The sequence below is a fragment of the Solanum dulcamara genome, chromosome 4 (genome assembly GCF_947179165.1).
Source record: "Solanum dulcamara chromosome 4, daSolDulc1.2, whole genome shotgun sequence".
Classification (NCBI taxonomy): domain Eukaryota; kingdom Viridiplantae; phylum Streptophyta; class Magnoliopsida; order Solanales; family Solanaceae; genus Solanum; species Solanum dulcamara.
The window spans coordinates 80462191-80581714 of NC_077240.1; the positions used below are offsets into that span (position 1 = coordinate 80462191).

Here is a 119524-nt window from a genome sequence, read left to right on the forward strand (position 1 = left end):
ATTACTTTTTGATTCAAATTTTTAAAAAAATAATCACTATTATGAAATTTTAAATTTTACAGTAAAATTTCAACATATTAATTATTATTTTTTATAGAAATAGCCACAGTTACAAGGAGTTATAAATTTCACCAGTAAAATTTCATAATAATGTCCTAAAGTTTCAGCAGTAAAATTTAAAAATTTATGATATTGACTATTTTTTAATTACAAGAATTAAAAGTGGCTATTTTGGATTTTACCCTTTTTTTATTGTTAATATTTATTTAAGGTTTTTTTTTCTTTAAAAGTCAAAGAAAATTATCACTTTTTTACCCATCAAACTCAACTTTAATTTTGTTTTGGGTGGGTGCACCTTCTTGGAATTTAGGATGAAATTCATCTCCTCTATTTATTTATTTTTAGTTTTTTGAAAATTATTCTTATATTGTCCTTTAGAACTCTATTGAGGTGGCTATTGGCTTTGGCTATACTCAATATAACTTTTTAAAAAATTAATAAATCCAAGTTGAGAATAAGTTTGTCATTTATTTGTAAGAAAGTCAATGTACTTTCATTAAAATATGCTCTCTCATGTTTAATTAAAATTAACATGTAATTAAAAACTTCATATTTACGAAAAGTGTTTAATCAACTCCACAAGTAGGAAAGACAATGTTGTTTTCAAGCATATTATTTAATTATTTTGACTAAAGTAGATATTTTATAATTTTCTATAGTCTCTAAGAATAGCTACTATTTTTAATTTATTCTTATGACATAAAATGGGTGAGGGGTAGTGAATATTCATTGAGATTAAAGTCTTCAATAATATCACTACTAGAATCATAGAGGATTATTCTTAATTAATTTTGGGATTCGAGAATCCAATTGATACCAAGAGCTAACAACTATTGAATTAATTAAACGACATTTAAAAAAAAAAAGAATTACATCATCCATGACAAATAAACATTTCTATTTTGAAGAAGTCTCAGATTTGAGTTTTGCAATGAATTTGCCTTTATTAGGAATTGTATTTTATCTTAAAAATGAAACTTCTCATAAATTAGTTGAGACTCAAAGCAAATACTGAACACCGATTGGATAACATAATATATTTTTTTTTGCATTATTCATGACAAATAAATACAATATATACGACTAGAGGTTATATATGGTAGGGTTATAAGTATTGCTCTATTTTTAATTAGAAGTCTCAAATTAGAGACTCAAAAATATATTGCCTTTGATAGAAAGTATTTTATTTTCAATGGGTTGCTTTCTGAATGAATACGAATCAACAACGCTCAAAGTGAAAAAAAAAATTAGATTATAATTTATATCATCAATGTTATGAGATAGTAAGAAAGGCCTTATAATATTAATCACACAGTATTTCGGATTCGAGCCATGAAAATAAAGTTGTTTACAACCAAGAATTATCTGTTCTTTTGCATAGAATTATTAGAGGTACCAATAACAGCAAATCATGTTTGCTTTTCACCATACAATTTATTACTATTATTATTATACAGATAAGAAACAAGAGATGATAAAGAAGTTGGTTCCTAAAGGCAATATATACCTGTCATTGTTCCTAGATATTCACAAAACTCTCCTTTTATTTAATTTTATAATATTCCTATATATTCACAGAGAAATTTTTTTTAAAAAATAGTAATGGGCAATTCTATTTAATATATGAATTATAAGAATAATATTATTAGTTATGATTATTTAACGATATTGGATTAGCAATGAATTTCGTAACTAATTTATGTTTTTTTATTATCCTTCTTCTTTCTAATTTTAAGTCTATAATTTTAATATGTATTTGAACTTTTATTAATGATTTTACGTACCTTACTAATTCTAGATAAAAATTTGATATTTACGTCAATTCAATCAATTTTTTTTTGCCCTTTCCTTTTTTTCTCTTCTTGGGCTAGGGGGTAGGATAGGGAGTGGGGTCTTTTCAATCATTTTTTTTTGTGATTTTATATATATGGCTTTGCAAACAAATCACAAATCATTAGGGTTTAATCTTTGTTTGACTAGTCCTCACTAATAATTAAGGGCATATAAAATATCCCTTTTGTAATCGGATACAAATAATTTTTATTATCTACTAATACTATAGTATACCTAGCTACATGAGCTAGCACTCTACTTAAAGAACATATAATTCAGTAATTAAAACGAGCTATGAGTTTGATTACTGTCAAATTCAAAATTCGTAAGTTTTAAATTTTGATTCTAACTCTTATAACGAATTACTATGTGAAGAATATTAAATTTATGTTGTTCTTTATTTTTTAATGTGCTATAATCTCACATCTAATGTTTATCTGTTTTAGGATTCTACTTATTCCGAGAGTCTTTCGGAAACAGCCGTCCTACATTGGTAGCAGTCAGGTCTGCGTACATTTTACCCTCCCCAGACCCCACGATGTGGGATTTTACTGGATTGTTGTTGTTGTTGTAGGATTCGACTTATTCAGATTAGCTTCGAAAAACTTTATGTTACTCTTTATCAAATATGACTCAATATATATCCAAAGCTTGAACCCATAAATTTCTAAGCGTGCAATCAAGGTTATGATGATAAAAAGGGCCTATCATCCACTTTAACAACCACTAATTAAATCTTATATATTCCATATATTTTTTTCAAAAAAAAAATTTAAAAAAATTATGCTTTATTCAGTTTGTTGCAAATATAATCATGTTGCTTTTTTCTTCTTGTTGAGCAACTTATAATTAATAATAATTAATTTAAATAGTTAAAAAATTGATATCCACATACAACCACCATTCACCTATGAAATGATGAGTATGGCTATGATTCTTTCCTTTTTCTTGTGGAAAACACGTGGACAAATTTACTATGTTACATCGGAACAAATTCAAAATTTAAAATTTACATATTCGTAGAACAATTTCAAATTAATAATAATAATCGAGGTTACAATTATTAATACTATGCATAAAGTGATACATATATCAAACAAAATGACACTTAATTGACAATAGGTGCCTCTTAGCATTTTGATTCAATGCCCAATTTTTTTTCTAATACCGCGCGTCTATATAATCCTATAAAGTAGGGTATGAAAAATATGGTATTATTGCTTATTGAAAATTTTGTGTACGTCAAGTAACCAATCCTCTGGATCCTTCCCTGGTTGCATAATCATGCATTCTAGAAAGAAAAAGGTGTTTGAAAAAGCTTAGGTTAATTAATTAGGTAATTTGGATTTGATCATGCATTTTAAAGATGTGTTACTTTATACTTCTAGTAGCAAGAACAAGTAAACCTAATTTACCAAATTGATTAACAAAACAAACCTGCTCACTGCAGTATCAAATATGGAATTACAAAAATATTAAATTTAAGTTATGAAATATTCTTAAGAACAAAAATTAATGCTTATATATAATTTATAATTAATTTAGTTAGATAAAAATAAGTCACTCGCCCTATATAAGTTTCAAATTTTATTTATCTCATCTTGATTTGACACATAGTTTAAGAAAATTATAAAAAAAAAATTGAATCCTATGGTCGTAATCTAAAGATATGTAAAATATTTCAAAACGTTCTTTAATTTTTTTGATCTTAAATATGTCATGTCAAAAGTTAGAATTAAAAAATTATCAAAACAGAAAAAAGATATTTTTTAAAAAACAGATTAAAAAATAAAGTAAAATAAATAAATTGAAACATAGAAAGTAAACAAAATAGTAAAAAAAACATGACTATTAATTATGTGCTTTTTGACCAAAATTATAATTTTATAGTGATAATGACTGGATACTCGTGCAGCCACAGCCTTTCATAATTCCAATTAATTTCATAATACTATGTATAGCACAATTAATTATGGCCCTTTATGTGTCCCTCTAAAATTGAGCTTCACTAAAACTCTTATCATTAAGTCAATAAAGGCAGTTTATATCATTCCACCATCAAATATTATCAAGAGTCGTAAGTATTTTTTCAATCTTAATCAAATATTTTTTAGTTTGATGAATTTTTAAAATAAAATTATATTTAATATGAATCGCTTTATCCCAAAATAAGATTTTTCTGCATAAATTTAAATTAATTGAAAATAGCTTTTAATAAGAAAGCTTTACCCTCAAATAAAACCTCTTCAACTCTAATTCAAATTTATCGAATCTCAAAAAGGATTTCTCATTAAGTCAATAAAGTCAGTTTAGATCATTCTACCATCAAATATTATCATGAGTCGTAAGTATTCTTCAACCATATCAAAACTTTCTAGTTTGATGAGTTTTAAATAAAATCATCTTTAGTATGAATCGATTTATCCCAAAGTAAAAAAAAAAGGCGTAAATTTAAATTAATTGAAAGTAATTTTTAATAGGAAAGTTTTACCTTCAAATAAAAACTTTTCGACTCTAATTCAAATTTATCGAATCTCAAAGAGGATTTCTCATCAAGTCAATAAAGTCAGTTTAGATCATTCTACCATCAAATATTATCATGAGTCGTAAGTATTCTTCAACCTTATCAAAAATTTCTAGTTTGATGAGTTTTAAATAAAATCATCTTTAGTATGAATCGATTTATCCCAAAGTAAGATTTTTCCGCATAATTTTAAATTAATTGAAAGTAGCTTTTAATAAGAAAGTTTTACCCTCAAACAAAGATTTTTCGACTCTAATTCAAATTAATCGAACCTCAAAACAGATACTGACCACCTATATGGAAAGAAGAAAATACTCTAGCACATCCAGAAGCCCAATCATTTCCAAAACAGGCCCAAATCTATTTATCTTTGATGCAAATTATTCATTTTAGCAACATATCAAGGAACATTTGCCTAGTTTAGAGCCATTTGTTTTCCCATTCTCTTCTTGATCACCGGATATTGATAGAAAAACAGTCACACCAAAAGAAAGACGAAAAGGGAGTCTACAGCAAGGGTACCAAACCTAGGGTTAATGCCCCAACGAGCACAGTAAGAAGATAACTCGATAAGAATCAGAGGAGAAAGATATGTATACATGTTATATTACATGAAAGAAATTTCCAATTACAATTACACATCAAATTACTATAGATAAAAAAGCATCATATTTTCTCGCGCTAACTCACCAGGGAATATGTTGGGCACACTACTATGAGAACCAGCAATAGCCAAAGGTGTTTATGAGGCGATGTTTCGTCTACAGAAATTAAGTAGAGGGTGACAATGGCATTGGCATTGCTGACTCTGTCAAAGCCTCGTCTAATCTTCGTTGTGCAGACTTGGTTCTGTAACACCATATCTCAAAAGCCTCACTAAGGTCTGGATATTTAACCTGTTCAGCACTTATCCAATCTGCTAGAATGTCAGCTTGATCATTTGATGGTAATGCTGAAACTAATGAAACTATTGCTCCCTCGACACATTGGCAAAGGTCATCGCTCATCTTGTATGGAAATGCAGACTCCATTTTGCACATTTCATCGGAAAGAGACTTCATTTTTCTTATGTATGGAAGCCATGTCTTGAGCAATTCTACTCGACTTTCTGCTGGAAGAACTACAGTTCCATAACCTACTGCTTCCAATACTTTTGATGTCACTTCTATTAACTTTATCTTCAAATCCCACATGACAGAATCAAGTCTTTTATCTTCGATAACCTTGAGTAAATTGCTCGATATATTAGCCCAGTGAGAGACAAAGTCCTTCATGAGATCCATCTTCAAAAGAGTGTTATGCATCCATTTGAGGTCAGATAGACTCCGCATTATTTTCTTTTCCATCTCCATGTTCGCAATGTCAGGCTCCAAAATCAAGGAGAATAATTCATTTTCAAAAGAACAGAAGATTTTAGACACCACAAGTCTAGTCTCCACTTTTATTTCATCATCAGCTATGACCAGGGGAATCTTTTCATCGTCCTCAAGCATGAACTCAACCTGTTCTTGAGCTGAGGTTCGTAGATCATCCTCAAATTGAGGGAAAGAATCACCAGTTGAAGTGGCATAGCGGATGGCAGACAAGAAAACTTCTTTTGTGCCGCTTAATTCTGTTTCTTGTATATCGGAAAATATGGGCATGGTAGAAGAACTAAGTTTCTGAAAAGTTCCTATTATCTCGACTCCTTATTCTCCGAGGAAAAGCCAAATGACTGAGCTACGAAGAATCTCCTTAATTTGAAGAATCAGGGACTTCAGAAATATCAAAAGCACATACAAGGGAGAAGTCCACCTGAAGCAGAAAAGGGTCAACGTCGAGGAATAAAACAAAGATTTGAAAGAAACAAGACTTCTAAGGAGTTGCAAATAGGGAAAACAACATCCAGATTGCCAAAACAGTAATAGATAGCAAACAGAAATCGAATGCATTTCAGAGCAAACACCCTCCTCATTCTTTCACAATGAGTCAAACTCTATGTTGTTCGGACTCTCCAGAAATGATACCACACACGTGTCGTATCCTTCAAAAATGCACTACTTTTGAAGGATCCGACACACACCCGTTGACATTCTTGAAGAGTTCAAGCAACATTTGTTACTTGTTTTGGTGCATACAGGGAGTTCTCTCTAACAAACTAGAACAGAGCCAATTTACTAGAGTGCACTCTTCAAGTGTAATCCGGAATAAACGGGAGAAACAAGACCAAATCTTCTGCTTCACATACACTAGATTTAAAAAAATGAATCTTGGGCATAATTCAACCCCAAAAGCTATTTTATGAACAAAACCTATCTTATGAAGGGAGAATTGCTCAAATTCATACAAGGAGTCCAAATTCACCAGATCCCACAAATGTGAGACTCAACATAGACACTAATAACATAATCTACCGACACAACTAAGATAAAATCTATCATCTTTAAACAAAAAAAGACGTTTGTTTGTAATCATGGTGTATGAACTAACTTGCGCACCTCGACTAATTCAACAGAGTACCAACTACCTCCCACAGAACAAGTACCAGGTAACTAATTAAAATAATTGGAGTACAACTAATCGCGACGAAAACATGTAACATCCTCTCAAATAACCTATTTTTTAACTCTTTCATCAACATTTGAAAATACTCCCTCCGTTTCAATTTGTTTCTCTTACTTTCCTTTTTTTTGACAATTCTTTAATTCTAACTTTCCAAATGACATGTTTAAGAAAGAGCTATTAAAAAAATATTTTGGTACATTTGAGATATCTTTAGTTTGACCACACGATTTCAAATATTCTTCTTTAATTTCTTAAACTCTATGCCAAGTCAAAACTAGACAAACAAATTAAAACGGGAGCACTAAAAATACATATGAATTAACTTCCCCCCTTGGTATCGCATAACAGATCTCCAGCTATGCAAGGATATACAAAATTTAAAAATTAAAAAAAAAAACAGAAATTTTAGCTCCTTCAGTTTTACAAGGCACCAGAACCAAGATATCAAGATTTAATTTTTTTAGCATAACCAAAAACAATAATGTTAAAAAATCATTACTTTATACTCCCTCCCACTATTTCAATTTGTTTGGGCTATTTCCTGAGTTTAAAAAAATATGTTAAATGTTCTTAAATATATTAAAAATTAAAAATTTATTAAAAATGAACTAAAAAAAGTAGATCAAATAAATTGAAATAGAGTGAGTAATAGAAAAGGGGCTTTACCTTGCATCCACACCTTGAACTCGTGACTCCAAAACCTCCCTTCACTATTATTAACACTAATTAAGAGCATATTAGGACACAAATGCAACTAATTAGTTAAAAAAATCAAGAAAAAAGTGTGAAAAATGGAAGCTTTATTTGATTAAAAAAAATTCTTGCTAAAAGGGGTTTAAGGATTCTAGAGAGAAGAAATCTACGGAGTCAATTGAAAATTGGGTCTTTTTTTCGGGTCTAAATTTGAGTCCGTTTTTGTTCATTGATATGGGCTTTTAAATTGGGCCCCTAATATCTCTCCACTTTTACTTTAGGGAAAAGAACACTTATATCCCAAAAAGAAAAACTATTTACAAGCAAGTATTTTCTTACTTTTATATCCTTATTTTTAATTGCTAATTCGCGTTTACAGTTTGATATCATCGGAGTATATATATATTCTGATGGTATCAAAGAGAAATAGAGAACACTACTCACTTAGTCATTACTACCATTAGAGTATATATATAACATGCAGTGTTTCAATGAAAAAATTATTCAATTGTTGTTTGATACCATCAAAGTATATAAATAGCATCAGAGCATATATATAGATACCATCAGAGTATATATATATATATATATACACACACACTGTAATAATATCAAGGATGAAGAAACAGTGGTTCAGTGAATAGAACAAAGGGACAGTCAGATAAATAGTTTAGACAGTGAGTCCAACTTAGGTAAATAATTTGGGTTAGGTCCAATTTGAGTAAATACTTTACTTGGTATTTACTTGGTAAACATCATAGTCATCCTACCTTGGTAGGAGTAAGGTCTGCGTACATTCTATCCTCCCCAGACCCCATGTTGTGGGATTTTACTGGGTTGTTGTTGTTGTTGTTGTAATGGGTCCAATTTGTGTAGTTTTTCCTTTTTTTTGTCACCTTCCAAGAATAATAGAGTAAATAAGTAGATGACAAAAACGGTCCAAACAATAGTATAATCAAAGCACAAAACAGTAGATATTATTATTGGATAATAACATAAATACCATAAATAACATACATCAGAGTACAAGAAATCATAGTGCGTTAATACGCCTACGAATAAGGGAGAATGATAGAGACAATGTTTTGAGATAGTGATTAATGAAAGTAATAAGAACGAAAAAGAAAGACACATGATTTAACATGAAAAAACTTTAAAGGGAAGAAAACTCATGACCTAATCGCCAGCCAACTTTTTAATTTTGATTTTAACCAAAAATCGATCTGAACATTTATACCAGGCACGATATCCACATTTATTTGTACAAGAACTACCGGTCAATCTTATACAAACGAAATAATGGAAATTAAATATTAAAAAAAAAAAAGAAACATCATTAATTGATTATATAATAAATTACTAGCAAATATATATTTTCTTCTCTATGGAAAAAACAAGAACTACTTTCACAATGCTCCATTATTCTTGGTCATGAATAACCAAAATATCTTTTATATTACAACTAATATTCAACTTAGAATTAGTTCTATCATGTCATTGACTTATCCCATTTTATTTATTTTTTGTCATTTTATTGTTATCTTACTAAACCATGCAATATAAATAGTGGTATATATAGTACTTGGAAGCTCTTTTTATTCTTATATTTCTCTCTTCTAGTAGTTGGTTTAAAATTTATGAAACCTAATATTCCTTATTTTCTCCTACAATTTTTATTTGTTTTTTAAAAATTTATTTTACAACTTGTATTTCTCTCTGAAAATATGGAAAATCTTGAATTTTTTAGCTCCAACATGGCAATGGCTGCGATGTTTTCGGGTGAGTCAAATATTTTAATTTCTAGAATCTTTTTCTTATTTGTCGCTAAATAGTGTGTAACTGGCATGTTTTTTGAATCATCCACTGTTAGATAAGATTAACGATAGATTTTTGTGTTTATCGGTAGAAATTGTTTGTGTCTTTGTTTTTCATATATTTTTGGAACTCTAAAATACATATATTCTTGTTGAATACATATTCTATTTTTATATCTTTAAGTTATACAATTTTTTTAAATGCTTTGGCTGGTAAGCATTTTAATTTCTATTTTTTTTCTTTTATTACTTTTATATATATATATAAAAAAAAAATTGTAGATTAAATCAATTAGCTGAATACATATATTAGCTACCTAAATGTCGACTTGTAGTTTTGACTAGTTATATAATTATATCATGTACAAAACAATGCATTGCATGCTACACATAATTATATTTGATTTCAGACCATTAGGTGTTCTATATATAAATGTTAAAACTATATATACATATAAGTAAGAACATGTACCCGAATAATAATAATAACTACGACTCAGTCCAAAATAGGTGAGAATCGGATATAAATCCTCACTACTAATCATATCCTTACTCCATATAAATCATTTTAATTCAATATTATAATTATTCCTGGTATTTTTTTATTTATTTTTAGAAAAAGATAAGAAGTGTCATTTGTTCAATGAGAAATATTTACAAACTAAGATAAATAAGAATTTCCGACGAATTGGCTCGTTGGAAATGTTCATGACGAACTTTCAATCAAAAATCCTACATTTCCAATAAGAACGTCCATCAGAAATTTATGTTTTTTTTTCTATAGTAATTAAAAAAAACAGCTAAAGAAATATTTACAACTTGGTCATTGACTTAGTTTTTTAGTTTAATAGTTATTTTTGAATAGTTAGATAAACCACCTTTTAAAAATCAAGGGAGAAGAGTACAGTTCTAATTGAGAGTTTGACAGAATTTAGTAATTTTCGCCCAAATTTTGTATTTTCAATCTAGTATTGTTTTACATACTATAGCTGCTCACCTAAAAAATAGCAGACAGATGTATAATATAGTATGTGTACAATCAATTATTAATAGCTTTAGCTCGATCAACGTAACTATGCAAAATAACTGACAAATATATATCATATATGTTATATATGTATGCAATCGGCTATTAATATTATGGCCAAGCGACCAACTTTTAACATTTTCGTTTTAAAATTCAAAATCTTAGTTTCGCCTCTGAATTAAGAATAATTATTGACTCTAAAAGTGCACAAGAAATCAAGAATGCATATCAAGTAGAGTATAATTAGTTACCTACCAATCACATGTGCAGTATATTATTATATATATTAAATAAAACAGACTGGTAGTTGTGAGTATGTGGTCGAAATGTAGTACTTCATGTTGTTATCAAACATAATGAAAGATGTAGCCAAATGCTAAAAATTGAAGAGAGAGGCGATGGGTCGAAAACACACTCATTTTTTTTAAGTTTCATATCTGAATTTTTAAGTGTATATATTTTAATTATCACCAAATATTTATCGAAACACACCTAATTAATTATAATTTGTTTGCTTTTCCTATCTTCTCTTATTTTTTTAGCTACCATATATTAATCAACAACTACTTTAGCATAGTGAAGAATTATTAGCAGATAAATTAGGAGTTAATTTTATCAATAGCAATATTTATGACCAGATATATAGTCCTATAGCTTAATCTATAATACTACTACATTTGCATGAACTATATTGGTCCATTGTGACCTCTTAAACGTAAGATATTGAGTTGATTTAGTTCAACTTAGCTTCTCAATTGAGTCGAATATACTTTTGAAAAGAAAAAAATATGACAACTAATTTAGAATGGAGGGAGTAATATTATCAAATATATAACTTATAGCATTTCCATATGTTGCATCCATCACACACATACATATTCTATTACAAGATCAGTAAGATTGATCATCACTTATAAATCACATCAAAAAAAAAAAAATGAAGACAGTATGGTCTAGCTAGAAAATCACCAAGAGAAAAAAATTGTTTGACTTACAATTTACAAATATCAATATAAGAATCCAATTCTTCTTTTTTTCTTATATAAACATGTGAAGATAATTAATTAACAAGGCATATATATAATCAAACATTCTTTATTATTCATCCATTCTCTTGGGATTAATTTGATCAGATAAAGGTGTAGATGAAGCCATGAAAGGATCAAAATCTTGCAATGTACCATTGATATGTTGATTTTGGCAATTGAACATGTCTTCATTGATCAAAGAATTCAAAAAGGAGGAGAAGACACCATCCGCGCAACAATTCATTTCATCATCTCTCTCATCATGAACCAGAATATTCATATTATCATCATGATAATTGGCGAGCATCACGTTACTGCTTTGATACTGATAATCATCAGGACTCGTAATTTCTCCAGGGCAGTTATAATTGTTGATGCTACTTCGTAAGGGTTCTTTCATTTGGAAATTTGGAATGTAAATGGGGTTTGGAATAATTGTGTTGAGATCATAATTATTTGCTAGTTTTGAGGATGAAGAAGGAGAAGAAGAATAAGCTTTCTTTGTAATAATATGATTATCATCACTAGAGGAATTAGGGTTTAATATTAATGGTTTGTGTGTTCTTGGATCTATTCCTTGGCTGATTAATTTCTTGCTAAGGTGAGTATTCCAATAATTCTTTATCTCGTTATCTGTTCTCCCTGGAATTCTCCCCGCTATTAATGACCACCTACAAAATTTCCAAAGTTTTTAATATAAAGAGATTAAATTTTGTGCACTATAAATGTAGCTTTCTAACCCCAACAGGCTAAGTTAACTTACAACAACATATCATAGCAAATATGATATGGTAACATGGAAAAATATAATAACAACCTACAATAACTGGTTAAATTGAACTGATAATCTTAAAATAATATATATAAGAAAAAATAACACTTAAGGAACAAAATATATGGTAGAGTGAAAAAAGAGAGCATATAACTAGAGTTGATATATATTAATCACCAAATTAAAGGTTATTGGTTATATGGTGGAGTGATAATTATAGATTCTTTATCTTCTTAACTAAAAAATTTGAGTTTGTGTTCGAGAAATAAAGCTATCTTTGATGGAGTGTTTTAACTCTAAAAGTGAATAGCATACAGCTACATAGACTGAATATAGCTAGTTGAACACCTTTTATCGAAAAAACATGCTATAAATATAGAAAATAATAATATATAATGCACACATATATACTAAATCTTCAACAGTCTTAATAAAGTTCCCAAAATTTCTTCCCAAAATGACACCTTTCAATGCGAATACAAATAATCGGCCCCAATATAGTGTCGAACATCCGGTGTGAAACAAAATATTTAGGTCAGAGCAGAGGATGAAGGGATCTTACGCACAAAACAAAAAAAAAAGAAGTTCCTAGACAAAACAAAATTGATAACAAGCACATAAAAAGAAAATCCAAGAAAAGGGTTTTCATTTTCATTTCTTATTCTTTTTATTGTTAACAAGCAATTATAAACTAAAAAATGATATTATAAAACAAACTTTGATATATACATAGTGAATAATTAAAATTAATTTTAAGGGACCTGTTCCCTAAGAGGCGATGGAGGCGAACGATGAGATCTTCCTCATCTGGCGAGATATGTCCGCGTTTAACGGAAGGACGGAGGTAGTTCATCCATCGGAGGCGACAACTCTTCCCACAACGGAAGAGTCCCGCCTTCTTTGGGAGCGTACGCCACCGCCCTTCCCCTTCTTTACTGACATAATTCATCAGTAATTCGTCTTCTTCTGGTGTCCATGGACCTCTTTTTAACCCTATTTTTGTACAACATGGTGTTACAACTTTGGTTCTTGATGATGCTGATGGGATTCTCATTTTTATTTTTTTGTTGAAAAATGGAGATGAATTGTTGAGTTTTGGTTTGCATGTTAATTAAAGTTGGGTGAGAGTGATAATGTCTTAGTTTCTAAATTTGGGAGGGTGGAAAAGGAGTGTGTGTTGTTACGTACGTTGCATAAAAGAACAAGTTTTTGTTTTAATTTGGTTGAATTTTTTAATTGTTTTTAAAAATAAGTTTGCTCACCTTGGTTTAATTTCACTAAGTACCTATTATATATCTTTCATCAGCATAGATGTCGAGTAACTTTGTCTATCCAAAGCATAGACAGATGAGAAGAACTCAAGAAAGCATATATCGCTTTTTTTGTTTATTACTGAAATTTAAATATGAAACATTGAAACCTCATGATTTTTAATTTACTTGATTGACCATGTTTTATATTCATTGATTTGGCGTAAATTATATATATGGTAAAAACTTATCCGCAACCGATTTTTAGTTTGAGGTAAAGAAGTTATTTGGAATTGTCTAACTCTTCCTTAAAATATTGAGATATGGAGATTTACTTCTTGTACGGCATTTTTAAATTTTATTTTTGATTTTGCACTCTGTATTTGTTTTGCGACATGATTAATTAAAATTCACACATGGACATCCCATTATATAAGGGTAAATCGCTTTTTATTAAAGACAGTTTTCATTCTCAAAACTCAAAATCGAGACTTCTAGTTACTTTATGTATACGATTGTACGTTAATTTGATAGTATAAAAATTCTTTACACCGTCAGCATATGAAACATAAAGTCAATATTTATTTGTGTTATTGAAAAACAGCTCACGTACTAAAATTGATGGAATTTGCACTTGGTTTTCTTCATATAATGTTATGACAAAAAATAGAAGACTTCATTTAGAATTTTAGATGCATTATTTACCTCTTTTAGATAAATGGTAACGATATATACATATGAATGGGGCTCTCGAATTGATTTTACTTGGAAACGGAATAAACAAGCAAAAAGCAATTTAAATATTTAATAAATCTCATTATTTGGTGGGAATTTAAAGTAATGATAACATATGAAATGTTGAATTTGATCAATGACCATAATTTAACAATATCAATATTCACAAAGTACATTTAGTAATTTGAATATTTTTTATATATGTTTAAAGCTAATTAATATGTGTAACAATTTCTGTAATGATAAGTATCTCTCTATTCTTATTCAGAGGTTTCGCTTCAAACTCTGAAATGACGTTCTTTAATAGAGAGAATTTTACCCCATCTCCCCCCCCCCCCCCCCCCAACCACCACAAAGTGAGAATTTAGATGCAAATTTAAATTAGTCAAATCCCAAAATGAGTATATTTTGATATTACTTTTTTTAAAGGCAACAATTTGTCAAGAAGTTTTAAATTCTGACTAAAGGAGCAAAAAGGTTAATTGTGACTCTCTCATCATATTACTTTACATTTATTAAGTCAAATAATCAAGGTTAGAAATGATTTAGTGTAAATATTGAATGTGAATAAATTTTTATATTCTACAAAGAAATGGTAGAAATTAATAACTTATTCGGCCAAGCTTATGAAAGATCAAAATTTTAATTTATTTTATTGGTTCACTAAATAAATCAATAAATTCATCACTGATAGATTCAGATAGTACATTTAATTCTTGTTAAAATAGCAAAACGTATAAAAGTAAATTTTGAGATATATATTTATTGGACGCAAAAAATAGATAAGCATTTAATTACTCTATTTGTCACATAATTAATTTCAATCAAAAAATTCCATAGTAGGAATTACTCATTATCGAAGCAGCAAAGAACAGTAACATTTGCCTACCCAAAATTACTTTGATTAATGGCATCACCAACCCAATATTAAATATATAGTTTTAAAAGAGGAAGAGAAAAAAAATATTTTTTTTATAGATACCTTTTATGGTTGTTTTTTTTGTGTTGTGTACACATAACACAATACTTTATTTTTCACATTTTAATTCTATATAAAAATAGGAATTTAATCTAACAATGTTAATGGATGAAAAAGATAGAGGCATTCACCACTTGTTTTTTTCTTGAGAAATCACTTATGTTCTCAGTGTGAAATTAGCTACGATTTTTTTGATAACTTATCATTAATCCGTCACTAAAGCAATAAAAATTTAATTTAGCTACAAAATTAGCCTATCGTTTTTCTTAGGATAGAATTATGATAGAGTGATATGTACTCCTTCATCCATTTCAATCCTAGATATAGAGTCATTTTTCTTAGAAAGCGTTTTATCGCCACACGATGTGAGACTTTTCTAAGCGAATTCAAATTTAATCGTGACTAAAAAATTTGAGATTGAGTCATAATTATTTTTAGATAGCATACGTATAGAGTACTTACAAACTTCAGGTTAATTAGCATACCATTCGTCATTGCCTCGCTTGAAATTGCAAAGACTATTCTTTTGGGTTGGTCCCTCTTATTTGATAATGATAAAAGAAATGCGTAACTTACAAAATTCCACTAGTTTAGAAACTAATTATTTAAATTCATGTTAGTTTGTAATATTACGAATTTTATTAGATTTTGGACTTGGGATACATGTACCTGGCGCGTCCGGATATATTCAGATACACGTATCTCGAACATATGGGGTCAAAATTAGGTAATTTGTTCTAAATACATTGATTCCAAGTGGATTCACATGTATGTGACTGTCTCGCTCGCCTCTTCTCTATCTCGCTCACCGCCTCTCTCTGTATATCCGGTATCCCAGATACATGTATCTAGTGCGATTCATATATATTTGGGATGCATGGACTATCTTGCTAGCCTCTCTCCCTATTTTATCTGGTATAAAATTATTAATTAGTGAGAGAATATGTAATTATTTCAAACTATATGGAGAATTAGTAAATATTGTCTAATTAGATAGTTTTTCCAAAAGAAATTAAGAGAAAAAGACTACGACGACAACAACAATTACTATTATTATTATACATTTTTTTATAAAAAAAAAACTTGTTAAAATATGTATATATTAACCCCAATACTTAATAGACAACCTAAACCTCTATGGTCTCGGGAAAAAAAACACTAAACCTAGTAGAAGTAGGAAGCTGTTATTCTTCCTTTTAAAAAATAAAAACAATATGATGTTTGAGTTTTTTTTATTTTTAATAATCTAGTGCTTGATACTTGTATTGAGACTTGATTGAATTCAAATTTAATACGAGGATTCCCACGTTATTTATTAAATACTTCCATATCTAAACTAAGTATAGGAAGTCTTAATATTTGGCACTTTAAGTCAATTACGATTTTAATTACCTTATATAATTCATATCCTTACTAACATAATTGTAATTCCTTCCATATTGATATATCATTATATCACGTAAGTTCCCCTTTTTTATTCATAGATATTAAGTTAATTTTAAAATACAAATATAGTCTTCATCTGTTCTAATATTTATGTAACATCCTTTTCTTTTTAATCCTTCCCAAAAAAATGTCACCTTACTATAATTAGAAATAATTTAACTTTAAAATTGTCACATGAATATCTAGCGATTGTTATATACCAAAAGTTTTAAAAGTCTTTTTTATTTTTCTTAAACATCATATCAAATCAACCAGTGCTAAAAAAAAATGAAACGGAATGAGTATTTGGGTAAAAACCCGAACTCGTAAACAGACTTGTAGCTCCGCGTAAGGTTGACTATTGGGCTTTAAATTCATATTTTATTTCCTTTTAACATATCAAACCAAACATTATTATAACAAAAAAAAAGCCTTTTACGAGTTTAAATTTCATTAGGTTTCTTCTTTTTAAGTTTTTTTAAAGTCCCCCATAAGCCTTAGGACTAGGATTATATCTCTAGGGTTTTATTATTAGTTGATACTATATATATCTTCCTCTTAATTTCTACTTTCATTATCAATTTTTTTTTCTTCTAATAATGGATTATGATCATGAAATTTACGATATGTATTCTGATGAAGAGGAGGAAGATATCAGCATTGATGAATCCATAGTCTCTCATAAACAAAAAAATTACAAAATTTTGAAGGATTCCGATATTCGTCAACTTGTGAAAGAAGATATCTCGAAAATTTCAACGATTCTGTCGATCCCAGAAGACGTTTCGTTAGCACTTCTTCGTCGTTATAATTGGAAAATCGATCGAGCCAATGAAGAATGGTTTGCTAACGAACAAGAAGTTCGTAAATCTATAGGTATGTTATTTGACAACAATATTAACTATGTCCCAAAGACGAAAAAAGCAAATAACAACATTCTTGTGACTTGTGGGATATGTTTTGAGGAATATTATTCTATGGATGATAACATTGTTTTTGCTACTTGTAATAAACATCCTTTTTGTAAGGTATGTTGGGAATGTTACATTAGCGTATCAATTAATGATGGTGGTCCTAATAAATGTCTCGTTTTACGTTGTCCTGATCCATCGTGTGAAGCTATGGTAGGTGAAAGTATGATTGTTGAATTAGCTTTGGAGAAAGATAAATTGAAGTATTATGATTATTTGTTTCGATCTTATATCGAGGAAAACAAGAAGATCAAGTGGTGTCCTTCCCCGGGATGTGAATGTGCTATTGAATTTGAGGTAGGGAGCGAAAATTACAGTGTGATTTGTGATTGTTCTAATGGTTTTTGTTGGAATTGTTTGGAGGAAATTCATCGTCCGATTGATTGTGATATGATAGCTAAGTGGAAGAGTATAAATCAAGAAGAATCCTCGAATACGAATTGGATTTTAGCTTTCACTAAAAAATGTCCTAATTGTGACAAATCAATTGAGAAAAATATGGGATGTATGCATATGACTTGTAGGTGTGGACATGAATTTTGTTGGCTTTGTTTTACAAAATGGGGTACTTGTTTTGGTAGGTGTAATAGGTATGAGGAGAAAAAAGAAATAACAGAAGCTAGAAAGAATATTCAAAGGTATACACATTATTTTGAGAGATGGTTATCGAATGGGAAATCAAAAGAAAAGGCTTTAAATGATTTGAAAAAAATGAAAGATGAAGGATTGAAGCAATTTCGTGATAATCATTCTATACTTGAGAAAGAATTGGAATTTATTATTGAAGCTTGGGAACAAATTGTTGAATGTAGGAGGGTATTGAAATGGACATATGCTTATGGATTTTTTTTACCAAAAGAGGAGGTGGCGAAAACACGATTTTTCCAGTACTTACAAGGGGAAGCACAGGCAGGTTTAGAGAGACTTCATCATTGCGCGGAGAAAGAATTGATGGATCATCTTGGTTCAAATAAGGTGTTGGATTATACAGAGGAAGGCTCTTATAAGAAATTCGCGAATTTTCGTTCCAAAGTTATTGATCTGACTAAAATTACTGGAAATTATTTTGAAAAGTTGGTCATGGCACTAGAAAATGGACTCAAAGATGTGAATAATTCTTCAACAAGAAATTTTTGAATAAAGATGTTCATACAGTTTGTCAAATGTGCAGTGGTCATTGAAGCAAGTTTAATTCATTGAATTAGAACTTTTTTTTATTTTATTTATTGTTTTGGCTTAGCAATAGCAAGTTGGATGACAATGATTGTAGATTTTATTTAAATTAAAGTTGATTTTATCTAAGTTTCTTGTGGTGCAGAATTTGTTTTTGTTTTCAGTTATGATGTTTATGTCAAATTTATGTCTCATCAAAATTTGATCTTGAGTCGAGAGCTATAAGAAACAACTTTTTTATCTCACATGATTGGCGTAAGATTTCTGTATATACATTATCATGGGATTATACTGAATTTATTGTTATGTTTATAATTTTTGTGTCATACATTTTTTATGATTGTATTTCTCATATAAAAACTCCTTTTTTTTTTGTACCAAAGAATGATTTAATATTGGTGTAACAATTTTGGATTGTGTGAAAGACTCCCATCCCAGAGTCTGTTTCCACTAATGGTGTGGCAAACAAAAGCTTGATATTTAATTTAAGTGAAAAAAAAGGGTAGAGGAACGAATGCATTAAAACGATCGAGTATACTAAAGTTCTTATTATGCGTAGAGTTTGGGAAAAGGCAGAATCACAAGCATTTCTGCAAAAATGTATTTCCATGGCTCACTTGTGTATTATATATTTACAGATTTGTTAATAAGATACTATTTCCCACATTGAGGCTAATAAAGTTTATATAATTTTATAAATAGATAAAATAACTTTGGAAAATAGATATTTAAAAGACCAATTGATAAAATAACTTTCAGAAATAGTAATTGTGGCAGAAATATAATTACAAGAACAAATTACTAAAGAACATGGTGAATGTCCTTAGTTTGAAATTTTAGATTCAAGTCATGAAAATATAATCATTTTTGATAGAAGACGTTTTACCTCATAGTGAGACTTCTTGAGATATTGAGCACAAGTTGAAAATAAATACAAGAATAAGATGGTTGAGGTGAGAAAAGGAAAAATAAATATGGAAAAAGGGTAAAAAAAAATGTCCTTAAATTATGTGAGATGAATAAAAAATATCCACTATTTATAATTTGGTCTAAAAATGTATTGCCGTCAATGCTTTGATTGTTGCTGAATGATTCAAAAATGCCCCTTTTCCAAAGAAATATCTTATCTATTTTCTTTTTGAACATATTCTTTTCCTAATAATATTTTCTTATTAGGAAATATTTATCCTACTTCAATTGAAAAAGAATATTTCTTATTTTAATTTATTTATTTACTATCGGTATCTAAATAAAAATTAATGATGGGTTTACTATTATCCTCGTGATTGATCATTGATCATTGATCCAAACAAAATTTGAGGCATATTCATATTTTTCTTCAAAAAGAAATAAAGTAAACATTATAATTAAAACATGGCTCATTATACAAATTTTATTTATTTACATGAATTAGAAAAATACAAACATATCATTTAGTATAGACAAATAAAAAGGAAATTCTTTAAATATTATTAGGCTTATTAATATTCATATTTTCTTCTAGAAATTAAAGAAATTAGTTACATTCAGATGCATAGGTTCAATATTATCTTCAGAGATAAAGTTTATCTCTAGATTATTTTCTGCTCTCTTCAAGAATGCCTGATATAGCTGAACCAGACGTTTTGATGATCGGCAGGTCCGTGACCAGTGCCCCATACCTCCACATCTACGACATATACTTTCTCAATTTTTCTTTGATATAACTTCTGGTTTTTCACTCTTCCTTTTATATTGCTGATCATTTTTTCAGTGTCAACCGAGCATCATGATTATAATTTCTTCTTTGACAACGATCACGACCACAACTGGATCCATAACCTCTTTCTCATTGGTTATAGTTTGCCTGATTCATTTCAAGGAGTGACAAAGAACCAACGGACCGACTATTATGATTTTTCATTAAAAGTTCGTTATGTCATTCAACAATAAGAAGGTGACAAAAGTAATTCAAAATATTTTTTAAAGCCTTTTTCATGATATTGCTGCTGAAGGAGCATATTCGTGGGTGGAAATGTAGAGTATGTTTTTTCAAGTTTGTCTTGCTCAGTGATTTCTTCTCCGCATAAATTTAACTGTGCTATAATTCTAAATAAGGCAGAATTATATTCAGTTATATTTGTGAAATCCATTAATCTCAGATTAAGCCAATCATGACGTGCATGTGGAAGGATGACCAACTTCACGTGGTCATATTTTTCTTTTAGATTCTTCCACAGTTTAAGGGGGTCTTTTAATGTGAGGTACTATAATTTTAACCCTCGTCAAGATGGTGGCGGAGAAATATCATGGCTTTGGCACGCTCTTTGATTAGATGTCATATTGTCATCTTTGATGGTGTCTGCAGACTCATCGATTCTAGGTGTATTTCAGCATTCAATGCCATGATGAGTAGCCCTTTTCAGATATATCAAGAGCAATAAATTCAAGTTTAGAGATATTTGACATTTTTTAAGAAAATAAAATTCTTACCCTTTTGTTACCTTCTTAAAATAGCTCAAAATGATGGAGACTCGTGCTGATAACGTGTTATAAAACAAACTAAACTTAACAAATTAATAAGAGATAATATAAGAAAGAGAGAATGGAGAGAATTTCAGTGTATTTCGTGTGTATTCATTCTCTGATTTTCAAGGTTATTTATAGCCAAAGAATGGCTAAGAGCGATATGACAATTTGTCATTTAGTGGGTGAAAGTGGAGCATCCGCTATGTTTTGTCCTAACATTTTTCATTTATTTTTATTTTTATTTTTCAATCTTTATTTCTCGTGATTTCAAATATTCAGTCCATGATATTTTATTATTAAAATAGATTTGAATATACATACAACAACATCAATCCAGTGAAATCCACACGTGGAAGATTTGAATATACATACATACATACACAAATATATATATACATACACAAATATATATATATATATATATATATATATATATATATATATATATATATATATATATATGTATATATACACACACACATTTATATTTTAGTTTTTGATAATTAATTTTTATTTTAAAATTTTAATCTAATCTTGTAATTATGTCTGTTCAACAATAGAATATGCAACAAACAGATCATCGTAATTACTATGTTGAATACTTTACGATAAATAAATCATCATAATTACTCTGTTGAGTAATTTTTAAATTGTCTAGTTATCCTGACAATTACACCAATTTCAATTACACGTGACTTTCTAAACAGATCCTAAGCCTTCATCAAACATTTAACAATGTATATTTGTTAGTTTTGCTGAAAACGATTAACAAAATAATCACAAACAATAAGAAAGTTCAATCGAATCCTAATATGAAATACAAAAACTTCACTAGATGCTAATAGTTTCCGTCAAATTTAACATAAAGTTTAGTAAATACATGACGACGACTAAAAATGTTAACTCATTTAAAAGATCAAAAGTTATAATTTTTATCATTTTCTCCTACTTGTCCTTGTATAGATTATAAAGGGAAAAAAATTCAAATATATCATAAAATTTTAAGAAATTTTTTATTTATATCATCCGTTCAAAATTGACTTTTACCTACATCAATGCCATGACACAAAGTATCAATTCATGTCATTATTTATTAACGAAAAATATAGACAATTTTGACATGACCACGATGAAAGAATCCACGTCACTAATTAAAGCCTCCAAATTTTTAAAAAACCACTTAAAATAAAACACCCGCCCAAATTCAATTTCCCTAACCACATCCCTTTGTCTTCTTCACTGCTCCGGCGAAAAGCCTTTAGCTCCGGCGAAGAGCTTTTAGCTCCGGTGAAATAATACAACCAGCGACGCAACGCAGCCCCCTTCCCCTCTTCATCTCTCAAGCTCTCATCTTTTTTCGACCGAAAAATATATTCATAATAAACCATGACAATGGCGAAACCAAAAGGATATCTTCCATAATCACCAAATTTGACATTAGTTTGAGTAAATACATGATGAAGACTAAAAATGGAAACTTTTTGGCAAATTTAAAAGACCAAAAGTTACCATTTTTATCATTTTCTCCTACCTGTACCACAACAACAACAACAAACCCAGTATAATCCACATTTCTCCTACCTGTACCTTGTATAAATTCAATCTTAAAATCTTGAAAAACCCTTAAACCCCTGAAAATAGGCACCACTATTTCTGAAAAGCTTCGTTCTTTTTTACTTTTCTTAATCAATTCGGAGTTAATATCATCAGATGGAGCCCCACGATTGAATTACGTGATATGACCTCCATCTTACTGAAGAAATGCCTGACTCAGGGAAATTCGTTTGTTTGGCGTAAACTCATTCAGGCAACTCTGTCAAGCATCAATGGTATGCTCCTTGCTTGTAAGTTGTATCCAATGTGAAGAATCGAAATCTATTATCAAGAAGCTACGTGACACTGTTTCGGAACTAGATTCCTTGATTCTCCCGGTTATTGGAAACCAAACTCCCAGGGAAATAATAGACTGCTCCATCTTCAATTCAAGCCATCTTCAAGTATCTAATATAATGGGCATTAACCTGATTTAGGTTGGACCTATTCTCTTCAGAGTTGTCATTGATGGTATCCTCTTCAGCTTGTCTAACCTGTTCCTCAAATTGTTTTACTGAATCAAATATATCCCATACTGATTTCTTGACCAATTACTAAGAGTGTTAGAAACTCTTTTCAGATTTTGATGAAAGATCCTCATTGGATTTCCATCAACAGGTCTTTCCCAACAAGATGTCACAGTAGCATGGAGGTTCTGATTGTCAATCCAGCAGTGTAAGAACTTGAAATACTTGATAGTATTACTCTGTCTTTCAATGCATTCCAGCAGAAGAGGGCAATGGTCAGAGCCAGTAGAAGCCAGGTGATTAAGAGTAGTCACAGGCATGGCCTCTAACCAAGCATCATTGACCATAGCCCTGCCAAGTCTTTTCCAAATTCTAGCCTGTTTATCTCTATTGTTACACCATGTGAATTGCTGTCCATGGAATCCAAGATTAGTGAGTCCACAAGCGTCAATGACACTGATGAACTCAAAGCTCTTGTTCATGTTATAAGGCTGCCCCCACATCTTTTCTTCAACATCTGTAATCACATTGAAGTCTCCAATGGTGCACCAAGGAGACAATAGGAGGGGCTACAACTTCTAGACAGTAGGAGACAATAAAGGGGCTACAACTTCTAGACAGTAGCAATGCCCTGGTAACTCAGGTAAGATTGATACAACTTCTAGACAGTAGCAATGTTATTACTGTTCTCCTGGAGTTTAGTAGGATCATTTCTTGCATTATTGGATTTAAAGAGCTCAACATTAGTAGAAACTTTCAGAGGTCCAGGAGAACAGTAATAACATTGTTCTCAATCAAACCAAGTTTCCTAATACTAATATTTCCACCCCTCCCAATCCTGTGATCCCACATACTATGGTTACTAAGTTGAGAGCTCAAGAGGCCATGAAAACTGCCACCATTGATATTAGCCCCCCAAAATAACTACAAAACAGGGATTTCCAGCAGTTGTCTTCAGAAAGGAGGACTTCATGGTGAAGCTGGCCACAAGGTGTAAGTATACCCTCATTGGCAAATTTACAAACACCATGCCCAAAATGGAAATTTTCAGAAGAGAATTCATCCTGCAGATTGAGCTTAGAGGAGTAGTGAAACTCACTCATTTTAATTCTAGGCATCTGTTTATAGGCCTGGACAATGAGTATGATCACTCTAATGTCTGGTCCAAACGGAAAATGTACATACAGGGTCAACTAATGAGACTAAATATGGACTCCCACTTTCAAACCAGAAGAAGAGACTCCTTTGGTTCCTATATGGGCAATCTTACCTGAGTTACCATGGCATTGCTACTGTCTAGAAGTTGTAGCCCCTTTATTGTCTCCTATTGGCAAGGTCTTATTTCTAGACTTAGCAACCTACAAAAAAACAAGGGGAAGTGTTGCCAAAGCAAAGGTCCAAATTGATCTCACAAAGAAAAGACCACATCATGTGTGGATGGGGTTTGATGATGATGAGAATGGAGAAGGAAAATGGCAACCAATTCAATATGAAGGGGTTCCTGAGTACTGTGACTACTGCAAACATCAAGGACACACCAATAGAATGTGTACTGTAAAGAGAAGGGATGAGGAGAACAAAAGGAGCAGGATGCAGTAGAGAAGACCAAAAACAAAACTAATAATGAGAAAAATAAAGATGTTCAGACTCAGGAAAATGCAGGAAATGATGTTCAACCAAAAGTGTCTCATAATGACAATAAGGAGAAGACTAATCAAGACCAAGAGGGGTGGCAGGTCCAAAGAAGAAAAGGAAACAAAAACAATCACCAAACTACAGTTCACAACAAACAACAGCAGGGAGTGCAGCAACATCAACAAGCAGGTATGAATCTTAATTCTGAAAGAACTGAATCCCAAGAATGTAATATTGGCCCTGGAGTCCAGGATCAACCCCCCAACCCCATGTATACAGGAATCCCCTCCCACATACCCCCTCTGTACAGGTGACACAAGTTGCTGACAAACAGAACAAGGAAAATGAAATTCTATCAAAAGAAGCACAACACAAGGCTAATACAATCAGCAGGGAGGGCTCAGCAACTGCTAATAATGATCAGGAATTTAATGCTTCTAATCAGGGAGCCACAGGTATTGACTCAATGCTCCCACACCCCCATGGCTCCCCCAATAACTTTAATGTGTTAAATGTTGTTGCTGAAGTAGCTGCTGGAGGTATGGATGGGGGAAGAGAGGAGATACCCACTAACCTGCAGAAAGGGGATACCAGGGGGAGGGAATGTCCATTGGTTGACCATAGGAATGACTCTAGAGCCCCTGCAACCACTCTTCAAACTACCAGCAGGTCAAAGATACATGAACAACAACTTATCTCCCAGGAAGAGGGTAACATCACAAGAACAGACTCTATGGACAGATTACAGGGTAATGTCGCTGATATTGGTAACACTCCTAATGAAATCATCACCAGCAGAGAAATATCAGAATGTCAGTCCTCATATGTTGAATAACAAGTCCACCTTATCTCTGAGTAAGAAAAAGAGAGTTGCATTAAAGAAAAAACAAGCTAGAGAAGAACAAAAGGATGCAGAAAATTCTCAACAAAGAGTTAACTATGTTTTGGTTGAAGAACAAACAGGTATACATGTGACCCCTCTTCAAGTGCAAGCTAGTTCTACTGAGCTGTATGTGCTGAATAAAAGGGCCATCTCAGAAGACTTAAATGATGAGTATAGGGTTACTCACTCAGAAGATGAGGAGGACCCTGATCAGAGTGAACAATGTCATGATGAAGAAGAGGAAACCAGTGTCCACTTATTGAAGGCATTTGGTTCTACCATAGATAATGCTATAGATGAGGAAATGCAGCAGGTTACAGAGAAGAATGGTCTGTCACCTAGAGGTCTTCAGGGTAAGAAGAACCAGACTACAACCACAACATCAGATAATGCTATGGGTAGGAGTAGCATCAACACAAGGTCTAAATCTCAGAAATTCTGATGATTAGTACACTTTGTTGGAATGCAAGGAGTATTGATACTCTGGGTGCCTTAGATTACAAAGGTTGAAGGACTATCACAAGCTCTCTATGATTGCAGTGCTAGAACCTTTCTCCAACAAAGTTCAACTTCACTTCTATAGAATTCAGTTATGTATGGATAATGCTTTGTGCAATTCCAACAACAAAATATGGCTATTCTGGAATCAAGATATTGTGTGCAACCTTGTGGATCAGGATGAACAGAAAATTACTTGTAATATCAAGCATGTATCTTGGCCTAACCATTATCTCATTACCTTTGTATATGCTAAATGCAAAGATTATATGAGAAGAGAGTTATGGGACAAGATGCTTCAATTCTCTGGTATGGAGAAACCTTGGTGCACCATTGGAGACTTCAATGTGATTACAGATGTTGAAGAAAAGATGGGGGGCCAGCCTTATAACATGAACAAGAGCTTTGAGTTCATCAGTGTCATTGACGCTTGTGGACTCACTGATCTTGGATTCCATGGACAGCAATTTACATGGTGTAACAATAGAGATAAAGAGGCTAGAATTTGGAAAAGACTTGACAGGGCTATGGTCATGTCACGCCCCGGGAGGGTACCCTAGGCGTGGCCGGCACTCGAAAGCCATTTCTGGCCTCCAAGCGAACTACCTGGTCCAGTCACACATTCATTCAAACACATTCTCTCAGCGAAAGACTCGACCAATGAAGTACTATTCATAATTTGGGGCCGAAGGCCAAATAACTATCAACTTAACAAACAGTTATAGAAGAACTACTCAAAAGAACAATCCAACATTTCTACACTCCGGTCTATGAAGCCTCTATCAACAATCTAGGAGGTGCCCATGACAAGCCCATGGCTACCAACAATTAAAATAAAGGGACCAACACAAAATTATACAGGAAACTCAACATCCTCCAGAAACTAGAAGGGCTCACCAACTAGCTGGGAGTGTGTGGATCTTCAACGGTGCGCCGGTTGATGATCTCTAGTACCTGTCTCTGCATCATGAAACGATGCAGGCCAACTGACGTCAGTACATGGAATGTACGAGTATGTAAAATGGCCGAATGAAACAAACATCAAGGAAGCATCAATATCAACTCGGAATCTCAACTCAAGAGGAATAACAACTCAATCAAGTGTCCTAAGTCTAAACAAGAATATGGTTTAGACGGGACCAATCACATACCATTCAACTCAATCCAACTCAGAGTACTATCAAGACCTATATGGGAGTTTCTCTTATCCGACAACCATCACTTATGTGCCAGTGACAGTACAACAAACCGACGTTGTTGCCGCGTCCGTTCATACTTTGTCAGGGTATGAACGAATCAACCAATCATGGATCCAATCCAACCAAGTCCTATAATGTCAGGACAATAATTTTGGGGAAGCATCCGACTTTAACGGTTCAATCCCCTCCTACGTTTGGCGATGTAGTTATTGGGTTCGAGTATGGACTACACTCTTGCCTAATTCGGTGCTCAATACTCCTCCCAAGACTCAATGCTCATAAAACTCCTTCCAATCAACTCAATCAAATCATATCGACAAGTCTCATTACAACCTTGTCAACTCATCAACTCTATCAAAATCAAACCTCTCCCAATCATACAATCCGATCAATCCCAATCATATCTTTCAAGAATAATTTAAATATGCAATTATAATAACACGTAAACCTATCCAATCGTTCCTCTATTCATTTAACAAGTCTTTTGGGACTCAACACAACACCAAGGCTTTAAATCAACAATTCAAGGTAAGCAACATTTTAGAGAAAATAACGTCCTTTATTATAATCCACATAGTTAAGAAAATCAATAAAGCATGTTTAACCACTCATCTTCATCAACTCATACACACATGAAGGTTCTTTCTAGAAATTTCTTGTCTCAAAAACATCAACAAAACAAGAATCACATTAATGGATGACAAGACTCATTTGGGCATAGGCCTATCAAGAAACTCCATTCTTATGGACATTTAACCTCAAAGAAAGAGTAGGGCACATGTGGACTCAACCCATGTTTTGAGTAGCCTTACATACCTTAAAATAGGTTCTTGAAGGAACCTTGTTGTTGGGTCTTCACTAAATCACAAGTAACCCATTTGAATACAAAAGTTAACAATTCAAGCCATCTTCAAGTATCTAATATAATGGGCATTAATCTGATTTAGGTTGGACCTATTCTCTTCAGAGTTGTCATTGATGATATCCTCTTCAGCTTGTCTAACCTGTTCCTCAAATTGTTTTACTGAAGCAAATATATCCCCATACTGATTTATTGACCAATTACTAAGAGTGTTAGAAACTCTTTTCAGCTTTTGATGAAAGATCCTCATTGGATTTCCATCAACAGGTCTTTCCCAACAAGATCTCACAGTAGCATGGAAGTTTTCATTGTCAATACAGCAGTGTAAGAACTTGAAATACTTGATAGTATTACTTTGTCGATGTTCTCGCAATTAGCAGAGTGTGTAGGTGAAAGGTTGATTCGGTTTGTTAACGTATTGCATTCGGTGTACTTGAAAACGCTGAGTAATAATTTCCGGAACGTGAATGTAAGGATAACAGCATTGAATGTAGTTGTGAATTTTGGTTGGGTGATCATCAAGCCTGAGTAATTGGGAAAAGTTTCAGCACTAGTTGATATTGATGATGAAGACGTTGACTGAGGCGTTGAACAATAGTCAAGAGGCTAAAACTCAAGAACCACTGGAATTGCTGATTAAATTAGCAGAGACCTATCTGAGCTTCTTCAGGAAGCAAATAGTGGATTTACTGGGTGCAATGTTGCAGATAGCTGAGGCGGATAGATTAGTTTAGATGAAGGGACAAGGCATTTGGCAATTGAGTTTGTGATTACTTTAGCTGAGGCCGGGGAAAGAATACTAGGGATGATAAGGAAGTTGCCACAATTTATTAATAGGTTGTTTGGTATTTTGTTGAAGATGTTGCTTGATATTGATGGTGAAGTTGTTTGGCACAGAGCCGAGGTTGAGCATGAGGCTGCAGGGGAAACAAGTAATTATGGTGTTGGTCAGGAGTGTTTGGATAGATTGTCTATTGCATTGGGTGGTGATACTATTGTTCCTATCGCCTCTGAGCAGCTTGTTGCTTACATGGCTGCCCCCGAGTGGAAGAAGCACCACGCTGCACTCATTGCAATTGCTCAGATTGCAAAAGGTTGCTCAAAGGTACAAATCAAATTACCGAGTTTGCACCACATGTTTTTAAATAAGCTTTTGTATCTAACATGTATTCTCACTTGTATTTACTCTTTAATTTGCTCTTTATGTTAATCTCTATTGATTTGACACAACACCAGGTGAGTTTTTGAATTAATTACCGGTAAATACAATTGAAACACCAATGTTACCAAAATTGACTGATATTTTAAATGCTACCAAAACTGACCCATGTTATAAATGACATGTAAAGATTATATCACACTTTAAACAACCCCTTAACCCTAGTCGCCAGAGACAACCCTTGGAGGCGCCGCCGATCTCCCTTCTTCTCCATCCTTTCCCCACTTTCCCCCCAGCAAAACTCACTGTCCTACCACCTTTACCTCCTCTGTCACCATGGAAGCCAAGGTATATATATGTTTTTTGATTAATTACTGTTCCTTTGTTAACTTGTTTCTTGGTTATGTACTCATGGAATCGATCATCTATGAGTTTGTGATAGTCACAATCTTTGTTTGTATGATGTTTGTTTCTTGATATATACTCTTTTTTTAGTGCATTTGATTTGGGAAGTTAGATCCTCGTCTTGTTTGCTGTAATAGGTAATGATTAAAGATTTGGAGCAAGTGGTCAACATGATTGTGATTACTTTCCAAGATCGTCATCCTCGAGTGAGACGGGCTTCTATTAATGCAATTGGCGTATTGGCAACTGAGTTGGGTCCATATTTTCAAGTACACTACCACAGCCGGGTGTTGCCAGTGCTTGCAGCAGCTATGGATGATTTCCAAAATCCAGAAAAACAGGTCTGTTCTAGACTTCTAGTGGTATTTGGCACTGTAGTTTTCTGAGAATAAATTTTGAAGCAAATTGTATAAAATAATCCTTAATACACAAGGTCAAAAGGTTTAATCATTGTAACATGGTTTTTGCTCCAGAAGTATTTGTTTCCTGAAATTTAGTTGCCTATCATGTCTATCAAAATATTCTTTTCTGATAAAGTAAATTGTTTCATTAAAAAGACATCAAGAAGATGCAAAAGTTTCAAAGAAGTTGTGTTAGCTCCAGTACATGAGAAAATGCTATGCTAAGATTAGGTAGCGAACAAACTCCACAAATTCATCGGCTAACACTTATTTGTTTTCATTAAGATGACGTTTGAATCTGATTATTAAGGTGTGCATTAAGATTTAAATATCTACACATTTGAATATTACGATGCTATCTGAATACTAAATAATTAAAGACTATTTGTTTTCTCAACATCTAAATATATAAAACTTGTTTTTATTTAAAAATAGTAAGTATCGATAAATATTTTAAAGAAATTTGTTGACAGTTGGAGGTGATGATGGCTAGTGATGGTGGTTGTGGGTGCTAATTGGGAATTGTGTTGGGTGTTGGTGATGGTTCCGGGCAGTAGCTAGCGGTGCTAGTGTTGACATTTGTGATTAACAGTGGCTGTTGATCATGGTAGTTGTTGGTAGCAACTAATTATTTTGGTGGACGATAGTGATTGATAATGGTGATGGTGAATGATGATGGTAATTGGAGATATCTAGTGCTGGCTAGTTGTGGTGATTGTCGCTTGTGATTGTAAATGTTAGCTAATGGTGGTTATAGATAACTTACATGATTGGCAGTGATGGTAATTGTAGGTGGTGGGTAGTGGTAGTTGATAATGGTGGGCGGTGGCGGTAAACAGTGAAAATGGATGGAGTAGTGATTTTTTGGTTCAGATATATGTTTGTTCATTCGATTGTCAATGAATTCATTTATCTAATTATTTTGTATTTCTGCAGGCACATGCTGCATCAGCTGTCTACAACTTTATTAAGAAAAACTGTGCCCCGGAGATTTTGCTGCCCTACTTAGATAGAATAGTTAACAAACTGCTTGTACTTGTGCAGCAGGTATGACATACAAGAGGGAATAATATCATATTATTACTACTGAAATATGCAAGATTTGTGATACTTTTTCCTGCTGTTTGCTATTGTTTGAAGTGCAGGATGTAAACGAAATTGTGCAAGAAAATGCATTAATTGCTTTGGCTTCTGTGGCTGATTTATCCCAGGTACTACAATTCCAATAATTCAGGCTCAATTATGCTTGTTTCTGATATTGATGATGATAGCAAATAAATTATATACCAACAGGAGCACTTCCAAAAATACTACCATCTTGTGATGCCATCTTTGAAAACTATCTTGGTAAATGCAAATGATGAATTTAATCGCTTGCTTCGAGCCCAAGTAATGGAATGCATAAGCTTAATCATGATGGCCGTTGGCAAAGATAAATTTGGAGATGATGCTAAGCAGGTTAGTATGAGATAATGTATCCCCTGCCAATTTTTAAGATGTATTCGTTGTGTCCTAAGTTGTTTGGCATCATTTGGCTGGCCACGAAATTTAAGAAAGAAAGATACTTTTTGACACAATTTAATATGAACAAAACGTCAAAACTACCTTGTATCGAACAGTTTGTTTTGGGTTCACCCGGTTCAGACGTTCAGTATGGCCTGCAACAAGTATTTCAGTAGAAAAATGAGAACGTAGAATTATGTAGCTATCAAGTATAAAGAGGTGCCAATCTTTTTGTGCCGGATAGAAAGTAAGCAATGCCAAACACGGTCGTATGCACAAGCTTAATGGCCGCATAGCGAGGTAGATAGGATTACTTAAGTCCATGTATTTCCTTCAGTCTGGTTCAGTTTCAAGCATAGTGCTTACTCTTGATTTTTGTTAAAGGCTATGGAAGTGCTTATGTATATACAAGGGTCACAAATGGAGACAGATGATCCTACTACTATTTACATACTAAAGGTACAGGCACATCATTTCAAGGACTTGGGACTTCATTAATAGGTTACTAGTGAAGTTGTTCGTTCTTTACGTGGTCATTAAAAATATTGTCAATTTATTTTTATAAAATCACAAAAAGATAAGTAAAGCAAATCAGATCAAGCTCAATATATTCCGTCTAACTCTATAATGGTCTTAGAGACATGCCACATCACCGGACCTAGGTCCCTCACTACATCATTGATTTCATTGCAGGCATGGGCTAGATTTTGCAAGTGCTTAGGAAAGGATTTTCTTCCTTACATGAGTGTAGTCATGCCTCCGTTGCTTCATTCTGCGCAACTAAAGCTTGATGTAACCATTTATTTTGCGGATTCAGAATCAGATGGTGATGATGATAGGTAAAATTTTGCAATGACTACCACCATGTAATGTTGTGGTATTACAAATAATCATGTAAAATGGCCTATTGTCTTTCTATGCCACTGAATATAGTTTTAAGATGGTTAATGCAGTTACCACTGTGGTTATTTGCTTTAGTTCGTGAAAAATTATGAACCACCAGTCACGATGAAACCTAAAATGTTGTCCCATAGGTATCTTCTCTTGTCCAAAATTAGGAAGGAAATCCTTTCTTATGTCCAAAATTTTACTCATAAAACAGCTCGAGGATACTATATTCTAAATATATGACCTGTTCCCTTTTATTATGTTTTTATGAGTTTTATGGCCATTATGTAGTGGTTAGTCTAGTGGAGGTTCCTAGGATCTTATCTTATTTTCGTCTTCCAGAATGCAATCTATAAGGATTGGGATAAATCCCAGTGTCATAGACGAGAAGACTATAGCCTGTCAACTGCTATGCGACTATGTTGATGAGTTACATGAGGATTTCTATCCTTGGATTGACCAGGTTTGCATGAATATACTTGCATGTATTTCGTACAAGCTATTGATTAAATTGGATTTAACAAATGATTTCATTGCATGAAACAGGCTACGCAAGCATTAGTTCCACTATTGAAATTGAATTTCCATGAGGATTGTAGGATAGCTGCGATTTCAGGTGGGATTTATAAATTTAGTTCCTCATGTTTTTTTCTTTTCCTCTAATTTTGTGAACTACTGACATATGTTTTGTTTGGTTATAGCCTTGCCGAAGATGTTACGTTCTGCTAAAGTGGCTGTTGAGAAAGGAATTGCTCAAGGTCGAAATGAAACATATGTGAAGCAGTTATCAGACTACATAATGCCAGCCCTGTTGGAAGCTTTGCATAAGGTTGACTTCAACTTACATTATCGGTGGAGTTAGTATTAATCGTTCTTTGTTCAATTGTAGTATATGTATGGGGTTTTATACAATTGTGGTATGGACTGCAAACTTGATCACTCTCATTGCTATCTCATTCAGGAGACTGACACAGAATTATGCCTGGGTATGTTGCGAAAAGTGAACAAGTGCTTGAAGGTTTGTTATTTACTAAGGTTATTTAGTTCTTTCAATATCTGCATTTATGGTTCACATTCTCGTGGAGATATATACTTGGTAGGCATATAGTTATCTATTCACTGAACAGCTTATATGGGTAGGACTAAAAGAATCAGGAGAACGATGTCGAGTCCAAGAATGATAACAGAGCTATAGATGATTATCTATCTTGCACGTCAAGGACCTCAATATACCATTAAACATCTATGATTTTGCTGGCACTCCTTTGTGGATGTTCATTTTTATCAGGAATCTCTCTTCTTTTTCCAGATATCTGCCCCACTCCTGGATGAAGGTCAGGTCCGGAGCATTGTGGATGAGATAAAGAAGGTCCTTACTGATAGTTTTAATCGAAAACTAGAACAAGCAGAAAGAACAAAATCTGAAGACTTTGATGCTGAGGAATCTGACTTGAACTATGAAGAATTTGAACTAGAAGAGGACATTTTTCACTACGTATGTATATCACAAGATTGAAGTACACAAACAAACGACAACTTCGAGTATCTTTGTTCTTATGCTTAGCATTTTAATCTAATTCTGTCTTATCAAATCTCCATATATCTCTGGATTAGGTTGGTAAAATATTGGGCGTGCTGATCGAAACATTCAAGGCAGCCTTCTTACCTTTTTTTGATGAGTTGTCTTCATATCTAATGCCTATGTGGGTAGGTACCTCCTCATGGTATTCAACGTAACTTCAGTATCTAACGCACTTTTCTCATTTTGTTATATAACTAAATTTTTTTTCCTTTTATGCTTATCTGTTAAGGGCAAGGATAAAACAGCTGAAGAAAGGAGGGTAGCAATTTGTATTTTTGATGATGTTGCAGAGCATTGCCGTGAAGCAGCTCTAAAGTAGGTGTTTATATAGATTTGTCTTGTTTGGATACTAGAATGGTAAAGTATTAGGTATAACTACTCCTTCCTGTTCAAACTAGGTACTATGACACATATGTTCCTTTTATTTTGGAAGCATGTAATGATGAGAGCTCAGATGTCCGACAGGTTTGTTTATGTTAAAGGCGTCACCTTTTTCAGATAATTGACATCTTCTGCTTGATTCTGAATTATTACTGTTATTTTAGGGAGCTGCTTATGGACTTGCCATATGTGCAGAATATGGTGGTTCTGTTTTTAAATCTCTTGTTGGAGGTATGATATAGTTGATGGTGTTGGAAATGTTATATTTTGAGTAGTTTTACCTACTTTATTGACGGGATCAAGGATTAATCAAACTTTTAGCTTACCTGATACAAAGAACAACTTTATTTCAGAGGCTGTATCACAGCTCAATATAGCTATAGGGCATCCTAATGCTCATCAACCTGAGAATGTAATGGCGTACAATAATGCTGTTACGGCACTGGGGAAGATATGCCAGTTTCATTGTGACAGTATTGACTCTTCCCAGGTATATTCTTTTGGGGACCTTTTATTTTTATTTATGATTGGTATTTTTATATATTTTAACTTAGGAATGCTTGGGGTGGAATACTCGGATTTCGGTAAGATAATGGGTTTATGCTTAAAACTTCATTGAATGATTTGTAAAAACTCAGAAAATTCGCCAATATCAGAAATAAAAGAAAATTAGGAGTTTTCTAGTGTGTCTGTAAGGAAGATTTATCTTGAAGAAGAAGAGCACAAAGTGAGAGTGAAGAAGTTTATGAAGCCTGCTTACTTTCTTTTTATTCTGCTGCCCTCTGGAACTGTCGACTTTATTTATATTTCTAATCTCTGTATGGCCCCAAAATTATTTGTAGTCAGTAATATGTGTTACTGCCTTTTTTACAATACCGGATCAAGTAAACTTATGTTCCAGCAATCACTTATTTTATTGCTCTATGAATAAGTTTCTTATGTAAAAAGTTCACTTTACCTTTGGTGAGACTAGCTTCAGTTCTGACTTATGCTTGGCCTATTTTAAAAAAATAAACATATGGTTTTTGCTCTTAGAAGATAAGTCTTCTGTACCTTGTTATTTATAGTTTCAACAATGCTCTAATTTCTAAATACTTTCGGCAGGTTGTCCTTTCTTGGTTGAATTGTCTGCCTATGAAAGCTGACTTAACAGAAGCGCAGGCTATACACGACCAACTCTGTTCGATGGTTGAAAGGTATTCGATCAATTTGCTTTAACTTATCCTTTTCAGTAAATATTGATGGCAAATATTTTGAATTTTTTTCCTGACTAGGTGGATGTAACAAAGATCCTCTACCTATTTGTTTAGTTGCCTTTGGTTCTGGACATCATGTTATATACTGTATTCTCTGCTATTTTTTACGACAACAATTACAGCACAATTGAAACTAGTTGGCATGTGTTATATGAATCCTATATATCCACTCTGCATTTTTGGCCTCTTTCATTCAAGATAAATTGGCTGTTTCTGATATATTCATGCCTCTAGAGTCTTTATGTTTAACCAGGGTTTCCTGCTTGCAGGTCAGAAGGAGAACTATTGATCCCCAACAATCAGTGCCTTCCAAAAATCGTTTCAGTTTTTGCTGAGGTTAGTTATTATTAGACCTTCTAGGTCAGGTCAGCACTTTGTAGTGAAAAAAAGAAGTTTCAATTTTTATCTCAATTCCTAGTGTTGGATCAAGTACATCTGATGCAAAAGACTAAGATGTTCGACCACATCCCCTTGTATCTTTGTCCTTCTGGGAGTCTCTCTCGACAACCTCTGGATTATCTTTGTCCTCACACTTGGGGTAGTTGATCAATTTGCTACAATGATCGTCTTAAAGTATTATAGCCTTATATCAAAGTAATACTCATGTCACTACCATTTTGTAATCCAAATTTGCTTCATATGTAGGTTCTATGTGCCGATGAGGATCTTGCTAGCGAACAAACACGAAGCCGGATGATTAATCTGTTGAGGCAGCTCCAGCAAACACTACCACCTGCATCACTGGCTTCAATCTGGTCTTCTTTGCAACCTCAGCAGCAAATAGCACTGAAATCAATTTTATCATCTTAAACTAGTCATTTTTTTTTAGTTTCAAAAATAGATGACAAGTTTTCTCCAATGCAATGGAACTGCTCGGCCTGTAGCTTCGTGAATCATGAATTATCAAATATTTGATACTGAATTATTTCTCATATATATCATTCATTTGGGCGTGAGGACATGTGTCGGCCTGCTATTGGTTTGGGTTAAAGTATGCGAGCAATGGCGGTAGCCTTTCTTTTGTAGTGTATACTAAAAATGTTGCAGTTTGAGTCTTGCTTCAGCAAAATAAAAAGGATCATTTGAGGGTTGTCAAGGAGACGACTTGCCTCGCATTTTTGATCCAGTTTTTGTTATCTGCATTGTCAGATTGTGATAGCACAAGAATAACATCACAATTGAGGTTATAATTTCACTGTATAAGTGGTAAGTGATGAAAATTGTTGGTTAGCCATTGTTGGGATTTGTATGTTTGACATATATGGTGATATTTGATGCCATGTTTTCTTTGATGATGCAATATTGTAGTCTTATTTTTTTAAAAGAGGAAGAAGAGTGAGTGGCTAGACCCCGCCCCACCCCTCTCCCAAATGCTTTTGTTACCCCTGAACTATAACTTTTAGCCATTACAAAAGCCAGGTGTATGACTTATTCATCTCCCACACGTCTCTAAATTAAGTGTTAACAAACACTCTCATTTGTCTAGCCAAAGTTTTTAAATAGTTCGGTATTAAAAGAAACAACACATAGTTTAAGTATGAAATTTGCAAAAACGTGATAATAGGGAGAAAATAAGATAGGTAGTGGTATTGGTGTGCATTTGATTCTCGTAGTCCTGTTCTCCCTGAGCTTCTCTTTGGCGCCAATGTAATAGGGAAAAAAAATAAGAAAGGCAGTAGAAACCTAAGGCTTGTAGTCTAGTGCTATGTTGTTCGGATTCTCCAAATATGCCGCACTTGGTATTAGTACCGCGACATTTTTGAAAGATCAGAGTAACATAGGCCTAGTGGTATTAGTGCGAGTTTGATTCTCACTGTCCCCTTCTCCCTGGCCCTTTCTTTGGTGCCAATGTAAAAAGGGAAAGAAAAGTCCGTAGAAAATTAAGGCTTGTCGTCTAGTGCTATGTTGTTTGGATCCCCCAAAAATGTTGCACTTGTGTCGGTGTGCCGACAATCTTTGGAGGATCCGAGCAACATAGGCATAGTGGTGTTCGTGTGAGTTTGATTCTCACTGTCCCTTTCTCCATGGACCCTTCTTTGGCGCCAATGTAATAGGGAAAAAAGAACAAAGGCAGTAGAAGACTAAGGCTAGGCTTGTAGTCTAGTGCTATAATGTTCGGATCCTCCAAAAATACAGCACTAGTATTGGTGCTCGGATCCTTCAAAAATGTTCATACATATTTCTATGCAAAGACATTTTTGGAAGATCAATATAAGTGTAGTATATTTAAAGAAAAGACATCTCTCTTTGTTTCTTAATTGTGCTATTTTTTCCTAGGTTTCTATGTGGTGGAGAGGATCCTGTTACATAAGAAACTGCAAAACGAATAATTAATCGTTTTGAGTCATTTTCAGCAAACATGTGTTTGTTGATTTGCGAGGAATGCTTCTATGAAGAGATGCAACAGGTACTGCCTACTGTCATTACAAGCAATACCTCTAGGTTTGAAAGGTTCGATATCCATGATGGCAAAACAATACAAAAAATCAGAGAAAATCGCCTAATTCCTGTTGAGAAAATGCTAAAAAAGTGGCATTGGGCGATTTTCTCAGTTTTTCGTGTGTGTTAATCTATGAATTTTTTGGTGATACGGCATCTGGCCAATTATTTTTTTCAAAACCTTTACAAAACCATCGGTTATGACCTAGAGAAAAATTCCTACAGGCTCGCCATAATCCACGCGACTTCTTTTAGCATTTAGGGGTCAATCACCATGAATTAGGGGATTTTCTCAGTTTTTCGTATGTGTTAATCCATAAGTTTTTAGGTAATATGGCATATGGTCAAATTATTTTTGCAAAACCTTTTCAGAATCATCCAAAATGACCTGAGGAAGAATTCTTATAGGCTCGCCATGATTCACACGACCTTTTTTTTTTAGCATTTACGGGCCACATAATAAGAATTAGGTGATTTTCTTAGTTTTTCGTGTGTGTTATCTTATGAATTTTTTGGTGATATACCATCTGGTCAATTTTTTTTTTGCAAAAGTTTTACGGAACCATCCATAATGATCTCAGCGGGAATTATGTGATTTTCTTAATATTTTGTGTGTGTAAGCCCATATTTTTTTTTGTGATATTGCATAAGGTCAATATTTTTTCAAAACTTTTACATAACCATCCATAATGACCTGATGAAGAATTCGTATAGGCTCGCTATGATCCATGCAAATTCTTTTAGCATTTAGGGGTCACTCAACAGAAATTAGGTGATTTTCTCAGTATTTTGTGTGTGTTAGCTCATAAATTTTTTGGTGATATGGTATCCAGTCAATTATTTTGCAAAACCTTTATGGACCATCCGTAATGACCTGAGGAAAACTCCCATTGAACTTCGCAACTTCTTTTAACATTTATGAGTCACTTAATAAGAAAATAAGCGATTTTCTCAGTTTTACGTATGTGTTAGCCCAAGAATTTGAGTGATACGACATCCGATAAATATTTTTGCAAAACTTTTACCGAACCATAAGTAATGATTGCAGAAGTATTTTAATGGTCTCGCCATGCATGATCCACGCGGCTTCTTTTTGCATTTAGGGGCTACTCAACAAGAATTTTGCGATTTTCTTAATTTTTTGTGTGTGTTAGCCTGTGAACTTTTTGGAGATATTGCATCCGGTCAATTTTTTTTACAAAAGCTTTCCAGAACCATCCGTAATGAATGGGGAAATTCATATAGGCTCACAATGATCCATGCGACATCTTAAAGCATTTAGGAGCCATTCAACAACAATTAAGCGATTTTTTAGTTTTTTGTGTGTTAACCCATTAATTTTTTGTAATACGACATTCGGTCAATTTTTTTTGCAAAAACTTTAGGGAACCATCCGTAATGACCTTTAAGGAAGGATTCTCATGGACTTGCACAGATCCACGTGATTTCTTTTCTTATTTAGTGGCCACTCAATAGGAAATAGTTGATTTTCTCAATTTTCGCGTGTGTTAGCCCGTGAACTTTTTGGTGATATGGCATTCAGTCAATTTTTTTTAAAAAAATCTTTACAAAACCATCTATAATGACCTAAGAAAGAATTCCTATAGGCTTTTCACGACCTAAGAAAGAATTCTTATCGGCATGATCCATGGATCATTCATAGCATTTAGGGGGCACACAAGCGAAATTAGGCAATTTTCTCATTTTTCGTATGTATTAGCCCATGAATATTTTGGTGAATTGACTTTCAGTCATTTTTTTCTGAAACCCATTTGGGACCTTCTGTAAATATCTGTAGGATCAGTACGTGTAGCCTCAGCATGATCCACGATACATTTATAGCATTTAGGGGTCATACAAGCAGAATTAGGCAATTTTTTCATTTTTCATGTGTGTTAGCTCATGAATATATAGGTGAACTGGCTTTCGGTAGATTTTTTACCGAACCCCATATGGGACCTTCCGTAAGTACCCAGGATATCATTACGTGTAGTCTCGGCATGATCCACGACGCATTCATAAAATTTTGGGGCCGCAAAAGCGAAATTAGGCAATTTTATCAAATTTCGTATGTGTTAGCCCATCAATATTTTGGTGAAGGCTTCTGGTCAGTTTTTTTTCGAAACATATATGGTACCCTTCGAAAGTACCTGAGGGATCAATATATGTAACCATGGCATGATCGACACCACATTCATAATATTTAGGGACTGCACAAGCGGAATTAGATGATTTTGTTATTTTTCATGTGTGTTAGCCCATAATTTTTTTTTTTGAAATTCATATGGGAACCTTCGAAAATATTTGAGGGATCAATACGTGTAGCCTCGGCAAAATCCACGACACATTCATAGCATTTACGGGCCGCACAAAGAGTAATTAAGCGATTTTCTTATTTTTCGTGTGTTAGCCCATTAATATTTTAGTGAACTTGCTTCCGGTCATTATTTTTTTGAAACAAATATAGGACCGTCTGTAAGTACCCAAAAAATCAATACTTGTATCCTCGTCATGATCCGCGGCTCATTCATAGCATTTAGGGGCCGCACAATTGGAATTAGACAATTCTCTCATTTTTCGTGTGTGTTAGCCTAGTAATATTTTGGTGGACTAGCTTCTAGTCAGTTTTTTTTGAAACTCATATGAAACCATTTGTAAGTACACGGGGTATAAATATGCCTCAGCACGATCCATAATGCATTCTTAGCATTTAGGGATTGCACAAGCGAAATTAGGCAATTTTCTCATTTTTTCGTGTGTGTTGTCCATGAATATTTTGGAGAACTGGCTTTCAATCAATTTTTTTAAACCCATATGGAACCCTCCGCAAGTACCGGGGATCAGTACGTGTAGCCTCAATATGATCCACGGTGCATTTATAACATTTAGGTGTTGTATAAGCGGAGTTAAGCGATTTTCTCATTTTTCGTATGTATTAGCTCATTGATATATTGGTGAACTGGCTTCGAGTCAGTTTTTCTTGTGAAACCCATTTATGACCATCCATAAGTACCAGGAGGATCGGTACGTGTAGCGTCGGCACGATCCACGCATCCATAGCATTTAGTGGCTACACAAGCGAAATTAGGCGATGTTCTCATTTTTTGTGTGTATTTCGTGAATATTTTCATGAGTTGGCTTCCCATCAGTTTTTTTTCGAAACTCATATGGGAACCTCCGTAAGTACCTGGGAGATCAGTACGTGTAGCCTCGACACTTTTCACGATGCATGCATATCATTTAGGGGTCATCCAAGTGGAATTAAGCAATTTTTTTTATTTCTGTGTGTTGTTAGCCCATGAATATTTTGGTGTACTGGCTTCCGGTCAGTTTCTTTTTGAAACCTATATGGAACCTTTCATATGTACTCAAAAATCAGTGCGTGTAGGCTCGGTACGATACACGGTGCATTCATAGAATTTAAGGGCAGCACAAGTGGAATTAGGTAATTTTCTTATTTTTTGTATGTATCAACCCATAAATATTTTGGTGAACTGGCTTTCGGTCAATTTTTATTCGAAACCCATATGGGACCCAATATAAGTACCTAGGGGATCAGTATGTATAGCATCGACATGATCAATGGTGCATTCATAATATTTAGGGTTTGCACAAGAAAAATTAGATGATATTCTCGTTTTTCGTGTATGTTAGCCCGTGAATATTTTGTTGAATTAGCTTTGGCTCATTTTTTTTCGAAACCCATAAGAGACCCTCCGTAACTACCCCGGGGATTAATATGTGTAGCGTAGGCATGATCCACGGTGCATTCATAGCATTTAAGGTTCGTACAAGTGAAATTAGATAATTTTCTCATTTTTCATGTGTGTTAGCCCATGAATATTTTGGTAAACTGACTTTCGGTCAATTATTTTCCAAAAACCATATAGGACCCTCCGTTAAAACTCAAGGTATCAATTCGAATAGCTTCGATATGATCCACGGTGCATTTAGAGCATTTAGGGGCCGCATAAGTAAAATTAGGCTATTTTCTTATTTTTCATGTGTTAGCCGGCCATGAATATTTTGGTGAACCAGGTTTTGATCTATTTTTTGTGAAACCCATATGAGACCCTCTGTAAGTACCGGGGGATTTTTACATGTAGCCACAGTACGATACACGGTGCATTCATAGCATTTAGGGGCCGCACAAACAGAATAAGGTGATTTTCTCATTCTTCGTGTGTGTTAGCCCATTAATATTTTGGTGAACTTGCTTCCTGTCAATTTTTTTCTGAAACCCATATAGCACCCTTCATAAGTACCCGGGGGATCATTACATTAGCCTCAATATGATCCCCTATGCATTTATTGCATTTAGGAGCCGTACAAGCGAAATTAGGGGATTTTCTCATTTTTCGTGTGTGTTAGCTCATGAATATTTTGGTGAATTGGATTCCAATACAAAAAAATCGAAATACATATAGGACCATCAGTAATAACCAGGGGATCAGTAAATGTAGCATCGAAATGATCCACAGTGCATATATAGCATTTAGGGACCGCATTAGCGAAATTAGACGATTTTATCATTATTCGTGTCTGTTAGTCAATGAATATCTTGGTGAAGTGGCTTCCGATCAGTTTTGCTTTGAAAACCATATGGTATTATTTTTCGTAAGTACCTAAGGGATCACTACGTGTAGCATCAGCACGATCCACTGTGTATTCATTGCATTTAGGGGCCGCACAAGTACAATTAAGTGATTTTTCTCATTTTTCGTGTGTGTATGAGCATATGAATATTTTGGTGAACGGGCTTCCGATCAGTTTCTTTTCGAAATCAATATAAAACCTTTCATAAGTACTCGAGAATCAGTGCGTGTAGCTTTGACACGATCCACAGAGCATTCATAGTATTTAAGGGCAGCACAAGTGGAATTAGGCGATTTTCTCATTTTGTGTGTGTGTCAGCCCATGAATATTTTGGTAAACTGGCTTCTAGTCAATTTTTATTCGAAACCCATATGGGACCAAACATAAATACTCAGGGGATCAGTACGTGTTGCCTCAACACGATCAACGGTGCATTAATAACATTTAGGGTTTGTACAAACAAAATTATGTGATATTCTCATTTTTTTTGTATGTTAATCCATGAATATTTTATTGAACTAGATGCGGATCAATTTTTTCCAAAACCCATAAGAGACCCTTCGTAAGTATTTGGGGTATCAATACGTGTAGCCTCAGCACAATCCACGGCGCATTCGTAGCATTTAGAGGCCGCACAAACGGAATTAAGCAATTTTCTCATTTTTCATGTGTTTTAGCCCATGAATATTTTGGTAAACTAGTTTTTGGTCAATTTTTTTCTGAATACCATATTGGACCCTACATTAGTAGCGAGGGGATCAGTACGTATAGTTTTGACATGATCCACGGTTCATTCATAGCATTTAGTGGTCGCATAACAGAATTAGGCAATTTTTTTATTTTTCATGTGTGCTAGCCCATTAATATTAGTGAACTAACTTCCAGTCAGTTTTTGGCGATTTTCTGATTTTCGTGTGGGTTAGCTCATAAATATTTTGGTGAACTAACTTCCGATCTATTTTTTACAAAATCCATATAGGACCCTTCGTAAGTACCCGGGGGATCAGTATGTGTAGGCTCGGCACAATTCACGGCGTATTCATAGCATTTATGGGCCTCATAAGTCAAATTAGGCGATTTTTTCATTTTTTGAGTGTGTTAGCTCATAAATATTTTGGTAAACTAGCTTCCGGTCAATTTTTTTCAAAACTCATATGGGATCCTCCGTAAATATTCGAGGGATCAGTATGTGTACCCTAGGCACGGTTCATGGCGAATTCATAGCATTTAGGGGCTACATAAGCGAAATTAGGTGATTTTCTCATTTTTCGTATGTGTCAGTTCATGAATATTTTGGTGAACTAGCTTCCGATAAATATTTTCTTGAAACTCATATAGGAACCTACGTAAGTAGTGAGGAGATCAGTATGTGTAGCCTCGGCACTAACCATGACGCATTCATAGAATTTAGGGCCGCACAAGCGGAATTAGACGATTTTCTCATTTTTCGTATGTGTTAGCCAATGAATATTTTGGTGAATTGACTTCCGATAAATTTTTTCCAAAAGCCATATAGGACCCTCTGTAAGTACCCGGGGGATCAGTATATGTAGCATCGACATAATTCACTGTGCATTCGTAGCATTTAGGGGCCTTACAAGCGGAATCAGACGATTTTCTCCTTTTTCGTATGTGTCAACCCATTAATATTTTGGTGAACTGATTTCTGATCATTTTTTTCTGAAACCCAAATGGTACCCTCCGTAAGTAACCATGGTATTAATACATGTAGCCTCAGCATGATGTATGGTGCATTCATAGTATTTAGGGGCCAAAAAAGTGGAATAAGGCAATTTTCTCATTTTTTTGTATGTGTTAGCACAAGAATATTTTGATGAATTGACTTTTGGTCAGTTTTGTTCCGAAATCCATATGGAATCAGTACGTGTAGTCTCGGCACAATCCACGGTGAATTCATAGCATTTAGAGGCCACATAAGAGAAATTAGACGATTTTCTCATTTTTCGTGTGTCTTTGCCCATAAATATTTTGGTGAACTGTCTTCAGGTCAATTATTTTCAGAAACCCATGTTGTATCCTCCATAAATTCCCATAGGATCAGTATGTGTAGCCTCGAGTTAATCCAAGGCTCTTTTATAGCATTTAAGGACCGCACAATCGGAATTAGGCAATTTATTCATTTTTCCTGTATTTTACCTCAAGTATATTTTGGTGAACTGGTTGTCACGCCCCGGGAGGGTACCCTAGACGTAACCGGCACTCGGAAACTATTTTTGGCTCCCAAGCGAACCACATAGCATGATCAGACATCCGTTCATCCATTCAATCAGAGAAGACTTAAAATAAAGAGAATATTTGGCGGGCAACTCCAATCGTCAATCTAACTCAAAGAATAAAGGCCATGGGCCAACAAGTCAAACTTCAATCTTTGTCATTAAAATAGTTTGACAAGAATAATTTCAAGGAAAGAAATACTCAATCGACCCATCACTATCTAGTCTATGAAGCCTCTATCACTACTATCTAATTGTTGCCAATGACATGTTTATGGCTACCTCAAATCAAAATGAAAAAGCTAAACTCAAAGCAAGAATAACATGAGCAGTGTCCTCCGAATGTAGGGGAAGACTCACCAATACGCTGAGTGTGAATAGATCCCCAATGATGCTCCTATTGACGATCTCTTAAATCTGTCTCTGCATCATGAAACGATGCAGGTCCAAATGGACGTCAGTACATGGAATGTACGAGTATGTAATATGGCAGAATGAAACATACCTCAAGGAAGAATAACATCGGTCAAAATATCTCAAATCGGAAGGATAAGAGAGACTCAAATAAGGCGTCATAAGTCTAAAGTACGAATACATTTTTTTGACAAAGGCCAATCGCACATCATACAATCCAATCCAAGTTGTACACAATATAGTTCAATCAAATCATATATCATCCGATTCAATCCAATCGTATACAATCGATTTAATTCGGTCATATACGATCCGATCCAATCCTATCATATACCCTTCCATCGTACACTATCCAATCACATATCATATAATCCAATCCATCACACATCACCTAATCCGATCATATAAAATCAATTCAACAATCAACTCAAAGGACTCAACTCAATAACTATGCAAATTAAATTATGCAATGTTTCACAATTCAACTCAATCATCTACAATCACATTCAAACCAATCATATCAAGCACAATCCATTCAATTTCAGAGTTTCTCTAACCGACAACCATCACCATATGAGCGAGTGATAGTACAACAAACCAACGTTGTTGCCGTGTCCGTTCATACCTTGTCAGGGTATGGATAAATCAACCAATCATGGATCTAATCCAACCAAGTCCTATAATGTCAGGACAATAATTTTGGAGAAGCATCCGATTTTAACGGTTCCATCCCCTTCTATATTTGGCGATGTAGTTTATTGGTTCGAGTATGGACTATACTCTTACCCAATTCGGTGCTCGATACTCCTCCCAAGACTCAATATGCTCATATCTATCAAGTGAGTAAAATACTCAAAATACTCATTTAGTCTCATTGGACTCTTTCAAATTAACTCATTTAGTCTCATTGGACTCTTTTCAAAAACTCAATCAAATCTGGCCTCGTTGGACCTTCTTTCAAATCGACTCATCTCAAATCATCAAACTCTTCTCTTTAAAATTTATACAATCTCGACTCGATCTCAAAATCGACATTTTTAAAGTAGAAATGCTCAACTCATTTATACTCAAAATACTCGTGTTCAAAATAATTAAAAGACTCCTCAAACTCAACTCATGCTTAAACTCTTTTTAAATCATAGATGAAAATAATTACTCTTTAAACTCAAAATAGTGTATAAATAGTTTATGCAAAAATGTTTCCAAAATCATTTATTTTCAAAATATTCATAAGACTCCAACCACATCAAATTAGGTAAATCACATATCACATAATCACATTAGACTCCAATCCATTTCATCACACAACCTCCTCATCAACATAATCTCTTCATCAATCATTCGACATATATAAAAAAAATCACCATTCACATCACCATTCACACCATCATCAAAGCATCACCATTCGCATCATTATCAACATCATCATCCACATCATTATCAATCATCATCATCAAACATTACCATCACATCATTGTCAAATATCATCATCACATCAATCGTTAAACATCTACTCCAAAATTCTTATTTTAGTCTTATGTTCAATTTATAGAAGCAAAAGGACATTCTTAACTATCCAATTCATTCTTTTCATTCCAATCAATACATATATACACAAAACAATCCACCTCAACCTCAAGATAATTATGACAAAAGAAATCTCATCTTGGGTTCATGTGAATGAAACATGAATCCATACTCTCAATAAAACCCAACTCAAGAATATCGTCAATACCTATAAATCTACATACAAAGATACATTTGTAGTCAATAATATGAAAGTTGACTATTTAAAGCTCAAGTCATTAAAATCATCCATCAATCTCTAGCATATGAAAATATTCTAGGGTTTAGGAAAATTTTAAGAAAACCATCCCAAAAGGTTCAAATCTTTCACAACTCCTATCCAACACACACATGGGCATATGGAAGAACTCAATCCATATTTTAGGTTAGCCTTACATACCTTATTTGAAGACTTTGAAGAAACCTTGATGTTAGGTCTTCAATGGAAGGCTTGAATTCTTGAAGCTCTTGAAGGCACCCTTTGTTGGAGATAGATTTGGAGAAGAAGAAGAAGAAAAAGAAGAAAAAGAGAGGGAAAATATTAGGGCTTTTAGAGAGAGAGAGAGGGACTGAAAAATGGTCCCAAAAACATCCAAGGATGGTGTATATATAATTTGGGGAAATACCCAAATTGCCCTTTCTCAAAAATCCAGAAAACAGGCTAAAAATGCTCCTGGCGCGATAGTGGCGCATTGCGCCATTGCAGCGCCATGTCAATTAGGCCTAAAACCTGCACACCCGTTAGTAGCGCGCTGCGCCAAGGACCAAACTACTGAGGCATGTTCTTGGCGCGATAGTGGCGCGTCGCGCCCTTACAGCTCCAAGACCATATTTTCTAGGTTCTGGAAAATAGGCTTGAAAACCCTACACATCTCGTAGTGGCGCGCCGTGCCAGGGACCAAACTACTGAGGCATGTTCTTGGCGCGATAGTGGCGCGTCGCGCCCTTACAGCGCCAAGGCCATATCCCCAGCAGTTGCAACCCAGGCCTAAAATTCCTGTCGAGCTAGTTCGTCTTAGGATCGTCATATCTTTTGACTCCGAACTCCAAAAATTATATTCTTGGCGGCGTTGGAAAGAAGACTCGATGACCTTTAATTTAATAGGCCATGGGCCATCCAAATTGTCGTCTTTTAAAAGGTAGGGTCGTTAGAAGTCGACCCCTTATACGAACTCATCCTAAAACTTAGCCACAACGAATCTTTTGGACTTAGCTTGATTCTAAGGATCCCTTATGACCCCACATCACCTCTAACACTCTTTAATTACTTAGGAACTCATCCTAACTCATGCACACGCTTCACAATAATTTGTATATGTTGGCTGGTCAAGTGATTTAGGACATTTGGATTTTCTGGTATTGTAGATTGAGGTTTTCATCATGGAGAATAATTCAAACATGAAAGATTTCAGTAGAGATCTTTGTACAAAGTGTTAAATGTGATTTAGAACATTGTTATTTTAGCCACGTATAGCATATTGTCTGATTTTTAGTGCAACTATGGAACAGTGATGAAGTTTAGAGCATATTAGACCTGAAAATTTCAGCATTTATTTTTATTTTTTACCATTCCGTAGAAGCTCCCCCCGTTTTGCTCATTTGATGAGTCAACTCATCCTAAAACTTAGCCACGACGAATCTTTTAGACTTAGGTTGATTCTAAGGATCCCTTATGACCCCATATCACCTCTAACACTCTTTAATTACTCAAGAACTCATCCTAATTCATGCACACGCTTCACAATAATTGGGTTCGACCCTGCACGAATACAAGAAAGGTTCGAATTTTAGAGAAAAATTTTTGGGGGTGTTACACTAGCTTCCAATTTATTTTTTTCTGAAAACCCATGTCGAACCCTCCATAAGTACCTTGGGTATCAATACATGTAGTCTCAGCATGATCCATGATGTATTTACCGTATTTAGGGGCCACATAAGCGGACTAGGTGATTTTCTTTCTTTTCGTTTGTGTTAGCCCATGAATATTTTGATGAACTGGCTTTCGATAAAAAAAATTTGAAACCCATATGGGACCCTCTGTAAGTACCCGAGGATCAGTACATATAGCCTAGCTACGATTCACAACGCATTCATAGAATATTTGAGTCTCATAAGTGAAATTAGGCGATTTTCTCAATTTTCGTGTGTTAGCACATGAAAATTTTGGTGAACTAGCTTCAAGCTATTTTTATTTTAAAACTCATATGGGACCCTTCGTAAGTACCTGAAGGATCAGTATATGTGGCATCGGTGAGATCCACGGCGCATTTATAGCATTTAGGGTACGCATAAGCGAAATTAGGTGATTTTTTCATTTTTCGTGTGTGTTAGCCCATAATATTTTGGTGAACTGGATTTTGGTCGGTTTTGTTCTGAAACCCATATGGTACCCTCCATAAGTACCTGGGGATTAGTATATGTAGCATCGGCATGATCCATGATGCAAAAATAGCATTTTGGGCTACACAAGCAAAATTAGGTGTTTGTTTCATTTTTTGTGTGTGTTAGCACATGAATATTTTGGTGAATTGACTTTCAGTCAGTTTTGTTTCGAAACCTATATGGGACCCACTGTAAGTATCTGGGAGATTATTACTTATAGTCTTGTCATGATACACGGTGCATTCATAACATCTAAGAGTCGTACAAGAGGAATTATGTGATTTTCTCATTTTTTATGTGTGCTAGCCCATGAATATTTTGGTGAACTTGCTTCCGATTAATTTTTTCCAAAATCTATATGGGACCCTCCGTAATACCCGGGGGATCAGTATGTGTAGCCTTAGAACGATCCACTGTGCATTCATAGCATTTAAGAACCGCTCAAGCGGAATTAGGCGATTTTCTTATTTTTCATGTGTGTTAGCCCACAAATATTTTGGTGAATTGTCTTCTTGTCAAAAAATTTCAAAACCCATATGGAACCCTCCGTAAGTATCCGAAGGATCATTAAATGTAACTTTGGCATTATCCACGATCCATTCATAGCATTTAGGAGCCGCTTAAGTGGAATTAAAAGTTTTTCTTATTTTTTGTGTGTATTTGTCGATTAATATTTTGGTGAACAAGCTTCATTCAAATTTTTTCTGAAACCCATATATAACCCTCTATAAGTACCCAAGGGATCAGTCCGTGTATTATCGGCATGATCCATAGCACATTCATCGCATTTAAGAGCCGCATAAGCAGAATTTAATGATTTTCTCATTTTTCGTGTGTGTTAGCCTATCAATATTTTAGAGAATTGGCTTCGAGTCAATTTTTTCTGAAATCCATATGGGACCCTCTAGAAATACCTAGGGTATTAATACTTGTAGCCTCAGCACGATTCCCGATGTTAGCCCATGAATATTTTGGTGAATTGGCTTCCAGTCAAATTTTTTTTGAAATCCATATAGGAACCTCAATAAAACCAGGGGATCATTAATTGTAGTAACGACATCATCCACGGTGCAATATATAACATTTAGGGGCCGCATTTAGGGGTGTTCATGGTTCGGTTTGGGTCGGTTATTGATTAAAACCATAACCAAACCAATTTAATCGGTTATTAAATGTCTAAAACCATAACCAAACCAAGTAAAATAATAACCACGGGTTTGGTTATTGTCGGTTTGGTTCGGTTTGATTCGGTTATTCAGTTTATGACTAGCCGAGATAATTCAAATATTCTCTCTCTACATTCTTCAAATTCTTATGAAGTTCTTTTTTCCTCACGACCCACAGAGGTTCAAAACAGAAAATGAAACAACTTAAACATTCGGAAAAAAAAGAAAACAACTTAAAATCAATTTAAAATTTGAAAAACTCCTTACAAACCTTCTCAAAATTTGACAATCTTATACTTGGGGTTGAGGAGTTGAGGTTGCTCTTGAGCCTTCACTGTTAGTATATGACTGTGAGTCTGTGACTTTGTGAGAAACCAACGTGAGAGGAACAAAAATATAAAAGGAAAACAGATACTAGGGTTTTAAAGTTTTAACTTTTACTTTATGTTGCTGCCTACTGCTCAAGTGCTTAGTGCTTATTAGAAATTTAGGATTTAGAATTTAGGATTTAGAATTGGGTTTGAGAGTTGGGCTAATGAGCTTGGATTGTTGGACTTGGACCGTTGTTTAGTGTTTATTAGAATTTATAATTGGGTTTGAGAGTTGGGTTTGGATTGTTGGGCCTTAAAAATAAATATATTAATATTAAATTAATAATTAAAACGTATAAAATATCTTTAATTATTTATGAAAAACTAATATTATACATATAAATAATTATAAATTTTAAGTATATAATTATCGGTTTGGTTCGGTTATTTATTCGGTTATTTTTTTCTATAACCATAACCAAACCAAATATTATCGGTTATTCAAATTTAAAACCAAACCAAACCAAACCAAACTGAATGTCGGTTTTTTAATTCGGTTTGGTTAAATTTTCGGTTTGGTTTTGGTTTTAACCAAAACTGTGAACAGCCCTAGCCGCATTAGCAAAATTAGGCGATTTTATCATTATTCGTGTCTGTTAGTCAATAAATATTTTGGTCAAGTGGCTTCCAATAAGTTTTGTTTTGAAACCCATATGGGACCCTTTGTAAGTACCTGAGGGATCACTACATATAGCTTTGGCATGATCCACGGTGCATTTATAGCATTTAGGGGTCGTACAAGTAGAATAAGGTAATTTTCTCATTTTTTTTATGTGTGTTAGGATATGAATATTTTGGTGAACGAGTTTCCGGCCAGTTTCTTTTCGAAACTAATATGGAACCTTCTGTATGTACTCTGGAATCAATGCGCTTAGCCTCTCCACGATCCACAGTGCATTCATAGTATTTAAGTGCAACACAAGCGGAATTAAGCGATTTTTTCATTTTTTGTGTGTGTTAGCCCATGAATATTTTGGTGAACTGGCTACCAGTCAATTTTTATCTGAAACCCATATGGGACCCAACATAAGTAATCGGGGATCAGTACGTGTAGCCTCAACATGATCAACGGTGCATTAATAGCATTTAGAGTTTGCACAAACAAAATTAGATGATATTCTCATTTTTCGTATGTGTTAGCTCATGAATATTTTGTTGAACTAGCTTTCGATAAAAATTTAGCAAAATCCATAAGAGACCCTCTATAAGTATCCGGGGTATCAATACATGTAGCCTCGGCACAATCCACGGCGCATTCGTAGCATTTAGGGGGCGCACAAGCGAAATTAGGCAATTTTCTCATTTTTCATTTGTGTTAGCCCATAAATATTTTGGTGACTTCGCTTTCGGCCAATTATTTTCTGAAACCCATATTGGAACCTACGTTAGTACCCAGGGGATCACTACATATATCCTCTACACGATTCACAGTGCATTCATAGCATTTAGGGGCTGTAAAAGCAGAATTAGGCGATTTTTTTATTTTTCATATGTCTTAGCCCATTAATATTTTTGTGAACTGCTTTTGATCTTTTTTGGTAAAACCCATGTGAGATTCTCCGTAAGTTACCGAGGGATTCGTACGTGTAGCCATGGTACGATCCACGGTGCATTCATAGAATTTAGAGCCGCACAAGCAGAATTAGGTGATTTTCTCATTTTTCGTGTGTATTCGCCCATGATATTTTGTTGAATTTGCTTCCTGTCAACTTTATTTTCGAAACCCATATAGGACCCTTCGTAAGTACCCTGGGGATTATTAAGTGTATCCACAATACGATACACGACGCATTCATAGCATTTAGAGGCCGAACAAGCGGAATTAAATGATTTTCTCATTTTTTGTGTGTGTTCAACCAAGAATATTTTGGTGAACTGATTTCCATTTTTTTTGAAACCCATGCGGATCCCTCTGTAAGAAACTGAGGGATCAGTACGTGTAGCCTAGCTACAATCCACAATGTATTCATATCATTTTGGTAGTCGCACAAGCGGAGTTAGGCGATTTTCTCATTTTTCGTGTGTTAGCACATTAATATTTTGGTAAACTGACTTCCGGTCAGTTGTGTTTCGAAACCCATATGAGACCCATCGTAAGTACTTAGGGGATAGTATATGTAGCCTCAGCACGATCCACGACTTATTTATAGCATTTAGGGGTCGCATAAGCAAAATTAGGAGATTTTATCATTTTTTGTGAACTGGTTTCACATCATTTTTTTTCAAATCTATGTTGGACCATCTGTAAGTATTCGAGGAATCACTACATCTAGCTTAGCTACGATCCATGACACATTCATAGCATTTTTGAGTCGCACAAGAGGAATTAGGTTATTTTCTTGTTTTTTTGTATATGTTAGCACAAGAATATTTGGATGAACTAGCGTCCGATCAGTTTTGTTTCAAAAACCATATGGGATCCTTCGTAAGTACCTGATGATCAATACGTGTAGTTTTGGTAAGATCCATAGCGCATTCATAGCATTTAGGGCCGCACAAGTAGAATTAGATATATTTTTTATTTTTTCGTGTATATTAGCACGTGAATATTTTGGTGAATTAGCTTCTATTTAGTTTTGTTTTGAAACACATATGGGACCATCCATAAGTACCTGGGGATCAGTATGTGTAGTCTGCACTATCCATAATGCATTCATAGCATTTAGGAGCCCCACAAGAGAAATTAGGCGATTTTCTCATTTTTCATGTATGTTAGTCCATGAATATTTTGGTGAACTGACTTTCAAACAATTTTTTCCAAAATCCATATGGGAACCTTCGTAAATACCTAGGGGATCAGTACATGCAGGCTCGGCAAGATCCACGACGCATTCATAGCATTATAGGCCGCACAAGTGGAATTAGGTGATTTTTTCAATTTTTGTGTGTGTTAGCTCATAAATATTTTGGTGAACTAGCTTCCGGTCAATTTTTTTTCAAAACCCATATGGACCCTACGTAAGTACCTGAGGATTAGTACGTATAGTTTGGGCATGATTCATGGCGCATTCGTAGCATTTAGGGGTCGCATAAGTGGAATGAGGCGATTTTCTCATTTTTCGTAAGTGTTAATTCATGAATATTTTGGTGAACTACCTTTCGGTTAATATTTTCCTGAAACCCATATGGGTTCCTCTATAAGTACCGGGGAGATCAGTACGTGTATCCTTGACACGAACTACAACGCATTCATAGAATTTAGGGGCTGCACAAGCTGAATTAGGCAATTTTCTCATTTTTCGAGTGTGTTAGTCTATGAATATTTTGGTGAACTAGCTTCTAATAAATATTTTCCAAAATATAGGACCCTTTGTAAGTACCCGGGAATCAGTATATGTAGCCTTGGTACAATTCATAGTGCATTCGTAGCATTTAGGGGCCTCACAAGCGAAATTAGGCGATTTTCTCATTTGTCGTGTGTGTTAGCTCATTAATATTTTGGTGAACTAACTTCTAGTTAAATTTTTTTCAAACTCATATGGAACCCTCCGTAAGTAACCAGGGAATTATTACGTGTAGCCTCGGCATGATCCATGGTGCATTCATAGCATTTAGGGGTCAAAAAAGTGGAATAAAGTGATTTTCTCATTTTTTATATGTGTTAGCACAGGAATATATTGGTGAATTGGATTCCGATCATTTTTGTTCTAAAATCCTATAGGACCCTCCTTAAGTACCCGGGGGATTAGTACGTATAGTCTCGGCATAATCCACGGTGCATTCATAGTATTTAGGGGCCGCATAAGCGGAATTTGACGATTTTCTCATTTTTTGTGTGTGTGTGCCCATAAATATTTTGGTGAACTAGCTTCAGGTTAATTTTTTTCAGAAACCCATATTGGATCCGCCATAAGTCCTCATGGGATCAGTACGTGTAGTCTCGGCACGATCCACGACGCATTCATAGAATTTAGGGGCCACACAAGCGGAATTAAGCGATTTTCTCATTTTTCGCATGTGTTAGCCCATAAATATTTTGGTGAACTTGCTTCCGGATAAAAAATTTCCAAAACCCATAGGAGACCCTCCGTAAGTATCTGGAGGATCAGTATGTGTAGCCTCGGCACGATCCATGACGTATTCATAGCATTTAGGGGCGGAACAAGCGGAATGAAGCGATTTTCTCATTTTTCGTGTGGTAACGATACATGTAGGCACCCTTTGAATAGTCGACCTCTTTTTTTTCGACATTTCCGGGCCACGAAGGAATTCACAATTTGCAAGGTCCTTGATGTGTTATTGAATTTCGAAAAAAAAGGGGACAATTTCAAATATATACAAAAAATTAATTAGTTTACAATAAATATAGTCATATTTTATTTATATAAAAAATTAGCCAAAATTATAGAAAATATACAGTGACTGTACTATACAATATAGATTATTTATAAATGAGCAATACATTGAATATACATTATGATACACTCAAAAATTGAATATAGCTTGACTATACATGAAATATACACTGACTATACATGCCTATACAGCGCATGACCATATTTTTGATAATTATTTTGGCCGAATGGCCACCAAAAGTAATTTGCCAAAAAAGAAATTTACGATTTTCAAGGTTTTCAGCATGTTTTAGTACATGAATTTCTCGTAACTTTCTCAATTAACTACGTTGGGCCCAAACTTGGCCGGGCTGGGCCAAAATTTATGATTTTCAAGCTTCTCAGTGTGTTAAAAGTCAATGAATTTTTCATATTTTTAGCACCCTCTACCTAACCCTAAGGGGTCGTTTGGTGTGAGGAATAAAAATAAATAGTATTAAAATATAAAAATAGTCTCAAGAAAAAAATCTGATGTCTTGTTTGATTGACAAGTTTGAAATAAGTTATCCCACCATTTATACCATGATGATGGATAAATTATCCCATATACAAAGTGCGATAACTTAATCCTAATCCTTATATAACTTGTTCTCAACCAAACGACCCCTAAGGTTGTGAGTTGACTCATCAAATGAGCAAAACGGGGGGAGCTTCTACGGAATGGTTAAAAATAAAAATAAATGCTGAAATTTTCAGGTCCAATATGCTCTAAACTTCATCACTGTTCCATAGTTGCACTAAAAATCAGACAGTATGCTATACGTGGCTAAAATAACAATGTTCTAAATCACATTTAACACTTTGTACAAAGATCTCTACTGAAATCTTTCATGTTTGAATTATTCTCCATGATGAAAACCTCAATCTACAATACCAGAAAATCCAAATGTCCTAAATCACTTGACCAGCCAGCATATACAAAAGCTATCGTCGTGTATGTGTTTGATCGAATCTGCAGTGAGAAACATCAACAATGAGTCGTTACGTTGAACTACCATAAACCAAAACAAGCCAGAAAATTTTAGACAAGTAAATATTATTTCTAAAAGAAACATTCATCAATTGGCACAAAAACCACACCTACTTCATCCTATACTAAGTCCTCCTTCAACGAGACGTGAAACGATGAAGAAAGAAGATCATAATTCTCGTTGTATTGTTTCCAAGATGAAAACATTTGTGTTCCCGTATTAAATAGAACACTAAGATAAAAGCCAGTTGGAAAACCAAGCACATGAGTTCTCTAGAATGTATGCTATACTTCTCTTCATTTTGGGATGTGGAAAATATTTGACAATTGACATTATTACACTGTAATAAAACAACTTCAAGAGTTCAATTCACTTGCCTATCAAATTTTGTTATGATGCAAGGTTTTCTTTATCAAATGGCCTCCTCCTAAACATTTGCACAAAGTGTACCATTATTGATTCCAGAAAAAATTCTAGGACTTTTGAGATAACTAATTCCATATAGTATTGGTCTATCTCATGCCAATTAACACCTCCAATCATCATGTTGCACCTATGGACCGACTCATGTGACTAGCACCATAAAACAAAATTAACATCTTTATGTCCACTCAAAATCGTCGTACAAAATGGAACCAAAGAAGTACAATGATATGACCACGGGAGATTTCATGTCTAATGAATTTTTAATTTTTTTTATAAAATGGAACAAGTACCTAAAAAACCAATCTCCAGTGAAACCATAGCATCTCAAGTTTTCTGATGCATTGCCAAGTAAAACCCCAAAAGTAAGTCCTACAACTCTAATGAATATTATAAGATGAAGAAAGTTACCTATACAAAATCAATCTCCACTGAAATTAGTGTATCTCAAGTTCTCTGATGGATTGGTTAACCTCTCAATGCCCCCTGAAAGTCAAAGACGTGATATTGGTTATCCAAAGAGAATAACAAAAAGCACAGAAGTTTTACCTTGGGAATATCCACCTACCATTTGAATCGAGCAAGTTGCCAGTATCTGTTGCTAGAAAGGGAGTCCTAGAGTAGCTCTCCAATATATCTGAACATGGTCAAAACGGATATAAAGTATAAATGATTAGCATCAATACCGGCTCATTTTAACACCTAAAACATTGGAAGTGGAAAAGCAAAGAATCCAGAGATGCTCAGTGAAATTACAGAGAAAATGGGGAGAGGATGACACATACCAGAACTATTAGTGAAATCAGCAGTCAAGTCTGAGAAACCAAAATTTTGAGGTATCTCCCCTAGAAATCCAAATGAAGAAGTGCCAGCATCCAGAAGAGGTTCATTAAGAGGTTGTGTGTTTGACTCCACACTACTATATGACGAAACAGATGCATCACCCATTGCAGAACGTGACTCCAAGTAACTGCCATGAGGACCAAAGGCAAACGGAGAATTTCCACCATAGGCAGGCTCTGTCTTAATAATCCTCCCATCCATTGTTTGTCTCATCCCCATGTTAGAGGGCTGGCCCAAAAACATATTAGGAGGAACATCAATTTTCCTGCTTTGAGAAGGAATATCAATTGCTGTTTGCATGCAAGAGAGAACAGATGAGCTGTTGTTACTGAATGCATTGGGTCTATCAGCATGTACAGGTTCATGCATGCCATTAGGCTTTGCAGCAGTTCCAACATTTTCGGCAGCACCACAAGTTGAATTTTGATGCACTGTAGTAAGGCAAGAAAACTTAACATTAACTAGAGACACCAATACAGCTTCTCAAATGCAGGTTCTAGCAAGAACACACATAACAAGCAAATAGAGGGCAGTGAAGATAAGGATAAGTCTAGACAAGAGCTTAGTGGCAGGCTCCAAACTGAAAACAGCGCTCGTCATACTTGTTGCAGATAAGATCAGACAAACCAAGATAAATTTCTTTGATAATGTAATAAATTTCATCAAAAAGGGACAAGAACAAGAATTTCCCTTACACAAGAGGTAAACTAAACAGTAATGATATGGTTTTCTCCAAAAGGCACTCAAACTTCTATGCATGTGGGAACCTCATGGTTGTACCAAAGAAGTAAGGGATAAGAGGCTATTCCTTAAATGTAAAATCCTTCTCTACTCAATGAAAAATTCACTATTCTTCTCTCACCATAAGAGGAGCAACATCTCATGTTCTATGTCTTCTCTTCTGTCTTATACAGGTACAGCTAAATATTTTCAATATGTTACATTCTAAACGATTAGGTCCCAGCGAAATATCCATGCTCCTGGTGAATTAGGGCTACCACTTACCAGAAAAAGCTTATCAATAGACACAAGTCTAGAAAAAGGAATATGCCAGGAACTTTTCCTCCCAAGTCTATAAACCATAAACGATTTCTTTAAATAAATCTCCCCTCCATTAGAAAAAATCAATCTACACACACACCACATAATATCTACCTTAAAGGCTTAACATAACCAGCAACGTTCACTCCTACATTACCTACTTCACATCTTGGGAAAATCTGCTCACAGCACTTAACGAAGTCAATACTTTAGATTAAGACATTGTAGAGCTCATTGATAAAGAGTGCCACAAATCAATCTCTTGATAAGGAAGATGAGAAGAGGCCCCAGAATCTGAGGGAAAAAACCAAAGGTGAGACGTCAAACTCAGAGCTATGCTAGTTTAGTTTTCTTTTTTTTTTAGAATTGATCCGTGCTCCTTTACGTAGATAACTTAGCATTCAACCGAGTGCACCATTTAATCTTTTTTGGAGCATGGGTGCCGGCAAATAATATTACTCCATCAATTCTAGGAAATATGTACATAAAATATCTAATTTGGCGGAAAGACCATAGGTTCACGGGCACCATAAATTGCCCCATAAATCCACCCCTGCCTTGAGTTCACCCTTACCCTTGTGAAAAATAAAAGAGAAAAGAGACGTTTAGAATACAACAAATGCCTACTTCAGGGTCGCAAACCCAAGACTCATATCATATATGATCCATGTGGGACAATATCCAACTAATTACATAACTCTGCTAACTATATTGATACTAATACTTTCCATCTAACATGCCCCCTAAACTCAGAGTGGTGAAAACAACTCAAGATTGTTTATTTAGCAAACTTACAAACTATATATAGTCTGCAATGACTGGAAAATCTAGCCAGATATACAGGAGATTAGACATGTTAAAGCAAAAATGACGGGTGTAATATCAGGAAAGACATGCACTAAAGACTCTCATTGACATATCAATAATGGATCACAACAAATCAACTTCAGATACACTAAAAGGAAAATGGTATAGAAACCACTTCCACCCTCATGATATAAACATGAACAACAAAGGAAGATACTGACATACAAAAATAATTATCAAAATGTTGAAAGCCAATGTTCTACAATGACGCGCATAGTTTAAAAATCTGCAAACAACATTCAATGTAGCAGATGAAGCATCAGGTGCTGGAAGGAAAATTTCAAATATGGTGGCGGCAAATGAAAGACAGTATCTGAAAGGAATGAGCAGAGGACAGGGTGGTACTCCTCATAGTAAGAGTTTAAAACTATACAACGAAGATGAAACTAGTCTCTTCTGGATGTATCTCACATAATTGGCATAAACCACGAGTAAATGAATGCAACCACATCAACAGCATCAAACATACTGAGACAAAGCAGGCATTTGATTGTAGACCAAATGGAAGAGTACGCCAACCGATTACTGATGCATGAGAAGTAAATGCAGAAAGGTTCACTAAGTATCCATCTTACTTGGCATAATATTACACCCATTAGACATAGGTAGAGAAGCAATTGCACTTGGAACTTGCTGCGTCATCTTCACCTGTTCCGAAAGCAACCTGTTGAATTCAATTATTTGCTCTTTAATCATCAGCTTCAGGTAATATGCTTGGAAAAATTCCTGATTCTCCTCTTCTAGTTTCTGCCAAACTGAAAAACAGGAAGAACATCATAATGCTAAAGAGTTAGGAAACTAGAATCACATAAAAGCTGTAAATTGCTACTCGCCTGTAGGCAATACTGGAAACAAGGACAAAATAAAGAACAGACAGTAAGAAAGTATATTTACATGTTATACAAAACAGCTCATTAGAAGCATTATTAAGCTTCACATTTGTATTAATATCATCTTTCCTCAAATCAGTTTCATGATAATATGCCTGCTAGAGCTGCAAATGCTCATGAGTACATTCATAAGCAGAGGAACAAAACAGATTATACAAAAATATCTTCAATTGCTTCTCGAATGATACAGGTATCTGGTAAAGGTAGCAGCATAACTCACACTGATGAGATCAGTAATCAAATTTACAGAAATGTCAAGTTCAAAGGAAGTCAAAAGCTCTGAACTGAACTTTATCGAAGTGTCTAGCTTTTCCTAAACTTTTTAAATGCAGGAAAGATCCAATTGAGATGAAACATCCAGTTCTAAAATATTACTTCAAAATCTTATCACTGTTCTGGAAAGTTCAACAGATGCAAAATAGCATACATACTAGACTAGAAAACCAAATTTAAGCAACCCAGTCCAAAAGATGAAACTAAGTTCTATTTTGTTCTCATTTTTTAAGTAAAACAAGAATACATAGAAGACACTGATGTTCTTCTACAAGTCTTAAGAGTGTCTATAGTTTTTTCCAGTAGATACTTTCTTCTAGTTTAGCAGTTCTTGCTTTCTTTTACCTGCAAATGTGGCTTCACGGCCTTTTTATGAATTTATTACAAGCTTGTTACCATCTCAAAAAAGGCATGTTTTTAATGAGAAAGAAAGAAAAAGAAGTCTTAATCTTACCGGCAAGGATAATAGTAGATCAAAATTAAGTGAAGGACAAAGTTGCTCAATTTCAGATAACACATGAAAAATTTGACCTTTTTCCCTTTAAAGAATAAATCCATAACTAAGGGTAGACAGAACCAATGGCACTAGTGTTAGAGAGTAGGTACTTCTGTTCAAGAATATTTACATATGTATTCAATTATTCATCAGCAAAGGAAGCAGTCTACTGTAAAAGTTAGAGATAGAAAAAAGACAACAGAGACAGCTAAAAAAAACGGCACACAAATAGAGGGCAGTCAACTAACTATAACAAGCACTAATAAACTCGACTTTCCGAGAATTAAAAGGTGATTTTTTAAAAAAAAAATTGTTAAAGAGCATCTGCATGTGTGATAAAAGAGCTAAAACTCATGGGCAAAAGAAACTCTTTTTGATAATTTATGATTGGAACTTTCTATGTATATTCTATTGCTTGATAATGTATCTGTTGTTTTATAGGAAGTGTGAGAAATATTGGCAACCATTATTAACCATAGGAAGCTTTGTGTCCCTTATTCGAATCGCTTTTGAAACCTCTGTGTTGCAGGAATTGTCAGGTTCAGTCCTCATTCCACACTACATAGAGGAAGTGAGTGCATGCCTTGAAAATATATAACATACCGAGTTCAGTAAATCTAGGCTCTATGTTGTCCTGGATGAAGAGAGTGTTCACAACTTCTTTCCGACTCATGTATTGCCGAAGACACCGCTCTATCTGATTTTGCACCTGAAATTCAAAACAACCACGCAGATCTCATGATTATTCAATTTGGAACAGCTGGTGATCATCTAAATAGGACACGGTTTTGTTTTATTGGGAGGGGTTTGAAATGGCAATGCTAGTTATGCAATATTGGTTGAAGTCCGTGTTATTAGTGATAACATTCCATAAAGGTTCAAGTGAAATATAAACATAAAAGAAAACCATTTCTCCTTCGACAAATCGATCTCTGTGCCCAAAGAGATGCTATTAGTTGTCAAAATGTTGCTAAGGAGACAAGTCAGAGGATTTTATCAGTTATAGATTATCATCTACATCATCAATAAGACAGCAAAAGATTCTTCCATGTTAATAGGAAGAGGATTGAGTATAAATTCTTGGTGTTTTAGAGAAGTGATAATCAAGTAATTAGAATCATCACAATTTCGTCTCACCTTTTTAACAATTGCGTTTCTTGAAGAATGGTTAATAAATGAGCACAAGGCTAAGCAGAGACAAAGTATAACATGTAGAAGATCACAACTCATCTACAAAAAGATTGAAAGCATACCACTTGTATATCTTCACAAGAGACTTTACGTCCATCCCCGCTCGACATTTTTGAGGGCCCAATTTGAAACTATTGCAATAAAGCTTCTGTACCAATTTTTCAGTAGAAATGTACACCCCAGCTTACGTTCACCATCAATGAGTATATTTCAAGAAGGTAGTCACTTATACCTATTATCCAGCTTCATTGAAAAATGAGCTCAGATTAGCAAATCACATATCAAGGATCAACAAGAGAAATTTAAACGAGGATGCAGGGGCTGACAACATTCACCAAGGCAGTCAAATTGATGAGCCCTAGAGCAACAGGTCATTAAGAAGGGAATAAGGGCTATGTAGGGGATAAAAAGTGATAGAGCGTAAGTGTTAACAAGTACAACAGGAACAAACAAAAAAATTGGAGAGATATGAGAAGATCTTCAGCCTATGTCCTCATTTCCAGCAAGGTTTTCAGGGAACTCAGAAGAAGCTCAACTAACATCTTACTAGCCAGTATAAACTCGAATAAAAGTACTTGTTATTACAATTTGTTTTTCCTTTGTTTACACATAGAACACATACGTATAAAACCACACCAAAGTCATATGTGAACAACATATTGTGATCATCACAATTAAAAAAAGACACTCCAAGAAAACATGAAACCCAGAAATGTTAAAAGCAATAAACTGGAAATCAAACTGATTATCAATTGAACAAAATACAATCACGAACCAAACTGAAATACATCAACATGGAGCAAAATATCTTCAAGAAAACGATAAAAAATAAAAGTAATCAGAAAGCATTAAACTGCCCAAAATGAACCGAAATCAATGGAACAAACATAGTATCAAGAACAAAACTGGAAATGCATCAAGATAGAGAATGCATAAATAAACGATGCAGAACTCACCTACTAGGGTAAATATTCATAAATTTCATGCTACTACTTATGGAAAGACAGAGAGGAGATGCAATTGAAACTAGTCAAACTGATGAACCCTAGAGCAACAGGTCATTAAGAAGGGGAAGAGGGTCTATGTAGGGGACAAGCAGTGATGAGCTTAAATGATAACAAGCACAACAACAACAACAACAAATGAAAAAATGGAGTGAATGAGAGGATCTTCTTCAGCCTATGTCTTCATTGCCAGCAAGGTTTTTAGGAAACCCAGATGAAGCTCACCAAACATCTTACTAGTCAGTAGAAACTCAAAATAATAGTACATATTAGTCTATTACTACAATTTGTTCTCCTTTGTTTATACATAGAACACAACAACAAGAAGCCCAGTGTGTTCCTACAAGTGAGGTATGAGGAGATTAGAGTGTAGAGAGGTTGTTTTTGAAAGACCCTCAGCTCAAGTGAAGCAAATCAAAGTACTAATGGAAAGGAACATCTACTATATATACATAAAAAATAATCCTAACCATGTGTAAAGAGTAATTTCCCGAAGAACTTGGCCCTACCTAGCTCCGCCCGTGATGGTGAACTACATACTACCTCAACTCACCATTTTGAACCTTATACATCACAATTTAAAATAAAATTGAAACCCCTGAAATAAGAAAGCATTAAACTCGACAAACAAACTGATTATCAATTGAAGAAAATACAACCACAAAACCCAACAAATACATCAAAAAAGAACAAAATAACTTCAAGAAACCAAACCCCAGAAATCAAAAGGCATTTACTTCATAAAACAAACTGAAATCAATTGAACAAACACAGTATCAACTATCAAGAACCAAACTTCAAATACATCATAATTGAACAAAATAACTTCAAGAAAACAAAACCCCAGATATCAAAAAGCATTAAACTGCAGAAAACAAACCGAAATCAATTGAACAAACACAGTATCAAGAACCAAACTTTAAATACATCAAAATAGAACAAAAATAACTTCAAGAAAATAAAATCCCACAAATCAGAAAGCAATAAACTGCAGAAAACAAACCAAAATCAATTGAATACACACAGTATCAACTATCAAGAACCAAACTTTAAATACATCAAAATAGAACAAAATAACTTCAAGAAAACCAAACCCCACAAATCAGAAAACCAGTAAACTGCAGAAAACAAACCAAAATCAATTGAATACACACAGTATCAAGAACTAAACTGTAAATACATCATACTAAAGAATAAAGTAAATAACTTAAGCAGAACTACTCACCCACTTGAGTAAATTTTTTTCCTTTTTCTACTTATTTTCAAGTAGAGATATGCAATTGACAGTGTTTTGAGGGAAGAAGAAGAAGAGTTGTATAAGAATTTTGATTTCAAAAGAAGTGTCTTTTTATTGAAGAAAGGGAAAGGTAAACAGGTGATGACGTGGCTATTTCGCCATTGCATAGACTCTCTTTGTGCTTTTCCCTCCTGTAATTCCACTTAATATTTTTTTTCCTTTTTGTTTAAGAAAAATTTTCGATTTCTTATTTGGTGTCTAATATCTATATTAAAATAGACTCGTATTGCCTAAAGCCCTATTCGGGTGGAAGCACTTCTTATTAAAAAAATATATATATTCAAAATTTAAATTTGAAAACTCTAATTAAAAAAAATATATATATTCACTATATCACATCGTTTGATAATCCCTTTTTAGTTAATTGTTAGGAAATTTGCACAAGTTTTATTTCTTGATGGGCTAAAAAAGGAAAAATGCATATGGTCTTCTATTAAACTTTAGTGAAAAGTAGTAAATTTTTTTATTTAAAAAAAAGGGGGGGAGCGGGGGAGGGGGGTGATTAGAGATTAAATAGGAGTACCTTTTCTTATCTTCATAAGAATAATAATTTTTAATTTGATCTTTGGGTTTCTAGTTTTATATAACTTATTTTTGTTGGTTTTTTTATTTAAGTTGGCTTTTGAATCTTTTCCAAGTTAATGGGAGAAAAAAAAGTGTAAAAAATAGTCCATTATCTTTGGACTTCTAGGCACAAAATTATTCTATTTCTTTGGGAGGAGAAGTAATAGTCTTTGAAATTTTTTTAAATACTGATGCATTTTCTATCGAAATATTAATTAATATGAGTTTTTTTAACAGAAATAATTGACGTGCAGATAATTTCATCTCAAATCAAAAAAAGATAAGATTAAAATTATTGCATATAAGTTGTCAACAATAGCCCATCGATAAAACTATCAATCTACTATCACTTCAAAAATATTTGCAAATAAGAAAAAATCACGATAAATATTTTGTTTCATAATTGATCCAATTCTTGAGATACTAAAAAGGCTCAATAACTTTGAAAATATTTGCAAATAAGAAAAAATCACTATAAATATTTTGTTTCATAATTGATCCAATTCTTGAGATACTAAAAAGGCTCAATAACTTTGAAATTAATTGAGGAGCTTGATTTGATGATTAGATGTAGAAATATGTGATAACATACAATATCACCTTCTTCCGACTATTATTGAAGATTGTAAATACTTGCTTTAATTTAACAATATCAATATCGTACACATCTAGAGAGACAAAACAACATGCTAGCTTTCTGATAAAATGAAGGTCACATACATGATGAAGCTTTGTTAGTATGGAAAAGAACGATCAAAGATATGAATTTTTTTTTCCTTGACCGATTTAAGCAATATAGCTTACGAAAGATTTTATTATTTCTAATGTACCCAAAAAAAATACTACTAAAAATGCTCAATAACTTTGAAATTCATTGAGGAGAGCCTGATTTGATGATCAACTCCAATTGTGAAGATAATAGATTGAGAAAGGCTTAAAACATTTGGTATCTATGTTACTCAGATCTTCTGAAAGTATTGTTGCACCCGTATCGAATTCTCTGATTATGTATAGCTTTAGAAAAATCCAACACACAATCAACGATATCTTTAAAGAGTCAAAGAAAGTCCTAACTTGGACAAAACATTTGGTAGAGCATAGGGAGATCCCAAAAATTAGGATCAGTATTATCATGAAAATTCTCCCAATATTCATTCACTCCATTCATAGCATATAGTGAAGCTGATATTTGTCTTTCAACTTTCATGTGTTCAAATTCAGGCATCTGATGATCTTCAAGATTTCCCTTTGGTACCTCTTGAAAGTTACAAACTTTTTCGTCATCCAGAAGAATCGTATCAAAATCAGTTGAAAATGTTGATGAATGATCGAAATTTGTTGACCCCATTTGATCAATTCCAGCCATAAAGAAGTTAAAATCAGGCTTGTATGCATCATCATTACATATCTTAGTTTGTCGATGACTTGTTGAAATAGTACTAGTTGTGGGATTTTTAGGAGTACTAGTACTTTTGGGATTGATCTTGTTGAGGCTTTTCTTATGATTGAGGAGGTTTCTAATTTTCATAGAAAGAGCAGGACTGACAGGGGAATGGTTATGGAAATTAGTTCGAGCATTTGATCCTCGTAGAAGACAAGCAGCCTCATCATAAGCACGAGCAGCTTCTTCAGCTGAATCAAACGTTCCCAGCCACATCCTGATCTTTTGTGTTGTGTTCTTGATCTCTGCAACCCATTTTCCAGAAGGTCTTTGTCTTACACCAACAAATTTTCTCTGTTTTGGAACTTTGGGACTCCATTTTTTGGTGGCATGATCATGTAATTGTGATTGTTCCATATGGGAGTTAAAGGGGAAGATGTTTAAGAAAGGACTAAGAGGAGATGAAATAGAGAGTTGTTTAAACAAAATGAGACAATGTTAAGGTTCTTTATATAAGTCTTTGGAGTTTATGGGAAGCCTTGTCTTCATTTACCTGTTTTTTCTTTAGTTGACTGAAATATCAAAGTGTGTGAACCATCGATGGTTGTGGTGGGATATATATGATTTTTCAATTCCTGATAAGATACTTAGATACGGAAAAAAAATCTGATAAGGGTCCTATGTTTCTCCCTTAAATGAATTTTACGCGACTCGAGTCTGAATTAGTGGGACTTCAATACAGATATCGAATGCCGGATGAAAAAAATAAGTGTGTTGTGGAGAGAAGAGGTGGGAATATGTGATGAAGGCAAAAATGACTTGTTTAACATGAATGATTAAACCAAATTAATATTGTTAAAAATTATTTAATGTTTGTTGTATATGTTTGTTAGTTTGTTATGTTTGCTATATTTTTGCAAGGGCGTGCTCTAAGTCTCACACTTGTGCACGTTCTTTGTATTTTTGGTTAAAAAGGGGTGGAAAATGATGCTTTAGTTTTTGGCATTTTATCTCATAGAGATTCTTTCTTTTTATTTATATATAAAATAAAAATTATTTTTTTATGATCAAAATACCTAACATATCAACTACTATATGTCTAATTAATAAAGGGACTATGGAATTAATTTTTTTCTTTTTCTTAATTTTCAAGTACTAGTCATGAACTCATGATGACATTATATATATTTTTAAGTACTATTAGTAAGGGGCGGAATCACTTTATAATGAGGGTTCATCTAAATTCTTTTCGATGAAAATTTATACATGATTAAAATAATTTTTATATATATATAATAAATGTCGAATCTTCTTCGACCAGTTCACATATTTCTTTTTTTAGATTTTAAATCTTCTTACTAAAATTCTGGCTCCGCCACTATTATTAGTGATGGCATTGTTCATTATCTTTAAAAGGCACATTTCGTCATTTTTGCAGATCATGAATATCATTATTGATTCCTTGAAAAAGCACATAAATAATATGCTATGCTTATCTTATTAAGGAGTTATCTTACTTTTCGTCGAATACAATAAAATAAATAGAATCTTTATTGAAGATTTTGATTTCAAACTTTGAAAAGGATCGATAAAGATAACTTTTTTTTTTAATGAATTTTAAGTGACGTAAATTTAAACTAGTCGAATCGTAGAAAGGAATTGGTTTTACTTTGCAAATTGTTGTCATGACATGAAGGTATTTTTACTTTCTTTTTAAGAAAATATTAGTATGGATTTCAAAAACAAAAAAGATTGGCTCACTCAACTAAAGATGAAAATTAATAATAAAAGTTATATATGGAATCTTCTAAAAATATCATTTAAAAGATTTAACAAGGGAGAAACATAAAAATAATATAAAAAAATTGAAACATGCTAGGCAGTACATGATTCTACATACTATGTCACAAAGTATAAAATGTATGGTATAATTTAATTATTACTATTAAAAGAAACAAAAGTCAAATGTGGTCTAGTTATTGACAAAAAATAGCATAATATTTGGTGGATTAATCAGGACAATTTTTTAATATGTCAACCATAAAACTAAGTTGCAATCACGAACCTTTATGTTTTACTCTTTCATCATTTTCTTAAATAACTTATAATACTTTGGCCATCCCAAAATCTGCCATTTGGATACATATCATACTTCTAAAAAAAAATATATATCATCCAACAAGTATAATGTTAGTTTCATGGAGACTATAGTAGGTACAATATTAGAATCTTTTGGTTGCACGCTGCATTTTATTAACTTAACACCAACAACTAAACCTATTAGGTTTCTAATATGCGCTGCAAGTTCGTCACAATTCGATAGCTTCGATTCGTATCTGTATTTATATTTAAAAATATACTTAATAAGTTTTTATTTTTTAAAATTCAGAATCTACAAATTCAAACTTTTAGCTTCACTTATCAGAACCAAGAAATCTTTTGTGTTAGTTGGGAGTAGTATTACAAACAACCAAATACGCACTATAATCTCACAAATAGAATTTATTTTTGATAGACACTTGATTAAAAAAAGAAGCAGTTGAGAATAGTACTAAATTGGTGATCTTTTTGAGCGGGAAGATGCCTGAAAATGGAGAAACGTCACATAATTTCTTAAAAGGCTTGATACATGCCTAAACGTAAATAGTTACGACGATTTGTTTTCTCAATATCTAAACATATAAAAAATATTTTTTGTTGAAAAATAATAAATATAAAATGAATTTAATATTATATCAATAAAATATTTTTAATTTTTTATATGACAATTGGTGGTGGTATTAACTAACGAAGGTGATTGTGTATGTCGATTTGGGATGATGTTGACTCATGGCTGATGATGGTGGTTGTGAGTTATATCTTAAGGTATAGTGGTTGGCGTAGTGATCAATCGTGGTTGATGGTGGTGGCGACTGATAATTAGTAATGGGGTGATATTTAGAGCTAATGGTGGTGGTGAATAATGATGGCGGTTATTGATATATAATGGTGGTAATTATTAATAGTAATTAGTGGATATAATGATAATTATTGATAATGGTAAATGATAACTAATGGTGATGACGATTGATTTTTATTGATTGACGGTAGTGGTGGTTATGGTAATTGGGCTGAGGATGGTGGTCGTGGTGATTGACGATGGTGGTACTTGTTGCTCTAATGGTGGTTGTGAGTGATGGGTGAAAGTTGATGAAATAGCGGTAATTGCCATTTATATAAAAAAAAACTTAAATAGACATCTTAACGATATTAAAGCTTTGTTATGGATCTTAATCATTCAAACCTATTCAAATCGGTTGTAAAATAAGAAAAATAAACGTACTTAATAATTAATATCTGAATGATTTAGATTCAAACCTTGAAAACAAACATACTTAATGATTGAAATCTGAATAATTAAGATTACTAATACTAAATATGGTGTGCTAGTTATACATAACCTCAAAATGTCTACCAAAACACCTTGTTTGGATGGTTGTTACCCGTTGTATTGTATTGTATTGTATTGTTAGTTTAAATACAGTGTTTGTTTTGATTGTTACTTAAATTCTATTATATCGTATCATTTAAATCCATCATTAGGTAACGACGAAAAGACCCATTTTATGTAACGATTGATTTGGTGTGTTCGCGTAGTTACCTTAATATTTTCTTCTCATTTTTTCTTTATTTATTATTTAATAATTATATTTCATCTTTTACCCTACCTTTTCATATTAACTCTACCCCGTATCCTACTTTTCTCGTAAGTTTTATCATTCGAATGATGGATAAATGACATTATGTAACGACGGAGAACGATACAATCTATCGAAACACGATATTCATTAAAACAATATAATATAATATAATACGATACATTATGAAACAACACATAACAACCATCCAAACAAAGTGTTAGAGACAACCCAACATGGTTTGATATAAATGGGCTTCATACATTTGGGCCATATTAAAAGCCCAAAATATGTTCTTTCCTCAAAACCCTACTATCCTCCCATTCAAGTATATAACTAGTACCACTAAGCTGCATAATACATAGCAATTACTCTTCTTCTGCCGCTGCAGATTGAAAACTTCATCAATGGTGATATCTATATTTTATGCTTCTTTAATCTAATTTTTGTGTGTATTTGTATATATTTTATGCTTCTTTAATCTGGTTGGCAAGAAATAATTTATTTTTGACCAACTCGTTCCCTTGAAGCAATACTAATTGTGTTGCTCCTTTTTCATATTTCTCTTCATTTAGTGTGTAGAGAACTCTGGGGGCAGCTACAATTAATAATTTTTTTGATGAACAAACGATGATGAGTAAATTTTTTACAGTTACAGACCTGTAATGATTTCCGAAAATGATCGGAAAAAAATTGAACATCTAAGGGACTGAGTTTTGTTCATCAATAAATATATATATTATATCTTTTGTACTAATTATTTTTATTTAGATTGTTTTAATGGAAACAACAATGATGATTAATTTTTTTTACAGTTACAGACCTGTAATGATTTGTGAAGATGATCGCAATTAATTGAACATCTAAGGGACTGAGTTGTTTCTAATATTTTATTTTATTTTTATACTATGCTTTGCTAATTATTTTTGTGGATCATACTTTTGTAGTGTGGTACTTTTAACAAGTGAAGCTAAAAATAATGTTCCCCTCGCTATCCTTTGCACCTAAATTTTGTGGTGTATTTGGACGTTGGGGTACTACATTACGATTTATTTTAAACTGCTTGTTTAAATATTAAATAATTTTATATTCCTTGGGAGGATTTTTAATAATGTAAAATTCTAAATCATGAAATTGGATCCAAAATAGATATGTATTATTTTTTAAATTAGGCATGATTCTTAAATGATAAAGAGACAAAAATAATTTATGAAATATGAATGAAATGAAAAATTTTAATATGGTTTGTCCTTCTACTTCTCAGCTAAATCAACCAAAACATAATTATTCCTTGTAGCCATGAAAGAATTCTTAGAAAATTTTCATTTTATATTTCAAAAAATTGAATCAAAACCTAACGTAACTTAAAAAGATAATTTTTAAATGAGAAATTTACCCAAAATTTATATTTGCTGTAGGAGGTGTTCATTGAATATCGAAAATTGAACTGAATAAAAATTTAGTCAAATTGAATATTTTTTTACTTGATTTTATTTTAACATTTTAGTTTTAAAAAATTGACATAATTAATTTTGGTTTTTATGTAAAAATAAATTAAAAAACCACACCAAATTAATTATATAAATATTTATTTAAAAATTTTAATTTCTATATCTCTATGTGTGTGTGAAATTAAATTTTTACTCTTTTTGTTTGTAATCTTGGTGGTACCTTTATATGAATTTAATTCTATTTCTTTACTTTCTAGCTTGATTTGTAATTTTATTTTGATGATTTTACAAATTGATTTTATGTTCAAAATGGCTTGTTTTTAGTCTTTTAATTATTCATCTATTAGTTAATTAAACTACCATCAAAATATCTTGATATATCAAAACCAAATTTTAAAAAAAGTTCATACAGAAAAAAGGTCACCAATAAATAAGTGAAATCACAATAAGTATTGCAAAATCACTTGTTCTTCAAAAAAAAATAGAAATAATTCTTTTTAAATTTTGTACTTGGTGTGACATCTAAATATTTTTTTATCATTGATCTTTTTAAATCAAAATATTTTTATCATTGATCTCTAAGTTAAAAATCTAAGCAATCAACCAAGAAAAAACAGAAATCAAGGAAAGGAGACTATAAACTATAATGGGAGTTCAATCTTTTAATCATATTAGCATATACGGAAAAAAAGACTCAAAATTTGGATTGAAAATAATTTATTTATTTCTATTTGATTTTGAATAAATAAAAGATTTATGACTATTAAAAAAAAGGAGAGATAAAATACTTATGAGGATGGCTGTGCCTCAACCATAATTAATTTTTTTTTGAATGAAAGGGTGTTTGAATTAGAAATAAAAGTTGGTCAAATCAACCTATTGAGTAAATTTTAGGCCTCATGAGTGTTTGAATATTTTAAAAATGATTTTAAAAAAAAGTTACTTTTAACATAAGACAAATGGGTAAAGAAAAGCAACCTAATAAGAATCTAAAATATACTTTGGGAAAAAGATAATATAAGAATAAAAAAGATAGTATTTTGTTTAAATATGTTACATTAATTATAAAAATACTTCAATTATAATATTAACATAAATATATTTTGGTGCACGTTACGATCCAAAATGGGCCATGAGTGACACCACACTTAACCTCCTAGGTGGGAGAACCAACGATACAAACTCCAACTAGTAAATATGATAATAACGCGGAAGCTCAATTAAATATATTTTTTCAAAACTTGAAAGTCATCACATTAATGACATCTAATTTTTAAAATTAAGTTTGGAAGTATCAAACACTAAAATAAACAAATAATAAAATGTGTCCGAAAATTAAAGACACCATGCCGTAACTGAGAAAATCTATCACGAGCTAGAAGGATAGCTCACCCTGAAATCCGATGATCTTGAGACTGACTAGAGCTGAGGTCGAATCGAAGTCGGTGGAACACTCGATGCACTCCACAAAATAAAACAAGAAAAAATACAAGTAGGAGTCAGTACAGGATAACATGTACTGAGTAGATATCATCGACTGACTCAAAATAGAAATCAATATGCACAAAGTAGTAGCGAAAAATCAACCATAACACTAAACAGGTGACAACCAACAAGATCAAGTGACAACAAAATGAACAATTTCATAACCAGTCAACAACATCGAGGTCACACATGATGACTCAGGCCTCCACATCATACTCTTTTGAAAAATGAGTTTTGGAGATTGGGTAGTATTAAGTCATTTTAATTTGTTTTTCTTTAATATTACCGTGCTGGAATGTGACACTCGATCCAAATATATCGTGTCGGAATGTGACACCCGATCCAAATATAATTAATGTATCATGTCTTCATGATTACATTCCACTTCATTAACAATATTTCATCAAACGTTCTTTATTCAAGACACCATTTTTGATAGGGCAAGTTCAAGATTATGAATTTCACGGTCTTGGAATTTCAGACCAATCACAACAACATATCAATCATCCAAACCACAACAATTAAATGCATAGTAAATTTCACACATTACTCAATGAATATCAATCACTATTAAAGGTCTATCTATAATATAGAATAAAACCATATCTTACATCAATCGAAGATCTGAAGTAAAGCAAACTAATCCACCAATGTTTTTCCTTTCTTCAATGCCTCAGACCGTTTTCAATCTATCAAATATATAATATTTATAAGTAAACTAGTCCGTAGAAACCAATATTATTTATATGTTTTACCTAGACCCACAACAAACTCAACTCTAAAATCAGTTCACTAAAACTCAAGCCTAGGGTTAAGTCTTAATTGCTCCAATATAATAACTCTAATGATATTTAAGTAATACCATACACCTAATATTTAATTATCTATCTCAATACATCAAAACTTAAATTATCATGCAATGATTATATAAAAATAAAGATCGAAGCCACATTTTACCATTGGCCGTGATGTTACTGTATAAGAAACCAACATTATACTTTAATTAAGAGCCCAACATCATGCCTCCTGCAATTACATCATATATAAATAATAATATATAACCTCTAACCAATAGTTAATAATTTCCTCACAATGCTTTACCTTTGAAATTTCCAATTGCCTTCCTTCTAACTATTAAACTAATCAATTGTATAAACTGCAATAAAACAAAATAACAACTATTTGCTGAACCAATTTTTTCCTTCTTTCTAATGTATGGCACTGTAGTACTATTTACACTAAAGTGACCTCTACCATATACATATAATATAGATTTCGTAGGTACCTGATGCAGTCGGCGTTCTCTTCTCTTTTTTTTTTATATTTCCGTCTCTTCCTTCGTTTCTTTTCTTTTACAAATTAGGGTAATTAATTATGAATCAATAAATAAATAATAGTTAAATTTCATAACTTATTTTAATAAATATGGATAAGTGGTATAACATATTAACTAAATTATCAATTTAGTCTACTAATTAAATTAATTATTTAAATTTATACCTTAACTAAATAACCATGGTAATCGAATAGTCCAAAATATCCATTAAAAATTTACGGGGTGAGTCTTTTATGAAATAAAAAGTTCTAGTTCTCAAAACGACCTAATGGATCGTTACACAATGTAAAACAACAATTATATACACTTGGCCTTACTACTTACAGAGATAAGATGGAAAGTCTTTTGTGAGAGTGGCCAGGAGCATTGATTTTGCATAATGAATAGGCTAGCTCTATCTCTCCATTATCTATTCTGTGCTCGAGAAGGTCCTTCAGTTACTCGGCAGTCTTTGAGGAGGTCATTCTTTTTGAAATGGATGACGTATTTTTTATCAGGATTCAGTGGAGAATAGAGCACCACATAAAGTTGTTCAGGAAATAGAATGGATTTCAGTTCCATCTCCTGCTCAGGCAATAGTAATGTCCATGCTGCTGTCAAGGTGGTTGGTGGTACTTCTTTATGAAGAAGAAGAAGATTCCTCAACAGATTAATCATACACTTTGCTGTTTCTTCTGTAGCAAGATCTTTTCCACCACATAGAACCTTAAAAAGTGAAACTAAATTAACAAGTTGCTACATGGAAAAGGGTTCAAAAATGCTTTTGAACTATGAAAAATAAATGCTCTCATTTAAAAGTTTGGTTTAAAAATGATCCTATAGTTAATAGTATGATCCAAAAATGCCTCGTGATTGATTAAAAAATTATCAGGAACAAATGAACAACTCAATTTTGATATGGAACTAACCTCTCTCAGTTAATAGTTTGGTTTAAAAATGCTCCTGTAATTAATAGTATGATCCAAAAATGCCTCGTGATTTGATTAAAAATTGGCATAATATATAAATATGTCATTTAACTTGCCCTCATTTCACATAGGCATTTAAACTTATATAAAATTGAACAAGTAGATACACATGTCCTACGTGGCATAATACACGTAGGATGCCACGTAGGACACAAAATTGTCATGTAGGATGTCATGTAAGACGAATTGTCTATTTGTTCAAGTTTTAGATAGTTAAAGTACCTACTTGTTCATTAGTAAAATTAGATTCATAATTGTCAGTTCAAACCAAGTTAACAGTCATGTTTATGTATTATGCCTTAAAAATTTATTTCGAACAAATCAACAACTCAATTCTGATATGGAACTAACCTCTGCAAAAACTGATACAATTTTTGGTAAGTGTTCATATTTGGGACCCAAAAGTTCTCTATCTGACCTGCAAGGGATAAAATTTGCTAAAACAATAAAGACTATGAAGATATTAAATATTAGAGTTTGCAAACAAATTCAATACCTTTCAACCATAGAACATAGTTCACCATGAACATCTTTGGCTTCATCAAGGTCACCCTTTATAGGCAGACAATTCAACCAAATGGGAATGACCTACCACCAAAGGATTCAGAATAAGAATTGTGAAGAAATTATAACAAGATCACTTAACATTAGGGATTGTTAGAAGGACAAACCTGGTCTGAGTCGATAAGTTCCCGATGAAACTTACATATCTTACCAAGTGTAGAAACAGCATTGTCATATGCAAGTTCATTCTCAGGTTCACGAGCACGTAAATGCATTATCACTACATTGATCTGTGAAATAGCCTCTGCACCATGCCATAATATTTAGTAAATACAACTATACAAGAATACTTGAATTTGTCATCCAGTACATGAATCTAAATATCACACATTATTAATATACCTCTAACATAAGGTTTGAAAACAGAACCATCATATTCCGCGTAAAGCCCAAGTCCATATAGAGCATTCTGAACACAAAGTCATTGGTGTTTTGGTTTAACCATGTTGTGTGCAACCAAGTTGAATAACAGGAATGTAAGCAATCACCTGTCTAACTGTTGGGTTTTCGTCGTTGCTTGCTTTCAGAAGCAAAGGTAGAAATACATCACAGTACCTAGTTTTGGGCATAGGAAGTAAGTAATTTATCAAAATGTTGACATCCCAATAATTTAAGAAAAACTCATACAGACCAATTAAACTCACTTTAGAGCTGCTTCAGAGACCTCTTTCACAAGACCATTAAAGACATAAAGTGATGCAATTTTCTCTTGAATTGTCATTTCTTTACCCTTAACAAAAATCGGAAACAATAAGATATGCTAGATATGAATAATAAACAAACGTCATGTTAGAATGATGTCGATGATCGTAACTTACCCATATCGGAATCAGATATAATGATAGCTCATCAAAGTAAGGCAAAAAAACAACCTTGAATGTTTCGATCAGTATACGTAATATCTGACCAGCCTGTTTCAAGAGTAACAGCAGAACCAAAGTGAAAATGCATGAATATATAAAGACAACAGTGTATCAATCACTTAATTACTGATTTAAGAAATGGAACATACAAGGGAAAAAATTTGATCTTGTTGCTGTTTTTCCCCCCTCAGCAATTCAGCTTCCTCAGCATCAAAGTCTTCTGTTTTTTCTCTCTCTGTGAGTTTTCCTTTTCTATTTGAACTTTCTGTAATGACATGCTTTATCTCATCCACGATCGGACGAAGCTTCTCTTCATTGAGAAGTGATCCACATAGCTGAAAGAAGAAACAGAAGGACTTAAAAATCATATTTTGCCATTCTAACTCGGATTTTGTCACTATTGCTATTTTCTCACTTTGATGATACTAATGGAACATTTTAAGTAACAGTTCCAAAAACTTCATACCTAGATCATAGTGAAACACCGAAAACCTTGGATCAAACAAATAAACCGTTTTTAAAGATCACGAACCTGAAGGCACCCATGCAATGTATCCATCATAAGTATATATATCTTTGTATCAATCTCCTGTGTGATATAGAAATCAAAGTGTCACTTTCTCATTATCCAAAAATAGAAGAAGCTTAATGTTAAAAGAAAACCTCATGCAAAGCTTCCAACAAATTCAGTATTATACTGTCCGAAAACTGCTTGAAATTCAAATGGCTTCCACCTGGAGCAATCCCTTTCTCTTTAGCCAGTTTAGCAGATTGCAGAAGGTGCTGCATGACTATAAACATTACAAATTAAAAGTCTTGGCGGTGAACAGAAAGTTATAAAAGACGAAGAAAAATTAACCATATGAAATTCTGAGAAATATCACCTTGAACAGTATTGATCCTGACCTCATTTTTGAAATGGAATTTCAAAAGTGGAAATAAAATTGAAGCAGTCTGTATCATGCATTAGGCCATTGAAATCACATGTTAAATTTTCAGTTCTCGATCAAAAGCTAGCCTAGAAAAAAAAAGAGAGAAGTCCAAGTGGAACAACCTGGAAAATCCATGGGTAGAAATCTTCCTTCAATTGGTAAGCAATCATGCCTAGGACTTCACATGCTAAAGCTTTCTTCGTTAGGGAACTTTTTTTTATACATATCGTTGTATCCCCAACGTTGACTCTGTGTATACTGCAAGATGTGAAACTTAAGCAATGTCCTAGTTTCTTACAAATAGAAAGTTATCATTTTGATTCCATAGTTCTTATTTCTTAATTGACATGTCATCAGAACATAATGGAAAGGCTTGATGATAGAATTTTAGGCTTAGAACTGCTTGACAACAAAAAGTCTAGTAAGTTGATTAAACTGCAAAAATGCCACAATGCCAGAACAAACATCATGTACATAAAAATGTGATCAACAACGATATGATTCATTTCAACAGACATTTCACTGGAATGAGTATCCAACAAATGAATGCAGGTAGTCCATCTTATGAGTCGTGAATTGTACTATCTTGTTAGATGTACCGGTAACTCACACTCCAAAAGCTAGCTCAAAGGGAGAAGGATTGTCCAAGCCTTGTAAGGAGTCCATCCATCTCATTAACCATCAATATGGAACTTTTGTCATTCTTCATCAAAAACCTCATTAAAAAAATAATCCTAGTCTAAAAGACGAAAAAAACTAACTGCCCACGTACCTATCATCATCTAAATAAGTATGGTCTGAATCTGCAGATAATATGGTTTTATCGAGTTCAAGTTGAGCACATTGAAACAAAAGGGGCATGACAACGCTGGTGCAAGGAAGAAAACGCTTCCCTATGGCCTCGCAAAATCCACTAATAGCCTGCAATGACATCCAGAAATATAGGGAGACCAATCTAGAAGACTGATTAATTGAAATTAAGGGATTAACACATACGTCTAGCTTGAAGATGGTACGTGTATCCTCCTCCTCTTGTGATCCTTGTAATGATATAACTGCTTCCATAATCTTTAATGACATTATGACAACAACAGAAAATAGAAAACAAATAAAAAATAAGCTCTAAGTTGAGATGTATAGGATCCATTTGGCATTAACTGGTGGAAGACCTGTTTTGCATGTGCCGAACTGCCAGCTTTGAACGTTTTTGACATGATCATCTCCACATCTTTGCTTGGAAAATTTGCTTGTACCAGTGTAGTTTCCAAAAGTGGATTTAAAGAGTCGTAGTTGTTCCCGAAGCACTCCTGTTGAAGTAATGTTAATGTATATATAGTCAGCTTAATACAACATACTCATAATAAAAGTTGAAGCAGAATTACTAGGTAATACCTTACAATGCTTAGCCAAAAGTTTGAGTAGAGTTGACGCTGAATTTTGGACCTTTCATGTCAAAAAAAAAAAATATGTCTAGATAAAAGGTATAAACAGAAGGAGATGATTAACTACCTTAGAGAAAATAACATAAAGCTTGCTGGTTTCGAGGAAACGAGAGTCAAAGTGAATAAATCCAAAGCAATTGCTGATAGAGTTACCACTGGCTGGGGTCATGATTTCAACTATGTTGACTTGTGTGAGTCCAACACGAGTCAAGGGACTAGGTTCTTGACTACGAACAGCTAAGAACAATAAAGAACAATCTACACAGCAGAAAGTAAAGGAACACATAATGTTTATGTGGAAACCTTCTTGCTTAAGGAAGAAAAAAAACACGACCTACCACGTAGGCTTTACCAACACATGCACTAAACACGAGCCAAGATTTAGATTACAACCTTATGCAATCTAGGAATTAAATCATGTCATGAAAACATGAGTCAGTTCTTTGTCAGCACAGGCACCAGGTTCCTCGATAACAACTTCTTGTCTCACTTGGGTTTCACTCTCCCTTTTCCTCTTCATTTCAGATTTCTTTCCTCCCCCTTTTTGTTGATTGCTTTCCTGCTGGTCCTAGAGACTCTTCATTCCCTTCTTACTTCCATATGATCTTGGCTTCCCTGAAGATCTTGTCCCTTGGTAGTTTTAGAAGTAGGATCTTCTGCCATGAGAGACATCCACTTCTTCCAAGTCTACCACTTTTTCATGAGATACTTCCACTTCAGCTACAGACTGTCGCATTTGTCTTCTTCGTCTAGCAGTTTTATCCTGACTGGACTTTAGCACTGTCTCCATGTGCTCTTTTGCTTTGCTTCTTGTGACAAGTCCCCTAACTGTTCCCTCCATTGATTTAGATGAACTATCTCAGAGATGATTGTTGTACCTGGTTCCTGCTCAGTTTGTTTCATAGTAGACTCTTCCTGTACATTGGTAATTTGGCCAATCAAGGGACTATCTGACCTTTCGACTGGAGTGTGATCTTTAGAGATTACTGGACAAGGTTCCTCAAACAGTTTAGAAGATGGGCTTTCCTTAGCTGTTTCTTCAGACAGGGAGGAGAAGGAATAAGAGTTGACAGGACTGGATCCTGGGAGAGGACTTAGAGATAAACTAGCACTAGGATCGAGTACCCGTTCAAGAATGGATTTTAAATAAACATTTCATGTTAATAAATTTTAATGACAAAATCAATTAAATACGTTGGGACTTGGGAGACTTTGTAGGTAAAATATCCATACATGAGTGACTTTGAGGTTATAAAAGAAAGTGAGTGACTTTCTGAGAGAAAGACCCTTAGTTGAGTGACCATATGAAATATTATCTCGGTAGAAGACACAGAGTCTATACCAGGATATGACGAGAAATATTTGGCTGAAATTATAAGTATTCAAGCCCAAGCGGAAGAGTTTTAAATGAGACAGAATTTAAAGATGTCACTACAAAGATAAATCAGGCAAGGCAAGACCTCAAAGGACATTCAAGCTTACTTTGTAAATGTGGAGGGTTCTTATCATTTAGGAAAATGTTCTGATTTCTCTTGCACTTAGTCTACAATACGTACCGCGACAACAGTATGTGACGACAGTTGAAGCAGTTTATTGTGCATTCCGTGAATGTAAGGTCTCAAAAATTCAGGCGTGCCAGCACGAATGAAACCCCAGATCGCGAGTATGACCTTGACCTAGGAAAATATGAAGATAGTAAAGTTAGAGCAGGCATTAAATTAATCTAATAAAGTTAAAAGCTAAGCCCATTGAAAAGGTTCAGTAAGAAAATTTTGCAATTGTAATTTGGAACATATGATAGATACTAGCATCCAAAGGAGTTCATATCATCGTACGACGTACATACCTGCACTCGTACACTGTCATCATCCAACGCTTTAGTTAATGCTGGCAATACTTGGTGATGACATTGTTCTTGAAAATGAGGACGCATGAAACGCAAAAACTCGTGAATTGCTTCCATGGAGGCGAATCTGACTCCAGGATGAGGATGTCCCATACTATCCATAACCATTGTCACCACTAGATTCATATTCCTAATCATCACCTATCATAATGAAGAAGAGATGATCAAGCTATCAGTTGCAAAGCAAAATACAATGATGTTAATTTTATAAAATTATAATGGAAACATATATAGTAGTGTATCAATATATACACACCTCTGAGCAGCCTTTAACAATCTGAGCAAGTGCATTGAGTGCTGCGCATGGCTTCTGCCACGAGTCGTCAGCCAAGTAAGCACAGAATTGCTCAAAGGCAACAGGACCAACAGTCTTACCACCCAGCGCATTGGACAACCGCCAAAAACACATCTTAACAAAAATCAAATCATCTTTTTTATCCCATGTATCATAAGGATCAGGCAAGAGAGGGTCATAAACCTCATCCACTAACAAATTCAATAAAATTGCAAAATATTTTTCAGTAAACAATGGATACTTCTTGATCATGCCAGGGGCTTTCTCCCTGGCCTCAACCAATGTCATCACGAATTCAACCGCCAAATGTCTTGTTTTCTTTTCGTAACTCTCACATTTGGCTATATCAAACATGGTACCCACCACAACCACAAGCTGCATCCTGAAGAAACTAGGCACATTCTTGGCCAACTCAATCAAAATTTCAAACTCAGACCTAGCTGATGCCTCACATTTATTTTCCAATGCCTCATTCATCATGTCCAATATCGCAGGCAATAGATCCTGAAACCTCTCCCTATCATTTGAACTCCCCACCCGTTGAATGAAGTTAATCATCGCCGTCAGGGCAGTGATCTTCATGTCTAGATTAACCAGGGAATCATTCAATGTGTTTAGGAACATAGGGTGTAATATATCGATGTAATGGACTAATGCTTCCCCGTCAATGTGTTGGATTAATTCGACAAACAAGTTTAAATGCTCTGTCAAATGTGAATTATTAGTACTGAAACATTGGTACAACATTGGTAATAATTCAGACCAGTTGTTGTTATCAGGAAGAACTAGCTGAGAGCCAAGAGACTTGGCCAGCTTAACAGCAAATGAGTTAGGATCCTTCTGCTTGATCATACTGAGCATTGACTTAGCTTCTGACCTTTTCTCTATGAGATGAGAAATAAAGATTTCAAATGTCTGTGAATCAGGCCCCAGAATTGCCTCCATATGTGCCTTCTGTGACTCTCTATCACCTTCCATTGCTTTCTGCATTCACTATGGAGATGAAGTTGTGTGAGAAAAACTGAATCCCACGATATGAAAAGTAAAAATTCCATTGATTAAGATTAAGTTCAACTTCTTGTCGTGAGCGACATTAATGACAAGAAAAAATCAAACTTGCAAATGTCTTATTTGACCTTTCCTTTCCAAATAAATGATGTTTGACAAAGTGGTGAAATTGGGAGCACCAAGTGAGAACTTTCTTCTGTAAACCATGAGCTAATTAATAGGTCCAGACTTTAAAGTCATCATCATTCAATAGGTTCAGACTTTCAACTACTTCCTCCTTATCAAATTATTTGAACTACTTTTCTTTTTCGACCGTTCAAAAAGAATGATTCTTTCGTTTTTTTAACAACTCTTTAATTTCAACTTCCACACGACATGTTTAAGATGACGAAATTAAACGGCATTTTAGTACATTCTACATATCTTTAATTTTAGACCACAAAATTCGAAAGTTTTTTTCTTTACTTTCTTAAACTTCATGTCAAGTGAAAATAGGCCAAATAAATTGAAAATGAGGGAATACTTGAAAAAAAAAATCATTTCTTAACCGATAGTGGCCATAATGAAACAATCAAGTTGCATCATTTTATGTTCTTCATTTAGCTGTAATTTTAATTTAAGAAAAAAAATAAAAAATTAAGTGATCTCAAAAGTCTTCCATGATTAACACACATATAAAAGCAAGTCCACTTTGTTGTTTTTTGGTTAAAATTATAGAACAAAGTGGTGAAGCCTAAATCACTGCTTTCTGCTCTGCCAAAGTTGTTAAAAAGGTACGTGATAGACTTTTATAACAAACTTAATTTATATTATTCTTGCAGTTTTTGCTACATAATTTTGAATGCAGACATAGTGCAACAATCAGCTTTTGTTATATATCAAAGAAACAAGATAAGTCAAGATAATTGCTTGTATATTATCCAAATAATACACTGATTTAAATACAGATAAGGAAAAAGCTAACTAAGGTAATTAGATATCTAAATCCTTAGAAATCAGCTAGAATACTATATACAAGGAAACATATAACTTTATGATTCACTAACACTCCCCTTCAAGCTAGAGCATAGATGTTGATCATGTCCAGCTTGTCGTTAAGATAATCAACTCGAGTTTCATTCAATGCTTTTGTGAACAGATCAGCTAGTTGCTCTCCTGTCTTCACGGAGCCAGTGAAAATCATGTTTTCCTGAATCTTCTCACAAATAAAATGACAATCAACCTCGATATGTTTAGTTCTTTCATGATACACCGGATTTGAGGAAATATGAAGAACTATTATGGCACCAGAGTTTTACTGGTGTAGAGTTGGAGTATGCATTGTGACTTTCAGATATAACTTCACACTTTCCAGAAAACATTTAGTGCAACCAAACAGTTTCTGTTATTTGTGATCACAAACAATCTATTTCTTAAATATTATCTGTTGTGATACAAGAGGAAGAGTACAATCAACATATAAAGGAATTCTGTGTTAATTTCTTGTTTGTCCTAGAAAGTGATTTGTTGATAATCTCTTTGCTTGCAGAGCTGTCGACATATATCCACTCTGAGGAAATTCTGCTGGAAAACAAATGTCTGAAATAGAGAGGAGATTTCTTGGTACTTTTTTGTTTTGGGCAACTCAAAAAGGAAGGATTAAGGATGGGAGATTGCGAGGACATGGAATGCAAGTCGGAAATACTGTTTCGGGGACAAGGGCAGACTTATCTTCTGCTGAAGTCAAAGAAGGTTATGAGTTTCTCCTTTCATTGGTTCCAGGGAGGTGGCCTTTACCAAATTTATGCTGCCCATTGTTTCAGAAATTCATTGAATACATCCTTCAGAATGTGAAGGATCTTCTCATCAACAAGAAAGATTTGGACAAGTTTGTTCTTCTGAAGAAAGAGTTTCAAGTCCTTGAAGAAAGTCTAAAATATCTTAAAACCTTCCTCAATTTCATAAAAGATGCGGGAATGGAGCTAGAGAAATCCAATATTCTTTTTAATCATATTGAGGGCATCACTGGGAAGGCTGCTTACATATGTTACCTCTGTTATGTGGAAGAAATGGATGGAGATTCAGCATCTGAGTTGACACTTCAAATCTCTCATGTTTTGAAAGATATCAAGCCCATTGAACCTCACGTTGCAGAAATCTATACTGGAGCTCTACGAGGTTTAGTTAAATTTCAAATCCAATACAGCCGGGATGTGATAGAATTTGTTGAAGGTTTTGTTCATTTCATCTTCAAGGATTTGTTGGAATTATCAAATGGTGATGAGGCATGTTCTTTGATGCTTCCTCTTGAAAAGGATCAAATCAAAAGCCTGGTCCAAGCATCAAAGCAATTGGTAACTTTGCTCATTTTTCCACCTGAAGATCTATATGTTATCCAGGAAAAATTGAGTGACAAACTTACTTGCATTGAAGGTCTGATTGCTGAGGTAGCATCTGCTGCTTACTCTTTCTCCATTGAGAAAGCGGCAGAAGTTAACTCGGTATTTGCTGACTTGTTAAAAAAGATTGATCATGTCATGGAGGACCTAAAAGACATAATTTTGGAAGATCCAGTGTCATCAAAATGTAATTTTCCCAGGACAAATGGATTGGGCTTTATTGATTCCCTCTTACTCTACCTGAAAGAGCTGCTGCAAGAGGGAAAGTGTGATTCTGTTGTCAAGCATCTTATTGAAGAAGCTCAGGAGGAGTTATATCTCTTAAGATCCTTCTTGAATGAAGTTGAGAAGAAAAAACATGAGTTTGAGGAGGTGAAGAAACACGACCTTTGGACAGAAGTCATATCTCTGGCATACCAGACAGAATGCATGATTGATTGCCTCGTTACCGGAGATTATCCTGTTTGGTATCTACATTTGTTATGTAAGATCACAACAGAAACTAAGGTTGTCACGGATCATTTGAAAGAGTTCCATGATACAATTATGCGAGAAGTTGAAGTCCCTATCGAAGAACAAGCACCAAATCCTGTCAGACAAGTAGTTGAGACTACACAACTTGATGAGGTAATGGTGGGTTTTAAGGAAGAGGCTGACTTGCTAATCGATCAGCTCACTATAGGACGAAAGGACTTGGATATTGTGTCTATTGTAGGGATGCCTGGTCTTGGAAAGACTACGCTAGCAAAGAAAGTTTTTCATGATGAGAATATAAGGCGTCATTTTGACGTCCAAGCTATGTGTTGTGTTTCTCAAACTTATGACAAAAGAAAGTTGTTGCTTGGAATTTTGAATCAAGTTAAATGTTCCAATCAACAGAATGAGAAAAATCCAGCAGATGCTTTGCGGAAATTTCTGTTAGGAAAGAAGTACCTTCTCTACATTGATGACATATGGAGTGTTGACACATGGGAATACTTGAGCAGATGCTTACCGGATGATAAAAACAGAAGCAGGATTTTATTAACCAGCCGAAACATTGATGTGGCTTCCGAAATTAAACGCGAAAAAGAACCTCTTGAACTTCGTTTTCTTGATGAAAATGAAAGTTGGGAACTAATGAAAATCAAGCTGTTCAGGGAACAAACTTGCCCACCAGACCTATCAAAAGTAGGAGAAAACATCGCGAGAAAGTGTAAAGGACTACCTCTCCTTGTGATTTTGGTTGCTGGAGTTTTGTCTGGGATAAGCAACAATGTGGAAAGTTGGAGAAGAATTGCAGAGAGTATAAAGTTAGATACTGTTACTAGTGCAAAAGAGTGCATGGAGGTTATAGAACTGAGCTACAAGCACTTGCCAGATCATCTCAAACCCTGCCTTCTTTATTTTGCGTCATTTCGGGAGAGTGAAGAAATTCCATTCTCAAACTTGGCGTGGTTATGGACTATTGAGGGATTGGTGCCAAACATAGAGGTAGAAAGTGTAGAGCTTGCTGCAGAAAGCTTACTGAATGATCTCATCGGTAGAAGCTTGATAATGGTGAACAAGAGAAGGTCCACTGGAGGAGTCAGAACATGCCACATTCATGATATGTTACATGATTTTTGTGTTACAAAATCTAAGGAAGAGAAGTTTATGCAGCTAACAAGCACCGGTAAGACTGATCTGTCTAGTTCCTTTTATGAGCACCGGAGGCTTTGCATTCATCATAGCCTTTATTGGGCAGGGAAGATTGGAAACCTGGAAGTTCGGTCTGCATTCTTCAGACCCCCGAAATCTGGCTGCCAGGAATTTTTTGATCTCGAGAACTTTAAACTATTAAGAGTGCTACAAATGGAATGTCCTATGTCGGACAGTTCATTCCAGAGATCAAAAGAGCTGATCCATCTGAAGTACTTTGGAATCAAAGGTTATATGGTATCTATGCCATTCTGGATATCGAACCTTTCAAACCTAGAGGTATTGGTTGTAATAACAGTAGGCAGTGGCACCATTCTTCCGATGACCATCTGGAATAATATGCCAAGGTTAAAGCATGTCCATGTTGAACCTGTTGGATCTTTTGATGGACACATTCCTTGCATATCGACAAACATATGTTGCATAGAGACCTTAGCCACAGTGTCTCTCACTAATAAGCTAGCAGACTACATGATCAACAAGGCAAGCAGACTACGAAAGCTCAAGTGCCACTGTAAAGAGCCTCTCAAACTCAACTTAGATACTCTTCAACTTGAAACACTCAGTGTCAACGGTAAGATTTTAAATTTCATCTTGCCCGCGACACTAACAAAGCTAACTATATCAGATGTTTTGTTGCCACAAAGTGAATTGTCTAATATTGGTAGATTACCAAATTTAGTGGTTCTCAAGTTGGAACATAGAGCATTTCAGCATGAAACATGGGATATTAAGGATGAAGAGTTTCCGACCCTCAAGGTTCTTAAATTGAAATCCCTTAAAATTACAACATGGAATGCCTCAGATGAGTCCTTTCCCAATCTTGAACAGCTTCTGGTAGAAAACTGCTTTCATCTTCAAGAAATTCCTTGTATGGTTGGAGATATTGTTAATCTAAAGATAGTTGAAGTGAAACGATGTCGTGAGTCTCTTGAAAATTCAGTCTTGGAAATTCAACAAGTGCAAGAAGGATATGGAAATGCAGAGCTCAAGGTCCTTATTTACCCCTTGCATATAAAAAACTGCAACACTGGTTCAACAGGTAACTGACTTGAGATTATTTACATCATCTTTTGAGCTGTTAAATCTTAGTAAAATATATTTGATGAGTTTTTCTTTGTTGAGCAGAAATGGAAGATTGTGATTGAAGGAGGATTCAGTGTTTCTCTTAAGCTGTTTATGCACAATCATATCCAGCTACATGGATAATTTTTTCTTGTTTTTTGAGTTTTGTGTGTACTTCAAAATAATTTCTTTCCATTGACATATGCATTGTATTATATGATATTCTGTATGCTTTCACATTAACATTTTGTTTGGATGGTTGTTAGGTATTGTTTTCTAATGTATCGTATTGGATTATATTGTTTTAATGAATACAATATTTGGATAGATTGTATTGTTCTTTTCGTCGTTACATAATGTCACATATATATGATATTTGAATGATAAACTTAGGATACAGGTAGAACTACTATGAAAAGGTAGGATAAAAGATGAAATATAATTATTAAACAATGAATAAAGACAAAATGAGAAGAAAATAATAAGGTAATGACACTATCACACCAAATCGGTTGTTACATGAAATGGGCCTTTTCATCGTTACCTAGCGATGGATTTAAACGAGACGATATAATAGAATTTGAGTAACAATCAAAATAAACATTGTATTTAAACTAACAATACAATATAATACAATACAACACAACGGGTACAACCATCCAAACAAGGAATGGTCTTGAAGAAGAAAGTTTTGTTAAGGACACTGTCTGTTTTATTTGGGAAATTGTATCACAAACTGTTGTGAAAAATTAATGCAAATGATAATAAAGTTGCGTTAAGAATTCATTACCAACTTATGTTACATGATTTTCCTCAAAAGGTCTCGCACTATTAAAGAGATAGAATTTTACATAAACAAATTTTATTCGATTAACTATTACTCTTTTTTGATAATTTTTTTTTATTACAATATATAGCATGTGTTCACCTTTAATAGTTAAAATCACCTCATTGCTCTCCTCATCTCCATCCACCACCAAATCCATGTCTGCTTCTGAATCTACAAATATACGCAACATTTTCACCTTGAGTAAAATAGAAATCAGCAATAAATACTTATAAGTATATATTTGTATTAAAATTATTTTAGTTATATATTAATTATGTACATTGAAACATATCTATAATATGTTGAATTCAAAATATATTACAATTATATTGTTATATTTTTTCTCTTATTAAAAATGTTAAATATATACATGGATTTCAAATAGTCAACTAATATTCAAATTAATTTATGTGTTATTATATCATAATTGTGTTCAAAATATATTATATATGTATTTAGCTATTTCTAATAAGAAAATTATGACTAATCTGTTAAGAGTAAAAGATAGAATATAACTAGTAAATAAGACTATATAATACATTATCTATAGAAATTTGCCTTAGGAATTTTATATGCATCTTATATATAGCTTCTCAGTCTTTCATATTATCAACATGTATGCTTGCTTTTAAATTATCTTTGTGGACATTTTAGTTTTTTACTACCTTTTTCTTATTTTTCTATAACTTAATTAACATGAGTGTATCCTACTTTTTTGACTCTCTGTTTTGTCCTTATTTTTTTTTATTACTTAAATTGTTCCATGCAAAATAGTAAATATAACAAACATTATGACCTTTTTAACACTTTTAAAAAAGTTTGAATGGAGATGTCATCAACAAAAGCAGATGATTTTGGTGAGAATTTATATATAGAAAAATTCTATTGATTTGAATCAGAGTATTAACAATTTAAAATATTTGAAAAATATAATAAAAATTTAATTGACTTTTAAAATTTTATATGTGTCACATAATTTAGGACAAAAGAAATAACATGTATTTTTCTTTTATAGATGGAAGTGAATGTGAGCAGCTTAAGTTTGAAAAACATGTTAAAAATTTGTTGACTATCGAAATTTCATATATGCTACATAAATTGGGACAGAAAAAATAGCATATATTATTTGAGAATTACATAAAAGATATGAATCACAGTAATTGAAAACTTAAAATATTAAAAAATTATATAAAAATTAGTTGACTCTCCTAATTTCATATGTGCTATATAAATTAAAATAAATGGAGCACTCCCTCTATTCCATATTAAATAAATTTTGAGGCCTTCTTTTATAGTTCAAAATAAGTGAATTGTTCAACGTTCAAGATAAATATATGAACCTTTTCTCTTTTTTTTATTTTTATCCTCATTTACAATTTTTAGATAATAAATTCAAGAGACTTAATTACTCATATTTATAATTTTACTTTGACTTTCTCCTTATAAACATGAAAATCTCATATGAAATCCAACAAAAATATTTCTTTCAACTCTTATATAATTTTATCAAATAAACACACCATATAACATGTGACATAACCCAATTTTAATCACAGCCTTCACCAAACTTTCTTGACTTTATTTATTTATATGTGTATTGTACTTTTCTTGACTTTGCCTTAAAGTGCAAGTGAAATGAAAAAAGTGATATGACTAATTAAAATCAATTACTGACAGCGCTGCCTTTAGAAGTTTAATTACTCATATAACATGTGACATAATCAAATTTTACTCCCAAATTACATAAAAAAATAATTTGATCATTTAATAGAAAAATACAAAAAGCTCTTTGGTTTTATCTATTGAAAAAGAAATAGTGAAAATGACAAAAGAAATGGCGTTGACCTCAACTTCCTAGCCATTCTTCTTGTTACATTTGTGACATTTGCATGGTCCTTTATTTTTCTTTTGAAACTAAATTATTTTTTTATTTTAAATTTTCCGCTCGATGTTTTGTGTCTGCATTGGTGCTCCGATTAAATTCAGATTACGAACAGAGCCCATTCTGGGGACGACGTTCGCAACATGATTTTCTCTATACCAAAGAATCTGAGACCTCTTGTTAAGGATGGAGCAATTCCGTCACTGCACTCAGGGGCAGAGTCACCTTGAGTTCGCGGGTTCATCTGAATCCCCTTCGGCGAAAAATTATACTATTTATATATGATTAAAATAATTTTTTATGTATATATAGTAAATATCGAACCTCTTCGATTAGTTTGTGTGTCTACTCTTTAGATTATGAATCATCTTGATAAAATTTTTAGCTCCGCCAGCACTACAACAACTACAACCCAATGAAATCCCACAACATGAGGTCTGAAGAGGGTAGAATGTACGAAGACCTTACTCCGCCAGCACTACGACCAAGAAAAAAAATGTTGGAACACACATCATAAATTTTTATTATTTAATTTTTTTACTTGTTATTACTGCTACAGTCTAGGGGTAATATTGGAAAATTATATCTTGAAGCAATCGTCGGATTGATTAACTTACCTGTAGACCTCGTAAAGCGGGGAAGATTAAATGTTTAAAGGTCTGAAATCCCATTAATACCCTCATTCAAAATCTGTATTTACTTTTAATGCCATTATTTATTGAAAATATCGCCGCTAAAACAAGTGGGAAAAATAATTAAATAAAAAAAAAGAATATTATCACACCAACATTGAATCTGGGTGATATTAAAAAATAAAATAAAAATAGAATGTTGGTGACTATATTACATACATACCGTTGGAAAGTCAATAAATTCACTATTCTTACTAGAAATTCACTATCCGCTTTAGAGTCGGACTAATTCAAAACGTATAAATAAAAGTCATTTTGAGAAAAAAAAAAGGATTTTTTTTTAAATTTAAAATAATTTTATTTTCAAAACTCGAAACCGATACGGAAAGAATCATCATCGCTCTACTTTTAACGTTCTGCCCATATTTTGATGTCAAATTCCCATTTAAGAAAATTCCCATCACAAATTAAATAGTAGTATTTGATTCCGAGAATTACGCCACATGTTTATTTGGCAAAAGTAATTATCAAGAAAATGATTATTCACTGTATAGACATGTATAATCAGTATATATTTCATGTATAGTCAAATTATATTTAATTTTTCAGTTTATCATAATATATATTCAGTGTATAGTTCATATATAAATAATCAATATTATATAGTCAATTAATATATTCTATGACTTTTGACAAACTATATTGTATAATCACTGCATATTTTCTATAATTTTGATTATTTTTTATATAAATAAAATATGAACATATTTATTTTAAATTAATTAGTTTATTATATATATATATATTTGAAATTGTGCTCTTGATTTTATTGAAAAGATACAGTTATGATACTTTGTTTTTATTTTCAACTTGTATGTAAAATATAACTCCTAATTTATTTGTCCCTCGTCTTTCTATTGCAATATAATGACTTTTTTGCCCATGTAAATGAGTATATTTGCAATATAATAATATACCACATATTGTCGTTTACGTAGATGAAATTTTAACTAAGAATCTACATAATATAAATAGATAAACTCACGAAGAAATCGGGAGGAATTAATATAAAAAAGTTATGATTTTATATATATAATATAACTTTTTGATAAAAAGCATTTAAATAAATTTCTTGCGACTCTAGCTCCGATTAACTCCAAAAAAATAACGATGGAGGCTAAATTTTGAAATAGCAATTTTTCAAAAAAGCCATAAAGCAAGGTACATCCCTTTGCTTTATCTTGAAGAATAATATTAGAAGTTCTCAAATGTATGTTCCTTTCTCCAAATTAAAGTAGATTCTTTATGGATTTTTAGAAAAATTATAGTAGGATTCTTTTTCTAACACAGTACATTTTGTATGACTATACTAGAATAACATGATAAAAATCAAAAGTAAGTCTACCTTAATGGAATCTTTGTTTAGGACCATAAGAGTTAGGACCAGACAGGGTTACATTGAATGAGTGTTTCAGATTAGAAATTTTAATTTTTTCCCGCTGGTAATGTTTCAGTCAGTTTTTACGCATCTAAATTAATTTTATGGGATACTTATCATTTTTCATCAGCAATATGTCTCGACTAATTTTACCGGATGCATGTCACCTCCCACAAGCAACATATCTTGACTAATTTCACACGATATCTGCTACCTCCACTAGCGACATGTGTCGACTGATTTCTCAAAATACCTGTCACCTCCTATCAACAACATGTCTCGACTAATATCTCAGGATACCTGTCACCTTCTACCAATAATATATCTAGATTAATTTCACGAGATACCTACTACCTCCCACCAGCAACATGTCTCAATTAATTTCACAAAATACCTACCACTTTTTACCACCAACATGTACTAGATAATTCTGTCCACCAAAACTATGACAAATGAGAAGAATTCCTAGTATTTTTTATTTTCAATGAAATTTAAATAGACTTCATGATTTTCAATCATTTCATTACTCATTATGCCACACTTGGATCTCAAATTAAACGATACCACGTGAATTGAAAGAGATGAAATTATAATTTTAAAGGTGTAATTTTTGTGAAATTGAAGGGCTAATATTAGAGACAATAAATTAATGCAGTCCTAGTCACACATAAAAATTGATTCAACCACAAGGGTTTTCCTTCTTATTGGCTCAACAATAGAGCAACTATTTGTTGTTGTGTATAAATGCACATCTCCCGTTTCCTATAGTTTCTCTTTTTTAGTCTTGTGAAAACCCTCGAGAGCTTCAGTCCCCAAAAGCCCCTATTCTCTTTTTGAAATCTGAAGAGAAAGAGAGGTGAAAAAGAATGGGTGAGAAGCCAAAATCTGGAGGTGTTTGGCCTACTGTTAAGCCATTTATTAATGGAGGTGTTTCTGGTATGCTTGCTACCTGTGTTATTCAGCCTATTGATATGATAAAGGTAACAACTTTACCACAATCTTGAGTTTATTTTTTATGGGTATTGCTTTCCTTGATTGTGAGTGTGTTCTTGTTTGTAAAGATCGTGCCTTTTTTGATGTTTTGATGGTTTTTTGGGGGTTTTGAGATGTGTTTGGTTAGTGGGTCGGGTTCAGATCTTGAATCAAATGAGTGTTTTGTTTTATCTGGTATGTTTGGTTTTGATCTTTTTGGTGGATTTGGTGACTTTCAGATCTTGGATCAAATGGATTTAGTTGAAATGTGTCAGTTTACTTTTCCAATATAGAGTTGTTTTGTAGTAAGCCGACTGTTTCTCTACCTCTCTTTACCTCCATGAGCTAGTGTTAAGGTATGCGTACATTCTACCCACTCTATTGTTGTTTTTGTTGTTTTGTAGTAAATGAACAAGATTTAGCCTGGAAAAGATTGAAACGTTGGGGTTGCTTCTTATGCAATATGATGTATAGTTTGAGTCTTGCAGTTTGTGGTGTGCTATTTCTTAAGTTTGATGGGATCTATTCTGATTTTTGTTACGTCTTTCTTATGATGGTTGGCAGGTGAGGATACAATTGGGTCAGGGGTCAGCAGTTGATGTTACCAAAACCATGCTTAAAAATGAAGGTTTTGGTGCCTTTTACAAGGTTTGTTCCCGTGAGATTTATATCTATGTAGCTTTGGTTGATGATTAATAGTGTATCGCCATTTACTTGTTCATCTCTGATTGAATGAATCTTTATTTTATCTCGGAGCACAAAAACATATATGCATTTTAGTTTCCCACCAATTAATGAGCATATCCTGTTCTTTTAAACTTGGTGAGGATGCGTTTGTAGTTCATACATTATAATATCATCAAAGAAGTAGGAGTGATAAATCTCTCCAAGTATTCAAGCTGAATTTATGCTTTGGTTATGCCATACTGGATTGCCTATTTTCTTAGAAAACAGTCAGCACAAAAACTAGATGATGCCTTTTCCACTAGAAATAAGCTGGTGAAAGCTGCCTGCATTTAATTCAAATGTTTATACCCTGCAATGCCCATCTTTGGTGTAATGTAACGGAGATGCTCTGATTCTGGTCAAACTTTTAATTGGTCAATGCTATAATAATAATATATCGTGGATTAAATAGGTGTGGAGTAACATAAAATTGGACTACACAAGGTGATTCCCAAATTCATTCATTGAGATAGTTGTTGGATTTCCTATGAGAGTACACCTTGGGAAAAATGATGATTTTACCTAAAATTCAGATGGTTTTTACTTGAACGACAATTGAAAAAGATCACAAATATTTTAAGCTTTAGTGACTGTAGATTCAAATGATTAGATGAACTTCATGTTGCTCGAATTATCTTGACTCTGAAATGGATGCAATATTTTCAATGTTATTTCAATCTAAAGCTGATGTCTTATATCAAGATTATCCAAATTAATATCACCTATCAGTGGATGGCTGGATGCACTTCCTCTCATATTTTGTGCTGTATGGTTTTTTGTCACTCCATGCCATTCAATTATTTATCATCTTATGCAGGGTTTGTCAGCTGGGCTTCTTAGGCAGGCAACCTACACAACAGCCCGACTTGGGTCATTCAGGTGACTGTTTGTCCTAAATTTTATCTTTTATCCATTCAGAATGAGCTGGGCTTATTAAGATTTTCAAATAGTATTGATATATGTCAAGGTTCATAATACTTCGCACAGTCCTTAGGATTGCCTTCCTCGATTGTTCTTTGATGCATCTTGGTTCATAGTTGTGACACATGTTACTGTGGAATAACTTGGAGGTTCTGGGATCTCAGTACTACCGTTATTCTGCATAGTCATGCCTTCCTTGTCAGGTCTAATTTTTCATATGTCTTATTGGAATCAAGATACAGTCTGAACTACTCATGTTGAGGTACTTGGCACATCTTATTGGAGATGTCTTCTACTGAAGTTACTCTTTGGTATGTCAAGTGTCAAGATGGAATAAATTTGTGAACAGTGATATTATTGATTTTCTGCAAGTCTTGCTTCTCAGTTTTTTTGAGGAGCTTGGATTGAGACACCCCATGCCACCCTCTCCCCTCCACTTGGCTGTTAACCTTTTTGAAGGTTTTGCAGCTTGGTATTATTTTATAATTTTATGAGGTGGTTGTGATTATTGGGTTTACTCTGTTCTTTTCTGCTTATTCTATTTTCAATGGGTGTGATATCATTGTTGGACCTCTATTGAGATTCAGGGTTTTGCTAAAATTTATGTGTTTGTGGAAATATTGAGCTAACACACCTTTTGAAAAGAATTGACATGAAAACAAATTCAGCAGGTTGAAGAAAAAGTAACGTGATGAATTTTAGAAAAAAATACAAAGGTTTAATAACCTACTTCACTTATTCCATGCATGATTGTACTGTCAAGTGTAGTTACTAGTGTAATTGTTAACCACTTGAAATCTTGAATCCTCTAAAACCACTTCAAATCCTTTGATTGATACTTTGGCTCATAAATCATGAGATGTTGAGAACTAGTTCGGTTTTCCATCCTCCATGTGGATCAAGACAAATCATTGTCTTCAGGAAGCTACATTTCGCATGTAATTAACCTATCATTAAATGAAGGCCTGTTTTTGTCTGTTGTCACCCTTCAGCAAACATCGTGAAGACCTTGAAACTTCTTCGCAATTTAAAATTAAGCTCATTTTTTTCTTTGGAGTAAAAGAGGACCTAGCTATAAACACTACATTGTTGGTGATTTTTGGGATGAGTTTTTAACAATAGTACAACTTAGTGCTGTTATGCCTTTTGCTTGATAATATTCTTTCTATATTCATCCATTAAAAGAAAGAAGAAGTAGGACTAACTCTTTTTACCATCTGGTTTTCTTAAAATAGAATTTTGACGAACAAGGCTATTGAGGCTAATGAAGGGAAGCCCTTACCTCTGTATCAAAAGGCTTTGTGTGGTCTGACTGCTGGAGCAATTGGTGCAACTGTTGGCAGTCCAGCAGATTTGGCCCTCATTCGTATGCAAGCTGATGCTACCTTGCCTTTAGCACAGAGACGCAATTACACAAATGCTTTCCATGCACTCTCCCGTATTTCGGTTGATGAAGGAGTTCTAGCCCTCTGGAAAGGTGCTGGCCCCACAGTAGTAAGGGCAATGGCATTGAACATGGGAATGCTTGCCTCTTATGATCAGAGTGTGGAGTTCTTTAGGGACAACCTTGGCCTGGGCGAGGCTGCTACAGTAGTAGGTAAGATAATTTCTGTACAAATGCTTCCACGGTCCTGATTTTAGTTTTAAGTCAAAGTTTCTTCACTGACTTCCCTCAAGAAGGGCTTAAGTTCAGATTATGTTTTCAAGAGGGCATCAAATGTATGCAACTTGTGTTGGAAAACAAAAAGAAGCAGCAAACTTCTCTTTGGAGAAATCCACCCATCTTTTGCATATCCTAGTTAATTGTTAAGTTACTAGCTGCTAGAGAATGAAGAATCTTTAGGCCTGGTTTCTCTCTTTGGTGCAATTAGTGCTTTATGGTAAAAAAACCGCTTGCTGGGAAATGTTTTTGTTTAATCTCTACTTTGCTTCCTATGTTTCTGCATATGGAACTTATATCTATTCTAGTTGCTTGTTAGATTAAGGGAATTTGGGACTCGGCAAAGCTGGTTAACAGTAGTGCAGACTGTTATATGGTGTAAGTTATGCCTTTGAGGTGTTGACCGTGAGTAGATTCTTCTGCTCCTGGCTCTAGAATGTTATCAAGAAAATCATTTCTTCTGTGGAAAGGGGAAAAGGTTGTCTGGGGTAATTGTGCGCTCAAGTACTTTTTTCCCTTGCTCTTCACATTCGACTGTCTTGAACGTTAGTGTTTCATTGAATGATGAATATGCTGCAAATTTCAATATCCCCCATGAGGCATAATGTTTCATGTTCTTACAAAGAGTACCTTTTGCTCTACTTAAATACAGGAGCCAGCAGTGTCTCTGGATTCTTTGCTGCTGCTTGCAGTTTACCATTTGATTACGTCAAGACCCAGATTCAGAAAATGCAGCCAGATGCTGAAGGAAAGTTACCCTACACTGGTTCTTTCGATTGTGCAATGAAGACTTTGAAGGCGGGAGGACCCTTCAAATTTTACACTGGATTTCCAGTATATTGTGTTAGGATTGCCCCTCATGTTATGGTATGTTTCCCTCTGTTTCTCCCAACTTCCTTTCTCTCGGTTTTATATTAGCTTTTAATATATGTTTGCTTCTTTCTTTTGCCTATACAGATGACTTGGATTTTCCTTAACCAAATTCAGAAGATGGAGAAGAAAATCGGGTTGTGATTGTTGCAAAAAAGATGCATCCTCTCAAGTTGAGCTCAATTAGAAATAACATCTTCGCCTTGTTGTAATAGTACTGTTTTCGCTCTTTCTTTATTCTCACGCCTTCAAAGGCTTTAAGATTTTTGTGGTGATACGTTGACTCGCGGAAATTTAGGTTAGACATTTGGTCTATTCAACATTCCTACCAATTTAGTTTTGGGAAGTCTGCTTTATCCAAACTGATGGGAAGATTCTTTTAGGTGAATAATCTATGTACTTCAAGAACCGTCTTGAAGTAGGTAGTTTGGAGTTCACCAATTTTGGTGTCTTCTTGAACTTCATCTTATTGCCTATTTTTGGATATACTTAAATGGTTAAATTTCAGTTGTTAGCATCCATTTCGATATATAGTTTTTCATGTACCCTTCTGTCTCGTCATTTAGCCAATTGTTATATCCCTTGTCTATGCATTACAACATACCCAGTGAAATCTACAAGTGGAGTCTGGGGAGGGTAGAATAGATGTAGACCTTATCATTATCTCGTGTAGGTAGAAATTGTTTTCGAAAGACCTTTGACTCAAAACATGCATATATATATATACAAAAACATCCTCATGAATCTGATATTAGAATTGTGAATAATAGTCTGCATGTAGAACATATTCTATGGCATGTTGGATGAATTACAAAACAAAATGATCTTCTGTGTTTTTCTGATTCATGTGTTTTATGTTGTTGATCTCTATGAAAATGGTCATATAACTAAAAGAACATTTGTCATGGATCACACTGATTGACAAGAATCTAGTAGCCATATCAAGCTGCAATGTTGCAAAAATTATTGAACTTAAGTGGAGGTGTAGAGTAATGTGTTGAGAGTATTTTGGAGGCAACAAATCCATTAGCTGCTTGTGTGTAGTGAACACCATCCCAGCTAATGTACTTGAATCTATCTTCACAGATTGTGTAATTTCCTTGCCCACATTTGTTGTTTGTTTCAAAGTTGTATGGTGGCCCTCCATATCCACAACATCCCATCAATGGATTCACAAACCCTGCCAAAAAAAAGAAACTTCTCGTTTGATGAGACCCAACTGTAGTTGTTTTCATTTGACATAATAAATAAATGTGTCCTTTAACTTGACCATATTTGATATCTATGCCTTTCAACTTTAGGTGTGCACAAAAAGTCACTTAAACATGTATAAAGTTGAACAAGTAGTCACACGCGTTCTAATTGGCGTCCTACATGTATGTCTATTTGTTCAACTTTATACAAGTTTAAGTGTCTACATTTGCACAACAAAAATTGAAAGGCATAGATGCTAACTGATATCAGTTTAAAAGGCATATTTATGTATTATGCCTTTTCGTTTTTCAGGTCACGCCTATTCTTTGATAAACATATAGTTCTCTCAAAATTTTCAAATATATATAATATAGATAAGTTTCATTATATTTTCTACTAGAAAGAAAACAAAGACTTACCATAACTAGAAGAGTTAGCAATGAGATCATATTTGATGGAGTAGATATCAACATATACAATGGTGATATTCTTCATTTCATCTCTTAATTTTTCACAAAGGAGTTGTAATTTGTCATTAAATATTTTTGCACCTTCATTAAGAGAAATTAAACATCCATGCTCATCATAATCATTCTCATATTTCTTATATGTTGCAAGTGATCTAGGCAAACAGCCTAATGGTCCTGTATTGTGTACCCAAAAATTCTTTCCACCTTGCTCATAAATTGCCTACAAATCCAAAATAAAATAATAATAATAATAACAATAATAACAATAATAATAATAATAATAATAATAATAATAATAATAATAATAAAGGAAAAAAAGAGAAGAAAAAAATACAAATTCACTTAAACTTACCTTTATAGCATTTTCAATTTCAGAAATAATATCAGGAATTTTGAGAATTACTTTTTCATATGAGGGATCACTAAATATTCCATCCAAATCATTTTGTCCAATATCAATTGTGTAAAGTGCATTCCTTAAATCTTTATCTCCTAGCAAATTTCCATCACCTAGTAATCGAGAAATCCGCAAGGGTCAGTTGATTAATGCTTAAATATTCGATATGTAATAAATCATTCTTTATTTGTGACGTGCGTCTAACTCACACATCATGTGTTGTGCTCATTTCACTAGATCAAAGCCTCGAGGGCGTTATAATTTCATATACCTTTGTTAAATAACTCAAGAGAAAGAGTTTGAAATCGATGGAATTGGGCAATTTGGATGTGCAAATTGAAAGAATCTAATCTTGGAAGAGTTTTGGAACCAGCAATGGCAAAATTAACTCCATTTGTGAAGTTTTTGCCTATTGATTCCATAAATGGAGTCAAATAACCATTTCCCACACTTTCACCTATAATAAAAAAACCCAATGAAAATCAAATTAAAAAAAAAATAAACAAAAACTAATCATGAGGGAAAAAACATAAAACATGAGTAGATATTCTTTTATTTTTAATCAACAGTTTCTAGTCCAAGCTTCGAATATGAAATCATCTTCGATAAGAAAGGCAGAACTTTTCGATGCGAATTCAGATTAATCAACTTCAAAAAATTAAAAAGATTACAATTTCCTATAGGTAAAATGAGTTGGAAAAAAATGGTAACGGAATAGAGATTATTTCAATTATCTAACGATATCACACATAGTGATGGAACAATAGATATTTCCTCCATTCTTAATTAGCGATCTCAAATTCGAGCCATGAATATATAGAATGATTTAGATCAAAGTATCGAATATCGAGCATCGATTAAATCAACTTACATAGAAAGTCAATAATTAATCTGCCATCGCACATTCGACCGGATAAATCATGATTGAAAGTATGCACTTTTGGAAGTTGTCCCATCATGCCACGTACTATAACATATCCACCAGTATCAGAGTTTGAATCACCAAAATTTATAATTACTAAATTTTTATTGCATTGTGAATCAACAGATGAAGGGGAAAAAAGACCAAGAAAAATGGAAATTGCAAATGAGATAAAATAAAATATTTTTTCCTTCAAATCCATCATTAAACATCTTTTTTATTTTCCTAAAGGACAATTTTATGTAGACGTAATTAAGGATCATCTGAATTCTGTAACGGATAAAATTATTACTATATGAAAGAAACCAACAGATTAATTAATTACCATTTAATGAAAACATTGTTTAGCTTCTTAAACCGAAAGAAAAACAATTAATTTCCCTATAGTACTATTAAGATTAAAAATTAACTCCAATCAAGCAATAAATTCTAGCAAGGACTAGTACAACCAAAAGTATTCGGCGGAGCCAGGATTTTTCACTAAGAAAGTTGGAAATATAAAATGTAAACGCACGAAGAGGCCAAAATGAAGTTTAACATGTGCTATATATACGTAAAAAATAATTTTAATCATATATAAAAATTGTAATTTTCTTCCGAAGAAACCCCTATAGTACATACGATATGATATCTAAGGTAATTTGATTTTACAGTGGTAAAAATTTATCCGAACTAGATATTTGTTATAACACTTTCAATCATGTAACACGAGTTATTTATGATATGACATGTGTTTGCACATATATTTTTATCACGTTACTCATTACATTAGTTAATCGGAATATATTTTAGTATAGACATTGAATGGGAGTAAGTATTTACCTTTACATAATAGCAAAAGTTTATAGTATAACAACTCATGATGTCTGATCTTAAGGAAATAAAAATACAGCTGATCATGAATATAGTTTCATTGGTGATCACTATGAGTCAGATTCAATAAAATTTGATCAATTCTATTTTATGTTGTGAAGGTGGAGAATTGAATCAAGAATTCTCTCTCTTCATCATTAATTGATTCATTGTTCATGATCATGATCACCTAATATTGTCAGTTGAGAAACGTAACGACTGCTCGTGATCAAGAAGCCCTAGCTAGGCAGGATTAGTAATCCCTGTGCCTGTTCCTCCTAAAATACTTATCTGACACGCATCAGTCAACATTTTTGAAGAGTCCGAACAACATAATCATAGAGCATTATGTGATATTGGTCTTTTGTCATTTTCTTAACACATGCCACATTAGGTGGAAGTCTGGTAATTCAATGGAAGTTGGCATCCAATGTGCTTGATGTATATATAGCTACGCTGGTCGTTCTTTTTAAAATGTTGTTGAACCGTCGGATGCTGCAAAATTGCATGACTTTGGAGGATTTGACACATCTGACAATATTTTTAAGAGTTCGAACAACATAAATATAGAGTCATGCCTAGAAAGCTAATTATTAATCATAGAACTAAAGGTAGCTATTTCAATAATTACTTCACTCTTCTTCAAAGAAGGCAAAAAGAAAGACTGGATACAGAACACTTGTTTTGAAAACTAACCTTAATGCATCCAGGGCCCAAAGTTAAGCTCTGAACATGCTTAAGGCTTTATAGGGCAACTCAGTGCACAAAGGACTCCACAAAAAGGTGTGACGAAGGCAGCCTATTCTATTCTAATTTAATATCGATTTCACGGCTCGAATTCATGATCTACACAGAAAACTTTACAGTTTGCTCCAAGGCTCCTCTCCAAAATTTTAATCTTTATAGTGCAGCCTAGTCTAACGTCTTTTTATGCTTTATTGAGACGAGGGTCTCTCGGAAACAGTCATCCTATCTTGGTAAGAGTAAGGTCTGCGTACAATTTACCCTCCCCAGATCCCACGTTGTGGAATCAAACTGGGCTATTGTTGTTGTATAGGGCAGCCTAGTGCTCAAAGGGTTTGGGTGTGACGTAGGCAGACTACTTTACCTTATTTAATGACCGATTCTACTGTTCGAATCAAAATTTTAATCTTTATCAACCAAAAAAAAAAAGAATAGCAATAAATGATGATTAAGGTAGAATAGTAATATATAAATCCCATCATATTTATATATTATTATGACGTGATAGTTAAATTGACCATTTATTCAACACTTCTAGAAGAAAATAATATGTTTCTTTGTGATTATTATTAGCATCTTTCAAATCATTTAAATTGTGATTGTGTTTTTATGTATTCTTAAATATGTTGATTTTACACCAAAATAATTGACTCTTTTATATTCACATTAAAATTAAACGTGTCTATGTCTATACTCCAAATCTGTTATTTATTAATAGAAATTTATCAAAATGAAAAATTAACATAGAAGAGAAAAGATGGATATCAAAATTTCATTGCTGTCAAGTGTCAACCTTGTTTGGAGGGTTGTTGGCCCCTGTATTATATTATATTATTAGTTTAAATATAGTATTTATTTTGATAGTTATTTAGATGATTTTTTTATTTATGTAATGATCAGTGTAATTGTGTCATTATCATGTTTTTCCTCTTCTTCTCACTCTGTCTTTATTTATTATTTAATAATGATATTTTATTTGTTATCTTATCTTTTTATAATAGGTTTACCCGTATCCTACTTTTCGTCTAGTCTCAAAATTTATTTTTTAAATTGCTAATATATATAACGATGAAGAAGAATGCAATCTATCAAAATATTATTTGATACAACACACTACACTATGAAATAACTAGGGTTGTTCAAAATCGCACCGAAACCAATAATTCGAATCGGAAAAAGTTATTGATTTATCGGTAAAGGATTATTGAATTAGCAGTTTCAATAACGATTTTGATTTTATTTTTATTATCATGTTATCGATTCTTAACGGTTTAACTAATAACCCGATAGTAAATTAATATAAATTTTATTTATATCATTCGGTATATAAAGTCCTTGACTTAGAATTAAGTTTCTTATTTTTATTTCTGTTTGTCTCAAACTCTCGGTTATTCTACAATCTCCCGCTGTTTGTTTTTTAGCAAGATGCAATCTGTCAACTCATGTGCATGGTTCATTTGGTTTGTTACCTTATTTTTAAAGTGATTTTCAATTAAAAAAAATTATGTCAAATCTTAACGGTTAAATCGATAATCGAATTGATAACGATCAATAACCGATAAATCGATAAACCTATATCTTAATAGTTTTATCACAGTTTAACATGTCTACAAATCGATAACTTATACATCGAACCATTTAACTTTGAATCCAAACCGAACCGATCAATACACAGTCCTACTATGAAACAATACATAACAACCATCCAAACGGAGTTTTAAAAAGAACCAAACAAGCCCTTATTAAAAAAAATAAAATGAAACTTATTTTTAAAAATAAAAATGGTAGGAAGACGATAAAGTTGCGGAGAAAAAAACTGGTTTTGGCCGAACACTATACAAAAAAAACAACCAAAAATTCAAAATTTTCTTGAAGAGAGGCTGAAAGAGGAATTCTTTTCTCTTTTTTTTTCTGAATATTTCAGGGAATTTTTAATTTTTTAGGTGAAAATCAGAAATTAGTATTGTTGATTATGGTGTCGATTAGATACATATTGGTATTAGGATTTGTATTTGCAGCGTTTGGATATTCGAATTCTGAATCGGTTTCTCCAATTCAGCCTTACAATTTTCTCTACGATCTGAAATTTCAATGCCCTTTTGGGATCTCCTTTCCATCTGCTTTGATTCTTGAGGTAATTCAATTTCTATCCTGTTTTTGGGTGTATTGTTTTATTAATTGAATTGGGTTGTATTTTTTTAATTCTTTTGGTGATTGGGTTTCATTTTTGAAGTGGGTTTGGATAATTTTGGTGATTTTGTAGGGGTTTTGAAGTTGTTTTATGATTTTGGTGAGAATCTTGTTCTTGATTAATTGGGGTTTCTTTTCTTGATTAATTTGGTTTACTTTTGAAATAGCTAATCATGGTTTGGTTGTGATTTGTTGATTATTCATTGACTTGATTCTATTTTTAAATGAATTTCTTGATTTTTTGCTTTAAAAGATTGGATATTTAGGGTATTTTGGGGGTTTGAGATTATCTTATTATTCACAAGATAAGGTTTTTAGTCATTGGGGGAAAATATCTTTTGGGTTTGGGTATTTTAAAATTATTAGTGCTATGTCTATGAATTTGGAACAACAACAACATACCCAACTAAATCTCGCAAGTGGGTTATGGAGAGGGTAGAGTGTAAGTAGACCTTATCACTACCTTGTGGAGGTAGAGAGCTTGTTTCCGGAAGAATCTCGTATGAGTTTGGAACAAAGAAAGATTATTGTATGAGCTAGATTACGGGTTCAAGTCCTTGTAATGTGGAGATACTTGTTGCATCATAGTTCGTTTGAGTGTTTTCGATTGCTAATCATGGTTTAGGTTGCTCAGTCATGGAGTTGAGTCTGATTGTTTAGGAGCATCTTCTGGAAGTTATAACTTTTGGTATTTTTCAATTGTTGTTGATGATTTAAAAGATTAGTGTTGTCACTAGTGATATGGAAATTGTATCTTTTAAGTATTGCACATTCCTGTTGCAGAGTCCTCTTTTTAACCCCCGTTTGTAGCATAGCTGAACATAGTCAGAAAAATGATTTTTCTTTGAATTTAGAAATTGAAAAGAATGTTTTTTCTTAATAAGGATTGAAGAAGCAGATCAAAATAATCTGGAGTATTAAGTTGTAATGGTAGCTTCCCCTTGGAGATGCCCATGAGTAGGACACTGCTCAATGTAATGACATTTACTTTGTTTTTGAAGATTTTCTGTTTGGAACTTATATTCCATGTCTTGAGAGTAGCCAATTATGTGCATTTAGTGTGCATAGAAATATTGAGTTTTAGATTTTTTGCATTTTTATATGCATTAGATAAAAAAGTTTGTGGAAGTGGTGGTACGAGCAGCCTCTCTTCTTCCTTCGAGAAGCCTATCTGTGAGGAAGGCTCAATGTTAAGTAATTGATTTTGTTTTGAAACTTTGCCAAGTTTTTGAGAAGTTTTTGCCATTGTTTTAACTTTTGAGAGTAGAGAGTGAAGTGTGCATAGAGTGGGAAACTTGGGTTGGTAGAGTGTCAGGTGATCTGCTTAGTTTCCTTTGCAAAGGGAAATTGTTTTTGTGGACAGGACAATTGATAAGAATTGGGTTACCTGAATAAACAGGAAAATAATGCGGAAGCGAAATTATATAGATTGAAGACAAAATTGAAAGATATGTGAAATTCGAGAATAAAATCCCCAAATTTCAAGATAAAGTGCTAAGAACTCTAATTGATCTTTAGCGAATTAAACTAATTGTGATATTAATAGAGTCAATTCAAGAACTTAGATCAAAAGTGATCTAGGCCCCTATTTCGAAGAAACTAGAGACAACAATTAGTATAAGACTAATAACCTTCTTTAATTTACGAAGAAGAACCAAAGATATCAAATTAAGAACTAATCTTACCTCTTAAAGAATCGTTCTTATAAGGTTGTAAGAGAAATCCATAGTCACCACACACAAAGGTGTAAAGAAGAGAAAACTCTCAAATAATATTAATCATGTCTGTTCAAAATAATAAACCCTAACCCCTATATATAGGGAAAAACTATCCCAAATAGAATGGGAATCGAACCTACTTTTATGGAAATAATAAATAAAACCTAATAGGAACTAGGAAACATTAAACTAGGAAAACATATGAAAATAATACCAAAAAGTCTTCCCTAAGGAAATAAGGAAAAGTTTCCAATAAGGAAAAGTTTCCTCCTTTTTGGGTGAGGATTTTAAGCTCCTTTTTTGGGGCATAAATTCAGCCCCATGTAGGCCCAATCTTCTTCTACTTAAGACTTGGACTTGAATCATAAAATATGTATAGCACTTAGTCCATTCTTCACCACAATTCTTGGACTCGTTCTTGGGCTTTTCGTCCATGATAAGCATCTTCTTGAGTTCCCATTGAAGCCCAACAATGTTGGCTTGCAACTCCTTATCTTGAGACCTTGATGATTGTCTTCTTAGGACTTCTATAGCATCATCCTTGTCCATGGAGCTATCAAACAATTTTGGTCTTAGAATGTCGCTCATGTATTTTCCCTTAGGATGTGTTCATATGAATGTCTACAGGTAATGAGTTGACTGATTGTGAAACACCATCATGGCATTTTTACTTGGTTTCAATCGGAATGTGTCATTATTTCTACTTTATGTGAACATGATAGTGCTTTTCAACATTTCAAGGAAGGGGGCATCCACAAAAATAATTTTCTATTTGACCTCCTCAAGCTCCACGCTTCTCTTATCCTAGTAAATCTTTACTTGGTATACAAGTTCAAGAAAACGATTTATATTACGACCTCCTACAAGCTAAAGAATGCACCAAGAGCTTGGCTAAAAAGGTGGCAGTAGCATGTATAAGAGCTGAAATTAAACTAGAAATAACTGGTTTCCAAGTAAGTGAATGAAAAAGTGGTCCTTAAGTGGTTGGTGAACAGACAAGTTGATGGTCAAGCTATATTAAGCTTGAATGATGTGCTTATTTAACTTCTTGTGGTTCAGATGGCTTTGTAATGTTCGAATCAGCTTTAAAAAATTAACTATTCAAGTTCTAATGTAGGTTCTGAAGGTGTATCTAATACATACTGCTCAAACAAGGTGTATCTAATACATTTTCATCAGTGTGTGACTGTTGTGTTTCAGCAATATATACGTCACTTTGGTTCTAGGATTGCTCCTTTTTGCTAATTATGTGTTGAACGTGACAGGCATTCTCCATATCTACCATATTAAGTTATAGGATTTTGTGTAGAATATCAAATTAAAAATGATTCCATTTCTACCATTATTATGATAATTCATATTCCAACCTGCTTGAATACCAGAAAAATAAATGGATTAGACATTTGATTTTTTCTCCGAGATAAAGGCATAAAATCTAGTAAGTGAACATACAGAATTTGAATTGTTTTTAGCACTTAGCCCCCTTTTATGTTACATGATTTTCCTGAGTTCTTGTGAGGAATGCTTGCTGTTTTCTTACATAGTATTCATCTCCAGCCCTGAACTCTATGCAACCTTGATATATATCATTTTCTTTACCATTTCTGTTCCTTGGCGTAAGAGAGCTCGGTTGTTTTTTGGGTGTAGCAGAGGAAATTGAGGACCTATTTTCTCATAAATTAACTTTAGAATTCTTCATGTGAACTTCTTTCTTTCTTTTTTCAAACGATGGCATGCATCTTAATATAGTTATTTTTCTTTTATCCTGATTTTTTGCCTTTTTGCAATTTTCTCACAAAAGACGGATGGAGAATCACTTGACAAGGCTCTAAGGTCCTCTCAGAAAGATGAGGCTACTGCTATTCTGTTCTACGCCTCATGGTGTCCTTTCTCGGCAGATGTTAAATCAAAGTTTGGTGATATGAGTTCCATGTTCCCGCAAATCAGACATGTGATGGTCGAGCAATCAAAAGCCATGCCTAGGTTGGTTTAATTTTTGTTATTATTATCTTTTCTGAGTATGGTAAAGCTGTGTCATCTGTATTAGTATTTTGCTCCACTGTTAGAGCTTTTGTCGTATTGCAGTAACTGCTCACAAGGTGCCGATAATGTTTATGGAAACGGCTGATCCCTGACTACCCTCTGTGTCCTTGTTAAAAACACTTAACCAGTGCCGGACATTAAACAGTTAGATAGTCGTCCCAACTCTACCTTTATGTTTTCAGAACGTGGATGTACTGCGTGGAAATTTGTTATGGGGAAAGTATGAGATTGATACTATTAGATGAATATTTTGCCGAGAAACCTAGTGACAGAAGCTGTTCGAATTGTGACCTACATAAGATTTCAATTAAATAAGTACCATTGTGTGCTTCAATAATAAAGCATGTATGCCATGATGACATCATAATTTTCTCCAAGAGAAGGAACATTGATAAAGAATTTAGCTTTTTCCTCTCCCCCAATCTTCTCTGCTCTTGTTTCATCTGCTCTCACAAATTTAATCATGTGTCTTGCCTCTCATCTGCAGTGTCTTCTCAAGATATGGAGTTCACAGCTTTCCATCAATATTGATTGTGACTCAGACAGTGAGAGTGCGATATCAAGGCAGGAAGAATCTTCCCTCTCTTGTGAATTTCTACAAGAGGACTACAGGTGACCTTTTCAAATGCTTGCCTATATTCTCTGTTGCCTGCTTTTGAGTGGCATAGTAGTAAGAGTTCATCCATACTGTTGATAATGTTTAGGAGTGAGCATTTTTCATCTTTTACAAATCACAAGCCAAACCTAAAATTAGGTGATTGGCCTTTGATTATTGTGGTGGAATGGTGTTAGGTTTTCGTTTTCATTACATTTGTTTTCGAGTTTGTTGCCATTTTTAAGGGGAAAATTCTGCGAATTGGCAAAAAAACCAAATTCTCATTTTGAAGTGTTCTACATTTAACATATGCACATCGGTTAAGCCAAAATAATGTTGAAGCAAAGAAGAACTAAAATTGGTAACCATGGTTAACTCTTCCCCAGACCTCTCTTGTGGGATTACACTGGGTTTGTTGTTGTTGTACAGTTAACTCTTCATTTTAAGGGCCCGCACACTTATATTGAGGCACAATAACCCTACTTGGTATTTAGATTTGGTCCCGAAATGAATAGCCCACAACTAAAAACATAACTAGAACACATAAGCTTGAGAGAACCGAATCTACCTAACTCAGTGAATGGTTTTCAAAATTTGAATCAGGAAATTAGTTTCCAAAAAAGAATTTCCGAAGAAACCGTATGAGCAAACCTAGTAACAGCAGGTACTATAAAAAGTATCTACTCAATGTCCTAGATCAATTACACACTATTGTCAATTAATATTAAGGGGTGAAGGCCCTTATTGAATAGATTGTGGAAGTAAGATTATTGTCACGGACTTAGACTTCAACTAAGACCAAGTGGCGGGTCATAACATTATGCTTCTTCAGCAATTCCTTTAACAGTTCAAAGCAATCTTAGGTAGGTAAAAGTTTGAACCACATTAAGCCTAGTTTTGCCACTCTAGGGGATACTGGGTATTGTACGTTCTTGCATTCAAAGGGTATGAAGACTAGTTAAGACTTAAGAGGGGTACTATTGGGAGTTTGGGACTTCAAGTTCATTAACTAAACACATCCAAAATTTTGTAGTTCTCATATGTAGAAGGAACATTTTCTTTCAATTCAACCGCTTCATCATTTAATGTTTTTAATCCTCATTGCTTTCTGCTGCAATGCATCCGATGTTCCTGTTTTGATCCATGAGAGATATCAAAAAGTCAGACATGCAGAGAGAGAGAGAGTCCCATGATCTTTCAATTTGCTAAGTTTTTGTTTTCATCATAATACTAAAATGACAACGTGGCTCTTAATGTGAGATCATTTGGGATATTGACCTAAAATTCATTTTTATCCTCTCTAATATTCTCATATTTTTTCTCCTCTACCTCTCTTTCAAAGTTCTCTTAATTTGCCTCTTTCAGACAGTGTCTACACATTATTTTAGGACTACTGAAATGCAAAGCAAGTTTGCCGTAGCGCGTAGAGTGAACACCTATAAGGGCCCTCCTCACCTGAAAAATGGCAGTCTTTTTTATGAGTTTAAAACTTGAAGTTATAATTGGCCGTATAGTAGGGTTAAACCATGCAGTCATATGCTATATAAGTAATATAATATCTATTAGAAATTTGTACAGTATGCAACAAATTAATGCTCTGCTCTTTATCATTTTCAACTTGATGGTATAGACTTTTCACATATATGCTTGTTTCAGGGCTTGATCCTGTGGTTGATGTGACTGAAAGTCAAATTACCTATAAGGCAGATGGTCACAAAGCTTTTCAGAAATGGAAAGGGTCCTCTTTAAGGGGATTACTCTCGAGTGAACCTTACCTTGTATTATCGGTTGCATTCCTATTGTTTAGGGCTTCCCTATATTTCTTACCTGGGTTGGTAGCTCGTGTAGTGGCATTATGGGCTGCATATATTCCTCATCTAAACATGGGGATCTTTGGAGATTCAAGGCAGATTTTGGGGCGTGTCTTCCACGTAATTGACCCCAAGAGGGCTTGGAACAAGCTAAAGCTATGCAAAACGAGAAACTTCCATAAAGGTGCAAGGAATGCTCGAGTTTGGGCTTCGTCCTTGACATCAGTTTCGCTGGGAGAGACGTCAGCAGCAAGAGTGGCCCCCTCAGGAGACTTGTAAGCTACTACTCATTGTCTATTGCATCAGATTGTCTCTAAAGCAAACAAGTTAGAACTCAGAATCTGGCTTCGACAGCAAGTAGAATGGTCTTACTTCTTCATTCCCTGTTATTTCTTCCCGCTCGGGTCAGCTGTTCTTGCCCGGTGTTGTATCTTATCCTTTTCAGAAAATTTAAATACACGCAGACACCAGAGGATCTTTTGCTTTTAGAGTTTAGGTGGGAAATATGAACAGCTTTCTTGTAAATTTTGAGAACAGAGGGTTTCTATGTATATTACATGAGGACAAGAGGGAGACTTTGTAACACTGCATGTGTTTGTGATGGTTTGTTGACATTAACAGAAAGTGTTTCACTATGTGCTCTTCATCAAGAACATATTTTGTTTGTTAACTAAGTAGTTGATCAAAATTTGAGTTTTATTGGTATTGGTATAAATCATTTGGAACATCATCTTTCAGCTTTTATCCTGCAGTATGTAATACTCGGCTTGTCACTACTTTGATTTAGAAAGTCAATTGTAATACTCGGCTTGTCGCTACTTTGATTTAGAAAGTAATTGACGATACTTTGATTCGAAAGATAATTGACAATTCTCGATTTTTTCTGCTTTGTATTTGTAACCACTTGTCATTGCGATTACTTCATCCATAACACCCTATACAAAGGGCCTGCATTTGCAAACTCTTGACTTATAAGCTTCAACAGAGGAGGGGTGTGGGGGTGGGGGTGGGGGGTGGGGGGTATTGATTGATGATATGTGTTCAAGTATAATTTAGAGATTAAGGCCTAAACCAACCGACCAAGTTCTGGAGTTGCATGATGATGATGATGATGAAGAAGAATTATTGAAGGATGGATTAATCATATATTAATGTGGGGAAAATAGAGGCAGAGTTAGGATTTTTACTAAACTGAGTTTCAAAATATGAAGAAGTAAATATATAAAAAAGATAAAAGGGGTTCAATATTCTATTCAAATATATATAATATTTTTTTTTTTGAAAAAGGGTTAGATGAACCCCTCGATCCTACCTAGCTCTCCCTGAAAAAGGCATATGTTTAGGCCTTCTCTTTTTCATTATCTACTCCCATGTGCACTCCAAATGAAATAGAATATGGACATCATATTTTCTTGTGTTTGAGTTAGCTTGAACATTATTTATATAAATTATTTTGTGGTACATGTTATCTCCCATTAGACATGTACTGTTTATGCGCCAAAGCTTGGACAAATACAAAAAAAAGACTTAGGCTTTTTTTTGTTTGATTGAAATTTAAATTTGAGACCTCATGATTTTCGATCAACTTCATTAATCATTAAACCACACCTTTAAATACATAAACATCACTTTTTATTTGCTAGTGTATTTCCAGGTGTCCCCTTTTTGTGTTAAACTAAAACTTATCTTTTACTTAATTAATAACAATCATATTTTTAATAAAGGTGTTAGCATATTGATTAAGAGGAGTATCTTCTCTTTAGTAGCCGTGTGGTGGGTTTGAATTAGTGGGTTCTAGGTTTAACAATAATCACATATTTAATCAAGATGTTATGTTGAAATTTTTATCCTTTCTTGTGGATTTGTTTGATAATGGTGTTTAGTGGGTTTATTTCGTAAAATATAGACAATTTTCAAAAAATACTCAATTCACACCCATTGAAAAGAAAATAGAAAACCACATGAGGATGAGGATGTGATGCAGCGGATGTGGATGCTCCTTACTTAATTAAAAATTTTGGGTTCGAACCTTGGATATGAAGAAATACTTGATAGGGAGTGCTCCCTCCTCCGAATAGAGCCCTACGCTACACGAATTTGAATTAATGAAAAAAAACACAAAGAATAAACAAGCAAATCTAGTAACTAATTAAAGAGACTTCTCATTAATTTGTTTCAAAGAAAATAGGAATGATAATTAATACACATACCTAAATCATTATTTTATGAGATTTTGGTAAAACCAACCACCCACTCATATATGAACAAGACATAGATAAATATAAATATAAATTATAATGAGAGCACCAAGTAGCCAATTTTGTTAGCTATAGATTTATGAGATGAGTTGTCTATAATTTTCACAATTTGGTGACCTTTCATTGAACTTTCAATAAAAACACAACTTGTTAGTTCACGTATAATTCAAGAGTCACCATCAATTTATGTCAAGATAATTCTCTTGATAAATGGCTGCTACTCAACAAAGAAAATTTAAATTCGTGGCATCTATTCAATTTCCTTTCTTAGGAAGAGACGAAAAACATGTTCAATGAAGAATTTTAAATCTATCGAGAAAAGATGTGATAGTAAATTTTGTATTTTTGTTTAGAATTTGGTGTTTAGTCATGTAGGAAGACTTGTTATTTGATTATTTGCAGGGGGAAAATTCCAACGTTTGAACCAGTAGATCCACATCGAATATACATTGGCTTAATTACTTTTGCAGATCATGTCATTATTAAAAAAATAAGTTTTCAAAACTACGAATTTATGTTTGAAGTTTTGCTTTTTAATTTTATAATATCAACTTTTTATATGTATACAAATTTGAATTTATAACATGTGTTGCGCTTTTACCGTTAGATCAAATTTTTAAGGCAACTTATGTTTTGGAGACTTGAAATTCACATTTCTTAGAATAATAATAATGCCTATTGTACATTCCATTGCAAGTTTCTAGTGGAATCATTCTCAACATATTCCTTTTATTAAAGAACTTTACCTTATAAAAGGTTCCAAAGGTAGTTCAACTAGTTTAAAGTAATTTTCTTTTAGGTTTTGATTCTTTCTAGAAATAATAACAAAAGAGGTTTAAAAAGTATATTTGGTCCAAATATTATGCTTCTAAAGGTTTCTTCAATCTATTTTTTTTTATCTCAATGTTTATTTTGAATTGATTAAAGTGTATGCCCTTGCTTTCTTGAGATTTTTGCAATTTGATACACATTTTAAGGAAATAAATCATAGGAGTAATAAAGAAGTATTTACCTTCCAAAATTAGTTTCAAATTTAGCACATGAATAATATACTAGGGAAAAATTATCATAAAATTTTAAGATTAAAATATTAATGTCAGTGTAAATAATTCTTACACTATCAGATCTAACTTCCCGCGTGGAATTATAATCTTAAAACGAAATTACGACAATAAATATAACCTGATAGTGTTAAAAGTTAATATCTATAATTTAAAGCTCTTTAATTAATAACTATTGTCCAACATATTAAAATGAACCAAGTTCAAATAAATAATAATAAGAAGAAGAAAAATGAGAATTATGAAGCCAAAACACTAGAGTCAAGATGACAATATCTCATAATTATTATTAATAATAAATATTACTAATAACCTAAAAACTCACTAAATATTCCAAATATATTACACAAAAATACATAAAACTAACAAAATACAAATCATAAAGTCACCCAAAAACAAAACAAAACAAAAAATCAACTCCCACAAAAAGAAAAAAAAATTTAAAACACAATGACGAAGATACCCTCATGAATAAAGAAAACATAATAGAGCTTAGAAGAGAAGAGCAAAACCAAGAGCAACAAATGAAGATAAAAAGGCGGGGACGAAGACGGTAGCGTCGGAAGCCGGTGCCGGTGCCGGAGAATCAGCGGCGGCGACACCCTTCACGGCGGAGATAGCCATCATCATGATGACTGCAACGACGAACATCTTCATGTTAATGGCTTCCATTTTGAGGGGTATTTTGGGGAAAATGTGAGTGAAATTATTCTTCTTTGAGAGCAAAATGCACAAAAAAACACAGAAGAGGAATTGCAATGGAGATTTTGGGAGATTTATGGGTAATTTGGGGATTATATATATAACTGCCAATGTGTGGTGTTGTGTGAAAGTGAAGAATAGTTACGGGCAGCTCACTCTGCCCGTTGAAATATATCACATGTAAGTCACTACACCATACATAAAAGTGTGAGATAAAATTGAAACTATATGTATATACCTCTAACTTTACGAGTGTATAAACATGTCCTTTAATTATTTAAAGCTTGAACAAATATATATATTCATCTTATATGACATTTAATATGGTAATTTTATATCTTACGTGTTGTTCTACGTATATTATGTCATATGGGACACACATATTTACTTGTTTAATTTTATATAAGTTTAAATATTTATTTGTGCACACTCAAAGTTAGAGAACATAAATTTACATGAAGCCAAATTAAAAGGCATATTTATTTATTATGCCTAATACATACTCCAAATGTTTCCTTTAAATTGGTCTCATCTATTATTTATCTCCTCTGACTTTGGATGTGTATAAGTAGATATTTAAATTTATATAGTGTCGCATAAGTAGGCACACGCATTTTATGTGTGTCACGTAAGTATTATGCAGTGTAAGACAAGTGCGTATATATATTCAACTTTATACAAATTTAAGTATCTATTTAGACGCATTCAAAATTTAAGGGCATTGCTAACAATTGATGTCAAGTTAAAACACTAGCATATTTATATATTATGCATACAATTATTATTTTCTACCTCCCGACTGTTCGTAAACCAAATATATTATGTAAAAATATATTGCTCAATGATTTGATTGTTTGTCGATATTTATTGATGGCTAATAATTTTACAATTAATTATGTATATGATAAATCAGTCTGCCGATTTATAAAGTAAAACTATAAATTTAGCATTCCAAAAGCGAAATTAAATACTCTGAGGTTAATATTGTGAAATATACTTCTAATTAAAGTGTTTTTGAGGAGAGTAAATTGTGACAGCAAATAAAGGATGGGCTGCCCGCTGCCCAAAATTTGACAGAGTGTACAAACAGTGATTTATAAAGTACAACTATTTTTTAAAATAAAATAAAACATAAAATATAAAATATTAGTGGGTCACCACCTCAAAGCTGTCTTCTTAACCACAATTTTGGGTTTTTTTTTCCAGCATTTATTTATGTATTTCCTATTAGTAATTTTGTTTTGAAGTACGATTTGAACTTAAAACGCTCCCTATTAAAAATATGTGTTGGTGAAATTATAAGATTACAAATTACAATTGAAAAATAAAATGAAGAAATTAACTTCACTTCTTGGCTGAGGCGCGGATATCTCGCTCTCTTTAAGGAGATTCAAGCCCACTGCAGTAAATCGTTTCACTGGTCCAGCAGTAGTCCTCTTGACTTGTCCCCTCCAGGATACAACAGCCTTATCACAAAAATGTAACTCAACAAACTCTGGACAAGAGTTGAGTTTAAAGCTCTACACAAAGAACACCTCCCTTCAACTAATAAGAACTCTCTTTTTTATATAAACTTAACTCTCTCAATTTTTTCTTCTCTTATACTTATTTCAAAACAAAGAAGACCTCTCTATTTATAGGAGAGAAAATCATACAAAGATGAAAAAATAATAGAATGCCATCATTATCATCATTTAGTGTACCATTATGATTTAGTGCACCATTATGATTTAGTGCACCACTTATTAGTGATAATTAGATTAAAAATACATAATAATATGATTTAGTGCACCACTTATTAGTGATAATTAGATTAAAAATACATAATGGAATGATTTAGTCTTGCACTAAATAAAGATGATAATGAAAGACATTTTTATGCACTAAAGAAAGAATAATAAAGATGACATTAAATGTCATCAATGGACAATTGCAATTTTAGCAATTGTCCATTGATGACATTTAATGTCATCTTTATTATTCTTTCTTTAGTGCATAAAAATGTCTTTCATTATCATCTTTATTTAGTGCAAGACTAAATCATTCTATTATGTATTTTTAATCTAATTATCACTAATAAGTGGTGCACTAAATCATAATGGTGCACTAAATCATAATGGTACACTAAATGATGATAATGATGGCATTCTATTATTTTTTCATCTTTGAATGATTTTCTCTCCTATAAATAGAGAGGTCTTCTTTGTTTTGAAATGGAAGAAAATGATAAGAAAAAATTGAGAGAGTTAAGTTTATATAAAAAAAAGAGTTCTTATTAGTTGAAGGGAGGTATTCTTTGTGAAGAGCTTTAAACTCAACTCTTGTCCAGAGTTTGTTGAGTTACATTTTTGTGATAAGGCTGTTGTATCCTGGAGGGGACAAGTCAAGAGGACTACTGCTGGACCAGTGAAAAGATTTACTGCAGTGGGCTTGAATCTCCTTAAAGAGAGCGAGATATCCGCGCCTCAGCCAAGAAGTGAAGTTAATTTCTTCATTTTATTTTTCAATTGTAATTTGTAATCTTATAATTTCACCAACAAAAGTCTTGCACTAAATAAAGATGATAATGAAAGACATTTTTATGCACTAAAGAAAGAATAATAAAGATGACATTAAATGTCATCAATGGGCAATTGCTAAAATTGCAATTTAATAAAATGTTAAAATGTTCACACACTAACAATCCCCCACTCATTTTAATATTGTATAAGAGAGTTTATCAGCTGAAGGAAGATTACTATACATAATGAAGGTGTGCTCTGCATTGAACCTCCACTTAGTGAAACAATAACTTTTACTCCAGAGTCGTAGTGGTCTCAGACTTGAACTATGACTGCTTAAGGGACATAAAATATTACTGCTCACACATAGTAATCAAGGTATTGTCACGAGCTTTATAAGCCAGCACATTACGGCCTTGTGCTATCCCGGTTTTATGAGTGCTTTTGAGAATAAGCCTAATTCTCATAGGAAGCGGCCTATTTCCATACTCACATAGGTGAAATCTATCAAGAGTGCTCCTGTAAATTTAACACTCCACCCATACGGGCTACAGATTTTCATTAAGAGTTTTTAAACTCAACCTCCTCAATTCACTACAGGAAACAATGCACTCACATCATAGGGAGGGAATAAAAATAGTGCATTTTTTTCACAACAAGTCATCATATGATTCGTTTTTCCCATTGAACCTGGTTATAGGATCTCTAGTCTCCAAGTTGGGTTTCCTCATATATGACTCATGGATTTATAGGCTTCAATCCCATCCCCCTCGATGTGCTCCAGACCTTTTCTCTTGTTAAGGCCTTAGTAAGAGGATCTGCAAGATTTTCACAAGATTTGACATAATCAACATTAATGGTACCACTTGTCAAATATGATCTTACATTACTGTGTTTCCTCCTTATAGGTCTGGATTTACCGTTGTAATAACGATTTTGAACTCTACCAATTGCTGCAGTGCTATCACAATGAATTAAAATTGGAGGAATTGGTTTTTCAAAATAAGGTATTTGAAATAATAAATCTCTTAACCAATTCGCTTCCTCACTAGCTGAAGCTAAAGCAATTAGTTCAGCCTCCATGGTAGAGTTAGCAATTATAGTTTGTTTTTTTGATTTCCAACAAACAGCACCACCACCCATTGTAAAAATGTAACCAGTGGTAGAACAGGAATCACCTGCTAGAGTGTTCCGATCTGCATCAGAAAAGCCTTCAAGTACAGCAGGATATTTTTTATAGAACAAACCACAAGTTTTTGTTCCAATTAAATATCTCATAACTCTTGTTATAGCATGCCAATGTTCATTACCTGGCTTGCTAGTAAACCTGCTAAGTACTCCTACTGCATATGCAATATCAGGCCTAGTGCAATCAGTCACATATCTCAAACTTTCAATTACGCTAGCATATTCCTTTTGATTTATCACATCAATTTCACTTTGTACAGGAAACAAGTGTACACTTGAATCAAAAGGAGTTAAAACATGCTTGCAATCAAGAAAGTTATATATTTTTAAAATTTTCTCAACATAATGTGACTGGTCAAGGAAAATTCCATCACATGTTCTAGTAATTTTTATTCCTAGAATAAAATTTGCCTCACCAAGATCTTTCATATCAAAATGGCTTCTAAGAATGTTCTTAGTATCATCAATAACATTCATATTCGAGCCAAAGATCAATAAATCATCAACATATAGGCAAATAATAACATGTGTATTATTCCAAGACTTATGATATATGCACTTATCACACTCATTTGTTTTAAAATCATTTTCAATCATGCAGGAATCAAACTTTTCATGCCATTGCTTTGGTGCCTGTTTCAAGCCATATAGGGATTTAGTAAGTTTACATACTTTGCTTTCTTGGCCTGCTTCAACAAAACCTTCAGGTTGTTCCATATAAATTTCTTCATTAAGTTCTCCATTTAAAAAAGCAGTTTTTACATCCATTTGATGAATATGCAAATCAAAAATTGCAGCCATAGCAATTAAAAGTCTAATGGATGTAATTCTTGTTACCGGAGAAAAAGTATCAAAAAACTCTAGGCCTTCTAGTTGCTTAAACCCTTTAGCAACTAGTCTAGCCTTATATTTATCGATTGATCCATCTGGTTTTAACTTTTTTCGTAAGACCCATTTGCAACCAATTGTTTTACAACCTGGTGGTAAATCAACTAACTTCCAAGTTTTATTAGAAATTAGTGATTCCATTTCATCATTTACAGCCTCTTTCCAAAAAATAGAATCATACGAAGATAAAGCTTCTTGTAAAGTGAAAGGGTCATCTCC

At 33.4% G+C, this 119524-nt stretch overlaps 11 protein-coding genes, 1 long non-coding RNA gene and 3 other non-coding genes across 20 annotated transcripts; 8 read left to right on the forward strand and 7 right to left on the reverse strand.

Moving 5' to 3' along the window:
* Positions 1-4968: 4968 nt before the first annotated feature.
* LOC129887852 (BTB/POZ domain-containing protein At3g05675) lies at positions 4969-7861 on the reverse strand. Its single transcript, XM_055963079.1, has 2 exons — positions 7628-7861; positions 4969-6211 (listed from the first exon to the last, which is right to left on the reverse strand). The coding sequence occupies exon 2, from the start codon at positions 6058-6060 to the stop codon at positions 5188-5190; it is 873 nt and encodes a 290-aa protein (XP_055819054.1). The 5' UTR covers positions 6061-6211; positions 7628-7861; the 3' UTR covers positions 4969-5187.
* A 3732-nt stretch (positions 7862-11593) lies between these two features.
* On the reverse strand, positions 11594-13354 carry LOC129884416 (transcription repressor MYB5-like). The gene is made up of 2 exons (XM_055958715.1): positions 13057-13354; positions 11594-12194 (listed from the first exon to the last, which is right to left on the reverse strand). Exons 1-2 carry the CDS (start codon positions 13347-13349, stop codon positions 11594-11596), a joined length of 894 nt encoding a protein of 297 aa, XP_055814690.1. The 5' UTR covers positions 13350-13354.
* Positions 13355-17271: 3917 nt separating this feature from the next.
* LOC129885188 (probable E3 ubiquitin-protein ligase ARI8) lies at positions 17272-19068 on the forward strand. Its single transcript, XM_055959382.1, has one exon. The coding sequence runs from the start codon at positions 17284-17286 to the stop codon at positions 18790-18792; it is 1509 nt and encodes a 502-aa protein (XP_055815357.1). The 5' UTR covers positions 17272-17283; the 3' UTR covers positions 18793-19068.
* Positions 19069-23369: 4301 nt separating this feature from the next.
* Positions 23370-37004, forward strand: LOC129887853 (uncharacterized). 4 transcript variants are annotated; one of them, XM_055963080.1, is made up of 22 exons: positions 23370-25486; positions 28703-28797; positions 29371-29578; positions 30175-30378; positions 31375-31485; positions 31584-31649; positions 31732-31896; positions 32326-32400; positions 32635-32780; positions 33172-33292; positions 33376-33445; positions 33531-33658; positions 33791-33847; positions 34139-34324; positions 34444-34536; positions 34641-34726; positions 34810-34876; positions 34957-35023; positions 35146-35282; positions 35897-35988; positions 36318-36384; positions 36694-37004. In XM_055963080.1, the coding sequence occupies exons 1-22, from the start codon at positions 25376-25378 to the stop codon at positions 36856-36858; spliced, it is 2517 nt and encodes an 838-aa protein (XP_055819055.1). In that variant the 5' UTR covers positions 23370-25375; the 3' UTR covers positions 36859-37004. The 4 variants fall into 4 exon arrangements, with proteins under 4 accessions (XP_055819055.1, XP_055819056.1, XP_055819058.1 ...); XM_055963082.1 differs by having other exon boundaries at positions 25402-25486; positions 28741-28797; XM_055963081.1 differs by lacking the exon at positions 28703-28797 and having other exon boundaries at positions 29333-29578.
* A 19235-nt stretch (positions 37005-56239) lies between these two features.
* On the reverse strand, positions 56240-64985 carry LOC129887855 (uncharacterized). Of its 2 annotated transcripts, none has more exons than XM_055963085.1 (8): positions 64775-64985; positions 62608-62777; positions 61958-62063; positions 60271-60450; positions 57730-58218; positions 57513-57581; positions 57356-57430; positions 56240-56502 (listed from the first exon to the last, which is right to left on the reverse strand). In XM_055963085.1, exons 2-7 carry the CDS (start codon positions 62653-62655, stop codon positions 57366-57368), a joined length of 957 nt encoding a protein of 318 aa, XP_055819060.1. In that variant the 5' UTR covers positions 62656-62777; positions 64775-64985; the 3' UTR covers positions 56240-56502; positions 57356-57365. The 2 variants fall into 2 exon arrangements, with proteins under 2 accessions (XP_055819060.1, XP_055819059.1); XM_055963084.1 differs by having other exon boundaries at positions 62608-62788.
* Positions 64986-66299: 1314 nt separating this feature from the next.
* Positions 66300-67418, reverse strand: LOC129885189 (ethylene-responsive transcription factor RAP2-11). Its single transcript, XM_055959383.1, has one exon. It carries the CDS (start codon positions 67206-67208, stop codon positions 66480-66482), a length of 729 nt encoding a protein of 242 aa, XP_055815358.1. The 5' UTR covers positions 67209-67418; the 3' UTR covers positions 66300-66479.
* A 3308-nt stretch (positions 67419-70726) lies between these two features.
* On the reverse strand, positions 70727-82764 carry LOC129887856 (uncharacterized). 2 transcript variants are annotated; one of them, XM_055963087.1, is made up of 20 exons: positions 81672-82764; positions 81356-81556; positions 81066-81185; positions 79460-79510; positions 79237-79374; positions 79064-79135; positions 78840-78988; positions 78190-78325; positions 78020-78089; positions 77799-77926; positions 77668-77724; positions 77285-77470; positions 77091-77183; positions 76917-77002; positions 76761-76827; positions 76615-76681; positions 76380-76516; positions 76205-76296; positions 76060-76126; positions 70727-70853 (listed from the first exon to the last, which is right to left on the reverse strand). In XM_055963087.1, the coding sequence occupies exons 1-20, from the start codon at positions 82698-82700 to the stop codon at positions 70770-70772; spliced, it is 3030 nt and encodes a 1009-aa protein (XP_055819062.1). In that variant the 5' UTR covers positions 82701-82764; the 3' UTR covers positions 70727-70769. The 2 variants fall into 2 exon arrangements, with proteins under 2 accessions (XP_055819062.1, XP_055819061.1); XM_055963086.1 differs by lacking the exon at positions 70727-70853 and adding an exon at positions 74968-75445.
* On the forward strand, positions 71092-71187 carry LOC129888131 (small nucleolar RNA SNORD25). The gene has a single exon (XR_008766558.1). It is a non-coding gene; the product is annotated as a small nucleolar RNA SNORD25 (small nucleolar RNA).
* LOC129888130 (small nucleolar RNA SNORD25) lies at positions 71254-71349 on the forward strand. The gene has a single exon (XR_008766557.1). It is a non-coding gene; the product is annotated as a small nucleolar RNA SNORD25 (small nucleolar RNA).
* On the forward strand, positions 71377-71513 carry LOC129888186 (small nucleolar RNA snoR136). Its single transcript, XR_008766608.1, has one exon. It is a non-coding gene; the product is annotated as a small nucleolar RNA snoR136 (small nucleolar RNA).
* Positions 82765-83450: 686 nt separating the features above from the next.
* Positions 83451-88064, forward strand: LOC129885190 (putative late blight resistance protein homolog R1A-3). Its single transcript, XM_055959385.1, has 3 exons — positions 83451-83491; positions 84247-87818; positions 87905-88064. The coding sequence occupies exons 2-3, from the start codon at positions 84293-84295 to the stop codon at positions 87922-87924; spliced, it is 3546 nt and encodes a 1181-aa protein (XP_055815360.1). The 5' UTR covers positions 83451-83491; positions 84247-84292; the 3' UTR covers positions 87925-88064.
* A 5293-nt stretch (positions 88065-93357) lies between these two features.
* LOC129887857 (mitochondrial dicarboxylate/tricarboxylate transporter DTC) lies at positions 93358-98290 on the forward strand. Its single transcript, XM_055963088.1, has 6 exons — positions 93358-93602; positions 94159-94242; positions 95138-95199; positions 96477-96838; positions 97554-97768; positions 97859-98290. The coding sequence occupies exons 1-6, from the start codon at positions 93489-93491 to the stop codon at positions 97913-97915; spliced, it is 894 nt and encodes a 297-aa protein (XP_055819063.1). The 5' UTR covers positions 93358-93488; the 3' UTR covers positions 97916-98290.
* A 328-nt stretch (positions 98291-98618) lies between these two features.
* LOC129885191 (GDSL esterase/lipase At1g09390-like) lies at positions 98619-100959 on the reverse strand. The gene is made up of 5 exons (XM_055959386.1): positions 100704-100959; positions 100104-100289; positions 99788-99945; positions 99385-99655; positions 98619-98951 (listed from the first exon to the last, which is right to left on the reverse strand). Exons 1-5 carry the CDS (start codon positions 100957-100959, stop codon positions 98713-98715), a joined length of 1110 nt encoding a protein of 369 aa, XP_055815361.1. The 3' UTR covers positions 98619-98712.
* Positions 100960-101559: 600 nt separating this feature from the next.
* Positions 101560-106315, reverse strand: LOC129887860 (uncharacterized). Its single transcript, XR_008766504.1, has 2 exons — positions 106226-106315; positions 101560-102137 (listed from the first exon to the last, which is right to left on the reverse strand). It is a non-coding gene; the product is annotated as an uncharacterized LOC129887860 (long non-coding RNA).
* Positions 104140-111432, forward strand: LOC129887859 (5'-adenylylsulfate reductase-like 5). Its single transcript, XM_055963089.1, has 4 exons — positions 104140-104484; positions 108060-108241; positions 108789-108913; positions 110553-111432. Exons 1-4 carry the CDS (start codon positions 104323-104325, stop codon positions 110984-110986), a joined length of 903 nt encoding a protein of 300 aa, XP_055819064.1. The 5' UTR covers positions 104140-104322; the 3' UTR covers positions 110987-111432.
* Positions 111433-119524: the final 8092 nt, after the last annotated feature.

What these genes read in the sequence shown, in the direction of transcription:
- LOC129887852 (XM_055963079.1), bottom strand. Translation starts at nt 6,060, where the DNA reads ATGCCCATATTTTCCGATATACAAGAAACAGAATTAAGCGGCACAAAA.
- LOC129884416 (XM_055958715.1), bottom strand. Translation starts at nt 13,349, where the DNA reads ATGAGAATCCCATCAGCATCATCAAGAACCAAAGTTGTAACACCATGT. An exon ending in CATCGCCTCTTAGGGAACAG is followed by an intron (nt 12,195 to 13,056) that starts GTCCCTTAAAAT and finishes GAAATTTTGTAG; the next exon opens with GTGGTCATTAATAGCGGGGA.
- LOC129885188 (XM_055959382.1), top strand. Translation starts at nt 17,284, where the DNA reads ATGGATTATGATCATGAAATTTACGATATGTATTCTGATGAAGAGGAG.
- LOC129887853 (XM_055963080.1), top strand. Translation starts at nt 25,376, where the DNA reads ATGAAATTCTATCAAAAGAAGCACAACACAAGGCTAATACAATCAGCA. An exon ending in TTGGAGATGATGCTAAGCAG is followed by an intron (nt 31,897 to 32,325) that starts GTTAGTATGAGA and finishes TTTTTGTTAAAG; the next exon opens with GCTATGGAAGTGCTTATGTA. An exon ending in AAGAGGACATTTTTCACTAC is followed by an intron (nt 34,325 to 34,443) that starts GTATGTATATCA and finishes TCTCTGGATTAG; the next exon opens with GTTGGTAAAATATTGGGCGT.
- LOC129887855 (XM_055963085.1), bottom strand. Translation starts at nt 62,655, where the DNA reads ATGTCGAGCGGGGATGGACGTAAAGTCTCTTGTGAAGATATACAAGTG. An exon ending in CTTGTGAAGATATACAAGTG is followed by an intron (nt 62,064 to 62,607) that starts GTATGCTTTCAA and finishes TTTGAATTTCAG; the next exon opens with GTGCAAAATCAGATAGAGCG. An exon ending in TGATTTCACTAATAGTTCTG is followed by an intron (nt 57,582 to 57,729) that starts GTATGTGTCATC and finishes GACCATGTTCAG; the next exon opens with ATATATTGGAGAGCTACTCT.
- LOC129885189 (XM_055959383.1), bottom strand. Translation starts at nt 67,208, where the DNA reads ATGGAACAATCACAATTACATGATCATGCCACCAAAAAATGGAGTCCC.
- LOC129887856 (XM_055963086.1), bottom strand. Translation starts at nt 82,700, where the DNA reads ATGCAGAAAGCAATGGAAGGTGATAGAGAGTCACAGAAGGCACATATG. An exon ending in TTTTGGCTAAGCATTGTAAG is followed by an intron (nt 79,375 to 79,459) that starts GTATTACCTAGT and finishes TTACTTCAACAG; the next exon opens with GAGTGCTTCGGGAACAACTA. An exon ending in AAAACCCAACAGTTAGACAG is followed by an intron (nt 76,682 to 76,760) that starts GTGATTGCTTAC and finishes CTTTGTGTTCAG; the next exon opens with AATGCTCTATATGGACTTGG.
- LOC129885190 (XM_055959385.1), top strand. Translation starts at nt 84,293, where the DNA reads ATGTCTGAAATAGAGAGGAGATTTCTTGGTACTTTTTTGTTTTGGGCA. An exon ending in CTGCAACACTGGTTCAACAG is followed by an intron (nt 87,819 to 87,904) that starts GTAACTGACTTG and finishes TTTGTTGAGCAG; the next exon opens with AAATGGAAGATTGTGATTGA.
- LOC129887857 (XM_055963088.1), top strand. Translation starts at nt 93,489, where the DNA reads ATGGGTGAGAAGCCAAAATCTGGAGGTGTTTGGCCTACTGTTAAGCCA. An exon ending in CGAGGCTGCTACAGTAGTAG is followed by an intron (nt 96,839 to 97,553) that starts GTAAGATAATTT and finishes ACTTAAATACAG; the next exon opens with GAGCCAGCAGTGTCTCTGGA. An exon ending in GGATTGCCCCTCATGTTATG is followed by an intron (nt 97,769 to 97,858) that starts GTATGTTTCCCT and finishes TTGCCTATACAG; the next exon opens with ATGACTTGGATTTTCCTTAA.
- LOC129885191 (XM_055959386.1), bottom strand. Translation starts at nt 100,959, where the DNA reads ATGATGGATTTGAAGGAAAAAATATTTTATTTTATCTCATTTGCAATT. An exon ending in ATTAATTATTGACTTTCTAT is followed by an intron (nt 100,290 to 100,703) that starts GTAAGTTGATTT and finishes TTTTTATTATAG; the next exon opens with GTGAAAGTGTGGGAAATGGT. An exon ending in TCTTGAGTTATTTAACAAAG is followed by an intron (nt 99,946 to 100,103) that starts GTATATGAAATT and finishes CTCGATTACTAG; the next exon opens with GTGATGGAAATTTGCTAGGA.
- LOC129887859 (XM_055963089.1), top strand. Translation starts at nt 104,323, where the DNA reads ATGGTGTCGATTAGATACATATTGGTATTAGGATTTGTATTTGCAGCG. An exon ending in CAATCAAAAGCCATGCCTAG is followed by an intron (nt 108,242 to 108,788) that starts GTTGGTTTAATT and finishes TCTCATCTGCAG; the next exon opens with TGTCTTCTCAAGATATGGAG. An exon ending in TTTCTACAAGAGGACTACAG is followed by an intron (nt 108,914 to 110,552) that starts GTGACCTTTTCA and finishes TGCTTGTTTCAG; the next exon opens with GGCTTGATCCTGTGGTTGAT.